The 142,911-nt window shown below is 36.8% G+C and overlaps 3 protein-coding genes across 4 annotated transcripts; 2 read left to right on the top strand and 1 right to left on the bottom strand.

Moving 5' to 3' along the window:
- Positions 1–6,108: 6,108 nt before the first annotated feature.
- Positions 6,109–15,368, top strand: LOC129244032 (protein RER1). 2 transcript variants are annotated; one of them, XM_054881616.1, is made up of 5 exons: positions 6,109–6,816; positions 6,873–7,083; positions 13,077–13,291; positions 13,370–13,430; positions 14,299–15,368. In XM_054881616.1, exons 1-5 carry the CDS (start codon positions 6,748–6,750, stop codon positions 14,301–14,303), a joined length of 561 nt encoding a protein of 186 aa, XP_054737591.1. In that variant the 5' UTR covers positions 6,109–6,747; the 3' UTR covers positions 14,304–15,368. The 2 variants fall into 2 exon arrangements, with proteins under 2 accessions (XP_054737591.1, XP_054737590.1); XM_054881615.1 differs by having other exon boundaries at positions 6,110–6,816; positions 13,370–15,368.
- A 10,181-nt stretch (positions 15,369–25,549) lies between these two features.
- Positions 25,550–123,746, bottom strand: LOC129245236 (MOXD1 homolog 1). The gene is made up of 12 exons (XM_054883279.1): positions 122,206–123,746; positions 54,265–54,420; positions 49,739–49,906; positions 48,324–48,436; positions 30,700–30,893; positions 30,478–30,579; positions 30,229–30,392; positions 29,913–30,128; positions 29,600–29,802; positions 29,417–29,517; positions 29,030–29,196; positions 25,550–26,305 (listed from the first exon to the last, which is right to left on the bottom strand). The coding sequence occupies exons 1-12, from the start codon at positions 122,713–122,715 to the stop codon at positions 26,129–26,131; spliced, it is 2,271 nt and encodes a 756-aa protein (XP_054739254.1). The 5' UTR covers positions 122,716–123,746; the 3' UTR covers positions 25,550–26,128.
- On the top strand, positions 49,996–51,192 carry LOC129245237 (DNA replication inhibitor plutonium). The gene is made up of 4 exons (XM_054883280.1): positions 49,996–50,105; positions 50,169–50,378; positions 50,432–50,632; positions 50,698–51,192. Exons 1-4 carry the CDS (start codon positions 50,099–50,101, stop codon positions 50,802–50,804), a joined length of 525 nt encoding a protein of 174 aa, XP_054739255.1. The 5' UTR covers positions 49,996–50,098; the 3' UTR covers positions 50,805–51,192.
- Positions 123,747–142,911: the final 19,165 nt, after the last annotated feature.

The raw sequence follows: 142,911 nt of genomic DNA, 5'->3' as shown, positions 1-142,911 counted from the left end.
TGCTATCATCCAATCGGCCGTGAAAACATATGAAAAGAATGGAACGTTTCAAAGGGCAGGTAGAGGACGAAAAACAATGTAATTAGAAGGATGTCCGAGTAATCTAATGAATGGTTGAAGCTGATCCGAAAATTGGAGCACCCAAGATTGCAACAAGCTTTGATGAGCAAGTGTTGTGTTTCATGAAAGGAGTCATATATGTATTTCAGCGAAGAATGCAGTACGCAGCGGTTGGAGCTCGCGAAAATCTATGCTGATAAGCCGGATGACTTTTGGAAAGAGGTTATATTTATGGATGAGAGTAAATATAATATATTTGGGTCAGATGAGAGAAGATTTTTATGGAGAGAAGCGAATACTACGCTGTGGAAGGAGAATCCCACTCCTAAGATCAAAGATGGTGGCGATCATGTAATAGTTTGGGGCACAATGGCAGCCTACTGAATAGAAAATCTTGCATTTTTGGAATATACTGAGGATAGGTTTGAATACTTATCCATTTTAAAAGCTGATTTAAAACTATGCGCCGAAAAGCTGTGTCTCGACTCGCATTTTAATGTGGTGCAAGACAGTGACCCAAAGCATAATTTTGCGCTTATGCGAACTTATTTGCTTTACAATTGCATTTGTGGGATATTTTGAAAAAAAAAGAGAACATTCAATTGCAAACAGGAAGCAATTGAATCGGATTATTGAAAAAATGGCAAAATATTTCTCCAGACGCAACAAAAAAGTTAGTGTTTTCTATGAAAAGTCGACTTAAAAGTGTATTTTATGCAAAAGGATATCACACATCCTATTGAAACCTTTTTAATTATGAGTAACCATTCATTTTTCCCACCGTATTTACAATTTTTTGTTGTAAGATATTAAAGATAATTAATTTTGTGTTATTTTTGTTATGAATAAATTAATTTTTTTATTGGAGTGTTTGTTATTTTTGTCACTTATATGTAAGAAAGGAATGCAATAAAAATTGTCAGGGTAAATCTTTTTATACCAAAGTTGCTGCGTTTTGTTTCCTAAAGTGGCTGCTGTATTTACAATTTTTTGATGCAGTGTACCTATAATTAAATCACTACTTTTGTATTTATTATTATGCACTGATTGATGGAAGCAATTATAATATAATTTAATTGGGTCGGGTGGAAAATGTAATGTCTGTAGAAAGCCCAATATTGGATTTGAATCGAGGTTACTCTGAAGCATGGAGGTGATTTTGTGATGGTGTGCGAGCTTGTTTTAATCACAGGTGTCGGGAATATTCATTTAATCGAAGCCAACGTAGCCGCTGGATCTTTATTCGATGCGCTATGTCTATGTCGTCGTAAAGCTCATACAGCTCATCGTTCCATCGCCTGCGATATTCCCCGTTGCCAACGTGCAAAGGTCCAAAAATCTTGCGCAGAATCTTTCTCTCAAACACTCCAAACATCGCTTCATCGGATGTTGTCATCGTCCAAGCTTCTACGCCATACGTTAAGACAGACATGATGAGAGCCTTGTAGAGTGTTAGTTTTGTTCGTCGAGAGAGGACTTCACTGCTCAGTTGCCTACTTAGTCCAAAGTAGCACTTGTTGGCAAGACAGATTCTGCATTGGATTTCAAGGCTGACATTGTTTTCGGTGTTAATGCTGGTTCCTAAATACACGAAGTCTTTTACAACCTCGAAATTATAACTGTCAACAGTGACGTGGGTGCCGATACGCGAGTGCGCCGACTGTTTAAAGGCAGGAGGTACTTCGTTTTGTCCTCGTTCACCACCAGACCCATTTGCTTTGCCTCTTTATCCAGCTTGGAGAAGGCAGAACTAACAGCGCGGTTGTTAAGGCCGATGATATCGATATCATCGGCATACGCCAACAATCTGAGCGATTAAGTTCTGCGGCTATACAAAAATACGCTATGAAAATTGAAAAATATGCAAAAAAACAAACCAAATATGCAAAAAAAAAAAACAACAAAAACTCGGCACCCTTGTTTTTCTCTTTTAGTTAATTAAATTTTATAGTTTTTATGAGTTTATCATCAACACAAAGATACATATTTCATGAAGAACATGAAGAGCATGATATAATAAAACATATGTACATATGTATATTGAAAAACAATTTTTAGCACTTTAAGCAAAAAGTAAAAAGCGACTAATTCATTTGAAATAAATTGCTTTGTTTACAGTTATTGGGAAGCAAGTTAAATTATTCCCTCAAATTTTCCCTATTTGAACGCAAAAATGTTTTGTATAAGGAGAACATTCTTTTTACATTAACACTGGTGATTGTGGCGTACTTGAAGCAAACTAGTTCATCGGGGTTATAACTATTCCAGATGTCACATTGGTTACTAAATATTCCCGTAAGTTCTTTAAACCCCTTATTTGTCTCAATATTTTATCAAATTTTTCTTTGATTTGCTGTCCAAGTGCTCCCTGTACTCCTTGAATGGTTGTAAGAGGATCTTCCACAAGACACACTGACGCACTGCTTCAGCCAATAATTCCTTCCTAGTTAGATTTTACTTCCGACAAGGAGCTGTAGTTTGCATTAAAATGAGCTAATCATGCTGTCAGGGGAATGCTATTGTTTTTTGACGTGATAACGTCTTATAATTCGATTTAACAGGCTGCACGCACGAAAAAATGTGTCGTTACCTTGCTCATTAGTGTTACCTTGGCCATTAGTGTTACCTTGCTCATTGGCGTTACCTTGCTCATGTGTCGTTACCTTGCTCATTGCCGTTACCTTGAATGAACTGCAAGCGAAAGCGCGGAACGAACGACAAAACAAACAAAGCAAACGAACGGTAACGTTCGACATCTTGCTCTCTCCTACTTAAGTGAGCGTATATGTGTATGTACATATATGCGCATATGTACATATATAAATTCACGTATTTGTATTTGCATATGCCTTCTTATTGATTATTATTAATTTGATTTACTTCAAGAATTTAAAATAAAACCAACTTTGTTAATAATACCTGTTGTTTTAATGTTATTATTATTTTTTGACGTGATTATGTTATGTTATGTTATGTTATGTTATGTTATGTTATGTTATGTTATGTTATGTTATGTTATGTTATGTTAAAGTATATTATGTTATGTTAATGTTAACTCATTCTCTATATCCATACAAAATATCTATCAAACAAATAAAATTAAATTTTCTTTTGAAAAATGCAACCATTCAATTAGTATTTTCTTATGACGTTATCACGTTAAACTATCGTCAGTAAACCGACTTTACAGACAACCTCTTTTTTTTATTTATTTTTTGCCTTCAATATTGAAAAAGCGTCAGCGTCAATTAAAATTCTTTATTAAAATTAATAAAACATTGATGGATATGCAATTAAATGGGCATTTCAGACTAAATATAATATGTGAAATATGCATTAACAAATCAATACCATTTTAACACAAACCTTTTGTTTCGCATTAATAATTAATCTTTATGTTTCTATGACTTATCAAAAAAACAAAACATGTAAATACTTTGAAATCCGGGCTCTATAAGTATTAAAATTGCAATTTTTAAGTTTGTCACATCTTTAATTAATTTCTTAAAAATTTATTACTAATACAAATGAAAATGGTTACTATTGTATGTCAAAAAACAGTGACCTTATTTCATAAAAAATATTCATATGTAAACGGATTTATTCAAAGTATCCGGCATGTTTTATTTCTAAACCAGAAAAGATGATAATTTCTAGAGAACGACCAAACTTCGGCTTCGGCCATCTTCGGTCATAAAATTGAAGTTCGACTTCGACCAAAAAAGAACCGAACGTTGACCGAATATTTCTGTAAATGTATCTATTTTTAGTTTTTGTAAAAATTTTGTGTATCAAAACCCACATTTGTTTTTCTTAAATTGCTATGAAAAATCATCTGCTCCTCTCTCAAATGGGGGTAGTGAATAGAACAGTGAAAAACAGAATCAGTAGTCAGTAATATTTAAAGGGTTTTCCAATAACAGGTGTTATTTTGAATAGCCCACTACTTTGGATAAATGTCACTTTTGAAGCTGTAATTTTTCGATATTTGACATTCATAAAAATGGAACGCACTATAAAAATTGTGAAAATTTGGCAGAGACGGTTCGTAAAACTCGAACATTTTTGGGTCATCGTGAAGCACCTTGTCGGACCGTAATACAAAAATTGGTGAAAAAATGCGAGCTGTTGCGACAAGTTAGTGATGTGAAGAATAAAACCCGTGTACGTCGCTCAAGAACAGCCGAAAATATTGCTGTTGTAGCTGTAAAAAGTGTTGAAGAAAACCAAGGTTTGTCCATTCCTCGACGTTCTTTGGAATTAGGCATTCCACAAATGTCATTACATCGTATTTTGCCTAAAGATTTGGGGCTTAAGGCTTATAAAGTCCAGTTAACACAAGAGTTCAAGCCGGCGGATCATCAACAACGTCGTGTCTTTGCTGATTGGGTCATTGAAATGAATGAAAATGATCTGGAATTCCAACGAAAAATCGTCTTGAGTGAAAATTCGAAAATTCGCCTCTAGTAGGGCGAAATATTTTTATAGTATTTATATCAAAGTATTTCCTTTTATAATGGGTTGACGTGCCGAGTGACTTAAGTGCGTCCGCAGCCATGGGAGCCTCTTTGTATTAATTTGTATTGATTTATGAAATAATTATAAATGCTTGTAACACTCTGATTGTCATTAAAAAACGACAACAAAAAATAACTAATCACAAATAATTGCTGTCAGAGATCTGCTTCATTCTTGAATCACCCTACATTTTGTCATAGTGCATTCACAATAATGCAATTAGCTTTACTTTGCAACACTGAGTATCAAAACTTATGCTGAAAACAGTGAACGGCGTAAACGCAGTCCCCTGTCAACTATTACGATCAAACTAATGAGAACCCCATGTAAATGAAAAATTCCTTCCTTCTGTATCGTAGTATCGTAGATTTTATTTCACGATATTTGAAAAATCATGTAAAGCCCTGTCAGCTGATTGCTCTCTCACCACACCGTGTTGTCAAGCAATACATTTCGAAATCATTTACAAAATAAACTTAGAAAAATTATAATTTTTATTAAAATAACTTAAAAACACTGATGAATAATGTTAATTATAGATAAATGAAATATTGGCATTGTTGGTTTTTTGGCTTTGGTTTGCTAAACAATGAAAAATTGTAACTGATAACGCGGATGTGTGAAAAAGTGTGTAAGCAAAAATATCATTGTGTTGATACAACCAAACACATACACACACAAACCGATGTATTGTGTAAATTTGTAATTAAAAGAACGCAGTTGTTCTCACGGGATGAGTTTTTGTGCTCGTTAGGGGCTGCGGTAAGGGACTGCGTACGGCGTTCACTGTTTTCAGCATTATTTTGTAGTCTTATTACACATGTAATTCGCTGTCCACGAAAGCAGAGCATGTTCTTGGCAGCGAACGATTGTAAAAGAATGTAGGTGTAATGCAAGAATGATAGAAATAAATTGTTATTGGCAACCATTGTTTTCTAGTGCTGCCAGCTCTAAATTTTCGAGCGAGGTAAAGATGCAACAAAAGTCATGCCCATTTAGTACAAACTTTTAGATTATTATTAATTATGGCCTCTATTCCATGCAAAAAATATATATATAATCAAATAATCGTCAAAAGACTCGTAGTTTATATAACCATAAGAACAAATTCTAAACTTATAGTTTGTTTATAGTTATTTTATTTATAGTTCATAGTAGAAAAGAAAAAAAATATTACACGTATTTTTAACTAAAATCAAAAATATAAATATGCGGAATAAATATACCTATATCTAAAAAATAATTGTGACGACCTACAAAATTTTGCTTAGCCGATAAAATGTCCATACACTAAAATTAGCAATAAACAAATTTTACTTAAAATCAAAAATACCCACAAATTGAAGTATTCGCAAAGCTTTAAGGTCTCAGAAAATTATGCAATGGCATATTAATAAAACTACCGTAGCGGAATAAGCTGGTGCATGACTACCTATATACTGATATATCTCTTTTACTACCGATAAACTTTGCAGTCAGACTGGCATCATTATGCTCCGGAAAAAGTGCAAAATGTTGGCAACGTTGCGGCAGTTCAACTGTCAATTGTTTAATGACGTGTATTGTAAGTTGGAAAAATTGTAAGAAAATCTGTGAAGTTCTGAACTTAAATCCTTGGCTCACGGCTTTAACACAGCCATTGATAAGGTGAATTGTGGAGATATCTTCACAATAATAAGAATTCCACAGAAATATTAAGTTCTCTACGTGTAAAAAGCAGACGCATTAATATAATTAAAGCAAACGTCATAGCGAAGAAGAAAAGCCAAGGAGTCGGTGTACGGGTTGTGCTCCTCTTCTAGCGGTGGGTTGTGCGAAAGAATACGAAAAGTGTCAGGCGAGACAAATGAAAATGAGGAAATAGAAGAGTTGGTGTAAATTGCTTATCGAAGGGCCGAAGGGGAACAATTTGCGGATACGCGCTGGCAAAGTGCATACGCGACGACTGGCCGACGTTGGAATAGTGGTGCACTTTTACTTGAGTTTTATGTTTATCTTTCTATTTTATTTTGTCTGCCGAATATTTTGACTTTAAAAAATCAACTAAAAGGTTTGAGTGCCTGTTGAAAAAGAGTTAGGTTAACCAAGTGACGGCAACATTGAATTTCACACCAATTAGACGACATTAGCACAGATAGTGGCTGCGAACGCAAACCACCAACAACAACAATGATGAATGAGGACGCAGGCACGTCGTCTGGGGGTGGTGTGAAGATGTTCTTCGTACGCCTATCACAAGTGAGACACAAAAATTTAACTTAAAATATATGACTTGTAAACAAAGCTATTGATAGATGTACCAATCGACGCTGGATCGTTGGACACCACACACCAGAATGCGTTGGGCGGGCGCGATTGTGCTGATATTGCTCTTCCTGCTACGCATCTTTATCTACCAAGGCTGGTATATAGTATGCTATGCGCTGGGAATATACCATCTAAATCTATTTATTGCATTTTTAACACCAAAAATTGACCCAGAATTCGATCCTTATGAAAATGATGGTAAGTGAATATCGTTGCTGTCAAATAAATTTATTTCTTGTGTATATTAAAAGACGCTTTGTATATAAAGCTAAATTATACAAATTCGTCCATATTAGCAACAGTGCAGAATTAGAAAAATGCTAACAAGTTGTAAAAGGGGTTGGCCAACTTAAAACTACTACTTTAATAAGTTGATGGATTATTGATTTTTTAGTGTTGCCTTGACGTATCTTTACCATGTGTTGCCTTGTGTAACAGTTTTCACTTCTAAAAGGCGTCGTGCAGTCAAATTTACTAAAAATTCTTAAGTTTCTTAAATTTCTAGTAGGAGTTTTATTGTTTCACTGTCGCGGTAGCCGAATGGGTTGGTGCGTGACTACCATTCGGAATTGCGAGAGCATGTAGGCTCAAATCTCCGTGAAGCACCAAAATGGAGAAAAAGTTTTTTCTAATAGCGGTCGCGCCTCGGCAGGCAATGGCAAACCTCCGAGTGTATTTTTGCCATGAAAAGGCTCCTTATAAAAATATCTGCCGTTCGGAGTCTGCTTACTGTAGGCTCCCTCCTTTTGTGGAACAACATCACAACGCACACCACAAATAGGAGGAGGAGCTCGGTCAAACACCCAAAAAGAGTGTAATAGCCGATTATGCGTGCATGTATGTGCATGTTTCCCTCAAATTTAAGAACTTACAGTTTTAAATCTTCGCCGAAAGGCTTTTTCATGGACAAAATTATCCCGGCAGTTAGAAATATATAAGATCGCTGTTAGAAAAATTGTTTTCATGTTAATGTCTGTAGTAGGGATGGAACCAGTATTAGACCTAAATGCTCGTCACATGGGCTTTGTTTCGTAAGGCTTTCTATGAAAGCAATTATTATATTATAATTAGAATTATAATCCAACGGTTGCAAAGCTAAGTTATATTTTTGATTTGGCGCATACTTCTTTCGTTAGATTCTTTGTTGATCTTCGTCTTGATGTTTGACCGATGGAGGAAACTTCACAGATATTTTCTCAGAAATTTTTCATGGGTAAAAAATGCACTTTGTATTGCCTGTCGCATTATGGTTATTGTTGCTCTTGTTGTAGCAGCATAAACAATCCCATACTTACATACGGGGAATGCTGCTGGAGTGATAGTCCTTGGCCGGATATAAATCTGGGTCGTTTCGGTAACGTAGAACCGAGTGTCGTGGAATGTGAACCGACTGTTATGGCTATTCTCACCTCTTATTGGTCCGCTTTTACATTCAAAAGGGTTGACAAGTGTTAGTTCCTTCGCGCTCGACAGTCGGGTCTACGTTACCGGAACGATCCGGATTTACTATATATCCGGCCAAGAACTGTCTCTCCAGCAGCACTCTCCGAACATGTATGAGGATTAGTTTAGTCGTTACAGCAATAACAATAACAAGTGTTAGCTGCATATTTTGCGGGTTTTGAAACCATTTGCTTTCGGAATTGGTTTTTTTTAATACAATTTTCGGTTGTTGTTGTATGATGTTGTTGTTGTTGTATCATGTTGTTACTCATGCTCCTCGGATTGAACGTACGTACGTCAAGCATACCTGCTGATATTTATGTACCCAGCCATTCGATTCACTATCTCCATACGCACCTACTAATGAATATCTGTAGCGTACCCTGCGTAGCATTAAGCTGAATATTCCAAAGTGGCCCCAGTACAGTGGTATTTGTTATGTATAATTATCACTTACACAAATTAGAATGAATAATAAATTAGTGTATGCGCTATATTCAAGAAAAATCAATTAAACCAATAAAAAAAATTCTCTAACCCTGTCCTTGGCATTACAGTTGTGTAAAATCATAAAGATAATCACAAAACTATAGTTTTTACCCACCGAAATTAAAAGTATTGGGTTCTAATGCCTTGTGTTTTATTACCGATCGAACATATCGTCGTACATTTACTGTTTTATGCTCTAGCGATAAACAGCAGAATTATCTAATTTCTTAGAAAATTGATAAAATAAAAGAAATTTAAAAAATAAACCCTAAATTTCTAATATAATTTTCTACATTCATACAATTCGTACATATGAAAAGTTTCGCATAAGTTTTCATACCTAAATTTCTTATTGGGATAAATAGAAATTATTCGTATTCGATATTTTGAATCGTAATTAATTTCCTCTTCGCTTTGCTACGTGTAGGTGAAGCATTTATAATAGTTGAAAAATTAATGACTGTTAGGCAGGCAAAAACACATGTGTACACGTTACCGGAACGAGCTGAATTTATATCCGGGCAAGAACTGCCCCTTCAGTAGCAGCACTTGGGGCAAAGACAAAAAAATGTTGCTGGCGATATTTAAAGCAATTGGCCGGCCAGTACTGAATTATGCTGAAACTGTTTGTTCGCCTGGCCACGTTCCCCTGCAGAACTTTCTCAACGAGGCTTCCATGCTCCGGGTCAAGGAGCACAGCAAAATGCTCATTAAGCAATTTCTGCTTGGGTGTTACCGTAGCAGTCACAAGTGCAGACATTTGATAGAGCTTGAGCCATCTCCCAGGCGAGTCAGGAGACATATCTTCAACTACAGCGACGAGATCCAGGACAAAAAACAACTGCAATTACAGGTCCGGACAGTATATAGACTATAACCCAACCACCACCCACTGCAGATGAAGAGCTCCAGCTACCCCGTGATACCCGCGTAAACTTGGCACAACTACGTTCTGTATATTGTAGCAGGTTAAACTCCGAACTATCCAGAATTGACCTCGACATACCTAACATATCGCACCCTAAATACAAAAGGGTCACAACTCAAAATGTTCCATCTGCTCAAATATGAACGAGACGTTATCAATAAAACGGTCCGCGAATGACATATGGCAAAAATAAATTTTTTGTTTTTTGGTAGGACTGTTATAAGCTTACATGGCAAATTTCAGCGTGATATGTCACATAGTTTGTTTTCTGTGCTACTGTAAACAAGTCAAGCTCGAGTGTGGAAAATTTTGAGTTGTGACCCTTTTGTATTTAGGGTGCGATATGTCCAGCATGTGAAGGCACCCCACACAACACTAACCACCTTTTCACATGCCCCATCAAACCCACTCATCTAACACCCCTCTCCCTCTGCACCCAATCTGTTGAAACAACAAGTTTCGTTGACCTTCCGTTAGATGAGCTATACGAAGACGACCGGTGATTTACATTCCACTGACAGGGTTTAGCAGACTGCTAGCATGGAAAGAAACATTTTAAGAAAGATCTTTGGCCGAATAAGAATGGATAGTGGTACCTACTGAATTCAATTGAACTCTGAACTGAACGATCTACGTTCTAAAGCGCAGAGCATAAGATGGGTAGGTTATGTGATTCGTATGTCTGCTGACTGTACCGTGAAGAAAGCCTTGACAAGAAAGCTAATGGGCGTGAAGACCAAAGGCAGACTGAGGAACCGTTGGATAGACTGAGTGGAACACGATCTTAAGAAGTTGGGAATACGTAACTACGAAGCAACAGCTCAAGATAGACCGCTTTGTAGGAGCATACTGAAGGAAGCTTTGACGCATCCCGCGTTGTAACGCTATGAAAGAAGAAAGAAGACAGGGTTTAGCACTGTTGCTACAACAACAATAAAGCAACAGTATATAGACAGACGCTGAACGGCATACATCGGGAGACTCTTACCACCTTTAGCCTTTAACTTTAGCCCAATTACGATCTGGATGTTGTAGTAAAGTAGTTAAACTCCCACTTATCCACAATCAACCCCGACATACTCAATATATGTCTGGCGTGTGAAGGCACACCGCACGATACTTCCACCACGTTTCCACGACAGTCGGTTCTACGTTACCGAAACGACCCGGATTTATATCCGGTCAAGGACTGTCACTCCAGCAGCATTCCCCGTATGTAAGTATGGGGAATGTTTATGCTGTTACAACAACAACAACATACCAACCACCTCTTCACATGCCCTCTCCAACTCAGTCACCTAACGTTAGATGAGTTAGACGATGACGTTTGCTGACTATACCACACTGGCAGGAGCTAGTGCACTGTTACAACAAAAACAACTTCAGCACCATTCCCCAAAATGTATGGGGTACGTTCTATTATATTCTAACAGCAACAACATAATCTGTTCAGGTTGTATGCCTTAGCTTTAACTTTTATGACTCGAAATAGTGATCGAACCTGCTAAAAAATCTTGAGTTCTTTAATTATTAAGTGCATAAACTTTCTGCGTTAAGCGGCCGCCGTAGCAAAATGGGTTCATGCGTGACTACCATTCGGAAGTGCGCTGGTTTGAGACGAACTGCTAGAGACAATTTTTTCTAATAGCGGTCACCCCCTTAGTGGGCAATAGCAAACCTCCGATTGTATTTCTGCCTAATAAAAAAACATCTGCCGTTCGGAGTAGGCTTAAAACAGTAGTTCCCTCTATTTGCGGAACAACATCAAGATGCACACCACAATTAGGAGGAAGCGCTCAAAGAGAGGTTGTATTTAACTCTCCCGCTAGGGCTGAAGAGGTGGACCGCGAACTACCTGAGTGGTCGTCACTCGTCGGTAATATTTCGAGACCAAACCTCAAAACAGAGAAAGATAAAGCAAGGAGTACCGCAGGGTGGTGTCCTATCACCCTTGCTTTTTAATTTCTATATTTCGAAACTCCCCCAGCCACCAGAGGGAGTCTCACTGGTCTCATATGCCGACGACTGCACGATAATGGCGTCGGGCAATGACATTGATGGCCTATGCTCAAAAGTAAACGACTACCTCGCCCGGCTTTCTCGCTTCTTCACTGCGAGAAACTTAAAACTTTCTCTCACTAAATCCACGGCGACCCTTTTCACCACCTGGACAAAGGAGGTCAAGCTGCCACTTCAGGTGCACGTCGATGATACCCCAATACCGACGGTAAACAACCCCAGAATTTTGGGAGTCACCTTTGACAGCTTGCTCTCCTTCTCAGCGCACACAACCGCTATTGCAACGAGAGTACAGAATCGCTACAAGGTCCTCAAGTCGCTTGCCGGCAGCACTTGGGGCAAAGACAAAGAAATGTTGCTGTCGACTTTCAAAGCAATAGGCCGACCGGTTCTGAACTATGCCGCGCCTGTCTGGTCGCCTGGAACCAGTGATACGCAGTGGACGAAGCTTCAGACCTGCCAGAATACTGCCATCAGGACCGCGACAGGATGTCTCCTGATGTCCCCTATCCATCACCTACATGACGAGGCGCACATGCTCCCGGTTAAGGAGCACAACAAAATGCTCGGCAAGCAGTTTCTGCTTGGGTGTCACCGTAGGCCTCACCCATGCAGACACCTGCTCGAGCCTGAGCCACCTCCCAGGCACATCAGGAGACATTTCCTCAACTACGTGGACGAGATCCAGGACAAAACGGACAGACCACTCCAGGATCAGACAGTATACAGACAGGCAATTAGCGACATTCATCGGGAGACCCTTACCACCTTCCTAAGCTCCCGACCCCCGAATGCCGTTATCGGAGTCCAACCACCACCTATCGCAGACGAAGAGCTCCAGCTTCCCCGAGAGTCCCGCGTAATCTTGGCACAACTACGTTCTGGATATTGTAGCAGGTTAAACTCCTACCTATCCAGAATCGACCCCGACATACTAAACATATGTCCAGCATGTGAAGGTACCCCGCACGACACTAACCACCTCTTCACATGCCCCATCAAACCCACTCATCTAACACCTCTCTCCCTCTGGACCCAACCCGTCGAAACTGCCAGTTTCCTGGGCCTACCGTTAGATGAGCTAGACGAAGACGACCGGTAATTTACACTACACTGACAGGGCGAAGATACTGCTACAACAACAACAACAACAACAGGTTGTATTTAATTTTTTTTTGGATATATCACGTAAAGAAAAAAATTACTAATGTTCACAAAAAAAATTTGTTTGCCAAATCCTTCGGCCTATTCACATTTGTTATTAGATATAAAACATGCGTACATATTTACTTTGATGCTCTATTTTTTGCAGAGGATGGTCCCAATTTGCCAACACGCAGTAACGAAGAGTTCCGGCCGTTCATTCGACGCTTACCAGAATTCAAGTTCTGGCTATCGATCACGAAAAGTACAATCATCGGTCTGATATGTACCTTCTTTGACTTCTTCAATGTGCCCGTTTTCTGGCCCATACTTGTGATGTACTTCATTACACTATTCTGCATAACGATGAAGCGGCAAATTAAAGTAAGCCGCCGTTCATTCGGCGATTGTTGAAAAACAAGTGCTCATATTTATGCTGATTTTTTTCTTTTTGATTTGCAGCATATGATTAAGTACAAGTATCTGCCATTCACCCGCAATAAGCCGCGCTATCAGCGTGTTGGTGAGTCACCCCCAACGACAAAGTGACAATTAGCCGCACAGACACTGCAAAAATCAAACGACAACCAATCGACAACGGGTATTACGTCGATACATGAGCAAAGAACAACAACTACAACAGCAACAGTAGCAGCAGCAGAAGCGACAACAACGATTGCCTCAACGGCAACATCACCACCATTGCTAACGGCTGCGCCTTTGGCAGCTGCGTCTACTATAACAACAACAAACATAGCAAAACCACCGCAAATTATAACTATTGAGTAAATTCAACTAAAGTAACACTACAAAAACTTTAATTACAGATGAAAAATTCGAAACAGCTAATTCACATTTCATTAAACCCAAATTAGTTCGCAGTAGTTCCTTATTTTTTTTGGAACGTAAATTCAACAACACAAAACAAAAATAAAAAACACCCGCAACAAACAACATACGCCGATACAACACTACACAAACTACACACACAGTTTATTCAATACGAATTGAACATTTTGAATTTCTTCAAATATTTACTAATTTGCGCGCGTCAAGTTTTATGTACAATTTTCAACATTTCATTTGCTTGACACATTTGTTGTTAGCGTTTGCTTAAGTTTATATAAAAACATATACTTGTTGTTCTTAGCGATGTCAACCATTTAAAATTCAACTAAATTGTATTCCACCGATGAACCCTATGGGTTTTCGCAAGATCAGTATTTTGTTGGGTTGTAAATCGTTGATGTTCATTGTCGTGCAGTGTCCTGTGCAAAATATTTATATGGTATTGTCCCACTTTGTCTTATAACTAAGAATATTTTTGATTGTATATTTACTACTTCAACTTTTTATTTTTATGCAATTTTAATTTTTATTATCGTTTTTAGTTTAATTTGAGCGAGTCATTGGTCGAGACACAGCTTCATTCATACAAAACACTTTGTAACTGTATCGATTGTATTTAAATAACGATCAATAAATCATTTTAAAAATCGCTAAATGGAGTGACGACCTAGTAACAAGTCCGACTTTGGAACGCTGTTAAACACTGTATAATTTTGGGCCCCTTTAGTTTCATTTTGGCTTAGTTCTCTACACACTTCGGTTATGTTTTTTCTTTATGTATTCTAATTAATCTTTAAATGTATACATATATTATAGTTATTATTAATAATCCATATGCTACATAGATATGTGCGAACTTATTTCGAACGTAAACGTATTCTAACGTAGTGCTCATACTTGTGTATGTAAATACTTCTAGAAAGCTAAGTATGCACGTGGAAGCTAATTACATAGATTACCATAAATATTCGAACTTTGTGTGAATACCAAACACCGTGAAAGAATACCTAAATTTGTATTTTTCTTAACATGAATTTCACGTGGAAAAGCACTCAAATATTCGAAAAATGCGAGTAAGATTTTCGCTTAGCAGACGCACGTTGAAAAAAATATAAATTTGGTGCCTTAGAAGTAAAGGCATTTGCATGGAGTCCGCGCCAGGTTGCTTGTCTTTGCAATGGTACGAACGATTAGATTGATTTTAAAATATTTCTTCGGAACTCACAGTTGCGCGTGCAGTTTTTTCGTATTTTAAAACTGGTTTAACTTGAATGTATAGTAAAGAATAAAGATCTATGTGTTTATATAAATTATGTAAATTACCTTCACATTTTATTTGCAGCTAAGATCTGGTTTGTAATAGACAACTTTTTCTCTAAACTCTCTTAAGTTCCAACTATGTATTTTCTAAGGACGTTTCTAAGAAAGTTATGCGCTGAAGATAGCGATTTGCTGGTTGTAAAATACCTAAAATGATTTGTAAAGTAATACCTACATACACACACAAGTGCATCGTGAGTTGCGAAGTATGGCGAAACAAAGTACGATTGTAATAAATAATACCAAATCATTTAAATAAAATACTAATAAAAACAAAATAACTGAAGACGAATGAGATGTTTTTTAAAAACCTAATTTTGCCTTGTATTCTTGTTTTTGTAACGTAACAGCACTCACATTCTCAAACATTATTTATCGAATGCTGCTGGAGACTTTAATTTTAGCGGCACGGCGCGTGCAATGGCAATGTTAGGTGTTCATTAGGCCGGGTCGGGTACTTTTTAGAAAGATGATTCCAACAGAGCTTTATAGCTGTGTCCCGTATTTTTTAGTCTACAATTTTCAATTCGAATGCGCCATGGTACGGTATTGCTCCCCGTACCATAGCACCATTTTCACGGCTGTGATGTCAACTCAAGTACCTTTCCTGCTTTATTAAGGAAATAGGAAATTCTTTGAAATAGTAATTGTATCTATTTGGCCCATCCAGATTGAACTTGTTTTCGTCACTAAACACTACTTTTTTCCATTCACCGGGATCGGTATTTGTAACAGAACTCCAAGTCATGCGGTCTCTTCAAAATCGAGGCTGCGTTCTTTGCCAAATTTCTTCAAAGGTGGTTGTTGTTGTAGCAGCATACACATGGGGAATTCTGCTGAAGTGACATATTTGATGCTTTAGAATATCTCTTCGAACAGTGGATTTGCTGGTTGCAACATTTGCCTTTTTTTAATTTTTGCTGTTGGAAAAACGGAATTTGATGCTATCCTAAGGATTTTGCAGGTTTTCTTCGGTGTTAAAGCCATCACAGTTCTGGCTTTGTAGTTCTTACCGTAGAGCCACTTTGTTGCACGTAAAGATGTACAACACTTGGCAATTTGGCTATTTGACCATTTGAAAGTCGCTCTGATCTCCAGATATCGATTTGTCCTTTTTCGCGATCTGTTAAACCTTTCTGCTTTCCCCTTTTATTAGAATTAAGAAGCTTTCGACCAAATACAATTACTGCTTAAAAAACGACCCCTTTTCACAGCTTTAATACGCAAATAATGTAGGCACATTGATGAGTGCCTCTATTCAAGTTTTGCTACTTCGAAATACGGTTAGATGGAAATACCTTGTGTTACCAGATCAAATGCGGTTGCTTTAATAACCTTTTTCTTCCATAAAAATTATTGCCTCTATCTCAGTGTTCACGGTGTTCGAGCTCAGCTAAAATAAAATTAAAATCAAGTGAAGAAGTGTCGAAGTTTTGGTGGAAACGAACTTAATATATCCAGTTAATGTTTTAATTAGAAACTTATTAGGATCATACGTTTGACTTCGCAGTTTTTGTTTGAGAAGTGAAGGGGCTCTGTATAGAATCTAATATCAGATAAATGACCACCTCCTGACTTATACTACTCGCTTTGCTAGCTCGCTAGCTTTTTGACAACATTTTCGAGCATTATTATTTGGCTTTTGATATACGCCTTTCCTCTCAAAAAATCTCAACAAAAAAACTATAACTCTGTGTCGCCAATTTATATATTTACATACGCAGCCATGGCGTCAAGTCTGGTCTTCAACAATTTCGTTGTTGCGTTCGTACAGAAGAAATGCTTATTATATCACCAAATAATTCCAAATTATCAGATATTCGACAATAATATTTTTTTGGAGATAAAAGATAAAAAAGTTTGCAGAAAAAAATTATGTCGAAATGTGATTTCCTTACTAAATAGCAGATACATTATTGACTGGCGGCCTTGAGGGGAAGGTAGCATCAGAATTAACAATTGATGAAGACTACGAAAAACCCTCTTTCAAATCAACCGAAGTGCAGATAGTAGACATTTTTCACACAGGTGGTTGCGTATATCGCAGTAATAATGCTGGGTGGCTATCTTTGAATTTGACAAAACCGGCTGTTGAGTTGGCGACTTGGTCGAGTTTTGTTACATTTTTTTGGTTATAAACAACTTTTTTTTCTTTTTTGTATTTCCTTTCTTGTTTACGTAGACCTCACCTAGCTTTTAGTTTTTGCGTAATCTTGTATTCTATCATCCTGAGAGGATCGAGTGGAAAACAAACCCAATATGGATGAATGATGATTCACAAAAATGGTATACTGATAGATCAAAAACACCTTATGGTGTAGGAGCAGGAGTAGTGAGGCCCCGAATCCACAAATCATTCACTCTCACCAGGGGCACCACCATCTTCCAAGCGGAATTATACGCAATAATGGAAGCAGCAAACATCATGCAACGTAGAAACCACAAGAGAGTAAAGATTAGAATACTCTCGGTCAGCCAATCAGTTCTAAAAGCTTTAGATAGCTATACCTACAACTCAAAAACTCTCTTAGAATGCCACAAGGCACTCAATAACCTGGCATCCAAAAACAATGTCTCATTAATTTGGATACCAGGACATGAGGGATATGACGGCAACGAAAAGGCAGACTTTCAAGCCAAAAAAAGGGCAGATGTAAATTTCATCGGACCTAGTCCCATGTTTGGATTTGACAGAAACAACCTAAAACAAAAAGTAAAATACTGGGCCAAAACTCTATTAAATCAGCATTGGAACAACGTAGAGGGTCTTAGACACTCCAAAAAGTTCCTAAGTTTCAACGCGAAAAGAGCTAACATGGCCCTCACGTTAAACCAAAAAGAGCATTCGCACTCTCACAGGCGCCCTCACGGGTCACGACACCTGCAGCAAACACCTACATAAATTAAGCATAACTAACACCAGCACCTGTAGATTTTGCTGCGAAGATTAGGAGTCTATAGAACATCTCCTCATCGAATGTCCGGGGTTGACGCATAGAAGGAAAAGGTTTTTAAACAAGTTCATGCTTACAGATGAAGACCTTCAATCACTCCCTCAGAAGGAGCTGGTACAATTCATAAGCATACTTAACAGTCAATAGGCAGCATAGGGTGTACAATAGATCAATTTGGTCGCAGTGCTAAAGGCCCATACCTTAACCCTTTACTACCATTAACCATTAACCATTGTATTCTATCACAAACAACCAAGCAAAAAAAAGTTGGAAGGAGATTTTAAAAACAATTTTAACAAAAAGAAAAAAAGTTATAAATCAATAATTTCAACGTAACATTTTATCTTGATTCGCGAATTCGGGGAAGAATGCGGGGGGGGGGTGTGAAGGATAAACGTTCACTTAACACGTTGAATGCCACGCCGATTTTACATGGTTTGCCCGTGGCGCCAACTTGAATTTGTTAGTATGCAAAACATATTATATGCCCCTGAAATTTATACACCCATTTCTCATACATATTTAAATAAAATATTTTTGTAAGTTCTATACTGCATTATATCAATTACACTATTGCAATAACGCAAATAAAATTGAAAACTTTTAAACTTTTAATTTTAGTCAAATTATGTGTTTCTTGCAATCCAAGCCGTGGGGGTCACCACGGCGCTACAAAAAAACTTAGTGCCGGCCATTCAACGTGTTAATGTCGTATTCGTGCGTGTAAACAGGCATTATTAAACTTCTTGCCTGTCTCTGTGTTTGATCAGTCTAACCTCCGAAAGTGTTGAACTGACTAGGATAGGAGAGTATAAATGGCTGCCCATGCGAGGGGCCCACTTGGACAAAGAATCAAAAATCGTCATTGTGATACCATACAGGAGAAAACTGAGGGGAAAGAACCAAACAGAGAGAAAAAAGGAAGGAGAAGAAAGAGAACCAGGCAGGTGGACCAACAAAAGAAGAGGCTTTGGGTTAGAGGATGACGACTAACAATGGCTATTTACGTTCGTAATAACAGCTTCAAGCCACTGACGGATTTCACCAGGTGTGTGATATTTAAACCCGCAATATTCACAGGGGTAGCGAAAAAGGGAGAGCGCAGATGTCTAAATCTTTGGACGATAAGAACAGGGTAGCTGAGAAGAAGGTGCTGAGATGATTCCACCTCATCCTCCAGACAGCTCCTGTAGAAAGGACTTGAAGCAATCCCACGTCTAACCATATGGACACCTAACGAACAAATATCCGGTAAGGATACTCAATAAATTCGAAAGCTGTGGATTTGTTAGCCTTAGAAGTTCTCTCGAACGCCTCCGATCTACTTGTGGCCAGAAGAATCTCGCGACTTTGCACATTTGCGCACTAGCCCATCGCTCGCTGATTTGACGCGAGACCCATCTTTACCGTAGCTGACCACAGGTTCTCAAAGGAACCCCAATCCTCCCATTTTGCGATGAAACCATCTCCAGGGTTCTCTGTTTAACCAGTTCATCAGCCCAACAGTTTCCCTCAATGCCGCTGTGACCGGGAACCCAAATGAGCTTAATATCAAAGTATTTGGATGCAATCGAGAGTAAGGTCAGGTTAATTTCGAGTCAGGCCCCAATTTCCGCTTGGCTGTCGGAGTAAATATTTGCATCGTAAATAATACAGAAGTAAGCTGACAATCCACTGCTTCCTTAATTGCGGCTACATCTGCTTGGAAAACACTACAGCGGTCCGGAAGCCTAAATTTGAGCTTGATGAGAGGCTCTTCACAGAATAAGTACTCCTCCACCAACTCTTCAGTCCAACTTCGAGTCATCCGTAAACATGTTTGCTATGTCCTGCCTCCAAATGTTGCACCCTACCCACTCTTCGCTTAAAGGAATATGAATGGAAAAAGTTCCGCTCGGACCTAACGAGCACCATGGAGATGAACTGAAAGTTTTTAAGAATACTAGAGTGTCCGTAGCTTAAGTTTAGATTATGGTCGGAATACCTCAATCTGATTGTAACGCGTGCAGCAGCAGTTTTTCCTGTAACGTCTACGGGTGCCACATTCAGCATAGCGTTGAGCGCTACAGCGAGAGTGGTCCGAAGCGCCCCACTGGTTCCAATAAAAGCAGATCTTTGGACCCTCTCCAGCTTATTAATTGATGTCATCCTTTCCAACGAGTTCCACTAGACAAGGACTCCGTAAAACAAAATTGGCTTTATAATTGTCTAAGATGGCATGAGATTTTTTAACGCAATTATGTACATATATAACTATTGAAAAAACGGTTTCGGTCCAATTTGGGTTCGAAACTAGATTTTCAACATAATTTGTTTATTTGTTTTAGTTTTAGTCACTAAAATATTTTCGATGTAATACTCCTTCCCACTAATGAATGGCGAATTTAAGGTAAGAATGAAACAGCCGAGCGCAATAAAAACAGATTTTATTTTTCCTTTTTAATTCACTGGCACGTCGATTTTCATATTATCCCCTAGGTGTGGTTGACGTTGGTATATTTCGAAAAAATGGTATTTATGATTCGAATTTTCGATCCCGTCTGAATAAAATATCAGAAAAGTGATTTTCCAACATAAGCAAAATGCTTTATTCGTACATTAGAAAAAACATTCACACCTTATAATGGGTGTATAAAAGCTGAACAAATATTTGATGTTTATGTAATCTTAAAAATTTGATATTTCCCGTGGATTATTCGCTCGCATTAAGTTAATCGTTCACTACTAATGCTATTGCTTGACGGAACGCGTTGAAGCGAGGCAAAGAGGTGGGGCTTCTAATATTTGATTTCTCACCTTACGTTTTTCTCTCCAATTATGTCTTTCTTACGGGAAAACGTTAAAATGTATGGAAAGTAATTAACATTCATAAATTAATTGCTGTTGTTGTAATAGTGAAATTTTGAGGCAAAAACATAGAATTTATTTTACAGATAATATTTTGATTGGCTTACAAATAATGTTGGTAATATTTTATTGCGATTTAGTTAAAGTTAAGATCAATATCAGAATTTGTTACCATCCGCAAGTCACTAAAGGCACTCGAACCGATGAAGTGAATTTGTGTTTAAAATGCTCAGTATTTCGGGTGTTTTTTAGGAACTCGAGAATTTAAAATGATAATAAAATGTAATTTTTTTATTATAATCTGGTAGATAATTTCATTGTTTGTTAACAGTAATAGTAGCCCCGCCAGTGTCGGGTATATCACCTGTCATCTTCGTCTAGCTCATTTAGGGGTAGGCCCAGGAAACATGCTGTTTCGACGGGATGAGTCCAGAGGGAGAGGGGTGTTAGATGAGTCGGTTTTAGGGGGCATGTGAAAAGGTGGTTAGTGTCGTGCGGGGTGCCTTCACATATGTTAGGTATGTCTGGGTCAATTCTGGAGAGTTAGGAGTTTAACCTGCTGCAATATTCAGAACGTAATTGTGCCAGTGTTACACGTGTCTCACGAGGAAGCTGGAGCTCTTCATCTACTGTAGGGGGTGGTTGGACTCCGATTACGGCATTCACAGGACGGGAGCTTAAGAAGGTGGTGACGGTTTCCCGGTGAATGTCGTTTATTGACTGTCTAAATACTGTCAGGTCCAGTAGATTGCGGTCAGTTTTGTCCTGGATTTCGTCAGCGTAGTCTAAGAGATGTCTCCTGACGTGCCTGGGAGTCGGCTCAGGCTCAAGCAGGTGTCTGCAGGGGTGAAACCTACGGTAACATCCCAGCAGGAACTGCTTGCTGAGCAGTTTGTTATGCTCCATTACTGGAAGCATTTGTGCCTCGTTGTGTAAGTGTTGAACCGGGAACATCAGGAGGCAACCGGTCGCTGTCCGAATGGCAGTATTTTGGCATATCTGAAGCTTTGTCCACTGGTGTCACTAGTTCCAGGCGACCAGACAGGCGCTGCATAGTTTAGAACCGGCCGACCAATTGCCTTAAATGTCGATAGCAACAGTTCTTTGTCTTTGTCCCAAGTGCTGCCGGCAAACGATTTGAGGACCTTGTTGCGGTTTTGGACTTTAATGGCAATTGCGGTTATGTGCGCTGAGAAAGAGAGCAAACTGTCGAAGGTTACACCCAAAATTTTGGGATTGTTTACCATCGGAATTGGTGTGTCGTCGACTTTTACCTAAAGGGACAGTTTGACCTCCTTTGTCCAGGTGGTAAAGAGGGTCGCCGTGGATTTAGTGGGGGAAAGTTGGAGATTCCTCGCAGGAGATCCCTGTCTAGTGAACAGTAGATAATTTCATGTTATTTATTGGTTGGATATCATACTTTCGATCAGCCCAATTTTTGACTACTTTTGCCAATAAATCTGGCCCTATGGCGTAAATAGTGGCTTGAAAATTGTAATCGATGTTTGGCTGATTAATTATTAGAAACGAAAATTCAGTCAGCATGGCTCGCTAGTGTTCGCTACTCACAGTAACAGCAGCTCCTTCTTCACTTCGAGAAATAAGGACCGATGATGGACGAAGTGTTCTATGAACTTCGCAAACAGATTTATTTATTTTTTTCGAAGTAAATTTCCACAATTTGGATGCGTTATTCTGGCATTAAACGATTCATGATGACTGGCCAAACCTCATTGAACAGAAATGTCAACACAGCTTGCCATTCTTAGGTATCTGCCTAAAGTTATCGATATCCATAGTTCTCATGCAGCTATAAAAACACCCATTATATTAAAAAACTGAACATAAGACGAAATATGAGAGTAGAAACGATAAATTAGAAGAGCTCTGTAAAATTGTCATAGAAATTAGAGAGAATATTTTTTCCAGCGATTAGTAGGAATCGTGGATTAGATATCCTGGCTGGTTTTTAACAGATTGTTGAGAATACTGAAATTTTTATTCAAAGGATTTCTAAAAATACCGATAATCCCATATGATGCCATATGTCATGCATAATGCCATATGAAGAGCGAGGTAACGTCATAAGAGGTATAGGCAACAATGCGAAACCTGAACTCGTGAAAATTTGAAAAATAGTCGAACTCTGCAATAGTTGAAGTACCAGATTGGCACTCCAAGTAGCACTAAAGCGCCGTTTTGATACCATTTTGAGACCTCTTATGTAAACCAGCAGCTGTTGATGTAATGGAGAAGGCTGATAGGATTTAGCTTGGAGCACTGCCCCAGGCTGTCGAAGAAAGGAGCCCCCAGTAATCTTAATCGGTTAGCTGCCAAACCCGGACATTTATAGAGAAAGTGCGTAATAGTCTCCTTCTCTGATAGGTCGCCACAGCTTGTGCAATGGTAAACCTAGCATTTTCGCGTGTATACCGATCGTCTAGTGACCAGTACACACAGTTACGAGTTTGGAAAATGAATGGCATGGAGTCCCCAGAACTTTCTGAGTCCTCGGCCCATTGTACTGGGAACAAAGGGTTTTCGAAATATCACGTCTCCATCTGTTCTGCGCTTTTCTGAGAAACAAGTTGTATGATTCCCCTTTAAATACATTTCCCTCTATGTTCCTATATCCTGGAACCCAGATCAGAGAGATGTTACCTGCAGACCCAAGAGATTTAATCTTCTTACAGGAGTTGACCAGTTTGGATCTGCACTATGGCGTCGTCAGTGCCTTGATCGCAGGTTGACTATCGGGAAAATGTTAACATCTCCCTCGCTTCCGTGTTCCCCAAACACTATGCATGGCTGCAGGATCCCAAATACTTCTAACTGAAAAACACTAGCAGTATTCGGCAGATTAAAAGATATAGATAAATTGGCTAATTTAGGGAAAACTCCTGCCCTGACGCCCGATTCCATTTTGGAACCATTAAAGAAGACAGAGGTATCGTGCCCCCAACAGATTTACTATATATCCGGCCAACGACTGTTACTCCAGCAGCACTCCCCGCACATGTATGGGGAATGTTTATCTGCTACAACAACAACAGAGGTACCAACATCGGTACAGATTTCCTCCATTCAAACTAAGAGAAAAGCAAAATGCTCATGCGGGCCTGCTGACCGGAAAGTAAGATTTTTACTCCGATCAGATTTGAGCCTAACGGGTATGGGAATAGGGCTCTTAATTTGCATTATTGTTAAGACTTCAAAGGAATATTTAACAATTTATTTCCAACATTGGTTATCTAATCACTTTAGTATATATAGGAGGTTGAATTAGTTTTAAAGCTGACACACAGATGGCGCTATTTATCACTTTATCGCGTTGGCAATACTGAATATATATTCATGACAAAGCCTCATCCCTAGGCTTTATTTATCAGTATCTGTCATTTCGCTGAAGTATAAACAACGCAGTGTTTTCGTGCTCCGAGTATGTCAACTTTCGTGCCGTCGAAACGCAATTTGCGGGAAGCTTTGCTTTTCTGCTTCAATTTGAAAAAAATACAGCCCAAGCCCCTGAATTGCTGCAGGAGGCCTACCCAGACCATACTCCGTCGATTTCAACATGTGAGTACTGGTTTCGACGATTCAAAAGTGGTGATTTTCACACCGAAGACAAGGAGCGTCTTGGCTAGCCCAAAAAGTTCGAGGACGCGGAATTGGGGGAATTGGTAAACGAGGACTCGTGCCAAACCCAAGAAGAGCTTGCTGAATCATTGGGCGTTGATAAATCAACCGTTTGCAAGCGTCTAAAAGCGATGGGAATGATCCAAAAGCAAGGACATTGGGTCCCGTACGAGTTGAAGCTGCGCGACGTCGAACGGCGATTTTTTACGTGCGAATTGCTGATCGAGCGACAAAATCGGAAGGGTTTTTTGCATCGGGTGGTGACTGGCGACGAAAAATGGATCCACTACGATAACCCAAAACGCAAAAAATCATGGGGTTTGCCCGGCCACGCATCAACGTCGACGGCCAAGCAGAATATTCACAGCAAGAAAATCATGCTCTGCATTTGGTGGGATCAGGTCGGCGTCGTATATTTTGAGCTGCTCCAACCGGGCGAAACAATCACGGGGGATCGTTACCGACTGTAATTGATGCGTTTAAGCCGGGCATTGAAAGAAAAACGGCCGGAAACGGTAAAAAGGCACGACAAGGTTATTTTGCAACATGACAACGCTCAGCCGCATGTTGCTCAACCTGTCAAAAAATACCTTGGAACGCTTGGCTGGGAAGTGTTACCCCACCCGCCGTATAGTCCAGACATAGCTCCCTCCGATTATCATTTGTTCCGGCATATGAGTCTCGATTTGGCGGACCAGCGGTTCTCCTCGTACGAGGCTACCAAAATATGGGTTGAGTCATGGATAGCCAAGCAGCGGCCAGAATTTTGGAGAAACGGCATCCGGAAATTGCCCGAAAGATGGGCGAAAGTTGTAGCTAGCGATGGCCAATACTTCGAATAAAATATTTTGTACCGTTTTTTCACAATAAAGCCCCAAATCTTCGAAAAAAACCTTTAAAACTAATTCAACCTCCCAATAGTATATTTTTAATTTTTACTCATAAGAAGCCCAGAAGCGCGACGGGTATTATATAAATAAAATCAAGTCAAAAAAAAAAAAAAAAAAGATCCGCGAGTCTAAAGACAGAATTGTCGTTAACGTGTACGAAATAATCATTTTCTTTAGAGTTAAATCTTTATTGATAAATATGAATTTGTTTTCATTCCTTACAGTGCTATGATGTTACATGGTCATTGAAGATCTTTTAATACTAATTCTTTGGATCGAGATTCTTAAAACTATGCACTCATAAGAGCACGCAATACATATCATCACCTAAAATTAGTAAAACTTAAAAAGTATATTAAGTAGCGCTGATATATTTTATGACTATTTCCCTTCTTGCAAAGAGCTTATTTTTTCTTAGAAGATACGACTACGCGTTTGTAGTTGAAACGACTGAAAACTTCAGGCAAATTCATGCAAGTATACAATGGAGTGATTAATACGAGTAAAATACAAATTTAGACGTTCTTCGAAACAAACGTTAGTGTAAATATTTCAAACTAATAAATTAGGTAAATACAAGTATCGATATATACATACAAACGTTATACATTTTTACACTTATCCGGAGGAAAAGTAAAGGGGAAAAAATAAATTAATATAGTGAAGGATTTCATGTTAAATAAATACTAAAATTTATAATAAAAAATTAAATAAATAAGCCTGAGTTAAGATACGAAATTTGTCAGCATCAGCACCAGTGTAGAAATTGAAATGATTGGGCGCCATAACACCACTGTAGTGCCGGTATTGAGTGGTGCGCTGTCTATCAATAGGGGGTAGGGGCAGATGCTGGGCTCCTTGACGAACGTTGTGAAATTTGGATAGCGTATAATCTCGGAAGGCTGCAAAAGAATGAAGATTTATTTTAATTTATTTAATGTAAGCTAGATGATTTTTTATATTTAAATAGATACGAGTAACTAAGCTTATTTTAACGGCGGGAATTTAAGTCAACTGAGAAAATTTAAAAAAATATGACAAGCGAAAAACTTACTTATAAATAGAAGTAATACGAGGGTTGCTTTTTATTATATTTTGCGCCTTTGCAACACTACGTGCAAGAAAGGTTTGGTATTTTTTAGCATAAAATTTCATATAACGTTTTCACTTAGAAGCTTTATTTGTTATTTTTTGTGAGTTGGAAAATCATGGATTTAACTCGTAACAATGTTCGAGTGATGATTTATTACGATTTTCGACGTTGATTACAGGAGGCTGTTGAGACATCAACTCTCTTCGACTTTTGGCGTTGAACCAGCAGTCTTAGCTACTTTGAAGCGCTGGTACAACGACTTCCGACGTGGCCGTCGAACCTTAAGAGATGGATTTCGAGAAGTCTGTCCAAAAACTGTGGTTGTGCCAGAAATAATCGATGCGGTATGTATCAATTGATAACTCAAGATCGTCATGTGGAAATCGCAAGATAGAGCATACATTCAATATTTTATGAACATTTGAACGTCAAGTAAATTTGTTCTCTTTGGATACGGCATGATTTAATAATTGCCAAAAAAGCGATTCGAGTCGATTGGAGTAAATAAATGTTTAGAAAATTTAAACACGGTGGTTTAAAGCACGTCTATGACATCCTAACAGATGACGAATCTTGGATCTATGTAAACGAGCTGGAAATAAAACAGCAATCGACAGTGTGGGTGTTCCAAGACTAGCTTAAACCCACAAAAGTTGTTCGCAGAAGAAGCACCTCAAAGCAAATGGTCGCTTGTTTTTTATCAGAAAAATGATCATGTCACAAATGTATCATTAGGGAAACTTAGAACAGTCAATTCTGACAAGTTTTCGAAGAATTAAGGAAGGTTTTCTTTTCCGCCATCATCCTTCACCAAGACAATGAGAGATTTCACGCATCGGCTCACACAAGAGCTGATCTTTTGAGCGCTCAAAAAATCGAATTAATGCGTCATCTGCTTTACAGTCCTGATTTGGCATCTAATGTTTTTTTTCCGAACATCAAAAATAAAACGCATTGTCAACGTTGCTCAACGCCTGAAGAAGCTGTTAAGGCCTTAAAACCGCTCGTTTTGCAGCTATCCTCTTCTGAATGGCAAAAGTGCCTTGAAGATTGGTTCAAGCGAATGTAGAAATGTATTGACTTACAAGGAGAATACAATAAAACCATTTTCACTACTATTTTACTGTGTTTTCATTATTGGGCGCAAAATATAAAAGGCAACCCTCTTAGTTACAAGTTAAAGGTTTTGTGTATGGGAAATTGACTACATTTTTGAAAAAAGTCTTGAAAAGACTTTCAATTTCAACGAATTAATTTTTGTTACAATTTCTTCAAATATATATATAGGGTGGGCCATGTAAAATTTGCTTTTTGAATTGGCGATAAAAAAAAAAACTAATCAATATTTTTGCAAACTTTTTTTTTATTTTGAAGATTGAACATTGTCATTTATGAATGAAAAATAATATCGTTCAAATGACTGCCACGACAGGCTTTACAGTAGGCAATTCGGCACATTTTCGATTGTTTGGGCTCCAATTTCATGAATGGCTACTTCGATTTCGTGTTTTAAAGCATCAATCGGCTCCCCACAAAAAATAGTCCAACGGGCTTAAATCACAGCTCCGAGGTGGCCAATTGATATCGGAATTTCGGCTGATTATTCGGTTTTCAAAAACGGTAGCCAAAAGTTCGAGTGTAACTTTGGCAGTGTGACAAGTTGCACCGTCCTGTTGAAATGTCATCACCATCATCATCAACCATGTCATCCTCTTAAATTTTTGGAAACAACTCGTTGAGCATGTCACGGTAACGCTCGCCATTTACTGTAACCGCGGCTCCTCGCTCATTTTGGCCCGATGATGCCGCCAGACCAAAAACCGCACCAAACAGTGACTCGTTGTGGATGCATTTGCCTCTCTACAGTAATGTGTGGACTTTCTGAGCCCCAAATCCGACAATTTTGCTTATTGACGTAGCCACCGATGTGAAAATCAGAAAGTAAGAAGGAGACTCACCACTTTGGAAATAGGTTTTCAATAATTCCCAATTTTGTTGAAGCGTATAGCGTCCCATTTCGTAAATGTCAAACCTTTAAGTAAATTATGAACACATTTGACATGTCATTTGTGTTACCATTCTCAAAAAAATAGGTGGTTTAAAAAGCAAACGCTATATGGCCCACCCTGTATTTATAGGGGATATATGCAATACAGCCCTAACTTAATTAGCACACTGGCTACAAAAATTAAAATAAAATGAAGTGAGATAAAGAACAAGTACAATCAATCCACATTAAAGGACTTTTGAAATCTGATTTTCTTTAATTTAGCCAATAAATAAACATCTCAGGCGTATGCAATAATTTTGTTGGGTACCGAACGCCTGCACTCAGAACGATCAAAAACACTAAACGTATTCATTCATTAATTTAAAGAGAAAAATTTAACTAACATAAAATAAAATAATAAAAAGTTAAATAAAAAAAAAATATGAAGTAAGATAAAAATTGCAAAATTTAGCTTAAAACAAGTTTTATTAAGATTAATTTAATTTAATTTTAAAAGAAAAGGAATTGAATTCTGAGACTTACTATGGAAATGGAGTCGTTTGATACCCTGCAGAAAGTCATATGCTTGCCAGTGATCATCGTATGTTCGACACGTTTCGTAAAAAGCGGCTCAGACCAGGGCAGCTGCTTTAAATGCGAGAGAAAAGTCCGATCATGAAATTCGACGGGGTCCGAAATTATTAATTTATCTGAAATGAAAAAAAATATATATTTTTTTAAATATACATATGTACATCCTATGAAAGAAGCTATTTTTGATAAATATTTTAGATATATTTTAAAGTGAAAGTTAAAAAATTTTGATAGCCAAAAAAACAAACTTATGTGGGTTCTTGTGAAATATTGGTAATGGTTTTTTTTATACAACTTGTTTAAAATTACACACTTAATAATTGTGTTTAAACTTACTTAGTAACGATTCCTCATAGAGCCGCTCTTCCTCAGTCATGTTGACGCGATTTTTTTTCGTTTTCGCATAAATCGTATTCGGTATGTAGTCCAAGACGTTACTAAAATGGAAAATAATAAACAAGTAAATAATCCACCTACATGCCTTTAAGGTCATAAGTTATTCCCCTTTCAAATACGCACCCATTGTAAAGGAATAAATTCTCCACATCTGTCATGTTTAGCGAGTAGAATTGATAAACGCCAAATGTCTCGAAGAACTCCCGCACAGGCGTCATACTGTAGCAGCCAGTCAACTCAATGCGTGGATAGTAAGTGATAAAGGACAGACACATCTCCTGTTTGGTTGAGTAGCCACCGAAGGTTGGATGTTTGCGGTTCATTGTCTGTGTGCAAATAGTGGAGTTAAGTGATAATAAATTATACAATTTGTCTGCCAAACAAACGGCCATCCACTATTTGTTGCCTGCCTCTGTAGTGATAATCGCGTGCTTACCTCATAAGCGCAGTCTGTAATAATGTAATCGCCCGGCAGTACTACAACTTCCTGTTCCAGCTGACGCACCTGTTGGTAGTTGTAATCGTAGTTGTCGTCCTCGATGATGCGCTCCAGCTCCTTACCATCGCGCACATGCCGAAGTGTCATTTTGCGACCGGCGCGATGTGAGTGCAGTGTGCCGGATATGATTTTGAGGCCGTCCGCGGGAAACATCTGACAAATAGATAAAACATAATAAATTAATACCGCAAATTACGACTTCAATAAAGACATGTGTTGTTGTTGTCCGCTTTTATGAAAGCGACATACGCACCACATTCGAGCAGGATGGCCCACAAATGCCAACATTGCGATACAGTCTTTGGCCGGGCGGAATGAGTTGGGTGTCCGAAACGGATACACCGGAAATCATTATACCAGCATCGTTTGGTCGCAGATTATTGGTGTAATGGATACGAAAGCCTGAGTGATCGACCACTGTAAGTGTAGAGCAAAAGTGGAAAATGAGATTCGTATTTGTTGGTAGTTGGTTGCCAGTATTCGGTGGATGGAATTTACTTACTTTGTTGGGCGCGCGGATTGTCGTAATGTATTTCCAGCATATAGTATTTAGCGCCTTGTTTTCCACCCAAAGGTATGCCGACGTGCTGTGGCAGAAATTGTCCTGTAAATGTCCAAAAAGGCGTACAAATTGAAGAATTCTTTACATTGCAGCGGAAATTAATTTGCATACAGTGTAAACACTCCTAAGTATGTACATATGTATGTAGTTACGTATGCGTACCTGTCGAGCCAACAGACCATACTGCCACTGGTGTGATGCAGGAGTCCCAGTCATGTGGCGTCAATAAATTACTGTTGCATACCGCGCCGCTACTCTTCACCCACACTTCCCAAGAGAGGGGATCCGAGCCGGGATATGACTTTGTCGAACATTCGAAGAGTGTCATGTGGTGCACGAGCGGTTGGTTGGTGTTGCTGGAATCAGAATGAAATTGTAAGTGAAAAAATGGAAACAATAAATTCCAATTAACCATAAAGGAAGAGAAGTGGAAAGCGAACATTCTGTTGCAATTGCATGTTCGCACGTTGTATAGCCTGCCGTTAGGCGTTCAAGCTCTTTGAAATTCATTTTTTGTACACCAACTCTTTTACCAATTCTTAGTTTGTTTATTCAACTCTTTGCTACAATTCTCCATGTGGGCAAGTGTGTAGACGCATTTAAATAAATATTGCATCAAATTTATGCTTTGGTGTGGTCTACAAAGGACGTAACTACAAGTAGTAAATGTGGTTTTATGTGGGCAAGAAAGGAAAAAATTGTACAGCTGAAGAGTCTCTATGTAATATTTCTTTATTTAGCAATTATTTGTTAAATAACAACTGTCTTCATTAAATGTAATGGAAGAATCACTTTATGTTTGTTAGATGGATTTTTCTGTTTCTGTTCATTTAATGCTTTACTCATAAAACATATACATACATGCATATATAGGGTGGGCCATGTAAAATTTGCTTTTTGAATCGGCTATAAAAAAAAACTAATCAATATTTTTTCAAACTTTTTTCTTTATTTTGAAGATTGATAATTGTGATTTATGAATAAAAAATAATATCGTTCAAATGACTGCCACGACTGGCTTTACAGTAGGCCATTCGATGAACCCAATGTTTAAGCACATTTTCGATTGTTTGGGCTCCAATTTCATGAATGGCTACTTCGATCTCATGTTTTAAAGCATCAATCGTCTCTGGATGGTTCGCATTACCATTTGTCTTTAACGGCTCCCCACAAAAAATAATCCAACAGGCTTAAATCACAGCTCCGAGGCGGCCAATTGATATCGGAATTCAAAAACGGTAGCCAAAAGTTCGAGTGTAACTTTGGCAGTGTGACAAGTTGCACCGTCTTGTTGAAACCAAATGTCGTCCATGTCATCCTCTTCAATTTTTGGAAACAAAAACTCGTTGAGCATGTCACGGTAACGCTCGCCATTTACTGTAACCGCGGAAGAAGAAGAAGACTCACCACTTTGGAAATAGGTTTTCAATATTTCCCAATTTCGTTCAAGCTTATAGCGTCCCATTTCGTAAATGTCAAACCTTTAAGTAAATTATGAACACATTTGACATGTCATTTGTGTTACCATTCTCAAAAAAATAGGTGGTTCAAAAAGCAAACGCTATATGGCCCACCCTGTACTAACCACTAACCGCGGCTTTGCTTGCATATAAAATTAAATATAATACCTAATGCATTTAACACAAGATTTTCACTGATATACTCGTCGAAAGAATTAATGCTGTTGAAGAGGATATTCTGGGCGAGTATCAATGTAGATTTCGAGCAAATAGATCAATGACGAATCAGTGTTTCGTAATGTGCCAAATCTTCGAAAAATTTTATGAATATTTATAAACTTTGAAAAAACTTTCGAGCATGGACAGAAAAAAACTTCCTTTTGTTCTCCGTCGGCAAAGTGTCGCTGGTAAACTTGGCAGGAATGGTAACTAAAGTAATGACACAAGGAAAAACAACGGATTCTTTTGGTGTTAACTCTAGAAATTTGATTATTCTTTTGAACAAATTTTGTTTAAAACCCATATGTAACCTCTAATTAAATATGGCAAACTATTTAAAGTTTTTTAATAGATGGCAAAGAAAAAAATATTTCTACTTTTGCATTGATGTACGCAGAACTACTATATATTTTTTAAAAACAAAATATTTGCTTCTTTTATTAACCATTTGTGACTTGAGTGTTAGGTGGCAACGCTTTGCACAAATAATTTTAATTAAACATTTGCTTATTTTTTAGCACGTTTTGTTTAAAGCCAATATCTAACCTCTAATTAAATAGATGGCAACGCCAAAAAATTTTCGTTCTTCGCATTGATGAATGTATAACTACTATATAGCTTTTACAATTAAAATAATTTTGTAATCATTTTTTATTAAATTATTGTATATTAAAACAAACAGGGAACGCTAACTAAAAATATTTTTTTAGAACAGTTTGTTAAAACACCTCCATTTGATATCTAGATCTTACTATTCAAATGAAATGTTTAATTAACTTATTTTAAATTTAAAAAAAGGTGGCAACACTAACTAAATTTTTATATGAAATCTTGCTAAATTAAATTTCATTTGATACTTACAACTTAATAATCGACTGAAATGTGGGGAAATTAATATACTATTTTTGCAATAAAATTCAGGTGACAACGCTATAAAAAAAATTGTTTGGAATAGATTTTTCATAAAAATAATTGCTGCAAATACAAACATCATCCAACTAAAATGAGTGCTACACACAAACCATCTACGACTCATCGACTTTCCAACGGTGTAAAAAATGTTAAAGCCCGGACAGTAATGTTTGAGTGATGCTTTTTCGAAGAAATGTTTGACCTATTTATGTGTACGTATGTATATACATGTTTGTATGTATATAATCGAATACATATACAATAAGAATACATATATAGGAGTTACCGTTACGGTGAATGGCGAGCGCTATAGAGTCAAGCTGACTGAATTTTCGCTTCCAAAAATTAATCAGCTAAACATCGATGAAATTTTGTTCCAACAACTTGGCGCAATTTGCCATACAGCGCTCTTTACAATCAATTTATTGCAAAATCAATTTGATGATAACGCCCTTTCTACAATAGAAGTGGTCCTGTTCACTGGCCCTGTCACGCGAGCGATTTAACGACTCTGAATAATTTGTTATGGGGCTATGTTACGCCATTGGCTTATGCTGACAAACTAGTACTCTTGAAGCATTGGAAGCTAATATTCAAGCCGCCATTGATGCCTACGGCCAGATTTATTAGATAAAGTTGTCAAAAATGGGCCATGTAACTCGTAGCCGCGGCGGTCATACGCCGGAAATTATATTCAAAAAATAAGTGCCATGTGTCATATCTACCAGATTATAGTATAATAAAAAAAAAAAAATCATTCCAACAATATTTCTTTTTAATTAATTAAAACCCCCGATACAATAAGAAAATAAAGATCATTCATCAAAGGTGGCGAGTATAAAGAGCCAAGCTAAATTATTTTCCTTCCCACTTTTGTTATGCTCAGGAGCATCTTTGCTTAGTAGTAGGATGCGAAACAGATTTTTTTTTTAATTTATACTCCGTCAAAAACACATAATTTAACGCTTTTTTAGTCATACAAAATTTTAAAAAATTTGCAGAATGAAAGCAGCGCATTTTAAAAAAGACAAATTATTTGTATATTCAAATTTCTTACGATGGAGTATTTTGGACAGGGTCCTGAATTTTTCTGAAAATTAGTTTGTTTATGGGCTTGAGTATAACACGAAGTGAACTGAACAAATTAAAAAAAAATTGAATAATTTTGGTATTTATTTAATGCTTAAAATTTTGGTATAGAGTTTTTTAAATTGAAATATTTTCAGTTCTTTTTAAAATTTGTATTTTATTTTTTCGTTTTTTAGGATAAATAAATAAACATTTTCTTTTAGACAAAACTTTTATGTTTTGTTAAAAATTTTCAAGAATTTTTTTTTTTTTACCTTAAAATTTAAATATGTTCAGTTATTTTTAACATGTTTTTTTGGTTTTTAGGATAAATCATACTTCAACATTTTTTTTTATAAAACTCTTAAGTTTTTTTCTAAAAACACCTACCCTAAATTTATTTCTTTAATTTTTTTATTAGTCGTTGAGATTATGGCAAGTTTCATGGTGGGATCCCGACAACTTTTTCAGTTGTTGGTAGTCACGCACCAACCCATTCGGCTACGGCGGCCGCGAAATTGGGAATACAGAGATTGCATTATACACTATTGCAGTATTGCACTGTGCGTCAGAAACTGACTTTTTTGTTATCCAGAAAACATTTCATACGCACGTGAAACTACAAATTTTATATAATAAAGCTATATACTCTTATTTCTCAAGAGCTTTATTACCATTACTATTATTTAGAATAAATTTTAAGACTAAACAAAAACCAAGAGCACAAGTTGCTATGGCTCATTTAAAGGGCTTTGAAGTTTCATTTCGTTAGGCGAAACGCACAGAGTTATGCATTGCGTATACTTTATTTCTTAGAAGGTGAGTTGAAATATCGTTTTAGGTTTTTCTAAAACAGCAAGAGAGAAGTTGAGGTGTGATATATATTATATGTATATATATATATATGCCGCCGGGTGACAGTGGTTTAAAAAATGCATGCTCTCTCTAATTTTTTTTTGTGGAACAGTTTTGGTTGGCTTGACATCATTTTTGTAATGATTCACTCAAGCAACGCTAATGCCGACGAAAAGTTTTTAACTTATTACGCAAATCAGCTCATAACTAAACTTATGCTGCATAATACAACATTTAAGTTTATCCAATTTGCTGCTTAAAGTGTTGGCAGCAAGAGCATACTAGCGTTACTCGCTTTGCTGTCAAAGTAAACGCAAGGCACAATCTGTGCTTGTACGCAGATGCCTTTAATTTTGCTGGAACTGCTGGTACAAAGGTTTGACGACGGTGTCACGCTGGTCATTGGAACTCGCTTTAATCGAAATTGTTATTAATCGAATTATTGTATATACAAATATCCAATTTATCCGTTTTATCGGAAATCAAATCAACTCAGGTGCGGTCTTCCATACTTCAGGTACGTCTTGTTTGTACGCACTTGTGATTAAGTGATTATTTATATAAAAAAGTCACCACAGACTTCCACTTAAATGCCAACAAATATCTTTTGTGTCCTACTATAAACCTTTAGCGAATTTCTGCTGTGGGAGTAGTCTGCGTACGCCATTTCGATTCACACCAAGCCACACCAATTTGCTTGGCGGTCCTTGCCTGTAATTGACACTTGACAACTAGGTTGAGTGACTTGCTTGGTTTTCGTAAGAAATCTAAATAATATCCCCGTAGCGAATTCAATAGGTTTCTTAATGAAACGCATATTATATTAATAAATTTGATCTCGATACTTCCAAAATCGGTATAATTTGGTGGATAAGAGTGTTCAGAATATAAAAATATGTGGTAGAAAATTTCTACGTCGCTCTGGGGGACTGAACAACTTTAAGCTACATACATTAAAGCCAATTTCAAATTTCTATTTTATCCAGTACACATATTGCTGTAGGCTACTACATTTTGTTACGTGGTTACATTTTGTAAATACTTCAAGTAACAAGAAGCCATTTCTTGGGCACCACTGGATGACCTTATATTCTATAATAAACGAGGAAAACACGAAATTCCGCGAAGGTATTATATGTATAATAATTTGTATACGGCGGCCGCCGTAGCCGAATGGGTTGGTGCGTGATTACCATTCGGAATTCACAGAGAGGTCGTTGGTTCGAATCTCGGTGAAAGCAAAATTAATAAAAACATTTTTCTAATAGCGGTCGCCCCTCGGCAGGCAATGGCAAACCTCCGAGTGTATTTCTGCCATGAAAAAGCTCCTCATAAAAATATCTGCCGTTCGGAATCGGCTTGAAACTGTAGGTCCCTCCATTTGTGGAACAACATCAAGACGCACACCACAAATAGGAGGAGGAGCTCGGCCAAACACCTAACAGAAGTGTACGCGCCAATTATTTATTTTTGTTTTTTAATTTGTATGTCACTTGCAATACTGCCATACATACAAAAATGTACTTACACCATTTTCAAAGAAATTATATTTGCAACCTGATTAACTACGAAAATTTGTAATGATAGAAACAATGGAAATCGTAACGGAGTTTTTTGGAAAAAGTTTATAAATAAAAAGATCATAGTAAATTGTGTTCATTTTTATCATTAACTATTTTTTTGCGAAAATGAACTTACACCACTTTCAAAGAAAACGGCTCATATCACTATTTTGCGCTACTCAATTCCAGTTAAAAAATGAAATCAATTTCAGAAGTAAAGGTCTGATACAGGGTGGGCCATATAGCGTTTGCTTTTTGAACCACCTATTTTTTTGAGAATGGTAACACAAATGACATGTCAAATGTGTTCAAAATTTACTTACGCTTGAACAAAATTGGAAAATATTGAAAACCCACTTCCAAAGTGGTGAGTCTTCTTCTTCTTTTCTGATTTTCACATCGATGGCTACGTCAATAAAAAAAATTGTCGGATTTGGGGCTCAGAAAATCCACACGTTACTGTAGAGAAGCAAATGCATCCACAGCGAGTCACTGCTTGGTGTGGTTTTTGGTTTGGCGGCATCATCGGGCCATTTTTTTTCGAAAATGAGCGAGGAGCCGCAGTTACAGTAAATGGCCAGCGTTACCGTGACATGCTCAACGAGTTGTTTCCAAAAATAGAAGAGGATGACATGGACGACATTTAGTTTCAATAGGATGGTGCAACTTGTCACACTGCCAAAGTTACACTCGAACTTTTGGTTACCGTTTTTGAAAACCGAATAATCAGCCGAAATTCCGATATCAATTGGCCTCCTCGGAGCTGTGATTTAAGCCTGTTGGACAATTTTTTGTGGGGAGCCGTTAAGGACAAATGCTATGCGAACCATCCAGAGACGATTGATGTTTTAAAACACGAAATCGAAGTTGCCATTCATGAAATTGGAGCCCAAACAATCGAAAATGTGCTTAAAAATTGGGATGATCGAATGGCCTACTGTAAAGCCAGTTGTGGCTGTCATTTGAACGATATTATTTTTTATTCATAAATGACAATGTTCATTCTTCAAAATAAAAAAAAAGTTTGAAAATATATTGATTAGTTTTTTTTATAGCCGATTCAAAAAGCAAATTTTACATGGCCCACCCTATACTAGGAATGTCAATTCCGCGATTACGGTATTTGTAATTTTGTGCGAAGCGTCCAAGGTTGAAAAATTCCCTTTCACTAGCAACAAAAAACACAGACTATTTTTTGCGTAATGTTGCCGCTCCGTGGAAAACATTTTGAGACAATTGAAGTCATAAAAGAGAATTCGAAGAACACACTCGAGCTTGACTTGTTTACAGTAGCACAGAAAACAAACTATGTGACATATGACGCTGAAATTTGCCATGTAAACTTATAACAGTCCTACCAAAAAACAAAAAATTTAGTTTTGCCATATGTCATCCGCGGACCGTTTTATTGATAACGTCTCGTTCATATTTGAGTAGAAGGTACATGATTTTTTATTTTAACATACAGCCTACTAATTTCCTCTTATTCCACTTAAATTGTACGAGATTAAAAAATGTATGAACTTCTTTCAAGCACAAAATACATTTGTTAATTTTTTCAGTTTTTTTATTGATCTTTTTTCAATGTCCTTTAAGTAACTTTATCGGACATTTGCGCGCTAAAGTAATTTTAAATGCATTTAAATTTAATTGCTGTCTTTTGTTTTGATGTAAAATAGTTTTCACTTTAAAGTAAAAAGTAGATTTAAAACCCATTATTTATCATTTATTATATGGTAGGCGAGCTTCTCAATAATGTCGATTCATTTTTTCGGGTTAAGTTGTAAAATAATGAATATCTAAATCACTGTCCTGCTCTATCCAGGCGTAGACTCACTATTTTGTGTAGACAATCCTTTAATGAATTGGAAGATCTTAGATCTGTCGGAATTAAGGATTGCATACAAAGATTAAAACATATAAACTGAAAGCATGACTGAACTTTTTGTAACGAAATAAATTTATTTTTTGCGGAGTCTGGTATTTCGCGCACCTCTGGCCTTGCGCTGGTTTGAAATTTGCAGTTTAAAGTAAGATACGAAAAAATGGAAAATGTCACAACCAAAAATGAGAATTTATAAAGAATTTTTATTTGTAAACAATGACAGAATATGTCTCTTACCGGCTTTTGCAAGTGATGGAAAATGCTGCGTTCGTTAACTTTTTTGCTTTTTCTGCTCTTTCGGAAAGAATTTTCATTTACTCTCTCGATGTGGATGGATGGCTGGTGGTTACTAATTTTGTTATCTAACAGAACCATATTCCATTTTCAATACATGTAACCTGTCTATGAAAAGGTACCTTACGTGTCAAAAAATCATTTTTCACTTTTTTGTTGATTCGAATAGTGTGTGAAAGGCTCTTTAATATGGTGGAAACCAGAAAGTCATAATTTGTTTAAAAGTTTGTTAAAAGTAAAAAAAGAAAAGTACAAATACGAAAAAGACTGATTTTTTTGTCATGATACAAATTAGAGTAACGAAGACAATAATTTGTGCAAATTAAAAACTGAACCATTCGTGGACAGTCTGAGGTGTAATGAATACGATACTGAAGTCTGTTTTCAAAAAATTTTTGTCACCGGGTCTTATAAGTTTTTTTTTGGCATGGATGTCGGTACAAAAGCTAACTTATTTTTTAAAACGATTTCTGCGATTTGCATTAACTTTTTCTTATTTATTTATATATAAAAAAATGTTTTTCACTGCTTCTGTGATTTTATAGATACTGTGATCTATGCTGAAGAAAATAAGCCAAAGCGGATTGAAAAATATTAATATTTAGAAAAGTTACAAGGGTTTTTAGAAGTTTAAACTTTAACTGCTGTTTTCTCGAAAACTTGTTTTCGCACGTAAGGTACCTTTTCGTAGACCAGGTCACGTATGTAGAATGTACAACGAACAATTTGAAACAAAAATTGTAAAATTAATCGAAATCAAATAGTAATTTTCTGAAATTTAACTCCTAATACGTTATACATTAGCCATTATTGGAAAATTGAAATAAAACCCTTAATTAAACTAATTTTTTCCGGAAGTTTTTGCAAAGTTCAAAATGTACGAAAATATGCTATAGGGGTTTCCAATAACAGGTGTTACAGGTGAATGGATTGCGCTATCGAGAGATGATTAATGATTTTTTATGGCCGGATTTGGATGGTATTGATCTGGACAACGTTTACTTTCAACAAGACGGCGCTACGTGGCACACAAGCAACGAAACCATTGATCTTTTACGGGAAAAGTTTTCCGGACCGTGTTATCTCTCGAAGAGGTGCTCACAATTGGCCACCGAGATCTTGTGATTTAACACCTTCTGACTTTTTTCTTTGGGACCATGTGAAAGACCAACAGTCCAGGGTCGATTCAAGACCACAAAGATGGAATTCGTAAGGCTATCGAGGACATAGGGCAGCCACTTTGCAATTCGGTTATGTAAAATTTCATGAAAAGGATATTGGCCTGCAAGCGTGGTCGTGGTAGTCATTTGCCTGATGTTATTTTCCATTATTAACGGCATACCTCCCTCTTTATAATGAAATAAACATTCGATCATTTATATTAAAAAATAGCATTTTTCTTTGAATATCAAAATAACAGCTTTTATTAAAAAACCCTTTATAAAAGGATCTGGAAGCAAGCTTGTGTCAGCATTATACAAAATTTGAAATCATTGATCGCTAATTAATTAATAAATTTGTGTCACATTTTTAATGCAACCCTGTAAAGCCTGTTTAATGAGAGGAGCAATTTATGAGAAATCGAAGCTTCATAAAAAGGACATAGCAAAAAAAAAACCAAATAACAGTAAAATTAAATTAAGAAACAACGAAATAACCGTTAATGAAAATATGTTTCAATAATCAATTTATTTTGAAAATGATACTCATAAAGACGAAACCGAAATGGAAGAAACAGGAATGGCGAGAAGAGTAAAGTCGTTGTTCTAAGCTTATGGGTACAGCGAGTGAAGGATCTTCGCGGTCTGCGGAAGAATTCAATTGACCTCCCAAAACCAAAAAAAAAAAAATCTAAAATAAATAAAATAAAGGAAACGCTATTGAAGCCGCAACAACGACCTTGGAGTTGCAATTTGCTCTAATGCTGCAAGGAGCAATAGCAGCTGCCTCCTTAAACTTTGAAGAAATAGCAAATAATCCTTATATTTTCGCATTTTTTTAACAAGGCCTAACAAGGCAATCCGAACTCGATTGGATTGATTTCAAAAGTTTAAAAAATTCGAGTTAAAAAATTCGAGTTAAACAACCTTCGTGAAGAGAATTAGTCGAAAATAATATTAAATACATTTTTTGGGGTTCGCTTAAGAAATTATTTCGTGCTCACACATTTCCATTCATTAAATATTATATTATAAGAAATAAATTATTAAACGGTGAGATCAAAATCTACCCAGTTTCATAGACTCTTCTTGAGACTAATTTAAACGCTTAGTACATGCGTCGAAAAATCTCCATTTGCTCTATGAGATTAAAAAAAAAATCATAAAATATTGAAAATCGTGTTAAAACAAAACAACTCGTGTAAAAAGAGAATTAGGTGTATATCTGTTATAAAGTAATAAAATGCGTTTTAAAGCTAAGTTTTTCTCCATTTTCCTCACACCGAATTTTGCATAAACAAAATCAAAACACTTCCAGCTGTCAAATATTAAACTCAATGACAGAGTTTAAAGCTTAATTGTTCCGCTTATTAATCCGTTTGAACATTAATAGGAAAATGGTCTCTGGGAGGATAATTCCCAATGACACCAATAGGTTAGGAAAAGTGGGAGAATCGAGTTTAGCGGGAGTGTTATTAGAGCTTCGGTGTGAGCTCATTTTCGTCTTTATTTATTTAAACTTTATAGCTCGTAAGGCCTATTAGCGCACACCAATATCGTACGGTTGACTACCTTTTAATAATTTGTTGTGCCTTCCGTACAGGTGGACGCTTGTTATGTGAAAATCTTGATGCAGCTATGTATTCTAGCTGTAGTTACAATAAAAATAAGGTCACTGCCATTTAGTAGCAGAGGAAGTATTGTTGAAAGGAATGAAAAAACGAGTCCTTCGGGTCTAATGTACTCGGTCACATGTAATGGAATTAAATTTGAAATTAATAGAAATAAAGTCATTGGCAGCTTCGTTCGCTTGCGTATTAGTATTGGAATCAATTTTGTAATAAACGCAAAACTATTTTAAGTGCGCAATAGTAATGCAGATAATTTTTAAATTATAAAAATCTAGTCGCTTTCATGGGCCTTAGAAATATAACTGATTTTTAAATTAACAAGAAATCAATCTCTTCCACCCTAGCTTAGGATCTGCATAGTAGAGTAGTAGTGAAATTTATAAAAATTTAGGCGCTTTCAGATTAGTAGGTATGAGGTAGTATGTATTATGTATTTTTGTGAAAAGTGAATAAAAACCGCTTTTTACGAGAGTACTTTATATGAGGACCAGAAGTGATACTAGTTAAAAATATTTCTAGTAGTGGTGGAACACAGACATGTGGTGGAACTAGTTCTTCAATTGAATAGATATTAGTTACTTCGAGACTAGTTCACAAGGAGATTCTTAGCACGGCTAGATTTTTCCTTAAGGCCAGATTTTCTTTTCATTTGTTTTTTTTTATAGTTGGTATGTCAATTCATTTGAGTATAAAATGTGAGTGCAAGAATTTTAATGCATGCATATAAAAATATTAATATACATACATGTGCACATGAACTCATGCACATACATACATGCATATACAAGCCCTTTATATTTATAACATATAATGACCCACGCTGTGCGATTACTAGATGATGCAGCCAATTTTGGTTTGCAACTGAATGACAAGGTTCGTCTTTGAAATGTGTAGGTATGTATGTAATCTCCTTTATTTTAAAAAATAGGACGTCTTTGTGCCAATAAGTATTTGTTTGTGTTGATTTTCAAAGGGTTGAGGAGTTCTATGTTGACATCTCCTGCGCAGTTGTGCGCAATTTCAAGAGTGTAACCGAAGTCCGTTCTCAAAAAGCAGAAAAGGTTAACGAACGCAAAATTTGCCATTACTTGAAAAAAACTGTAGAAGACATATTCTGGGATTGTTTATAGATTTTTGTACTTTACAAATACATATAAACTTATTATAAACTCTCGTGTTTTGTTGTTGAATTTTCCATTTTGTTGCATCATACTTTAAAATGTAAATTTCAAATCGGCGCAAGGGCAGAAGTACAAACAAAAAAAAAAAAAACAAAATTCCACAATGCTTTTTCATCATATGATTTCATGATGCGTAAGTTTTGTTGGCTAATATTTTTTCAGCACGAAATGAAAGTCTCTCTTGTGTCGAACTATTACTTCGCTCTTTCAACTTTTGCGTGATGCATAATTTATTGGTGTTAACGAACGCTTACTTCCAAAAATTAGAAATAACTAGTACACCACCGTAGCCGAATTAGTTGGTGCGTGACTACCATTCGGGAGTGCGTAGGTTCGAGTCTCCGTGCATGAACGTCGAATAATAGAAAAAGTTATTTTCTAACAGCGGTCGCCCCTCGGCAGGCAATGGCAAACCTCCGAATGTATTTCAGGCTCCTCCTCCTCCATTCGCCTTTCGGAGTTGGCTTAAAAGTGTAGGTTCCTCCACTTGTTGAACAACATCAAGACGCTCACCACAAGTAGGAGAAGGAGGTCGGCCAAACACCGAAGTGTACGTGCCAATTATTTATTTTTGCTTTTTTTAGTGGACATGTGTGTATTATAGAATACGATTATTACTTGGCATACTGTAATACAGATTATCTCTCAGATTAAAGCAAAAATTCGGTTGCTACAAAAACAACAACAACATCAATATGCAATAACAGCAATGATTTACCTCAAGCGCATTCGTGTTGGTTATATGACTGAAGATATTTTCTATCAAGGGTACTCTGAAACTATTTACCGATTAATGGAAATTCTCATTTTTTAATTAATTTTCATTTATACATCTCATAAAAAACACACAATACTAAGATATGTACATGTGTAAGAGCGATTTCAAGTATTTTGGACATATCAATCCAATTTAGCCTTAAGTTTGTTGTCGTGAAAACACGGCTTTGTAATTTTGTAAATACAAATCTGCAAGTCTCGTGGACATAAGAATGATAGAAACAAGATTGCGCCAATCAGAGAGCGCGTGACGTCACACTAACCTAGTTGTGCAGTGTTGGTGCTTGTTTCTTGTTTGAAGTTACAAAATTGTAGGTACATAGTATTAAAAAAAAAATGTTTATATTTAAAGAAATGTTAAAAAAGCCACTCTGAGAAGATTTTAGTGTTATGAAATGTTGTTGATTCTTATAAAATTGAATGTTTTGAAAGTGCAAACCTAATTCTTTGGTGTTTTTGAGGTTACGCAAGAATGGTAATATTCTTCTCTCCACCCTTCTTAACATTTAAAACCTTTTTGTAAATTTTAAGAAGTCTTTGAATTTAAGCTAAAGAGTATTGTATTCGTAGTAAAAATAAACGCAAAAATAGCTGATAATACTGCAGAAACCATAAAAACATTTTTGAAAAAGGAGTACCTATCTTGTTTCATATCTTCAAAAACAGGAAAAAAGTGTTTTTCGGCCCTTTTTTAAAATGATTATTCTCTACTTAAATATAAATAAATATATCTTAATACATACCTTTATACATATCTGTATAAAGAATACATAAAGAGGGAAGGTTGATGGCTGGAGACTTTATTTTTGTGATTGACACTGCGTTAGGCGTTTGAACAGAGTAAAAAAAATTTTGGGAAGAAAATTTTATTTTCTTATTTGAAGCTTTCGCGAAAATTGTTTCGTAATTTTTGAAAAGTAACCCAACTCAGATTCACATATTAAAAAAAAAAAATGACATTTCTATTAAGAAGCAAATAAAGGAAAAAAGAAAATTGAGAAAAAGACGGCAAACAACCAGATCGCCTGCAGACAAACTTAGTCACAAAAAATTTGAAGGCTTGTTTATGTGTCATAAAAAATAAGGAAATTGAAAAATATCTAAAAAATTAAACTCCTACACATGACACAAATTATTCCTTGGGGAAATGTACAAAAAAACTTAAAAACCAGATAAAGCATCAACCCCCACTAAGAAAAGATGACAACACATGGGCTTTTACAAATGATGAAAAAGCAGCGACATTGGGAAATTATTTTGAAAATGTCCTATCGAACGATGAACATAAACAAATTGACACGATTAGTAATGTTAATACTGATACCATCACAAAAATAAGAAAAACAAGCACACAAGAAGTGATAGTATGCATCAAAACTCGAATTAAACATAAAAAAGCACCCGGATATGATATGCTGACAGGCAAAGCGCTTACGGAACTACCAATTGAGGCTTACCTATTTCTTAGAAACGTATTTAATGCAATGTTTCGTTACAATACTTCCCAAAAGTATGGAAAGTCGCAGAAATCAGTGCGCTACCAAAACCTGGTAAAAACCCAACAGCTTTAACTTCATATCGACCTATAAGCCTACTTCCGACTATATCTAAAATTGCAGAAAAACTTTTACATGACAGAATTACCCCAATACTTGACACGAAAAACATCATTCCAAATCATCAATTCGGTTTTCGAAAAAAACACTCAACTATCCAACAAATACATCGAGTTACACAAAAAATAATTTCAGACATGGAAAATAAACGATACTGCGTTGCTGTATTTTTGGACGTCGCAAAAGCTTTTGACAAAGTTTGGCACAAAGGCCGCTTGCATAAAATTAGGACAATATTACCACTCGACTATTATTTAATTATCAAGAGCTATCTTACTGACCGATTCTTCTACATTAAATACAATGACAAATACTCACATATACATCCAATAACAGCAGGAGTTCCTCAAGGCAGCGTTCTAGGACCACTGTTATATGTCTTATTCACCTCTGACGAAACTAATTCTACTATAGCAACATTCGCAGACGACACAATTTTATTGTCATCTGACAAAAACCTCTCAACCGCAACAACAAAATTACAGATGTACACCAACAATGTAAAGAAGTGGTTTGACAAATGGAGTTTAAAAGTAAACGAGGACAAATCTGTACAAGTAATATTTACGACAGGAACAGAGATTGCTGATATGCCGATTAAGCTCAACAATAAAAATATACAAATTGAAACATCTGCAAAATATCTTGGAATCCATCTGGACTCAAAACTAAATTGGAAAGATCATATCAAAAAGAAAATAAAACAAATAAAGGAAAAATTTCGACAATTGCATTGGCTAATAGGCAGAAATTCTAAGCTCAATATTTCCAACAAACTTTTAGTATACAAGGCGGTCATTAAACCAATCTGGACCTACGGACTTCAAGTGTGGGGAACTGCAAAAAGAACTCACATAAACAAAGTACAGCGACAACAATCAAAAATCTTACGTATAAAAACAATGTCCGACAGGTACACAAAAAATGATGACATCCATACTACGTTCAATATACCATTAATCGACGAAGAAATAAAAGCGATATCAACAAGGTATTTTAACGAAATAAACCAGCACAATAATAGAGAACTCAATACACTCTCACAACTTGAAAGAAGAACTTTACGACGTCTGAAGAGAAACCGACCAATTGACCTATTAAATTAAATATTAATTCTCGTATACTAAAATAACTGTATATATAAAATGTAATTCTTTTCCTAAAAAGTAATCGCTGTATTCGTCTTGGCACTGGCCATGATGAAATATATTTAATAATTTTCTTAACTAATTGTCAAAAAATGTACTAGATGTCAGTATGACAGATGTATGATTAATGTAGGAATAATAAAAAAAAAAAAAATAAATAAATAAATAAATTATATTATTGGCACATAAAAAAAATTGTGAAAATGTTAAAAATAACCGAAGATGTTGTTAAAAGAACTCCTTATCAAAATTTTTACTGTTGAATGCATCTCAAAATTTTTAAAATTTTTTCAAAATTTTTTCAGTTTACTTCTTATTATACTCAACCCCATAAATAAATAGATAAATTTAAGACCATGTCCGAAATACTTGGGTCGCCTGACATGGGATCGCTCATATAGGTAATGGATAATTCTTACAGAAGAAAACAATAATTATGCTGAATGGATTAATTTACTTGTGCATATGTACCTCACCTAAGGCTAGAAATACGGATATCTACACACACTTCTTGAGAGTGCTAAGGCGTTACTATATTTGGGTGGCTAACGCACCCCTTTGGAAGGATAAATCATTGCATGTATGCATTCTTAAGTTGATATTTCTTTCTTACAATTTCCTTTTATGCTAATAATAATCCTTTTCTATTAACCACTTCTCTGCTCGGCTCACTTGATGAAAATTTGCAACAACAAAATTATCGAGCATAATTCGCCGCTTACAAGTATTGTTACACCTCATTAAACTGGTATAACTCACTATTTTACAAACAAATGTGATTTTAGGCAGGTTTATACCGACACTTCTTTGTTAAGCAAAACGAAGAACACTCTGAACTCTATGAAAGTTTAGCTGGAGTACCCCAAGGCAGTATAATGGGCCCAATACTGTACTTGCTTTACACACAAGATCACAAATCCCAAAGAAAACTATCGTTGGAACTTTTGCAGATGACACCGTCCTATTCGCTATAGACTCCTATCCTGAGGAGGCTTTCCTCAAACTTCAGAAACGACTTGATAAAATAGCTGAAAAATGGCTGAAAAACTGGAAAATAAAAGCTAAGGAGACGACATATGCTCAAGTTACCTTTACACTCATACGAAAAACTTGCCCACCCATTAAATTCAATATTGTAATCATTCTTCAAAATCTTCTTCTTCTTAATTGGCGCTATAACCGCTTACGCGATTTTGGCCGAGTTTAACAAAGCGCGCCAGTCGTTTCTTTCTCGTGCTAACCGGCGCCAATTGGATACACCAAGTGAAGCCAAGTCCTTCTCCACCTGATCTTTCCAACGCATAGGAGGCCTTCCTCGTCCTCTGCTACCACCAGCCGGTACCGCATCAAATACTTTCAAAGCCGGAGCGTTTGTATCCATTCGGACGACATGACCCAGCCAACGAAGCCGCTGGATCTTTATTCGATGCGTTATGTCTATGTAGTCGTAAAGCTCATACAGCTCATCGTTCCATCGTCTGCGATATTCGCCGCTGCCAACGTGCAAAGGTCCAAAAATCTTACGCAGAATCTCATTCCCCAAAATAATGTTACAAAATATCTTGGCATGCACCTTGACAGCAAACTTACATTGAAAACGCATATTTTCCCCAAACGCAAGGCACTTGGCACTCAAGTTTTTCACAATAGCTGAAGAAATAAAAAAGCTTGCCATATTTCATAATAAAAGACTTCGAACACACATAAGCCCTTTAATCACAGAAATAGCTTACAATCCCATCTCCTTTAACACACTGAATAGGAAGTCAACAATGGACTTATTATGCCCATAAGCATAAGAAATGGTTGCATCATTGGGTGCCTTCCATATATGCCTAATAAATTGTTTTCGGTTTAGGTACAAATATTGCGGAATATTAGAAAACAAATTGCAATAATTAAATGGATTCAAAAAGAAAATAAGCTTTATTCCAGCGCTGTCATGTTTGCTCCATCTATTCGCCACTTGCTAACACTTGGCGGAAAGAGGCATAATATTACACGTTATAAAAACTCACCTCTCCCGTGACAACAGCGCCTCATAACCAATTATGTGGTGTTTCTCATTTAAAAGGGGCGCCCGTATAATCTTACACCAGTAGAGCGTATCCATGTTGGATTCAATCGTAACCTAGGAGTATATTTCGTTTTTGTTAATGGGTTAGTTTTTAGCAGTAGTTTGGATAGGTATACATAAATATACTACAAATATATTAAGCCGGGTCGGCCTCCTTACAAAAAAAAGTTGGAAAAGTCTGTCCTTTTATTTACAGCTTACATTGAGAGGATTTCGGCACTATAAAAAAATTATTTTTTATGTTTTATTTTAGCCTGATTATTATTATTTTATTATTATACATATTATTTTATATTTATATTATTTTATTTATTAATTATTTGGCAACCGATTTTCAAAAAACAATATTGTTAAGGTTTTAGTCTAATAGCTAAATTAATAACGCATCACCAAATTTTCGGTTCTCACCCTATTCCTCTTTATTTCGTCGTCATCAACTCGCAGATCCTTGCTTTTACATTTTTACATTTTTTTGTACCGCTTCTTCGCTGTTCGCTTATTCGTAGTTTTCGCTATCATCTTTTTGCTATTGTCATCATTGTTATGCGCACAGTTTTTATTCTATTTGCATTGCCAAAAAATATTCATAAAACCTTCTTCCCATCATCTTCGCGTGATTTCCATCTAGCATCAAGAAACGGATAGGAGTGCAGAAAAATGCTATAAAAGAGATCATCGTAATTTCGTTTTATCCCGAAAATATATTGCTTTCGATGATAACTAACGCTGATCAGTAGATGCGCTTAGGTGGTTACAAAAAAATCAGAGCATCAACCAAATATCCACCTCAAAGGCTTCGCTTATTTCATCTTTCATGTGGGTCGTATTTTGGCAAAGTTAGAAAGCCGCAAAAATTAGAACCATCTGGAAATGTGCCAAGATTTAATTTTGGAATGATTAATTATTCCTTACGAGGTGCCAAAAATTTGAAGCATTATAACTTTCTTTTAACGCAAACTTTTAATGGATTTTGAAGTACTTGAGTTTGATAGTACAAAAAAGATGTATTAGAACTATGTTGAACGACTTTGGAGCCCAAAATGGACTTTAGAATGAAATGTGAGAATTCTTCAACTCTGTAATATTGACATATTGTTTTTGAAAATCGGTTGCCAAATAAGCAATATATAATAAAAACCGAAACCATCTCAACAAAAGCTTAAAATGCAGTTATAGACTTTGACAAATTATTTTTCAACCCACTCTTCTACAAATTACTCATAACATTTGATTTAATTTAAACCTTATTTTTAATCAAAAATTTCCTAAAAGTTGATATTTACTTAAAAGTTAATATTTTATCTACTTATATAAATATGTATGGGTGTAAAATTTCCAATAGGTCCGTTTACATACGTTTTGGACTGTGACATCCCATTTGTGGGTGTCAGAGTTACTTTCTTTGCGAAACATAGGACCAAGTAAGTTGAGAGATCGAAAGCCACGATTTTTGCCATGCCCCTTTAGATCGCCATATATTGGATCGGTGTCGCCGAAGGTCCACAACACTTTGACAGTGTCTCCCTGTGAAGAAAGACGAAATACATATGTAAATGTATATATGCAAATTTATAATATGTTTTTGTCATAAATTAAAATACTTAAATTTAAATACTCAATAATTGCAACTCTGCAAGTGCGAACTAACTGCTTTAAAATGCTTCCAAGAAACGGTATTTAGATAAAATTGAGCAACGTGTCTGTCTTGATGTTAAAATGAGTGGTATGCCGATAAAATGTATTTTCATAACTATTCACATATTAATTTTGATAGTTTTATTTTAAGTATCGCTTAGTCAGTGTATTGAAGAAGGCAACACAACAGCGCTGCGCGCTTTATTGGAGCGCTACAAAAATAAGCGAGAGAAATTGGATCTGGAGGAACCGGATACCTATGGCAATACGCCACTTCTAAAGGCCTGCTATTTGGCGAAACTCGAACACGTGGAGTTGTTGCTGCGCTATGGAGCCAGCCTAAAATCTATAAATTATCTAGGTGTGCACTTATTTAGCAAATCGCCGAGAATATATTATAAATGTGCTTTACAGGTCAGAATGCTTTAACGATAGCAACTTATGCGGGTAGCTTGGAAATTGTGCGTTTGCTGTTGAGTTTTCGCTCCTACTCAGATTTTAACAAGTCTTCCATAGTGCCGGCGCTGTGTGTGGCTTGCCTACGTCAAAACAAAACCCTTATAGAATATTTCAAACGCTTTCCCAGCACAGAGGAGGAAGTGAAGACGGCACACGGTGAGTGGCGTAGAATTTTTCTTTTTCTTGTCAACTCAATAAGATTCGTATGATCTTTTTTATAGGGCTTTCACCAGCACAAATTAGCGAATGGGTGGAAATCTATAACAGATCCCGAGCTGAGCCAAGAGGATCATCTGCTGCTAATGGATCAGCTTATAGGATGCGTTAAATTATGGCGTGTGTTAAGAGGCATTGGAATAGTTTGTAAAGCGCATTCACCTGATAGATCAACGGAATATATTCGTAAGCTATCTGAGGTGTTCAAACGTGTGGTAAACGCTGCAATTAGCGCAAAAGTGAACCAGTTTTTTATGTTTTTAATTTGTGTTTTTTGGTAAAAAAGTTTTAATATTATTGTTTATTGAATGTGTGTTTATGTATTCATGTTTATTAGTATTATTATATTATGTTTATTTTTAATCTGCTGAATCGAAACGGCTGCTAAAATTATGGGAGAAGATAAGAGAAATACAATATAAATTTTGCTGGAAATATATTATTTATTAATTACATATAATTTTTAACAGATTTTAATAAAATATTTTGTGTAAATGTTTCGTATGATTTTTGCAAATGGAGTCGTAAATCAATCACATCACTCGTAAAAAAATCATCGATACTTGCCGACTAAACAGCTGCAGTATACCTTCTGCTCAAATATGAACGAGACGTTATCAATAAAACGGTCCGCGGATGACATATGGCAAAAATAAATTTTTTGTTTTTTGGTAGGACTGTTATAAGCTTACATGACAAATTTCAGCGTGATATGTCACATAGTTTGTTTTCTGTGCTACTGTAAACAAGTCAAGCTCGAGTGTGTTCTTCGAATTCTCTTTTATGACTTCAATTGGCTCAAAATGTTTTCCACGGAGCGGCAACTTGAACTTGGGAAACAGGAAAAAGTCACATGGAGCCATATCAGGCGAATACGGTGCTTGCGGAACGATATTAACATTATTTTTGTTAAAATAATCGCGAACAAGACGTGATGTGTGAGCTGGTGCATTATCGTGATGAAAGAACCATGACTTGTTGTCCCACAATTCCTTCCTTTTAAAACGAATGTTCTCTCGCAAACGCTTTAAAACGTCTAAATAATATTCAGCGTTAACCGATCGGCCTTGCGGAAGGATCTCCGAGTGCACCACACCTTCGTAATCGAAAAAAACAGTCAGCATAGCCTTAATTTTTGAGCGACTTTGGCGTGGTTTTTTGGGTTGATGTACGGCCCTCTTTGAACGATTTGTACCACTGGAAAACACGTGCACGCGATAGAGCAGAGTCCCCATAGGTTGTCTGCAACATTTTTAAGGCGTCTGAACAAAATTTCAAACAAATTCTTTGTTCAACTTGAATTTCCATCGTTAAATTCGTGATTACTTTGCTTTCAATATGGCAGGTCACAAAAACAAAAACTTATTTGGCTGCGGTGGCCATCTACCCTGACTTGTTTTTTGCAGGAAACAGAAAAACCTGAAAAAGTGTCAGTGTTTTCCGAAACATAAAAACCTGAAAAAGTAATTTTTTAAGTGTCCTGCCTTTGTTCCCATGTTATTCGATATTCTAAAAATTACAGCGGCCGTCTTAAGTCTCAAAATATAAGCATTTATAGATAATAACTAGCATTCCTATTGTATGGATTTTTTTAAATTCTTTTTTCAATGCCATTTTTGTGAGTGTTGTATAGCGTTTGATCATCGAACAAACGAATTTTGAAGTTGCTAAAAAATTCGACAAATTTTTGATAAGTTTTGTTTGGCTGATGTAGGTGTGAACCTTCTTCCATATACAAAATTCAATAGACTATAAGTCCACATACCAAACACTTTTCTAGAAATTATTGATAAATATTTGATGATTTTTTAAATTTTTGCCCAAAGTTTGAAATTTGAATTCATGTGGGTTTTGTTATGCATTAAGCAATATTTTATAAAAAATTGATGAGCATTAAAATAACAAAAGAAAAATAGTCAAAACTGGTAAAAATGCTGACTAAAGACACGTCAAGCGTTTTTTTTATAAGTTTTATACAAACTTGGTCTTGCCATAAGTTCTGTTACAAGTAAAGTCCGTTATATATACATATGAAATTATAATACTTTTTTTAATGAAGCTAGTTTTATTTAATATTAAAAAAAAACATTTGTTTTTACAGAAGCCTTCAACCGATTAGGCTATTCAGCTATTGCAGCACGCACGGCTTCCATGGATATTGACGTCACTGCTCTAACCAAAGATTGTTTGAATCTTCTGCGGCTATGAACTTAGGAGTATTGTTTTTTAGCCACTGCTGGGTGGTTTTTGCCTTCTTATGGAGAGGAGCGGAATATTGCTGGACGATCCAACGCTCTCCATTGAAGAGAGAACTGTTCAACTGCTTCACCACACCTTCTAAGACATCCTACTGGTACACTTTTGCCCCGGTCTTAACCCCTTTTTCGTAGAAATGAAGAGATGTAACACCTCCGAAATCATTACGGAGGTAATAGATGGTGGCCACGCGGAACCTTTGGAACAACATTTTTTGCGTCTTTAGAAGTTTTGGTACAGATTTTGTCATTTTGCTTATTAAAAACTTATTCAACAGTGAAAATTTTCTCATCTGCGAAAATAATATTTTCTTGGCCGTTGACCGCGTGCCACCGAAGAAGCTGCTTGCAACTGTCGAGTCTAATTTTCTTCAAGGGCGTTATGAAAAGATGACCAGTTGAGGGACGGAAGGCTTTCACGTGGATATCATCTCTAATTAGTCTTGACATGGACCTGGTTGATACATTCATTTCCCTGGACACGATTTTCTTCTTTTTAAGGGGATTTCTGCGAATTATTTCTTGAACGGCTTTTATGAACGGAACTTTTTTTGAGAATTTATTCTCGCCGTACGCATTCTAAAGGTTGTCACAGAATTTATGGCAAGACTAAGTATTCATATTCATAGTTGATAGCCAAGCAGCGATCAAGGTACTGATCTCAACGCACATCAATTCAAGATGTGTTAAAGAATGCAGGAGCTCGCTCTCGCTTATCCAACAACACAACACCACACTTTGTAGGCTTCCCGCCTACTCTGGGGTGGAGGGAAATGAAAGAGCGGATGAGTATGCAAGGAAAGGCTCTTGACCTTCATCGAGTGGTACAGGACATAAACATTCCTCTGAACTATACTGTACACAAAAAATTTACTTGAGCGCAATCGTGGACACCAATAGAAGGTGGACTCTGACTACTAACTGCAGGGTCTCCAAATTGCTCTGGCGGAAATTGAATATTATAGTATGCCTGCTTAGATTCAACAGATGAACTACCAGCGTCCTCACAGGTGTTATAACGGGTTACTACGCTATGGGTATCCTAGCCAGTAGAATGGGTGTACCTCACAATGACTTCTGAAGGAGCTGCGTAGATGAAGAATAAATTGAGTCTGTACACCACCTCCTGCATGTTCTGCACTTCAAACAAGCCGTGCCAAAAAGCCGTGCTTGGTGATTATTTCTTTGAAGACCTGGGAAATTAGCAAAATGTCTCACTGGTTCGACTATTTATCTTCTTAAAAAGATCTAAGTGGTTTAAGCAACTCGGTTAGAACATGGAAATCAAATGCAGGTATCAAAATGGAAACTACTTACACCCAGTGGCAAATCATAGGGATCGCAAGTTTCGAGTTTACGTGAAAATTCCACCCAGGTATGTGTTGAGTTTTGTCCTCCATCGATCACATTATAATTTTGCGTATCATCTTGTATGGGTGCTGCGTTAGGATGTTTTGCTGAGCCATGACAGTCCTGAAATTAGAACAACAAAAAGATATAAATATTGAAGTAAAGAAAAAGAAAAATAGGATTAGATGAAATTATTACTGAAATACTTCGTGATTATAATATTTCTTTAAGTTCACTTTTGGTGTAGTTTTAGCTTCGTCAAGTATCAAAGAGATACTTAAAAAAATATGTTTCTAAATCTTAATATTCAATATTCCCTCAGCCTATCTTCAGAAAGCTGAAAGATTTTTAGAAAACGTATTTTTATATATTTGACTATATAATAGTTCACGCCCATGTAAACTGCGTTTAAACATCGAATTTTTTTCAAGACAAAAATCGTGGTCTGCCTCTGTAAACATACCTATCCGGTAAATATAACATACAAACACAGAATTCTTAATGCCCTTTGTAGTAATCAAACAGCTTCGTCTACCTCAGTTACGAATGTAGCCTTAATTAAAAAAACAAAAACACACGAAAACCGAATTGAAGAAATTAAAAGGGCGACAATGGCGAGCATTTAATATTTTTATTAATAATGCCTGCATTCTCACTCATTCAGTCAACGTTGGCGACAGCGCAAAATTTGTTGCGATTTTGGCCTAGTGATGGGCGAGCACGAGTTATTTAAACTATCGAATCAACAATTAACTCGCCGCTCGACTGTGTCGAAGTGTTTTTCTATTGTTTTGAGTCGGCTGACTTTTATATAATATTAAAATTTTTTTTTCCTTTTGAGATAATGGCCAAACCATAGATTAAGGAAAATTTACTGAAAATATTGTTTGTGTGTTTAATTACTATTCGTAACGTTAAAACTCGTCCTCTTTATTAAAGGAACATTTGCTACCACCTGCTGGTACCGCATCGAATACTTTCAGAGTGTTTATATCCATTCGGATGACATGATTCGGACAACGAAGCCGCTGGATCTTTATTCACTGCGCCATGTCCATGTCGTCGTAAAGCTTATACTGCTCATCATTCCATCAGCTACGATACTCGCCGTCGCCAACGGGCAGAGGTCCAAAAATCTTCCGCAGAAGCTTTCTCTGAAACACTCCAATGGACGCCTCATCGGATTCTACGTTGGACTTCAAAGCTGGCATTGTTATCGGTGTTAATGCTAGTTCCTAGATAGACGACGTCTTTTACAACCTCACAAGCTAGTACGAAATATTCTGGCCGATTGTTATCTAATGCTATATGCGGCGACCAATTTGTTGCGAGGGATTGGGAGAGAGAACCAACTAGTTGTTAACAATCGCAGGCTAGGAGTGAGTTCGATTATTAACTAATAGTTTACTTCAACTTGAGTATGACTATTAGTGACTAGCAATTCGTCGCAACTTCGTCTACGAGAGAAAACATCGAGAACCATAGAAATGTTTTAACAATCGAGACAATCGACTAAAACATCTTACAATTCGGCCGAGTAGATGGGGTTTGTGATTATGAGCGGGATACTATACTATGCGACTGAATACCACATGATGGGCAGATGTGTGCGGTGTCATCATATAGCTCCGGCCGAGGCATGGAGCCTACCGAACCATTTGGATCAAAACTTATATGGGGTTAGCTAGCACGGTAAGTGTCCTTGATCATTAATAATGGGACACATGAACCACATGAAAAAGAAAACTATTTCTTGCCTCCTCCCACTGTTCCAGAATCTCTTGAAATTGAAAATTTTACCATTGATGATGTCGCCAAGAAAATTTCAAACTTAAAATTTAAGAAAAGTACAGAATATGACTTAATTACAACCTAAAGCATTAATAAAATTAACTTAAATAATGAATGCATGCTTGAAACTCAAATATATACCAATGCACTGGAAGATTTCTGAAATTAAAATGATCCAAAGCCGGGAAAAAACTCCGATGTGGTCACCTGCTACCGACCAATAGCATTACTTTCAGTAATCGGAAAGTTATTTGAAAAACTATAATATTTTCCAAACGCCTAAAGCAAATAGTTCAATACAAACATTTAATACCTTCCCACCAATTTGGTTTTCGGGAAAAACATTCCACGATCAATCAAATACATCGCTTAGTATACACCATTGAAGAAGCTATAGAAAACAACCAAGTTTATTCCAAAATATTTCTTGATCTAGCTCAAGTATTCGATAAAGTGTGGCATGAAGGCCTGATCTGCAAACTAAAAACGATGCTGCCATACCAATACATCGAGTTACTAGAATCATATATTCCTGATAGGTATTTTAGAGTAAAACAAAATCAGGCTTACTCAAGGATTAAAAAAATCGAAGCGGGTGTACCTCAAGGCGCCATTCTTGGACCAGTATTACATTTACTCTACACAGCAAATTTACCAGTTTTTACTACAGGGAGAGTAGCCACGTTTGCTGATGGTACATGTATACTATGATAGTTGTTGGCGACACCAAGCACGATTCAAACAGAAAGTTACAAGCATCGGTAGATGAAATTAGAAGTAGACTGAAACCCGAAATATTCAAAAAAACGAGAGCAAATCTGTACAGGTTGACTTCACAAGCAAGAAGATTACTTATAACCCGGCGAAAATATACTCCGCTTCAGTACTCTATAGTAATACTGCTAAATACTTGGGCATTAGACACGAGGTTAAAATGGAAGGAACATGTCAAAATAAAAGCTAACGAAATTGAGATAAAACCAAAAAGCCACCATTTAGATTGACAGGAACTCTAAACTGTCAATACAAAATACATTTACAATCAAGCTTTAAAACCAGTATTGACATACGGCGTTCAATTGTGGGGATGTACAGCTGCTTCAAACATCGAAACCATTCAACGCCAACAAAACAACAAGAAAAAAGGCTGGAAGAGCCCATAAGTCCGGAAGCTTCAGCACTTAGAGAAGCCATGTACACAAGAGGACTACGAGCCTCGGGACTAGTGGTCAACGCGTCTTAGTTAGTTTAAATTTTTTTTGTATTGTCAATTAATTATAGCGAAACATATTACTTGTTAGCTTTGCTAGGTGTAATACTATGAAATGTTAAGCTATTTTTTGTTACATTTCAATAAAAGAAATAAACAAATTGACAATGGGAGGAGGCGCTCGCCCCTTAAATGCCTTTCTAGGTATGCTTCTTCCTTCAGTGGGCTTTGTAAGCTGAGGTTTCCTTCTTATGTATTGAGCTTACAATCGTCAATGCTTTGTTTTATATCCTTTGATGCTTTCCATTTCAATTCAACCGGGCTATTCGGGTCATGTAACTCAAATATGTTGCTCTCTGGTCAAAATAATGAGACACGTATTTTTTTGTTCGCCCGAAAAATTTTTTTTTTCAAGAGTTATCGGCAATTTTGTTTTTCGGCTCAACATCGATTTTTTTTAATTATATAAGAAACAATTTTTTTTTAAATGCCCATAACTTACTCAAAAATGAACCGATTTTAATAATTCTGGGTTCAAAATGATCGTCATTACTTACACGAAAATAAAAAATTTCCAACTACTTTTTTGCAATTGTTTCTACATGAAGTCGTTCGCGTAAGTAATGACAATCATTTTGAATCCAGAATCATTAAAATCGGTTCTTTTTAGACTAAGCATCCTTTGTATAAACTAATTCATGTTGTGCAATTTAATTCATAATGCGGCTCATGTGACTACTTTTTTAAATATATTATGAAAATTATTTTGTATAGAATTTGTAAATAACACATTTATTTATTAATGAAATAGGTAGCTGAAAATAGTATAGTATAGCGAGCATCCATTAAATAAAAGTAAATTTATATTTTCAATAAAAATTTGCTTTGCTAAAGACATTCATCAAAGTCAACATCTTTAAAATACCCTTCATGGCTTACAGCGTAACGAAATTTTATTATTATGCCACTAAGCTTCTCGGGAATAATTAATTTTATGTCCAAACAATTTGTTTTCACGACAATAATTATAAATGGTAGCAGTAATTTGAATCATAAAAAACCTTTCCTAAGGCCATTTCCAGGTGCGACGCTTACAGTTTACTTAATGGCAAGCATTGACTACATTACTGCGTGCATATGTACTATGTATGTGTATGTGTGTACTCTTGTGAAACTAAATGAAGTGTCTGCGGTAATAAATTTAGACTGCAGTGGCGTTATGTAGAAAGAGTTTAGAACTAAGTGTGGCTACTTGTGGTGGGGGCGGAAGTGCTGCTGACGGTAGGTATTTTCGCTATTTTATAAAAGAAGAAGTTAATGTTGGCCATAAAAAACAAAGATGTGCACTTGGTTAAAATTAAAGGAAAATTTTCAAAATCTGAAGCTTTTATGAAACAAAAATTGTTGGAAAAACTTTTATAATGAAAATGTCTAAAAGGAGAAAAAATCGTATTTGCACTCAGCTCAATGATTAGAGAATTTTGATACCAGGAGGCAAGAGTTATAGCTTCTCCTTAAGTTTTTCGTCGTTTGGGGTTTTCATTGAAGAAGGTCTCTCAAACGAAAAGGATACTCAAATTTGCTCTAACACTAGTAGTTACCGTATCAAGCACTTACTGAGCTGAGTGGCTGAATGCATAAAACCTTATACAGTTCCAAGGTAAGCGATATTTGCCATTTTCGGCGTACAAAAAGGCTCATATATCTTGTGGAGTATCATATGGTTTTTCTTCGAGGGAGGGTTTTACTGCACCCTTTTCTACTCAGTTCAAATGACAGTTGCTGACCAGAGCGATTTTAGGTTACATCTCAATGGTGCCAGTCACTGATATGTTTTCACTCTCAAGAGGTATGAAATCAACTCACATTGCGAATTCTTTACATGCAGCGCTCGCCATTGATGGTAACGTTGACTGCATTTTCAGGTTTGAAAAAGTGTGAAACAACGATTGTATCTCAACCATGCAAAATATTTACATTTTTCGGATGTAAAGGCATCTTGAGTGCGTTGCTCCTAGGCCTGAAATATTTTCACTTTATACGCTTGAACAGAATTGCAGTGGACAGCGGATAACGGGTTGGTGGGTACCCTACCTAATTAGAATACATAGCTTGAATCTGCATAGACTTGCAGCGGGGACGGATTTCCTGCCGTCGGTTATTTTAACGACGGCAAAATAATTAGATTCATTTCTATTTTTTCCGACGGGTTGAAGACTTAGGGTTGCTTTTCTAATTACTTAATGACAATTTATTTGTCTACAAGCAATAATAATAATACAATAATTTAGAAAGAATTTGTTTATTTGCAACAATAAGTCGCTTCACAAATACCTATAGCAAAGGAAAAGTTTTCTCTAAAAAATAAATTTTATTGTAAACACAAAATGTCACCGGCCCGTGGCAATAGTGTTTTCTGTCGCCGTCGCAATTGCCTTTAACCGACCAAATTTTCCAACGGAAATGGAATCACCAGCCGGTAACCCGATACCCGCTGCAATTCTGTTCTGCGTCTTATTCAAATACTTTGTAAGTCAGAAACTTATTTTTTTTTTGTTAAAAATGTAAAAATTCACCTGATGTGCAAATTTGGTTCAACTTCCAACTAATTTGTAGCCCAATCACGAACGTAGGACGAAATTGTAGAGAACGAATAAACTGGTTTACAGTCAGAAACCTCAAGAACCCGACCATATGATTCCTGTGGCGCAATCAGTAGCTGAGTCCGAGAGTTTAGATAAATTCCAAATGACGGTTTTGGAGTAAAGAAAACTAGTAGATCATAAAAATTTCTAATATTTGGAGAATCCGTTAATCGATTAAAACAAGTGCAATCCAATTTGCTATTAATGCTTTACTCCTCATTAAAATTTAAAATTTTAAAGTTATTTCTTTTTTTTCTGAAAAATTTAAAAACTTTCGATTTGCATTGTAAGAAATATAATAGGAAACGATTTTTTTTAACAAATTTCTTAAATCTAACAAATATATTTGTTGGGTTAATGGATTCTTCAGATATTAGAAATTTTTATGATTAATCTTTTTTAATCCAAAACTGTTATTTGTGACCGATTTTCATAGAAATTGGATGATCATCTGTTTCTTGGATGAAATAACCATTAATGATGCGTAGACCTGCGTTATCCGTTACGCTTAATTACGCAGCGGTGCCGACTATTTCGGTGCATACAGTTGTATAAACTCACATGAGGTGTATACGAGGGTTGTTATTTATACTTCTGACCTGGAAAATTTCTAGTGTAGCAAGATGCCATTTCACATTTCCCTTGGAAAGTTTGTAATATAATATTTTACCATAAAAGCACTCAGTACATTTTGATGTGTGAGCCCAAATATGGCTTTTATTGTTGTTTACAGTGGCTCTAAAATTTTATCTCGGCAAAAAATGGAATTAAATCGTGAGCATTTTCGTGCGATTATTTTTCACAATTTTAGACCTAGTTTAACAATACAATAATGCATCGATGAACTAAAAGCATTATACTGCGAGCATGCATTATTCATAGACACCTTAAAAAATGATGTAATGAATTTTGACCACAATAACTGTGTGCTAATCTACGATGGATTCCGGGAAGGTTATCCGAAATTATTTGTTGTGTCAGAAAATATCGATGCTGTGCGCGAAAGGTCTGAGTACAATCGTCATGTCACATACCGCAAGATTGGGGCATTTTTGGGCATTAGTATGATGGCATCAGTAAGATTTCGCAAGTTCACTTTGTGTTCGCGTTGGATCCCGCACAATTTAAAAAATGCCCTGGAAATGCTACTGCACAATGTGATTCGAAAATTGGTTTAAACGAATGCAAAAGTGTATTGATGGCCAAAGTGCATTGAAAAGCAATAAAACCATTTTCAACCAACGCACATTTTTCCATCATTAGCCCATTTTCCATGTTAGCGCTTGATAAAACGCAAGTCTTGTACCATCCGTAAGAGTGCAACTAAACTGAAACCGATTCATCTTATTGCGTACCAGCTGAGCGTCATCGTAATGGAAGCGAAGTACTAGTTTGGTGCAAGCTCGGGAATTTTGGTAGTACAGAACAGAAATGGTAAAAATACTGCAAACTTGGGCATACAGGTCCCTATTGAAAGTTCTGAAGCTCTAAGAAGCACCAGATATATGCCGGTTGAGCAATATTTTCTGAATTCTATTCACAATGCTTCAAAATTTTTATAATATGATTTCTTCAATGCAGGCTGGGTTCAGTTGTAGAACTATTTCCATATAAATACCATTTCAGTACTCCCAAATCCGACGTGCATGCTGGCGTAGCATTTCTGTGGGTACCACTTGAGGACTGTATTCCTTGCGGGTTGTAGCTCGAAAAATGTAGAGTACATCCATAAGTTACAAGCTTAAGGAACATCTCGTGAGCTCCGCGGGTATGACACTTAATGGCCGTTCGTTTCGAGACAAGCGCTGCGAACTTTGGAAGGCCTTTAAGTTGTAAAAGTAACCCTCGAAGCTTCTCTTCTTGTTATCCCTAATCTCATGGTTGCTCAGGCTCCAGGGTGTACCAGGTGGAAATAAGTGTAGAAATTGGGGTTATATGAAATTGAATGCTTATAGCTAATTCCTGAGTTTTCTAAATCCCCCCTACACCCTAGGGAGCCCTATGTTCTATTCGGGACAAAAGGACTTGATGATGACGAATGCAGACTGAATTTGAAATATTATCTTGCGTAAATACTTATGCACATATAAATATATTTTTTGTTTTTTATAAAAAATCGTCTAAATGGATTTGAAATGATAACGCGAATTTGTTACGCGAAAGTATGAGATATCGCAGATGCCTTCCCCATCTTCTCGGCTTTCATCACTTCTTCTCGCTGATGATTTGTGTGCCAATGATTAAAAGTGTGGCGCCGAGTTGTTATAGCGGTAAAATAAGTGCTATTCCAGTTGACAGACGACGTCATTTGGCGAACAATGCCAAACCGCAGGAAAAAAAACCAAGCCGTGTACGTATGTATGCACATATTCAGCTCAGTTCAATTCAACAATTTATCGCAGCCCATCGCGCATCATGGGAATCCACAAATTTACTCGTGTTTTATTCTCGCTACCACAATTGCCACCACTTATTCGCCTGGTTTGTTTGCTTCGCTTCAGCTATGGCAACTGGCAAGTCATTGACATATGAGGCGACAACTTGAATTATGATTTTATTGTTCGTCTCTCTATGTAGTATCAATGGCCCCAAACATATGTATGTGTGCACATTAATAGCTGTATAAATACGTATGTGGTTGTTCATGTTTACATAGGCACAGTCCTGGCTGGCCTAAGCCAGTGCTCTGCGCTGGAATTATAAATTAGGTAAAATATTTCTCAACCTTCGATTCTGAGCCAAGAGACGGGCTCCTGAATGATAATTTCCGTTTCTTTTTATTGTCGCACAAATTGATTCGGCGGAATTATGTGTACAGTCAGACATACACACATACATATGTATGTACTTTTACTGATTTATTTACGTTTGAGAAATTTCGTAATTTCATGTAGTGTAGGCAATGAAAATTGTAGGCATATTCGATGGTTTATTGCTTATGTTTGCAAATGGGAGTGTTAACGACATGTAACTTTATTTGACTACATTACATACTCATGTACATAATTGTATGATTTTTGATATCCCCAGTTGAGACAAATTAGTATTCTGTATATGCAAGTAATCGTATACTTTGCATCAAACATTTGTACGAATTTAATTACAGTGGAATTTATTAAATAATATAAGAATGGAGTAGATTTTGCAGTTGACAGGCAGGGAATTCAAACAATAGCTTAAATAGCTTCAAACGCTATACAACCTATTCGACTTTGCAATTTAAGGTGATTGCTGATGTGTGTCTTCCTAGATATCAAAGGAGCATTCGCTGCTTGAAAAAGTAATTTCAAGGGCATTGGTTCGCAGAAGCGGCGAGCATTACAATGTAGGCCGCATTTATACATACATACAAAGTTAAATAATATTCCATCTTCCACGGGTAACTGTTTGCAAGCATTAAAGCTACAAAAGTGTGCCCACAGGATGAAAGGGAAATTTGGCAACATTGCCTCCGACATGACCGGAGCGTTGGGAGATGCGTATCTTTCTAAAAGGCGACTATGATGAAAAATAAAAAAAAAACAAATTTTTGAAATGCACAGAAGTAGTCGGCACCGTTACCGCTAGGTAAGCGTGACGGATAACGCAGGTCTACCCAATAATAATGGTTTCTTCACCCAAGAACCAGAACTATCCAATTCCTATGTAAAACCGGTCACTGAGTCGGAGAATATGCATAATTTTTTATTCTGCCATGTAGCTTTGGAGATATATCCAAATAACTGTTTTTGATTAAAAAAAGGTAGATCATAAAAGTGTCTAATATCTGGTGAATCCGTTAACCGGCCAGATATGTTTGTTAGATTTAAGAAATGTGTCAAATAAAATATTGGGTAGTCGAAAAAGTCTTTTCGTATTTTGTCAATAGATGTCGTTGGAGTCATCTATCTACAGTGCTACCAATCACATTGTGTCATATCATATGGTGTTAGAAAGGTGACATTCTAAGCTTCATTTAACAAAAAAAAATTAAATTCGGAGAAGTTGAAAAAAAGTTATAGCTGTTTAAAAATGAGTGAAAATAATGAAGAAATTCGCTATATTTTGAAATTTTTTTATAAAAAAGGGAAGAATGCCGCCCAAGCCACCAATGAAATTTGTGAAGTTTACGGAGACGATTTTGTATCAGTGCGTGTAGCACAACAATGGTTCGCTCGCTTCCGTTCTGGAAAATTCGATGTGAAAGATGCACCTCGCTCCGGTCGACCTATCGTTGAAAAAGTCGATGAAATTATGGAAAAGATTGACCAGGACCGTCACATAAGCTGCCATGACATCGCCAAGGCACTAAACATTCATCATCAAACGGTTTTGAACCATTTTCGCCGAGAAACCACAAAAGTTTTACACTGATGGAATTATGTCTTTAGAAGAAAAATGGCAAAAGGTGGTCGACCAAAATGGTACATATTTGGTTTAATAAAGTTCATTATAAATATAAAAAAAAATGAGTTGAAGTTTGATTAGAAATACGAAAAGACTTTTTCGACTACCCAATATTTACAAAATCGTTTTCTCGTATCCTTGAGTTTAATTACTAGAGCTGACGTGCAAGCCGAAATCATACAAGAGATTCAAATCAGAATGTGAGCAAACAAAGAAAAGGAAAAAATATCAATTTCCCATTCATAGCACCAAATCCCTCTATGGTGCGTCATGAGGTCAGAACTGTAAGTTGGTACGGTGTCGTCATACAGTTCATCGTACCATTGCATACATATATGTACACATGGTTGAAAATGAAAAAGAGGATTCCAAATAACTTTAAACACGCAATTCTTATCGAATTTTAGATATATTTTTTTTGTAATATTTTTTATTTAGTGGGTATATTGGTGGAAGTGGCAGTCGGTCTTTAAACCAAGATCGTTGCCGATACTTTTTGATACCACAGCAGCAGTTTGCTAGCTACTCCTCGTTAAACAATTTTGTTTTAAATGTAATCCATTGATCTCACTGGCACTTATAGTATATCCTTAAGGTCATCAGTATCATTAAAGAACGATGTGCCAAAGTATGTAAACCTAGTGGCATGCCACGCAGGACAGCGACAAAGAAGATGTCGGATAGACTCTTCCTCCTCCTCATTCGGTACGGTTTACGTTTAATCTTTGAGCATGTCGATTCAGAAAACAGTGGCCGGTGATCAAAGCAACTAATACAGCGAGATTTTTCCTTGACAGATTAAGTAGCGCCTTTGGGCGCCTGACCCCCCATTTTGGTCAAATTCCTTTAGTAGCATTAAATGTCAGACTATCAACCCATCTCGTGTTGCATGCAGCAACAATTCTAGTTATACCACGCAGTTTGTAGGTTAAGAAGCGTATATCTAAATCCTTCATATTATGAAGAAGGCGAGTGATAGTGGTCTCTATCGCTAATTTGTCTGAATTGTAATTCTCTGATATGTCACTAAGCCCTGGCTGCCATATCAACTGGATGCGGAAATACTTGCCCATCTCTTTAAGAGATGCCAGGCATTTTCTATAAAAAAAAAATAATAATAATAATCTCATTCCTCAACCAACAACCGGGCAATCGCGGTAATAGCGCAGACACACTAAATTGAGCGACCATCTCAACCATCTATGTGATCCTTCTGCCAGAAAAATGTGACACACATATGGCGCTTCAAGCAGTAGGAAAACGCTGCTCCTAAGCAACGACAGTTGAGTATTCTCACTACTTAGGACTGGTAGTGGCAGGCTAATCACCTACAAACCAACACAAGACTGAGTCTTGTCGAGGCCCTATGCCCCCGAGGGGAATGAAGAAGGAAAAACAAAAAAATACATGTATTTATTAATTAGTAGATTTGGAAAAGAGATGTGTTAAATTAAAATTGAAATCATAAAACAATATGTACTACTATTATTTTATCATTACTTTAGTCATGTAAATATGAAAACTTAATTTTTTAAATAAATTTAGTTCTACTTAGAACTACAAAATATAGGAATTTATAAAACAAAAGGTTTAGCAAGTAAATAGTTTATAATGTTAACTCCTTTTAAATTTGATGCTGATAGGTGCTATATATTTCTTAATTAATTTCATTGGGTTCAAGGGTTTCAAGGGTTAAAACTTCAGTTCCCGGTGTCACCTTCAGAGGCTGAGAGTTTAAAAAAATATTTTTGTAATCTAACCTAATAATTGACTAACAGAGATGTTGGTTGAACCTACTATTTTCTTCCGTCTAATGCCTATTTTTTAATATAAAAATATCCACAATTTTATTTGTTAAATTTCAATTGGGGAGAAAAGAGTTTTTTCAGTGGAGTTTTAAATGAAAAATTATGTATAGGTGGTAAATCATTGCTTTTTTATATTGTTTTATTTAAAAAATAGTCTTTAAATGGAAATTTTGTACGAATTGAAACTATTTTATATTCCATATTTAAAAAAAAATTAATTTTTTAATTTCTGATTTGTGTATTTATTTTTTATATGTATATGTATATAAAAAACTAATTGCAGTGGATTTAAACAAGTAATTTAATTAAGCAAACACCTTTTTTGCGACGGATTTTTACTTGGGAATGGAAGAGTTAACAACAAATGTGTTGAATATTTGAAAATGGTGCTTCGTTGAGATTAAAAAGTGATTTTCAAAGATCAAACTTTTTAAAAATAATATTTTAGATTTGTGCTGCCTTACAAAAAAACAAAATTTATTTATTTATATGCATACATATATTTTTTTAATTGAAACGGAACTTATGAGATCATCTTCTGGATAGTGAAAGATGTGCACTGCGGTCGAAGAATTCTTGTCAAGCAGAGAGTTGATATTGAGCTTTGTTTTAAACTTGGTAAATTTTTTCCGAAGCGGACCAAATTCTTTAAAAGCCTCATGTTGATGATTGCTTATCCCGTAGGTATAATGGCAATCCGCTAGAGAAACGTTTTCTGATGATGAAAGACCAGACCGTCCACAGAGTAGATTATCCCCATAAAACATAGAAAAAGCTCGTCTTAAAACTAAAACTATAAGAAATCATTTCTAAAAATCAGCAAAATAGAATTAGGAATTTCTCAGCCAACTGTGTATCGCTTTGCAATCGAAGTCCTAATGTCTTCATAAACTTAAAAAATTTACAGCTGTCCACTTTTGCTCAATGACCTTCTCAGCGGTTAAGAGTTGTGGGGGAATTTCGATCAAAGATGAAAATCATCATACATTGTAGGAACATTCAGCGTATTCCCCTGATTTGACGTGCTATCACTATTATATATTCCACCATTCTAAATCATATTTTTATACAGGACGAACGTAAATATTTCAAATGAAATTGCTTTTGGAGTATATAAGTAGTAGGGCGGGTCGATTTAAAAATCGCTCATTGCTCTGTGAAAATCGTATTCTAGGGATCAAAATAAGAAACTTTGCCGAAGGAACCATACCTCTAAAACAAATTCTGATGTCCCCCAATTTGGGTCGAACGAAAAATCCCACTTTGACCCATTTATAGTGCTCCAATCGAGTCCAAATGTATGACCGACCCCCACTAACTTTGGACGGCCGATCCACCTATGCCAGTGGCACACCCCCTGGATCTCCCCTGCGCGGTTCCCAATACAATCATTTCAAAATATCACCATTTTTGGCCATACATGAAAAGAAACTAAAAAGTTCGACCCAAATTGGGGGACATCAGAATTCGTTTTAGAGGTATGGTTTCTTCGGCAAAGTTTCTTATTTTGATCCCTAGAATACGATTTTCACAGAGCAATAGGCGATTTTTTTGCCTCCCCACAAAATACACTAAAAGTTCGACCCAAATTGGGGGACATCAGAATTCGTTTTAGAGGTATGGTTCCTTCGGCAAAGTTTCTTATTTTGATCCCTAGAATAGGATTTTTACAGAGCAATGGGCGATTTTTTTGCCTCCCCACAAATTGACCCGGCCTAATAAGTAGGGTGGAGTATTGGATTTCGAAATTTTTGTTTCTGCTATTTTACTTGTATATCCACCTTGCATCTTGTCTTAGATACATATATAATTGGCGCTTACACACTTTTTGGGTGTTTGGCCGAGCTCCTCCTCCTATTTGTTGCGTACGTTTTGATGTTGCTTATTGTCTTGGTTTGGAGAATGTGAAGTACATATGTTACGCTTATGTACATATCAGGTGGAATGCCATACAATATTATTTCACAAAAGGAGCCACGCTACTTCATTTGTTTTGACTAAAATACAATGGAACTAAATTCACAAAATGCACCCACGTTAAATAAGGAAATTTAAAATTTCTATACGCGGACTCGTAAACGGACTTTTCAACAAACAGAAAAAATATAAAGGCATATAAAAACTGTGGTGCAGGGGAAGTACAGTCAGTCTAATGAAAGCGTAACCGGCGAAATTTTAACTTAGAGTTCCGTTAAAAAAATTGAAATGCTCCTAAATAGGCGCATCTTTTTCGCACACGAGTTGTGCAATTTGTTAGTTTTGTGAGAAATTTAGAAAGCGTACTTTGTTTTTACATAATAAGGTTCCTTATATGAAAAATGATTTGAAACAGTATTCCTACGCACACATCTTAAAGGCCCAAAGTTGTCAGGTGCATCTGCAGCAAAATATTTGAAGAAGTCGAAGACGTTCAGAAATAAATGGGTGCAACGATATACCGTACTTGAAAACCTTAACAACTTACGGATCTCAAAAAAACCAGAAATAAAAAAAAAAACTCCTCTCCAAAGCAAAATCAGAAGTTCATTGATTTGTTTGTGACAAACCCAATCTTATCTTTGCGTGAAGCTGAAGCAGTTTTAAAGAAAAGTGGTGTTAATATATTCAAAGACACGATTCGAGTTCGTTTACGTGCAGAGGACCTCAAATTCTGGAGCCCTTTAAAAAACCGCTGCTCTCATTATCACATATTGAGGCTAAGGCAAATTCAGAGCGGAATTGGACAAACGTAATATTCATGGATGAATCTTCTTTTTGGGCGAAGAGTTGCATACGAGTACATTGGTTCAGGTGTACTGAATTTGGTCGTTTATTTGTGTTTACCGCCAATTAGAATGCAGTTTAAAGAATAAAATTTACAAAAAGCATTATTCCGTACAAAGATGTTTGGAAGGACTAGCCAAGAAGGGCTACGATCCCAAGTATCGATGGTCAAAACTGATGTTACCTGCCAGGTCCGAACGACTGATGACGGGTCACTTTCTATGGGCGAAGCACTTGGAAAGGTAGGCATCTCAGGCCCTCTACACTCTGCCCAGCATGTGGAGAGGAGGATGAGACGGCGGACCACTTTCTGTGGATCTGCCCGGCCTTCACTCGAATCAGGTGTGACACTGATATGTTAAGAAGCGACCTCCTTGGCACCACAAGATCTACTCAGATTTCTTCGGAGGTTGGATGGATTTAAAGAAAATTAAAAAGGAAATCCAAATGCAGTACAAGAACAAAAAATTAAAAAAATTCGAATTCAAAAGTGTGAAGAGTGGAAAAAGAAAAATGGGATTGAAATGTTAAATTGACCTTCATAGACTGTTGCCAATCCTATTTGGATTAACAAAAGATCGAAGGAAAGCAAATATGATCGGTCAAACAGTTATCAAGGCAAATTCCGCTCATTTTGAGCCCATTACTTCCAAAACAGAAATTAACACAACGCATGACTCGAAGTCTTTGTTTTTTGTATTATTTTTTGTTTTTATTATTACTGTGCCTATCTTGAAAACAACAACAACTACAAAAATAATGTCAGCCTGGAGATCGAGCGGATAATAGCACTTGTCAACAGATGTTACTTTGGACTCAGTAGGCAATTGAGAAGTAGAGCTCTCTCTTGAAGAACCAAACTGACACTCAACAATCATTCACGTTGCGCTATATGGCGCAGCAGCTTTGACGATGTCAACAGCAGGTGAGGAAATTTTTGGGAGCTTTCGAGAGAAAAATTCTCCGTAAGATCTTTGACCCTCCCCGCGTTGGTGAGGAGTATCGTATACGATGGAACTGGTAGCTGTATGAGCTTTACGACGACATAGACATAGCGTATCGAATAAAGATGCAGCGGCTACGTTGGCCTGACCCTATCACCCGTATGAAGCAAGACGCTCCAGCAAGGCGAATCTCCGAAACTGTACCTCAAAACGGAAGACGAAGAAGGGGAATATCAGCGCTCGGGATGTCTAACTGACACCAGAGAGCGCAACACAGAAAAGCTGGCGCGCTATTTTGGATTCGGATAAAGCCGACATACGGTTATATCGCCACCTAAGTAAGTAAGTATGATTCGAAGATGTAAAGCCACTATAGCTAATACTGGAGAGTATACATTTTATTGAATATATTGCATAAAATGAACATTATAAGCCCATAAAATGCAGTTTGTTAGAATCGAATATGTGGCGGTCACGCTTCTATTAGACAGACTGTATGTACATAAAAGTATCAAAGAATATTTTTGTAAACTGTGAGGAGTATGAAACAACTTTGCCATCTTTCAAAAGTTTAGCAACTGAAAATTAAAGCGATATGGAAATAAAAAGCAGCTGCCTTGTCATCAAAGACTTTAAATTCAATTATATTTATGTACGTATTTCACATTTTTAAAAGAGATAATTATAGGTATGCCCCTATAATTTGTTACCTGGGTAATAAGGCTGATTGGTTTGAGCCAAAAATTTTTAATAATGAGTGAATAAGTTAGCGAAATTTTTAATATTTAAAAATTCGCTTGTGATAGATTTGTATTTACTTAACTTCCATTGTTGATTAGGTAACTAAGAAAATTTATGATAACAATCGAGCGCCCAAAAAGCCCAAGTGCACTGCCCTTTGTAAATGAAAGTCAATGCAAACCATTTGCAAAGTTGGCAAGTTGTAAACATCAAAACAAAGAGTCAACGGAAAAGCTTTGCGAAGTCTTACACAAACTTTTAGAATAAGATTTTACCCTTTTAAATGGCGCGAAATAAAAATACAAAGAGGCGCCATGAGCTTATGGAAGAACCATTTGCTTTTATTTTGGTGGTTTATTTCACTCCACTTTTTCCACCAACCTATTCAAATTTTTTTTCGTATAAGCATAAAAGTGTTTAAAAGTCGCTCACTGCTGGCCACACAATGAAATAGAGAAACACTTAGAGAATTTAAGTAAATTTGTAATGGTACTCCTACGCATTTTGGTACAATGGAAGCACTCAGTTGAAAACTATTTTATGTAGGCTCGGTCAACTGCAATAATTTGCTTCAGCTGGGAGCATATGAAGCGGTCAAAATTTCCATGATTCGGGTTTTTAGAAGGCCCTCACATAGTATTATGTCCTTACTTTCAACTGCGCTCCACAAGTAGATTACAGTTGAAATATTTAATCGCATAAAGACATTGAACGCTAGTTTTTCTTAGAGGGCAGGGTAATGGACAGAACTATTCAAAAGCTGACAACGAGATTCGTAAGATAGGGTGGGATCAGGGAAGTTCAGGGAGCAAATTTAATAAAAACTGTTTGAATTAAGTCTATACGGGTTATATGCGAGACAATGAATAGCCTCAAAATAAAACCAGCGTCAAGTCTTGACCAAAGCGGGCAAACTACCGAGAGTGGTTTTATTCGTTTTTTTCTATACTCAAAAAGAAAAAAATCGATGCTATCGTTAAAATTTTTAGACTTCAATGCTTCTTTTTAAATTAACTAAAAAAAATAAAAATAAATACACCTAACTTATTCTATTGTGAGATCCAATCCGATTGTTTAGATTCTGTGATTTCGCCATGATGAAGGAATTTGTCTCACCCTTGTTGGGATCAATCAAGAAACTCTTCATGCCGAGAGCTGCCTTCTTCTTCTTCTTGATAACCACTTACGCGATTTTGGCCGAGTTTAACTAAACGCGCCAGTCGTTTCTTTATCGTGGTAGCCAGCGCCAGTTGGAAACATCAAGTGAAGCCAAGTCCATCTCCACCCTATTCTTTCCACCTTTCTCTATTACCACCAGCGGGTAACTCTCGAATACTTTCAGATCCGAAGTATTTGTATCCATTCGGACGACTTGACCCAGCCAGAGGGTCCGATCTTTATTCGCTGCGCTATGTCTATGCGACCGTAAAGCTAATACATATCATTGTTCCATCGCCTGCGATATTCGCTGTCGCCAACGTGCAAAGGTCCAAAAAGTTTTAGCAGAATATTTTTCTCAAACACTTCAAGGGGCGTCTCATCGGATATTGGTATCATCCAAGCTTCTGCGCCATACGATAGAACGGGCATAATGAGAGAATTATAGAGTGTTAGTTTTGTTCGTCGAGAGAGTCCTCTGTTGTTGTCTAAGTTGCGTACTTAGTCCAAAGTCGCACTTGTTGACAAGAGGGATTCTCCGAATTTCACGGCTGTTTATCGGTGTTAATGTTGGTCTCTTACAACATCAAAATCATTACTCGCAACAGTGACGTGGGTGCCGATACGCGAGTGCACCGACTGTCTATTTAATAACAGGGGGTAATTCAGAGCTGTCTACATGAAAATTAATCAAAAGAAATTGTTCTTTGAATTTTGGTAGTAGTCTACACTATAAGCGTAGTGTATAAAATCTTCAGGTTGTCTGAAAATACCGAACTGCTACGTCGTTGAAAAACCTGCATTGCGTATAATGCCGATACATATGCGCGAAGAAGCTGAGCCTCCTCCAGGTCTTTAACTCCAACAGCATATTTGTGGGAAACCCCGGAGGCTTGATTCATATAGGGATTGAAGTTTGCTTCTTAATACAGGAAGAGTGAAAATATTTATTGAAATTGAAGTTAAGAAGGTTTCGAGCGCTCCCAGACACAAGTTTATAGAGTTATGATTGAAGAGCAAACCAAAGAAGTCCTGCAAACCACTAGAGTGTGTTTTAAGATCATCTGCATATAGCAATAATTTTGAAGTCTCGAGATATGAGCCAGTATCTTTTGTAATTATTGTAGATAATATGGGTCCTAAGATACTACCTCGAAGTCCACCAGCAGACGCCACAAAATATTGCTAAGAGACATTTTCGTTGGTAGCCATGGAATCTCTATTACAGAAATAAGGCCTAAATCACGCAAGAAAATTGGAATGAAATCCTAAAGTTGAACTTATAACGGGTGATTTTTTAGCTATTATCTTTTTAAACAGTTGGTTTAAACAGCTGACGCACGTTTCGTGTTTTGTTTCATTGTCAAACATCTTCAGTTTGGTCTATAATTTAACCATGAATTGTCTTACAAACGAACAACGCTTGCAAATCATTGAATTTTATTATAAAAATGGGTGTTCTGTTAAGAAAGTTTATCGCGCGCTTCTTCCATTTTATGGTCAGTTTAATCGACCCACTGAAGCGGCTATTCAAGCTATTGTGACTAAATTTAGAACCAAATTTACATTATTGGACATCAAACCACCAATACGCTTACGTAGAGGGCGAACTGAAGAAAATATCGCAGCTGTATCGGCCAGTGTTAATGATGACCATCAATTATCGATTCGTCGCTCTTTGCAGCAATTGGGCCTCTGTTACTCAACAACGTGGAAAATTTTGCAAAAGGATTTAGGTGTGAAGCCTTTCAAAATACAGCTGGTGCAAGAATTGAAGCCGAACGACCTACCGCAACGCAGAATTTTTGGTGAATGGGCTCTTGGAAAGTTGGCCGAAGATCCACTTTTTTATCGAAAAATTGTGTTCAGCGACGAAGCTAATATTTTGATCAATGGGTACGTAAATAAGCAGAATTGTCGATTTTGGAGTGCAGATCAGCCAGAAGAATTGCAAGAGCTACCAATGTATCCAGAAAAGGTCACAGTTTGGTGCGGTTTATGGGCTGGAGGTATCATTGGACGGTACCTCTTCAAAGATGCTGCGAATCGTAACGTAACTGTGAAGGGTGAGCGCTTCCGTGAAATGGTATCCAACTTTTTTTTGCTCAAAATGCAAGAGCTTGACTTGCATGGCATGTGGTTTCAGCAAGACGGTGCCACATGCCACACAGCACGCGTAACAATGGACTTGTTGAGAGGCGAGTTCGGTGAACATTTTATTTCACGTTCGGGACCTGTCAATTGGCCACCCAGATCGTGCGATATAACGCCTTCAGATTATTTTTTGTGGGGCTATGTTAAAGCTCATGTTTATTCAGACAAGCCTGCTTCAATTATTGCATTGGAAGACAACATTAAAGCATTTATATGTGAGATACCGGCCGAAACATTGGAAAGAGTATGCCAAAATTGGACTAAGCGAATGGACCATTGAAGCGCAGTCGCGGTCAACATTTGCATGAAATAATCTTCAAACATTAAATTATATGGACTGTACTATCGATTTAAATAAAAATTTCATGAATTTTCTGAATTTTACGTGTGTTTTTTTGAAAAACTTTCCTATAGCTCTTAATAAATCACCCTTTAGATGGCAAAGCCCTATTGAAGGCTTTCGACAAATCTGTATAAAAACATTTATATGTAAGAGAAAAATATCTGATACTTTCTCAAAGCGCTTCTGACACTGTCGTACCAGCTTTGGCAGGGTCTTATTTGGGAACATTTACTCCTTAATAAATATGTTTGCAAAAAAATTCTCTTCAAACATATTCGCAGCGCTAAAAACTCTCAGATGGGCATAAATTAGCATAAAACGTGTGTTACAAAAAATAAACAGTGTAAGACCAACGAAACGAAAATATGGCCTCCTATCAGGATCTAAGGAGAACCAGAGAGAGTTAAAATTAATATTGCTAAAAGGATATAAAAGAAATTTATTACAGTTTTTAACCAAAAATACTTTTGAGTAGAGGACGTCTGAACATAGGTTTTTAAGGCCGAACCTATGATTCAATAATAAAAGGTTTGCTCAGTAGACAACTTTTTCGTCCCCTCTTGACAAATCGGCGCCCTTAGCAAGACACTGGGTTGATAACTCTAGAAATTTTGTGTAAAAGTGAAGGAAAAGTAAATTTTTTTGAAAAAACATTACGTTTTCAAAAGAGTGTGCTCATGAGCAAGACTTGCTTGGTATGTCTAGGTCCAAAACGATATGGAACACATCCTGATATACCGCTTAAATTAGGATATCATGGAGTATCTTTTTGACAATCTAAGCCCGATGCCTTTCAAATATTGGTTGCGGAAGTACTTACAAGGTTGTTTGTCAAGTATAATAGTTAGGAATATAAAAATAGTCGTGACTTGGGGGCCAAAGCTCCTTATTTACGTGAGTATATTAAAGCAAGGCGTGAGTACGTTCAAAGTCTGGTTTTAGCCAACTAAATTTATGATGCATTTATTTATGAGAGAATTTATCAGGGTCATAATGCTTTAGCAACATAACAGCGTCATAATGGCGAAACTTCGCGATCCGTTTTGAATTTGGATTAAGTTCAACAATTTTTCTAATATCATACTTATCAACTTCCGTTTGTACCATAAAGAAATTTACCAAAAAGGTATTTCAATTTTCCACTTTCTTCATCCTTCTTAAATGCGACCTTTTACAAGGGAGTGCCAGATTTCTAATGTTACAAGTGAGCAAACCTTTAATAATGAAATCATGGGCTGAACCGAAACGAGATTTTCAACGGCCCAAGAAATGAAAGGGCAATGACTTTATACAAATTTAGTAATACTTTTATTAACAAAAAAGCAAAAATAAGGCGCATACGTTGCAGTCACATGCAAATTAACAAACATTTTTTTGTTTTTTTATTACATGTACACATGACTTATCGGCATTTTCAACTTTCAAGCGACACCTTGTATTCGGTATAGGGCTGACATACAATTGTGGTTGTAAGTGGTTGTAAAACAGTGAATTATAATTATTTTATGAGGTATAGCCATACTCGCTAGCGGCGAATCTTGCTCGATAACTTTATTGTTGCTTTCACATACAAAGTTTTCGTTAAGTTAGCCGAGCTTAGATATAGCGAGCAAGAGAAGTGGCGAATAGGAGAGGTCTTGAAACACATAAGTTTCCAATTCGTTATTTAATAAAAAATATTTTGGTTAATACTTTTATTGGCGGCCGCCGTAGCCGAATGGGTTCGTGCGTGATTACAATTCGGAATTCACAGAGAGAACGTTGGTTCGAACCTCGGTGAAACACCAAAATTAAGAAAAACATTTTTCTAATAGCGGTCGCCCCTCGGCCAGCAAATGGCAAACCTCCGAGTGTATTTCTGCCATGAAAAAGCTCCCCATAAAAATATCTGCCGTTCGGAGTTGGCTTAAAAGTGTAGGTCCTTCCATTTGTGGAACAACATCAAGACGCACACCACAAATAGGAGGAGGAGCTCGGCCAAACACCCAAAAAGGGTGTACGCGCCAATTATATATATGTAAAGGGTTTTTCAATAAGGGCGGGTAGATGTTGAAATGGAATAAAATGGCGTTTGCTGTGTGGCACGTAGCGCCGTCCTGCTGGAACCACATGTTGTCTAGGCCCATATGGTTCAATATGGGCCATAAGAAATTGGAAGGGCCACCACGTAACGTTTGCGTTAATGAACACTCATTTGGATAATAAAGTTTTATCATTTGAACGTGCTGTTCAATCGTGTAACTTGCCATGATGATTTGGCATAAACAAATGAATAATAAACAAAAGATTTGATAGATGTCACCAAAACAAAATGGCTGCCACAGGGCGCCAAAATCGACCCGCGCCAATTGAAAAACCCTTTATATATAATACTTTTATTGCAAATCTTATCGTTTTCATGTAAATTGCCATGAACTTTTCTAATGGCAAAAAGAGAAATTTTCGGCCAAAGCTCGTGTTTTTTTTTCGCCGAAGTCGAAACGAAGCCGAACCGAACATTTATGGCTGGAGCCGAAATTGGGCCGTTCTCTAAGTAAGAGGTGTGAATCATTTGGAGCAATTGTCTATTATTATAAACAATTACATATGTCTACTATACAACAACTCATGAAATGATTCAGACTGCGTAATACCTATAGCATATAAATATAATAGAAAATAGCAGTCGGAGCTTCTCGATTGAACCATGTCTTGGCGAACATAATATCTACTACTAGAGTCTTGAACAACTGAATTTATATTTTATTACTAAGAAATAATAGTTAGCCGCATCATCCGCTATTGATTTATCATATTAGCCCGTCCTAGAATCTACAACTGTCATGCTAAACCTCATAAATTTCAATCATGTCGAAGCGGAAATGCGGGTGTTTGTCATATGCTTAAATCAGTCTTTAAATGATAGACCAGCTGCATCCCGTCAGCAACTGTTCACAACAGTTTTAGTTTTAAAGTCCAAGCTGTGAATGAATTTAAGTCTGGCGCTTAATCAATTTACGCTACTGCATAATGTTGATCTTCTATTGCTTAAAATATAACTTTTTTTGTTTTACATGTTTACATATTTTTACTACCTTAATGTCAAATCATCTACAGTTGATTAGCTTTTCAACGCTTTACTTATAAAGGGTGGGTCATGTAAAATTTGCTTTTTGAATAGGCTATAAAAAAACGAATCAATTTTTTTTTCAAACGTTTGTTTTTATTTCGAAGATTGAACATTGTCATTTATGAATGAAAAACAATATCGTTCAAATGACTGCCACGACTGGCTTCACAGTAGGCCATTCGATCAACCCAATTTTTAAGCACAATTTCGATTGTTTGGGCTCCAATTTCAGGAATGGAAACTTCGATTTCGTATTTTGAAGCATCAATCGTCTCAGGATGGTTCGCATAGCATTTGTCCTTAACGACTCTCCACAAAAAATAGTCCAACGGGCTTAAATCACAGTTCCAAGGTGGCCAATTTATATCGGAATTTCAGCTGATTATTCAGTTTTCAAAAACCTTAGCCAAAAGTTCGAGTGTAACTTTGGCAGTGTGACAAGTTGCACCGTCTGTTGAAACCAAATGTCGTCCATGTCATCCTCTTCAATTTTTGGAAACAACTCGTTGAGCATGTCACGGTAACGCTCGCCATTTACTGTAACTGCGGCTCCTCGCTCATTTTCGAAAAAAATGGCCCGATGATGCCGCCAGACCAAAAACCGCACCAAACAGTGACTCGTTGTGGATGCATTTGCTTCTCTACAGTAACGTGTGGATTTTCTGATTTCCCCAAATCCGACAATTTTGCTTATTGTCGTAGCCACCGATGTGAAAATCAGAAAGTAAGAAGAAGACTCACCACTTTGGAAATAGGTTTTCAATATTTCCCAATTTTGTTCAAGCATATAGCGTCCCATTTCGTAAATGTCAAACCTTTAAGTAAATTATGAACACATTTGACATGTCATTTGTGGTACCATTCTCAAAAAAATAGGTGGTTCAAAAAGCAAACGCTATATGGCCCACCCTGCAGTATAATTTTTGTTTTTGTCTACTTTGCCGACGTTAAGGTAAAAATAATTTTGTTAAAGGTTTCTTGTTAGTATTCATTTTATGTATAATATTTTCAGCACAATAACGAAATTTTCTCAATTTTTATATTCTATTACCTTTTGACGGCAGAGATTAACTTAAGTCCCGAAATAATTTTCTTCACTCAATCAAGTTGTAATATTTGAAGCATTTATTTAATTCTTGCAATAACCAAAACTCGTTATCTGATTCTGCGCTTTACAGTGGGATGGAATGCGTAAAATGGTCACAATAAATGAAGTTTGATTTTCTTTGTTTTATGTCGATAAGTAAGTTTTAAAGATTTTAACTGATTTTACGAAGAGTAGTATTTTGATCACATTGGGAACATGTTGCATACCACCAAATAGGATTTTTTTTTTTCAAAAAACTGTATTTCTACCAAAAAAACTGTAACCTCAAAACGAAGAGATTTTTGAGAAAATTCTTTATTTCGTTTATATTCTTATTTGACAAATGGCTATTCATTTAAGACAAGGCAACATAAATAGTTTCAATAATTCCTAACTACACAGAAAAACAGTATTTAGAAACTGAAATATTCAAATGAAATACCATTTTGTTTTAATGAAATTCAGTTTTATTATTTTTTGTAAATTACTTTGTTAACATTTTGAATACATTTGATGCGATATCTCAAATTTAATAAAGGTTAGGTTAGGTTGAATGGGTTGACTTGTAGTAACGCATAGACCGGTTCGGTTCATAGCGATATCAGATGGCCTTCATTAGATTTCGTTCCATAGTTCAATCGCATAGCTCTTTTTTTCATTGCGAATTTAAGCAGACATTTCCAACCCACCAATTCATCAAACTGTGGTGCTCCCCGATATTTTAAGAGTGTTTTGAGTAACGCAGGTCATCCACAAAGGAGTTGCTCTACAGTTTTACTTGATCCCTGCTCCCCACATTTCCTCTATGCCTCGCTGTCCGAGATTCCTACGCAATTACTGGGCTATGTCCCGCCAGCACAACATCGTAGTTCTACAATCTCTTCTTTAGAACCGTCCGTATTAGAGTTAAGTGCATTGTGTTTGAAGCTAAGGCCCTTATGCCATTCTTCTTTTTCGGTAGTAATCTTGAACCTTTTCCCTTTCGGAAAAATTGGAGCCATATATAATAGTTCAATTCGACTATATTATTTGTAATAACCGCTTCAAGATTTGATGAAATTCACCAGATGTGTGATACATAAATCCACAATATCCGCAGGTGTAGCAAGAAAGCGAGAACCCAGTTAACTAAATGTTTATCCGACGAGAGTAGGGCAGCTGAGAAGAACGTGCTGAGATGATTCCACCACATCCTCTAGACAGTTTCTTCAGAAAGGAGCTGAAGCAATCTCAAACCTCACCGCATGGACGTCTAACAGACAATGTCCAGTAAAGATACCTTCCAAGTTCGAGAGCTGCAGCTTTGTTAGCCTTAGAAGTTCTCTCGAACGCCCCCGATCTACCCGTGGCTCGTGACTTTGCACGTTTACACACTAGCCCAGCGTTCGCTGAGTTTAAGCGACGCCCATCTTTCTAGGAGTAGAGCACAGGTTGTCAATTGAGGTTTCATCCTCTCATTTTGCAATGAGACCATCTCCAGGATGGCCTGCTATTCCAGTATGTTTCCGGTGAATTTGTTAGAGTAAGAAGCAAAAAATGTTCTTTTCCAATAAATTTAAAGCTCTTTTGAAGCTTATGAAGTCTATTTTAATCTGCGAATCTGGAAGCAAAATAAAAGGTGGGCACCTTACTTTGTCTGTCTTAACTGCAAAAATGCTTTAGAAGCCAAGAAAGTAAAAATTTAAATCTGAGAAAGTTCGAACGTACTGTCATATTTTTTGTGCATTTTTTCTGAATCACGTAATCTGTTAAATTTTCTTTTGCTTAAAGAGTAAATCTTAAAAGTCATTTGAATAATGTAAAACATAAGAGCATCCAAATTGGACATAGAGTGCGAAAGTTACGACAAATTAAATAAAAGCGGCCACTTCACTCTTTAAGTTGAAAATTTGTTTTCCCACACAAACTACTCCGTACTATAGAAATTTTAACGCATGCGACTCAAAAAGGACAACACCTGTCACAAAAAATATATCAACACAAGAAATGCGTAAATGCGTTCGTATTTCGAATGATATCCATAAAAGATGAGTTTATTCGCTTTTGTTTAGTTTTTTAGCAACACGTGCAAAAGGGCCTTCAGAATAGATTTTTGACTACATCTCGGAAATATTAGTCTAAAAAACAAATTAGTCTAAAAAACACTTTTTAACGAAGTAATTTTCTCATGTAAACTTATAAGTGTAATGTAAATTTATTGAAATTTTTAATAAAATTGTAAAAAAACTAGTTGTTTTTCTTAAAAATTCGAAAAAGTGCTATAGTTTCTGCAAAAGCGCATTTTGATCAAGAAAAGGTAATTATATTTTTCTCTTTATTAGTAACATAAAAAAAAAACAATGTTACTCTGTTACTCAAAATTGACCAGATCCAAAAATCGTCATCGAAGGGTGTTAAGAATTTTGATGGAGATAATAATACCTCCGTCAATACGAATCACAGTAGGAAATTATTGAGTTTCTGCCATCTATGAAGGCTCCCTGTCCTACTGTGCGCCATTTTGATGTGCCTTTCGCTGTTTGTAGAAGTGTAAATGTTTAGTTACCCTTTCTGTGTGGTTCTTTAAATTAATTTTGCACTCATTTATCCCGGCGGGCGCTTAATATCCCACAGAAATTATATTAGCTGAACAAATAACAGCTCGGTTATTTTGGGTAACCGCTGCCACTTGAAATATTTGCAACTTACTTGGCCATGTGATAGACTTGCTTGCGTGAATAGGGGAGAAGGGGGAGTGCTGGTGGACGGGTTTGATTGAGTGCACAAAACAAAATCAAAAACTAAAGATATTTCATCAATTTGTGAAACAAAAACTAAGTCGTTTTGTATTCTTTGCTTTAATTATTGCTCGCTGATGCCTATGTGCATGATTGGAAACTGTGTTCATTTGTAAGTAAACGTTGGTCCCAACGTTGTAATTATTATCTTCATTTTAAACAAATAAGGAAGTGCTAATTCGGCCCGGACCAAATTTAAAATTACCGAATTAAAAGTAAAAAAAGATTAAAAATTTAATATGAGCTGATGTCAAACAAATTTTGAAGTTCAAGAAATTCAAAGCCATGAGAGTTATAGTTTGTAGTATCATCAGGACAGACGGAAGTTTAGTCGTAACTTATAAAAATTGGGCGAGGTTCCTATCTGATTCAATAATAATTATGTTGGGTCTAAATGAGGGGGTGCAGTACGTGTGCCAAGTTTGGGCGAGTTTTAATAAGTCGCGATGTACACATAAATGTGTAAAAGTATGCGTGGCACCTTTTTAAAAATTATACTTCCATCGTATTTGCTTCCTTTTGTATCAAATTTGAGTAATTTTGCATTATTTGCAGAGATAACCCGTTTCTCCGTGGCTATTGAACGCTTTCGCCCATTTTTAATACCAAACTACATTCGACAAAGAATGCTCTATATGTATGCCAAGTTTCATTGAAATATTGGGGGACCGAAAAGAAATGTCGTTTCTGCGCATGTCAATACTTCTTTACCGTTTATGAGTTCATGCGTAGCTGAAAGTCATGTCAGCGACCTTTTAAAGTTAAAGTGCCTTGCCTAAACCTTAAACTTTCTTGCGCCATTGAACAATTAATTTGAGTAAATCAACCATTAATTGAAAAGTATCCAGCGATTATCAATAGAAAAGACGTTTTTTGCAAAAAATGAACGAATTGGGGTGGGAGGTTCTGTCTCACCCACCATACTCGTCTCAATTCGCATCATTGGATTTCCATTTTTTCCGTTCACAGCAAAACTTCTTCACAAAAAAAAAATTTACAAATTTGGTTGATATGAAAAATGCCATCTCCAGATATTTTGCTGAAAAACCAATTAATTTTAATCGATCCGGAAGTGAAAGTTTGCACATTTTATGGCAAAAGGTTGTTGCCAACGAGGGTGATTCCATCAGCGACTCTATCTCGATTTCTTTATGCTGTTACTTGCAAAGCCACACAACAAAACTAAAATACGTAATTAGTAGAAAATTATTTTTTTTAAGTATGAGGAATGTAGTTTCTAATGTAACCAATTTACGTGGAATGCCCCACTCATTGGAATGATTTCTTTGCCATAAATATTGAATTTGGTTGGGAACTTGGTAAATGCCTAATTTTAGTAAAATCAACCGCAAGCTCAAGTATTTCTGATTTATGTATTGTCTGTATGTGTGTTCATGTATGTATGTGCGCGTATGTTAATGCATGCAGTGTCCGCAGGCAAGGACCAAATTTATGTGCACATTTGTGTTAATGTAAAAGTACATTCAATAAGTTTGTATAGCTGTGATAATTTTTTCCTTATGCTCTGGACCTCCACGCCTTTCTATTGGTGCCACTTTCTACGCCATCTCACCCATAAGTTGCACGTAGTTTTTTATTTTATTTTTATTTAAGTACTTCGTTGTTGCTGTAACCTTTCGCCGTCACATTTTCTCGTTTATCGAGTTTGGGGTTGTGGCTTTTCGGGTTTGCCGGCAACAAAATATTCAAAGGTTGGATGGAAATCATTGTCAATTTATCATAATGAAATTTTAATGAGCCGGCACGTTTTACACTTCGTCAAGGAAAATGTGCACTGACACATGTACATACATATAAGCAATTTGTAGACATTTTGATATTTCACAGGTCAATATACTTATAATATAAATTTATAAAGAATAGCCTAAAAAGTACCTATTTCGAGAGCTTTTCTCTTTGAGTTGTTCTTGAAGCAACATATGTACATTTTTATGTTAATCTTTATTATATAATTTGAAGACATTTAAACAAAATTGTGTAAGAAATAATTTACGGGTGAACTTTTCACATGCATAAGCAGTAGAAATTCCCTCTAGCGTAGGGTATGGCGCCTTGACAAACATATGTATCCGACAGCTTTGGTCTTTTGCTACTTTCTTCAAAAATGTTGCTGGGAATCTTATTTCAGTCAAAGGGGGCACCACAGTGGCACGATTGTCAACGCTCTGTGTGTTGAAGTATAAGCTATCGGCTGGGATGAACTTAAGATGCAATAGATGCCATGTCCGACTGGTGTTTGATCGTTTGCGCCCTAAGTTTGTGCTATGAAAAAAGCTCTTACAGAGCGAATCATCTGCCATTCATTCGGAGCGAAATTAAGATGTGATAAATGCGGGAAACAGATTCACAGTCAGACTGCCCTGAAGAACGCGAAGCAAATATCGAAAATTGTTCACTAATGCAAGAAGAAGCTTAATTCTGTTGCAAGACGGAATAAGCATGTACTCGTACTTATATGGGTTCTAGGACACCGCGGTGTTCAAAAAACGAAATTGCTGATGCATTGGCCAACTGCGGATTAGCAGTTACCCCATAGGGACCAGAGCGAATAATCGGAATTAGTTTTACAGGAATCATGAGTTGGATCAGCGATCAGTTTACATAGACTAGAACTCTGCAGAACTGCAAAGTGTTTTGTGGCAAGCCCGAACAGAAAACTGTCGAATTTTCTTTCGAAAACTTGTATTATAACAGAACGTAACCCAGGGAGTCAGCGTATGATCACTACTGGAATCATTGAAAACCCGATTTACCTGTCTTGCTTAGAATAGGCGGATAGCACTGAGTATTTTCTCTGTTAGTGTCTTGCCTTTGCTGAAACAATGCTTGGAATTTTGGGTTCCGATGACTTGAGAATGAGTAATATTTGCTCTCTCAAACTGGAAGATATTTTCAGATTTCCCACTGAATCTGGAAAATTCTCACAAAATGGCTTTATCTCTATTCTATTCTATCTCTTTCTTTCTGTTAGGTTACGTTTGGTAGCCGCATAGCCCAGGGGCTGGGCTACATTTCCTCTTACAGATTGAACCATTCTGAGCTTTAGACAAAGCGTAAAAGGTTGTTGATACATAAAGTGTATAGATCATCCATATTCATTTAAAGTAGTTCCTGCTTCTAGCTCGAGCCGGGCGTGTGGAAAAAAGCTGTTGAATTGTTTCCAACTCTTCCTCATTCCTACAGCTACAACAGAAATCATGCTTGTAAACGTCTATGGTAGTCTCCTTGCGTGATTTCCTATAAGACAATGACCTATAAGGGGCCCAGGGCCTAAGGTCCTAATTTGAAGTTTACTCAATTTTATAATATTCTTGGACAGACGTAGATTTAGCGTTGGCCATGTTTGCCTAGCAATTTCACAGGTATTGGCACCAATCCATCTTTGATTAAAAGAATTAATTAGTGCGTCCATAACAAGAGGCTTACAAGTTGCGAGAGGTACCGCCATAAAATTATTTATGCTTGGAAAAACAACCAAATGGCCCAAAAAGCCAGCACTATATATAATTGCACTATTTAACAGCTTTGTAATATACAAAGCGATAAATATAAATAAAAAAATTGTGTATAAAAAATATTTATTAGCAGTTGCGAGGGCCTGGTTAACTGAAAAAGTTGATGAAATGCAGCCCACAACATCACGAGCTACTGGTCGAACTTCAACACCACCTGGTAGATTGTCTGGTGACATGAAAAAACGCACCCTGGAGTCAATAAAGCCAACAAAGAATAAAAAATATCCCACAAGAATATGTCTAGTATGTAAAACACATGGGGTAAGGAGCGAAACACGATATGTGAGCAAATTCTGTGAAGTACCGCTACACAAAGGAAGCTGTTTCACCGACTATCATACTAAAAAAAAATATTAATACTACTTATGTACAACTTCTGAGATTTTCTATAAAATATAATAGTTACAAAAATAATTATCGTAGATTTTATACATATATGTTTAAATATCTTTACGTTGCTAAAATACCCCGATTTCTATGAAAATTTAAGGAAAAATAGCCCGACGCGAATGTGTTAAGGATTTATGAATATCGTTTATTTCCGCATGAAAAACAATAAAGTGATCCGATAGTTTAAAGGATTCACTGATAAAAAGCTCTTAACAATATAACCCGGATTCTGCACCGGTATCCACTTTAGATCCGTCCGTGTAGATCTTAACGAGCGCGCTTTACTAACTATTTCTAAGATGTTTGACTTCCAAGTAAATTTTCTGTCTACGGTTAGTCCCAAGTAATTGGTTTCTTCCGAAATCACGAGAGCTTCCCCCTTGAGCATAACTGGACTTAGCTGAGGGATTCTATGTTTCCTAGTGAACAATATGAGTTGTGTTTTGCCTGGGTTGACTCCTTCTCTTGACTCCCTTTTTGACTTAGTTCTCCCCTTTCCTCCTTGACTATCTACCTTTTTACTATCCAGAGCTTTGAATACAATGGGTTTTTTAGTCGGAATGTTTAAGGAGTTACCAATGACTGGGTGCTTTTGGGCTCGCCTTTTTCAAATATCGATTTCAAGATGGGATACTGTGTTCAGACTTGCACCTTAATTGAGGCAATTAAGTTTTTAATTGAGTTGTCGAGTTTGTTGTTCATACACACTAATCAAGCCAAATCAATTAGCATTTAATATTCACGATGGAGAGAATAATGGGATGGCGCCTATCGTGGTTCCGTTACTTTGCTCTCAGTGAATTTGACAATGAGTGACGCGATTTTAGCACCAATATGGCCAGATTACCATTTTCGTAACTTGATTTAGAATTTTTTTGTTATTTAGTCTCCGAGTTTTAGTTAATTCTTCATGAAATTTTTGTAAATCTAATTAAAATGTAATGTTTATAATTTTGTAAAATATACATTTTTTAAAAATTAGTTCAATAATACACTTAGTTTTATTTAACTTTACTTTTTTTTTTAGATCTGCTCACACTGCCCATGATTGCGGTTATTGTTGATGTTTATGAATATTCGTTTCTTTTTTGAAATGTGCGTTAATTAACCAAACGTTTTAGTGAATATTTACGCAAAAATAAGATAATTCGTGAAAGTGTATAAGTGAAAAATAAGGAAAAATGAAATGTGCAGTGAAAAATTCTGATAGTAGGAACCGCAATAAAGCGTGTAATATAAGTTTTTTCATATTTCCAAAGTATGAGGCGCTTTGCAAACAGTGGATGCACATCTGCCGGCGAGAAAATGCCTTTAATCCCAAAACGAGCTTTATATGTATGAATCATTTTACTAGTGATAGCATTGAAAACCAACTAAAGCTCGAAATGGGTAATGTATATAATGTGTAGTTTTTAAAATAATTGAGTTCAATGTGGTTTTTTCAAACGCCTTAGGATTTGCTATATTAAAAATCGCCTTTTGAAGCGTGGTGCTGTGCCCACTATTTACACAGAGGATGTGGGTCCTCAGTATGCCGAAAACGTTAAAGATGAAGAAAATATTAAATCGTTGACGAGTTACTTCAGCAGAGTGCATCTGTCGCAGCCAACATTTTTCCCACCAATATGACATTTTTCGCTTGATTAACATTTTTAATTTCCAACTTTTTCTTCTTCTTCTCCTTTCAGAAGTCAAATCTATGCCCCGCTATTGCAGTGTTGCCTAGCTTTGGGTATAAAAACGCATTTAAAGAAAATAAAGTAACAAATTTTTATTGAATTACTTAAAAAATTTTGTATGCGTGACAAATTGTCTTTAAAATGTGCGTTTTGTTTTAAATAAATGTGTTATCGAAATGTACAATTTAATTTATGAGTTTTTTTGGTAAAAGAAACTCTTTTGTATTTCAGGTTAGGTAACAAAATAAATTACTCTTTTTGTAAAAATGTCGTTATGGTTTTTTCAGTATTTTCTGATATTTTGTTGCTTATTTTTATTATGAATAAACCTCTTCATGCCCTATGTCCTACTAAGGATTAAGGACCGGACGAAACGATTACATCTCTAATTCGCATTCAGTAAATTCAAACGCTTTTAAAACGTTTTCAAGATTAAAAAGAGTTAAGAGAAGAAGATTTAATATTCTGACATAACCTCAAAAGGAAAAAAAATAAATTTTCACTTTCAAAATACTAAATTTTATAAGAATCAACAAATTTTCATTAACACTAAAACCTTCTCAGAGTGACCTTTTTTAACCTTCCTTTGTTTAAGGGGTAACACCACTGTACACGCGTAAAATAAACACGATTTTTAAAGAATTTTTTTGTATAGAAGGAAAGGGGAAACAATCACTCTGATTTGGGAAGTTATTACTTATATACTAAAATACAAAACTACAAAGTTTGATCGAAAAATTTTACAAAATGGCGGCATAGGAGACATTTTTGTAATGTCGTTTCTCTTGAAGGAGCTCCGCGGCACGCATCACAGAGGGTGCAAATTTTAATCTGGAACAAAGAAACATTTTTTTTCTTAATTTAGATAAGAATAGCTAGAGAAACACGTAGGGGATTTAAAAAATATTTATTTTTGTGGAATTAGCAAGCATTTGAAGGAAAAAACTCTATTTTGGACTAAAAAAACGGCACTTAAATAATTATAACAATCGTTTAAATTAATCTATCGAAAATCCCCCACGCTCTTCTCTTAAGAAGGTTATTATACAGAAGTAGTGAAAAACCTGATTAAAAATATTTAAAATTGTTTGAGTTATGCTGCGTGCCAATTTCAGAAAACGTGTTTTGAGAAAAACGCGTTTAAAGTTTGGAAATTTGGAGAAGTCGTTAGGTAGCAGTCACTAACGCTTGGTTAAAAGCTTAAAATATTTATGAAATAGACTTCGGTAACGTATAAAACTTTTTGTTCTGTATTTTAAAAGGTTCAAAGAATTTTTTAAGCTTATAAAAAAAAATCAATTTTTTGAAATTTCTACAGTGGTGTTACCCCTTAATAATACATTTTTTTTAACTTACAGTTTCGGTAGCCTTATATTAAAAACAAAAAGAAACAAACACCAAACTTAAAAATTGTCGCATTTTGGGTATAAAAAAGCACTAAATTTATTGTGAAGAGCAAATGGTTGGCAACACTGCACTACTTGGCAAACGTGACGTGTCTGATGGGCGCAATCTTCTTTCTATCTTTCTGGGTAATATTTGAAAATTTTCAATTTGGTTTCCTACTTTTTGGCGACAAATTTTACTATAAAAGACAATTTAGAAGACATCTGGATCTGTCCGTAGATGAGTTTATTTAATTTTTTTTTGCCTGTGGAGCAACACTCGCTAAGAACGCAAATCAGGAAAAGCCGCTCTAATCTATTATCTTCATTCCGCATCATTCACTTCTTGTTTTGGTTTTGTTTTTTTCTTTAATCAAGTTTAAAAGAATTTAAAAATTGAAGAGAGTTACTTTATTTTCAAAATATTTTTTTAATTTTTTCAAAATGTCTTTTTGCCTTCCACTTATTTTGTTTCTTGTTTGCCTGACATTTTCTTTTTTCATTACTTTACTCTTCTCCTTGTAGAATCACACAAGGTTGCATGGGAAATTTGATTCAGTTTTTTAATGAATTGAGCTCAATTAAAGCTTTTATTGCCTATATTTTCTAATTGCGCAATTAGCATGTCAGTAGCATCTGGTTTCCAATTTAAAATATATCAAATAACAAAAAAAAAAAAATTATTGTTTTTTAATGATTTCTGAGCTCAATAATCTTTCCACTTTAAATGTTTAAATAGCCGACAAATATTCAATTACGTACATATGTTTCTCCTAGCGTGAGTCAGCTGGAGGATCAAGTATGTGTAGTATGTTGTGTATGTGCATGTGTGTATATAACAATGGTGCGCATTTGCGAGTAAATATTTTATTTGTATTTCCATGAACATCCCACACAAATAGTTTTATTTCAAAGAGTGAAAGAGTTTTTTAATCGTTTGCATATTTTATTGCCTGTTTTAAGTGGGAGAAATTGTGCTTTTTATTGCTACTGGGTGAATATGCAAATTCTTCTATAAATCATGAAATGTGTAAATAAATATGTCTTCCAGACATACGAGTACATTGAGTGCCTAGAAAATGGTTTGTAGTTGCAATTCGCATTTTATGCTTCAGTTGAAAATTTTGTGTATATATATATAAGCCATATAATAATATATATATAGCCATACTCAGCGTGCAATGCTATGCCCCTCATTTTTGTTGTTGAATACTTCAAAATTTGCCCTGTTTTTAATAAAAAGGGGCACAGCACAGCTATTCTTAACTTTTTTGTGAACAAATGGAATAAGTCAGTAAAAATATCAACACCTCTACTGAATTGACTTTGTTAGGCATGGCGAACTTGTGTCATAAATATTATTATTCTGTCAACCTTTAGGATATCGGCTTTATTACTGTTTCTGTAGATGTACATACATAGTAGTGTGTTATCGTGCATTTTTTTCCTTGTAAATTAGTTAGTTATTTAGTAAAATAGCTAAAAAAAAAATCAGATGATTCATTTTACGCCACCTTGTATTTGTATATATCGTTCATTTGCTCCAAGAGTGCCATAATGAGAAATCCATAACGTCGAATAAAACGGTATCAATGTTTTCAATTTACTTATTATGCAAAGGTGTCTATCCAATTGTGAGTAGAAAGAAGGGTCGAAGACAGGCTAAACGGTTAATCACCGTATCACAGCTGGCTGAAAATATATTTATCAATTTAGTCAGAGAGCTGAATCTCAGTCAGTTAGTGAACTCACAGGTATAACGCCTGCGGTTTTTGTGTCTGTGAATGTGCCGATTTCGCTAGAGAGTCTTCTAGGTGGTAAAATTTTTCGAAATATGGAATAAAAAATCGGAGAAGTCCTTAAATTTATCAAGAGGCTTCACATATGGACCGAGCGGCAATCACCGTAGCCATTTGGGAGTTGCAGTGCACCATCTTGCCAAGTAAAATTAATAATATGCGCTTATCAAAAATACAATCTATATCTTTTTTTTTTTGTTTTTTTGAAGTGAAAACTTCTTTAGAATCGTTGGGAGTGATTTGAGAAAAAGTGAAACGAAAAAAGCGACACTCTTGGCTACGAATATTACATATACACGACTAAATAACTTTTAGGCCAGCGCCGACAGCATGGCGCGATAGCCGAGCGGCTAGCAATGTGAGCTTCCGATCCAAAATCCTTGGTTCGAATCACAAGAAAAACATTTTTTTTTATACAGTTATTTTATTTTATTTTATGATATGTTTATCAGGAGCTTTTTTTCATGGCAGAAATACACTCGGTGTTTTGCCATTGCCTGCTGAGGGGTGAGCGCTATTAGAAAAATAGTTTTCCTTAATTTTGGTGTTTTCACCGAGATTCGAACTGACGTTCTCTCTGTGAATTCTGAATAGTAGTCACGCACCAACCCATTCGGCTACGGCGTTTGTTTAATTTTACTGATGCAAAAATGAGGAAAAATATATGAATAAAGTTTGCTTACTGTTTAACATTTTCCAAAGGTGACGGAGAACCAAAAAAAAAGTCGATTTTCAAACAAATAAGAGTGCATATGTGTAATTGTGTTAGAGTTTCGGTCACGCCCCAGCAAAACCTGCGTGCATATGTGTTTGTAACATTCAAAAAAATGTAATTGTGTTAGAGTTTCGGTCACGCAGGTTTTGCTGGGGACGCTCATAATAGCAACCGCGTGTGTATTTTTATATTCGTAAATATTTTCATTTTTAAATATTTACCGCAATTATGCCGAAAAATAATGCAGAAAAGTGTCGTGAATATCGACAGAAAAAAAAAATCAATAAATAGCATCACGGAATTCATTCACGAAAATTTAATAAAGTATACACCAGAAGTATCGCGGATACTTAGAAAAGATTACAATAAAGTTCCAATGATTTTAAGTGGCGATTTTAACGTAAATTTTGCATTGGACACAGCGGTTCCTTTAATTGACGTTCTCAATACAACATTCAATTTAAAAATGTGTAACAATCGCACTGAATCGACAATACGATCAACAAACAACCATTGACGCGGTATTTCAAAGATATGTTGACAACATCGAAACCAAAGCATTTGTATCATATTTTATCTATTATAAGCCACTCGTATCATTTGTTGAAATTGAAAACATTGAGGATGAATAATAATAAAATGAAGAAAATAAAATATGAACTTTATAGCAATATTATAGAGAACCTATAATTATCTTGCTCCTAATGCTGCTTTCGTCTTATTCTCTCTCAGTTTGTTTTACGGAAGGTTTCACTTCTATCGCGTCTAACCGTTAGACTGGTGTTTTTTTTTTTTATTGGCGCGTACACCCTTCGTTTGGGTGTTTTGAACCTACAGTTTCAAGCCGACTCCGAACGGCGGATATTTTTTATGAGGAGCTTTTTCATGGCAGAAATACACTCGGAGGTTTGCCATTGCCTGCCGAGGAGCGACCGCTATTAGAAAAATGTTTTCTTAATTTTGGTGTTTCACCGATTTTCGAATCTGTGAATTCCGAATGGTAGTCGCGCACCAACCCATTCGGCTACGGCGGCCGCACCATTACTCGTTACAATAATACGAGTATTGGTAGCATCGCGAAACGTCTTGGAGGTGGTGATCAAAAGACTCCAACGTCATGTGAAATGATTCAAAAAGTGAAGAAGCGACTTGAGCGAAATCCCCGACGATCCCCGCCAATCAAATGACGAAAGAACTGAAAATATCTGACCGTAGCATCCGCTGCGTACTGAAAAATGATCTCAAAGTCAAGCCTTACAAGAGCCAAAAGGCTCATGAGCTCACGAAAAAGCAGCAACAAGTCGGACTTGAGAGAGCGAAGGAGTTGCTTGGGTTGTGAAAGCGGTCAATTTTCGAACATTGTGTTTTCTGACGAGAAAATGTTTCAAATTGAGCAATTCGTAAACTCCCAAAACGATGAAGTTTATTTGACCGACCGTTCCTACGAGAACTTGAGCCATCGATTGTCCACTAGGAGGCTGCACCCGTCAGGTAATGGTTTGGGCGCTCTCCAATCGTTTTCATTGAGGCTGGCGTCAAGGTAAATGCGAAATATTATATTATCGGGAAAGTATTCTGGAGGTTGCTTTGAAACCGTGGGAAGACAAATATTTCGGTGGCAGATCATGGGCGTTTCAACAGGACTCGACACCGTCTCACAAAGCTCGAGTGAACCAAGAAAAAGCCATTGTCCACGAGTGGGCCAAAATACCTGCAAGTGACATTCGGGTAGCTTGCGATTCATTTTCGACCGTCTCAAGGCCATAGTTAAGGCAAAAGGTAGTCATATCGAGCAAAAGAAAATTGGTTTTTAATTTTGTATTATTTTCACACATTTTTTACTTTGAATTGAATAAAAGTAATTTTCCAAACTAAATTTATGGCCTTTTTCATTGGTTACATTTCGAGAGCCGGATCTTGTAAACAATTATTTGTAGTTTTCATGTATGCATGATACTCTGGATTTTGGTATATCATAAACCATTTAAAGGCTAATCAATGCAACAAATTAGCTGAAAGTTGAAAAATGTGCGCATTCAAGCTTCTGGCATAAGGGATCGACTCCCATATAAGTATGAAACCGTTTGGTTTCTGAAGAAAGCTTACGGCTAAGCCGGTCTTTGAAACTAAAACCTAAAGTGAATTTAGAATGAGTTTTCATTGTAAAACTACCGCCAAAGTCCCCGCTAACCTATGCCCGTGCGTTGGCAACGTAATTTTTACGTATTTTGCTAATTAGGCGTTTTCCATGGGAAAGCGAAATGCTGCTCTAGTTAGCTCTTAGTTGATTGCAGATGTGGGTGTTGGGTTACACAAAGATTGGTCTGCTTAGTCAACTTTTGAGTTGCGCTTGTTGTGTTGCTGATATTTTGATGTTTGATCTTGCAAGCAACGGCGTTAGCTTACATAAGCATATCAACTGTTCCATTAGAAATAGGAAACATAAATCCTTGTTTCAAATACCTATACTTATGTAAAAATATTGTAAACATATACACATATACATACATACGGACACATGTATACATTCTGTCGTTCGTGAATTAAATTATCTTTGCCCGTTGCTTTGAACGTAGCAACCACTTATACGGTAGCTAACAGTGATTTGACAGTAAACGCCTCCCAGACTGATCAGAAAATTGCTGCCTCAATTAAAGTCAGAAGAAGTGGTTTGGAAGTTATCATTATCTTATGGACGAATCGAAACATCCTGTGCACATATAGAGTCGATTTAATTTTGCAGTGTTTTTCGTTTTTCTCGTAATCTATTGCGGAATTTTTATGTCTTGAATTGCCGGTTCTGTTTTAAATTGCTTCTTGCTCTCAAGTTTTTTTACTTTCGTTTTGCTGTTCTTTTGTTTTGATGCTTTGTTGTTCACTGGTATCGCTTAATTTAAAAAAAATGCTCGTACACGCCCACTTCTCATACTTTTGGCCAAAAATGAAAGGTAAAAATTGAGAGTGAAATTATTTCAAATCAAAAGCAACGCAAGCAAAGAAGTTGCTTTTGCTTTATACTCCCATTAACTATCAGCGGACAACTCAAAGTGCAATCATATCTCTGCGCAGGAAGCCGCAAATAATAACAAAAACATCTATATAAATATGTATGTTGTAGATGCAAACACATATTTACACAGGTACATTTTGGTTTTGAGGCAGAGTGAAAACTTGAACAAACATTTTTAATTTGTGTGTATATAATTTTAGATATTTGAATGTAATCAGAGCAATAGAATCAGAGCAAATAACTTTGGGAACTTCAATTTCAATTCCAGTTCATATTCTGCAGAATTTTGATAATTATTGAAATAAATTTTCATACGTAATATAGTTTCGTACGTGTAGTACGTGATACAATATTTAGATCGGGTTTGCCTATTTGCCTTTGGTTTTTTTAATTTTCATAAATTTTTCAATAAAGATATGGTTCATTCTGCCTGTGGGCAAAAAGTAAGCTGAATTTGGTTGTAAAATGAAAAATCTTTATTTATTCTTGTAAATCAATTTCATCCTCTTCAAAATAATCCCCTCTCGATGAAATACACTTATGCCAACGATTTTTCCAATCCCCGAAACATGCCAAATAGTCCATTTCCGGTATAGCCATCAGCACCTTTTTCGATTCAGCTTTTATCTCCTCAATCGACTCGAAACGCGTTCCCCGTAGTGGTCTCTTGAGTTTTGGGAATAGCCAGAAGTCACACGGAACCAAATCAGGCGAATACGGTGGTTGCGGAACGATATGCGTGGAATTTTTTGGCGAAATGGTCACGAAGAACGAGTGCAGTGTGAGACGGTGCATTATCGTGATGCAAAAACCAAGAGTTGTTGGCCCATAATTCTGGTCTTTTTAGACGAATTGTTTCACGTAAACGAAGCATAACGCTCAAATAATATTTCTTATTAACAGTTAGGCCAGGTGGAAGGAATTCATAGTACACCATACCACGAAAATCGAAAAAAACTGTCATCATGACCTTTATTTTTGAACGACTTTGACGTGCTCTTTTCGGTCTGGCCTCGCCTTTAGCACGATATTCGCTTGATTGGTCGGTTGTTTCAGGGTCGTAAGCATAAATCCAAGTCTCATCTCCCGTAATGATGCATTTGAGCTTGTCCTGATAGTCTGAAAGCATTGTTTCACACACATCAACGCGACGACTTTTTTCCAAGAAATTGAGAGTTTTCGGTACCAAACGAGATTTGACTTTTCGAAGGCCCAAATGGTCTTTCAAAACGGTTTTCACAGATCCTTCTGATATTCCGATCATATCAGTAAGGTCTTTAACAGTCAACCGACGATTTTTGAGCACTAACTCCTTCACTTTATTGACGTGTTGGTCATCTGTTGACGTCGATGGTCGTCCGGCGCTCATCAACACATTCTCGACCCTCTTTGAAGTCTTTGTACCACTTATAAACATTTTTCTGCAACATGGTCGAATCACCAAATGGCTTCTGCAACATGCTAAACGTTTCCGCAGCCGAAATTTCATTCCGTAAACAAAATTTGATGGCACTTCTCTGCTCAATCAAATCAGACATTGTAAAAATTGAAAAATGCACTCTTGGTCATTTGGTAAACTCAAGCGTAAATATATTACTGATAATGACATTCACATGAAAGTTGGCCCAGATGTTATTAACAGTGCTGCCAACTCACGAAAAAAATAACTAGTGTGAAATTTTAGTCCCGCGAACTTTGACAAATAAATTCACCTTACTTTTTGCCCACAGTAGTATCATATAAATTAAAGCTCATAAATTTATACAAAATTTAAAATTTTTTAATTGGAATTACAAAAAATTGGTCCCATTCAATTCTAGTGTAAGTGAGAGTAAAACTAATTACTAATCACAAGATGACTTCCTATGGCAACATCCCACTTGGCTTAAAGCATCATTTGCGGCTGGTGTGTTGAGAACCATATAAATAAATAATTATCGAGCTTCACAAATAATCCAATGACCGGGGAAGACGACAATACAAAGTTTTTCAACCAGCCTTGGCGGCGAAGTAAAGGCAAAACGTACAACGCAAAATCCTTTCCATTCGAAACGGTTGCTTTTATTTTGCGTGTCATTGTGCACTGTTCAGCCGATTCTTGGTTCATTGTCAGTGCCATTGGCCATGGTTATTGTTCAGAGGCCAATCCAATGCGATTAAATAGCAGTGGCAGAGAGAAGAGTTAATTGCACCCTCGTGCCTATCCCAGCGTACACATACATTCACACTTACACCTTAATGCAATCAACTCAGCAGCGGTTGGAACGACATTACTCAAATGAATGCTGGCGGAAAAGTTGAAGACTTTACTTAGAGCAAAGTTTATTTAAAGCGAATCTCAGTCCGTATAATTTGTCGAACAATGACCAGCTGCACAATGCATGGGTTGAACGAGCGACTATTTAGGTTGTGTTAATTGTGAAATTGTTCTGTTGTTCTCAGTTAATTAATAAAGTACCGAAAAGAATTAGAAGAGGAAGGGTTGAGGCAGAAAACTTTGATTTTAACTAATTGAGTTGCAGTTGCCCACATTTATCCAATTTTCTCGTCTATAAAAGCAGTCACTTGGACGTGACAGAATCAATCAATTATTTTCTTATGTTTTGAACGGCAAATTTTTGAGAACAAAAGCTCTCAAAGTTCTTACTTTTGTGTATTTTTATAAGTTGTTAACGAATTTCTGTGTGTTATCGTCTGCATACAAAGGGACTATTGTGACGAAATGCACATGTACGTGTACTCGAATGAAATGTGAAAGTGAAGTAGTAGTAGACATTGCGTTCGATTGTGGATTTGATGGAATTTGAAGCACATAAAAGTCAAATAATTTGCTACGCTTTTATTATGTATGTATGTATGTATGTATGTATGTATGTATGTATGTATATGAGCATGTGTGTAGATGAGTATGTTTTTTTATTTTTGGTATGCGAACCTTGGAGGGGGAATTTTCTAAAGATACGTATGAGCCGACTCATACGTATGCCCGATTCACATGCGATATTTCCCGGCTCTTTTGAACTGAGTTTCGTAGTGAAGAACTGTGTCAGCATGAAGGTAACGTTTCCATGTGTTCTCCGGCTCCATTTCTGTGTGTCGGGGAACATAGTGAAAGTGGTTCTTCCCTACCCACTATCGTTCCATTTGGTCTGCCAGTTTTGCAGAGCGGTATCATCGATCCTGTGTAGGACGTCCCTCAGTGAGGCTTTGTCACCAGATGCCCACGCGTTTTTTGCATGCTGGTTTTGTTTCATTACCTTTATATCGAGAGGGATTCTGCCTGCTATTACCCCTGCTGTTTCGTCAGATATGGTCCTATAGCCTCTAATGATTCTGAGATTGGATAATCTCTACATTCCCTTTTAGCCTGTCTCAAATAGCTGGGATATTTCACTACGTCGCCCCACACTTCCACAGCCTAAAACAGGATCGAGTTGCAGATGTTTGCTAACAATGCACTCATTTTTTGCCTTGGTCCACCCACATTGGGCATCAGTCGCAATAAAGCCGTACAGGATTTTGAGGCTTTGGAGCTTCCGTATTCCAGATGCCTTTTAAAATTGAGCCTTCTGTCGATCATTATATATATATGTATAATTGGCGCGTACACCCTTTTTGGGTGTTTGGCCGAGCTCCTCCTCGTATTTGTGGTGTGCGCCTTGATGTTGTTCCACAAATGGAGGGACCTACAGTTTCAAACCGACTCCGAACGGCAGATATTTTTTATGAGGAGCTTTTTCATGGCAGAAATACACTCGGAGGTTTGCCATTGCTTGCCGATGGGCGACCGCTATTAGAAAAATGTTTTTCTTAATTTTGGTGTTTTCACCGAGATTTGAAGCGACGTTCTCTCTGTGAATTCCGAATGGTAGTCGCGCACCAACCCATTCGGCTACGGCGGCCGCTCGATCATTACCTTTAAATATTTTAGGGTATCTGTTGATGTTACATTGTGACCACCAACCTTTATTTGAATATTTTCAACTTTTCGCCTAGAACTTATGAGAACCAGTTCGGTCTTATGGTCTGCTAGTTTTAGCCCAGACGATTGTAACCATTGCCTAATTTTAATGATGGTGTCCTCTACCCTTCGTGAGACCTCTTTTACCGTTTTCCCTACAACTACCACAGCGAGGTCATCTGCGTACCCAACAATGCTGGCTTGTTCGTGCTGTTCAACGCGTAGCACTGCATCATACATGATATTCCACAGTGCCGGGCCAAGTACAGAGCCTTGAGGAACTCCTCCAGTTACCTTATAGCTTTTGGACCCTACGTCTGTATCATATCATAGGGTTCTGTTATCAAAGTATGAAGCAATTAGCTTTATCAGATAATTCGGCACATTCATACTCCGAAGTGCCATCAGTATTTGGTCCCATTTGGCCGTATTGAACGCATTTTTAATATCCAGAGTCACGACTGTGCAATATTTTACCAGAGATAGCAGTTTTTGCTATTTGGCATACCTACTTCTATTATTGCATTTACTGCACTGCGATGCTTTCTGAAACCGTATTGGCGAGCTGACAGTCCTGTATGTCTTTCTGAGTGCTGCTCTAGTCGGTTACAGATTATTGCTTCTAGCACTTTGTCAGCGGTGTCCAGCATGCAGAGCGGCCTGTATGATGAATGATCTTCTGGAGGTTTTCCAGGCTTCGGCAGTAGGATTAGTCGCTGTTGTTTCCATTTCGTCCTCGTTATCAGTGAAATCCCTTCTGATATAGAGTACACCTTGATCCGGATGAGTATGTGTGCATATGAGTATGTGTGTAGATGAGTATGTATGTAGAGTAAGCATGTGGCTTTTAAGCTCTCTTTGTAAAAATTAAATATTCATGGCATCGGGCAATGGACTTTTATATACTAAAATGGGGTATAATAATATTTTAACATATTTTTTTAAAAACCTCCTGCTGGGAGCATATTGAAAGTATTTTATATATAGCTTATATGAACTTGAAAATACCTACATACATTTCATACAAAAATTAAGGGAGCAGTAAAATTTCCTAAATTTCTTACTGATTTTTGAAAAGCTCTATCTCGGTGAAAAATGGGCGCACGGAGTTCCGACAAAAATCATTTAGAAGCTTTAAACTTCTAGTTTTAAGATCTTTAATTTTTTTTCGAAATTTTCGAAATTTTTTCCTTGTTTTTGTTTTGGATTGCACGGGCTTGGGCAAATTTGTCCGTCTAAAACTAGTTATACAGTCAACTAGCTTGATTATTTAATTTCAATTTGCTGTTTTTTGAATTCTCGCTACGATCATTTCTCTCTGAGACATCCGCCTTTTACGAAAAAGACCATTTTATTTTTGATCATTGATATCTCAACAACTAATAGTCCCACAATAAATCAAGCAATGGTTTTGGAAAGTGGAATAAACTTCCTATAAGATCCTAGTTTAATTTTTTTTGAGAAACAATTTTTTTTCAGCCTTAACGTTGGTTTGGAGTGAACACAAAAAACACCTTTTTACGGTTTTTCAGAAAATCTATCGCTCACTTACAAATATTAATGCGGGAACTCATGTTTCCAGGGATTTTTACAGTTTAATACTCTACTAATAACCCTGTAAATTTTTAAATCGATCCATCAAGCCGTTTTTCCGGACCGATTGATCAAAGTTTTACAAAAGGGTTAAAGGAACAACGGCATTGTTTTTAAACATTGGCTAAACATTATTACTTACAATTGAAAATACATTTTTTTTCAGCTTTTTTCGCATTTTTGCATTAGTATCTTATTAAATTAAAAAAAAAAATCAAAAAAATGTTAAATGTTTTTTCGCAAAACACAGAGAGATCCAACTGCTCGATGCCTTTCAAAATGGTGCTCATCATACCATTTATTTGCCAATAAATGTTTTATTTTAACATAAACTAGGAAGCCCAATTTCTTTTCTGTCAACTACAATTTAAATAACTGCACCCTAATTAGGAAGTGGGAAATGAAAGATCTTGGTGTTATCTTTAATGCTAAAACCAAAAATTCTGATTATGTGATATCTAAAGTATTTGCAATGGTTGGTTTCATCAGAACAAATTCCACTGACTTTAAGGACCCTGAAACTTTGAAGTCTCTCTATGTTGCCTTAGTACGATCTCGTATTGAGTACTGTAATATGGAACCAACACAACGAGATTCATTCGAAAATCGAAAAGGTGCAAGCAATTTTCACAAAAATAGCGTTGTTTAAATTGGGCTGGCAAGATTATTCTGACCTTTCGTGCCCGCAATTTTCTTGGTTTACAGTCATTACGTGATAGGCGAATATATTTGTCAATAATTTTTGTCTATAATATCATTAATGATAATATCGATTGCAAGGAGTTGTTAAGTCAATTTTAAAGCCATATATTGTTTTAGTCTAAAAATTAATCGTTTATTTAACCTTTCTAATAGTACTGGTGCGTGACTACCATTCGGGATTCGGAGAGAACGTTGGTTCGAATCTCCGTGAAACAACAAAATGAGGAAAACGGTTTTCCTGATAGCTGTCGCCCCTCGCCAAGTAATGGCAAACCTCCGAGTGTATTTTTGCCATAAAAAAGCTCCTCATAAAAACAATTTGCCATTCGGAGTCGGCTTGAAACTGTAGGTTCCTCCATTTATGGAAGAACATTAGGACGTACACCACAAATAGGAGGAGGAGCTCGGCCAAACAACCAAAAAGGATAAAAGCGCCAATTATATTCTTATGCGTATATATATATTATATAACTTCACACAACCATATCTGGAGAATTTATCACTGAAAAACCATTTTTTGTTTAAATAAATTAAATAAATTTTATTATGCAATTTAATTGAAAAAAAAAAATCGTGTAAAAGAAGGGAATACGTCCTGGCAGTTTTCACATGAAGTTATGAAAGCCACAAGAGTAGACGCTATAGTAGCTGAGCAATAATGTAAGTATGTAAAGTGTGTTGCAATTACAAGGTTCAAAATAAATTGAACGAAAATCCATTGCTTTGATTATTAAATGTAGCTCATTTGGTGGTCAGACGAAGAGTTTTAGCTGCCTCGTGGGCCCGTGTTATCTTGGCACAATTACGTTCAGAATATTTTAGTAAATTAAACTCCTACCTTTCACGAATTGACCCCGACATACTCAACATATGTCCGGCATGTAAAGATGCTAACCAGTTATTCGCATCCCTTTGGATCCAACTCATCGATACAGCAAATTTCCTGGGTCTACCGTTAGATTAGAGAGACAATTACGATCGGTAACTGGCAGAGCTTGATGAAATGCTAGAACGACAACAACAATAACAATAATACCTCCAACAACGAATACGGAACCAAAATCGATTTTTTGATAGGTTGTGTGGCATGTCGAAGCATTTTGCGGGACCCATGTCCATAGCTTCAATTTTAGACTATCAAAAGTCATTAAAACTGGCTCTGTATTGCTACCCGTTTAGCAAAATAGTGTTACTAGCTGCATTAAAAAAAGACAAAAAATACAATACTACGGCTGATTATGCCAGAATCCGCACAAGGTCGTCTCGATAAATACAAAAATGCCAGTGCTAAATCACTTATTGCTTAATAAAAAGAAACTTGTTATTGGATCACCCTATGCATATAAAGTTATTCACATACGAAGTCTCCAGTTGCGTAAATATGGAAATTTGGTCGTAACTGTTAATAGCGCGAAAATATGTTGTTGGACTTGTTGGCTGCCGCCTACCTTTTGTCACACTTATCCTTTGGTCACTTGTCAAAAATTACGATACACGAGTGCATATTTCTGAAGCCTAACCAGCAAAAAGTAAGGTAAAATTAAAAGAACGTGGCTAATTAAGGAGAAGTTAAGTCACTGCACGTGTTGAACACCAACAATAATATGAACACAGCCAACACTAAATTACAAAAGCTTGACCTTTATAAATCTATTAGGAAAGGTGAGATAAAGCAAGTCAAGACAAGACTTCGCATGAATGTGGAGAGCACATACAAGTATTATATTTTAGTCAATGGACTTTTCTAATGGAAGTTTGTGTGTATGTACGTGTGCAACAAGTATGCATACACCCAACAGGAAAATAGTCTCGGTTCAAACTAGGATAGCTATTGGGAATTTGCAATCACGACAAGTTCACAGTCGTACTATGGTTGGTTGGTTGGTTAGAGTGGTGATTCATCCAGAATCCAACTAGCGCTTCCGCACCATTTTGTTGCCACATCCTCGTTACCAAATTGTTTAACAGTTATTTACAGCAGGACTATATCCAGTCTCTGCGGTTTAGGAACCTTATTAGGTTGTTGACGTCTAAGCCAAACAGCTGCTCGAGACTCTCGAACAGTGGTTTGCCCAGGGTTGACATTCTGTCCTTCCATAGGGCAGGGCATTCACAGAGAGAATGGAAGATTGTTTCTTTTTTCTCCGGTTGTTTACAACTATGACAGTATGTGTTGTGAGGGATGCCCATTTTGGCGGCTTGTTCTCCGATAGACCAGAAGCCAGTTATGACTGCCGTAAGTCTACAGGTGTCCCGTCGTTTCATGTTTATTAATGTCGACGATTGCTTGAGGTTGTAGGTGGGCCATAACGTTCTGCTGATTTTGCATTTCGTCTGGTCTCTCCATCTACACTCTGCAATTCGAAGGTATTTTAGGGAAATTACATTCTTGACCGCACCTAGTGGAGTGAATACTGGTACTGCAAGAGCGCTATTCTTGGCAGATCCCCCTCTTGCCAGTTCATCAGCTTTTTCGTTACCTTCTATGTTCTGGTGTTCCGGGACCCAAATTAAGGTTACTCTATGGTTTTCACTCAAGTTGGTGAGGCTATTCCTACTTTGCTCCACCACTTTAGAGGTTGTTATAGTCGCATCCAACGCCTGGATTGCAGCTTGGCTATCCGAAAGAATAGCGATATTGCCCTTAAAAGAGAAATCTGCGATTAGTAACCTACAGGCTTCCCCAATTGCTAGTACTTCCGCTTGGAAGACGCTATTGGTATTAGGGAGACGCACAGATTTTTCAATTCCAAGTCTCTGAGAATATATACCAGCTCCGACAGCACAATCCATTTTACTGCCATCTGTATAGACTGTCGTATCGAAGTTGTTTAGAGAGAATCCCTTATTCCATTCTTTTTTAGATGGAAAGAGCGTGGCAAACTTCCTATTGAACGTTACCATCGGGACGATGTAGTCAGTCCTCACCGAGGTTAACTGAGTTTGTCGCAATAACAGACTAGCGTGACCATACGTTTTTTCTTTCCAGCGACCCGCTTCATTTAACCTAAATGCACTCATGGTTGCCGTCTTCTTTATATGTAGGTCTATTGGAATAACGTGTGTCAGAGCATTGAGAGCCCCTCTAGGACATGATCTGATTGCACCGACCGTTATTGCACAGGCTGATCTTTGTATTCTGCCGAGTAATTTGGAATTGTACTCTCTCCCTAGAGCTTTCCACCAAACTACCGAACCATACGATAGAATGGGTCGTACAACTGCCTTATACAGCCATAATGTATGCTTAGGTTGAAGACCCCATCTTCTTCCAAGCATACGTTTGCAGGCATATAAAGCAATTTCGTACTATACTTCTTATAGTTTCTTAAGAAAGGAGTGTCCATTGTGATCATGACATTCGTTTTTTTAGTTTATTTTGGAAGTATTATTAAATTCGACAAATTTGTTTCAGCCTGCTATGCACACATTTTAATATACTCGTCGTAGCTTAGAAGCTGTGGTAAATGCGATATATTAAATTTATTGATTTATTTAAGGAAAAAAGCGAAAATATATAAAATATATTCGCTGGTGCTATGAATATTTTGAAAATCATGCTTTGAAAAAAAAAAAAATTCATTTAAAATTTTCATTACATTTCTTTCATATTTACGCTTTGTGCACCTATACATATGTACATACATACATGTGTATTAATAGTTTAATAACTTGTAATTTTCTTAGACATAAGTAAATCTAATAATTTAGTTTAATTATATTAATTATAATACCTTCCTTGCATTTTATAAACCGTACTCCACTAACCACCTGCCAATCGTAATGTGCAAGAAGGGCGATTTTGTGCCTCTACTTTCGGAAGGTAATCGCGATATGAGTGGACCACAAGAGGCCAAATAGTACTAGTACTGAACCATACATCCCTGCAGAATATATGTTTTAAAGATGCTAATATTAACGGTGTTTGTTAATGTAAGGATTTCGGAATATTTTTAACATAGTCTTGAGATTTCGGTATTTCGAGATACGTCGCGGAACACAACTTTATTAAATTCAATACAGATTTAAAAAGCCTAAACCGTTTGCTTATGAAAACTAGAAGAGTTTTAACATGCCATATGTCGTGCGATTTTTTGAAAATGAGAGGTAAATTGATTTTGAATACCATTTATTTATTTCGAAACAATACAAACAAACGCTCCTTTACCACGCAGTTTGTAGGTTGAGAGGGTTATACGCACAATCTCCATACCAAGTAGAGGCGAGTGGTATTGTCGCTAATTTGTCTGCTTTTCAATTCTACGCTCTGGTTTACATATCAAATGATGCGGAAATATTCCGCTATCTCATTAAGAGATGCTCGGCATTTGCGAGCATTGATGGTATTTGTGATAACCCCACCAAGAGCTATCCTCATTATAAAGCGTTTTTCAGTAAGAGCGCTGAGCGCTTCAATTTTTTTTTTGAATAAAACACAAACGGTTTGACTTTTTTAACTAATTTTTTTTTATTATCGAGTTTGAACATATACATTTAAGTATGAAATTCGATTTCTTTTGCATGACCACCGCGTGCACGTTTTACGAAGTCCAATCGTTGGACCCAATTTTCGACCACTCTTTTGCATAAATCGGCCGAAATTCCAGCAATTTCGCGTTCAATATTGGCTCTGAGCTCACAAATCATCGCCCGCTTGTTACTGTAGACCAATGACTTCACATAACCCCAAAGAAAATAGTCTAGAGGCGTCAAATCACACGAGCGCGGCGGCCATTCGACCGGCCCATTTCTGGAAATAATGCGCTCATCGAACTTACTCTTCAACAAATCAATTGTAGCGTGTGCTGTGTGGCTTGTGGCCCCGTCCTGTTGAAACCATATGTCGTCTAAGTCCATACCATTCAATTGCGGCCAAAAACAATCGTTTATCATGTCGCGGTATCGATTTCCATTCACAGTAACGTGGCGATCGTTCTTGTCAACGAAAAAATATGGGCCAATTACGCCGCCGGCATGTAAACCGCACCAAACAGTGATTTTTTCGGGATGCAACGGTGCCTCATGAATCACGTGTGGATTGCTTTCTGCCCAGTAACGCATATTTTGCTTGTTGACTAAGCCATTGAGCCAAAAGTGAGCTTCATCACTGAAGATGATTTTTTGGAAAATTTATAAATTTTCATAAAAAATTTGCACGATTTGCAATCGTTGCTCAAGTGTGTAGCGTTGCATGATGAAATGTGTACTAATGAAGTTTACAAATGACAAGCGAAAAATAAAAAATATTGCGTCGTTCGCCCTCCCTATCGGAAAAAAGTTGAAGCGCACCTATTGAAAAACGCCTTACATATATATATATGTATAACTAGCTTTAACCCGCGGCCCTGCTCGCATAGGAGTAGTTTTGAGGGATTTAGGATATGTACAATATATAAAAGAATTACAAACAATAATTTCATGGAAAATAATTTTTTATTAATATATTAACCATAATATTACAATACCCGGCATCCGTTGCCAAGCCTCGTTGAATAAAATCAAAACAACCAATCAGAAAAATATCAAGCAAAATTATTTTTATTAATTTTCTATCTCAAACTGTTTTTGAACTTTGCATTTGGGTCATAGTTGAACAGTTTATGCGGATTATGAAGTCTAGAGTGTGCTATAAATAGTGGGAAATAGGAAAAACTAAGATTTTTTAGATTAAATTTAAGCAAATATTCGATTATTAGTGACGAATGAGAGTGGTGGCGCGGCCTGGGGCTGTGGGAAAGAAGTTCCATCATAAAAACATGCCTATAACCTTCATTGGGTGAAAATATGAATGTATAAAAATTTTTACGTCATTTGGTGTTGTCGTTTCGTAATGATGCGCGGACAACGTACAGACATTCACCTTTATAGTATAGATTGGCGCGTACACCCTTTTTTTGGGTGTTTGGCCGAGCTCCTCCTCCTATTTGTGGTGTGCGTCTTGATGTTGTTCCACCAATGGAAGGACCTACAAAATTTCAAGCCGACTCCGAACGGCAGATATCTTTATGAGGAGCTTTTTCATGACAGAAATGCACTCGGAGATTTGCCATTGCCTGCCGAGGGGCGACCGCTATTAGAAAAATGTTTTTCTTCATTTTGGTGTTTCACCGAGATTCGTTCTCTCTGAATTCCGAATGGTAGTCACGTACCAACCCATTTCTAAGCTATTCTATTTTTCCGAGTGGCACAAGGAAATCGACAGATGAAGGCAACGTACATAGGTACATATATTTATGCATAAGTAACAACGTATTTCTCACTTGCCAAGTTGTAATGCATATTAATTTATAAGTGTACACTGTCAGAGAGACGTGCGAATATTCATAACCTAATAAATCCTCTTCTCTCGTAACATGTGCTAAAATACCTGAATGTACATATGTACATATATTTCTATTTATACTTAGAAAGAAGCAACAATTCACGCATTGTTAACTAAGCTTCCTGTTCTCATAACCGTGTGCATTTCCATATCCTGTGCGCATACAAATGTTGTAATTAAATTTAAGAAGCTTATTATCACACACACACACATGTTTGCAATGATAAATTGTTACATCTCTAACTCCGAACATTTTCTTGTTCATATTGGCTCTTATTAGTAACCACTTCGCGTTCCCATTTACCTGCGTGTTTGTTTGTAAATGAGTTTATAATAAATATCCGTAGATATGATTATTTAGAAATAATCCACTAGGTATGCCGCTGTAGGTGAATGAGTTTGTATGTGACAACCGCTGTTAGCACGAAACACTCAAATGATAGAAAAAGTGTTTGGTAACAGCGGCCGCCCCTCGGCAGGTAATGGCAAACCTCCGAGTGTATTTCTGCCATGAAAAAGATTCTCATAAATAACTGTCTGCCGTTGGGAGGCGGCTTAAAACCGTGGAACACAAATAGGAGGAAGAGCTTGGCCAAACAACCAGTAAAGGGTGGTTTGTTCACTAGAAGGTAATAAGCTCTGACTGCCAGTGCCATGGCATTGCCACGGAACTCATCATGGCATCGCCAAATGGAGGCCAAAGAAGTTGAGTGTCGTGATAGTGAACGGATTAACTTCGAAGAATAAAGAAGGATACATCGAATTGTAGGAGCAACTTGGAAATCATTGTGTGGAGTTAAAGGAGAAAGGAGACTTTTGTCGATCAATATAAAATATTGAACGTTATTTAGTTTGCTTGAGTTTTATTGTAAACTTTCTGGAACATAACTGCCCGGTTATGTTGATAAATGATATGCGTTAAATGTTCCTCGCGTGAGCATCACTTCAGATGTCGATTTTTTTTGGGGAAATTTGAGAAATTTTCGAGCATATTTAACTACGATTGGCGGCCTTCAAGTGACTAATCGATGACGATTTTCCGATTATTGTGTTTTTCCGTACCCTGCTGAACGATTATAACGATCGAAAATGTCCGTAAATCGGGGATATTGCAAATTTTCACAGGTGCACAATTTTCGTAGTTCATTTGAAGGATTTTTATACGGTTCCGGATCGGAATCGAACTCATTACAGTAAATTATAGCTTTCCTACTCAGCATTTATCAAAAGTGGTACTATTGCACTCTGACAAATGCCAAGAACGAATCATTGCTAAAAAATCTTGAGAGAGTCTTTTTTCCGTGACTGATTTATGTTCAAGATATTACCAAATTGGACTATAACCTGAGTGCTCGAACTATTTCCTCTTCAGCGCCATTTATCTGCCATTGATCTCACTTAATGATTTGATTACTACAGTCAGTCTTATCCGCCGTTTTTTAATCCCAAATTATGGTTGTACGTGAAATGACTTAATAGTTTATCATCTAATTTTTTTTTTCGGGACACTTATTTTTTTAGGTTCCGCAAACCTATCCCACGAAAATTATATGAATAATGATTTTTACTATAGAACAAATTTTTTATAATGTTTAAATCCATTTTTCACATACAGAAGAGAATTACTGAAACATTAAGAATTACTGATGGGCGAACAAATTAAAAAGTGGAAGTGCAGAAATGTTTAAAAATTTCTAGCGCTTCAATGGAGCATCAAGGAATCATGAACAGATTCAAAGTCGTTACGCTAAAAGCAAATCTTATGTCGAAATGGAATTTGAAATATTCGTGTGCAGAATTCTACGACTTTTTTAAAACAAGTCCAGAACTACTCCGCCAAATTACTGCAAAGGAAAAATTTTGATCAACATTCATTTTAACGTTGCTGTCTGTGATGGCGCCGCCGCCGAAAATGGATATGTGATAGTTATTGTGATTAGTTTAGGATGGTTTAAGATAGGGGTGTAAGTTCTTTGAATGAATAAAATAAAGGGTGATCAGAACGGAGGTACTTTCTCCAATAGGGTCTTTTGACAGATCAAGCGTAATTACTGTCAAACTAAATACATAATTTTTTTCAGCATTCATTGACATCTCATCCTGGAAAGACTTACGCCTCAACAACGTTTACAAATCGTACAATTGAATTCCGAAAATCGACGCTATGTGAAAAGTGTTTATTGTGTGCGCAGGTTAACTTATGGTGGTCAGCATTGAGGCCCATTTTTGGCTTAATAGTTACGTCAATAAGTAAAATTGCCATATTTGGGCTGAAGAGCAACCCGAAGTCATTCAAGAACAGCCATTATATCCATTTAAAACAATCGTTTGGTGCGGCCTATGGGCTGGACGAATCATTGGCTCATATTTTTTCAAAGACGAGACTGGCGCCAATGTAACATTGAATGTGATGCCTTTGTGATGTCGACAATAGCAGCCCGTGATCTTCACAACATTTGGCTCCAACAAGACGGCGCTACTTGCCATACAGCCCGTGAAACAATGGATTTACTGCGCCGCCGTTTCGATGAGACATTTATCTCCCGTCTCGGATCAGTGGGTTGACCGTAGTGGATAGCGTGATAACACACCTTTGGGCTCATATTTGTGGGGGTATTTCAAGTCTTAATGATTTGTGGATAAACCAGCTTTGACTGATCCATTGGAAGTCAGCATTACTACAGTTTTTCTGGAGATACCGACCGTAGTCTTAAAGCTAGTCATTCAAAATGGTTGAATTACAGCGCAGTTGCGGCCAACATTTGAAAGCGATTGCCTTTAAAAAATGCTGTCATGAATGGCTCTACACGAAAATAACAAAGATTGCCCAGTCAATTTGAGCTTTCGTAGTTTTATGTCAATTTAAACTCCGACACCTCTAAATTTATCGCCCTTTGTATGCAAATTAATATCAGAAAAATTTTCCAACTTTGTTATTCTTTTATTATCCTTGTTTTCATTGCGATATCCCCCGAAATTGTTTTCAATAGTGAGCTTTTATTATTTTTCAGTAACCAGATGATGGCTTTTTTTAAGCTAAGCGTTTATTTAAAATTTCAAATAATCTAATTTTGTATTAAAATATTTATTACGTGAGTTAGCAGAAGCATATACATTAGGGCGGGTGGATTTAAAAATCGCTCATTGCTCTGTGAAAATCGTACTCTAGGGATCAAAATAAGAAACTTTGCCGAAGGAACCATACCTCTAAAACGAATTCTGATGTCCTCCAATTTGGGTCGAACGAAAAATCCCACTTTGACCCATTTAGAGTGCTCCAATCGAGTCCAAATATATGGCCGACCCCCACTAAGTTTGGACGGCCGATCCACCCATGCCAGTGGCACACCCCCTGGAACTCCCCTGGGGGTTCGCCATACAATCATTTCAAAATATCACCATTTTTGGCTTTTACATGAGAAAAGAAACTAAAAAGTTCGACCCAAATTGGGGGACATCAGAATTCGTTTTAGAGGTATGGTTCCTTCGGCAAAGTTTCTTATTTTGATCCCTAGAATATGATTTTCACAGAGCAATGCCTCCCCACAAATCGACCCGGCCTAATATACATGTAAAATTACGATATTTTATTTTAGTTTTTACTTTTGTAAAATTTGGTTTTCGAGCAAAAACAATTTATTAGGCGAGCTCACATATTCAGGTAAACACTTCTGCGAACAATTTTTTACTGCTTATGCCTATTTATATGTACTTATTTATGTGCATATGTGTCCAGGTACATACATTTAAATAATTCCGCAAATTTACCCTTGTCACGTTCTTAACAGAAAATAATTACATTTATACCTTTATTTATAGGTTATATAGTGTATACAGGTGAACATATGTATGTTTGAGTGCCCACATACCAGTAGAATATCTCACAATATTGATGATTTTCGAAATTTATTAATTTCATATCAGACGCGTAATAAATATACGGATTTTGTACGTTCCTCAGTGGTCTACAAAAGTCTCATATGCGATAACCTCTATTATAGACAGAAGCTTCAATTTCGAACATTAATATTCGTCAAGCCTCTAATCCAAGAAAAATGCGCATTTCAGTTCGTTTGGTTATGAAAATAATGTGTGCGGAAAAACTCTCAGTGCGACTGCTAATAAATATTAACAAGGGCTTTTATGCAGACTTCGCTGAAAAAAGAACTGAATACAAAGTAAACTTTTCATTATCTACTTTTAATAAACTTAGGTATAGCCTGATTCAGTAGAACAATAAAGTTGGAAAGGCAACAAAAGTCCACTGATTGTTTGTTGGCGCAGGTGCTGGTGCCTTTAAAATCCCACTGCGCGCAAAGAACCGTATGAACACTTCAAGCAGAATACCACAAAATGATGTGAAACGTAACAAAGGAAATTAAATACTACTTATATGTATGTGTGCATTTACACTTACTTGTATTTGTATTTACAAATGCATTAGTGCCCTAAATCTACGCTCCTTTGTGTGTAGTTGAAAAAGTAACACGAAAAGAAGTTTTTTAGTAAATAGTTGACTCGCTGGAGGACTTCGGTCGGTATCTCGTGAAAAAGTAATGCTGATGCCTCAATCAAAGCTGGTTTATCCACAAATCATTAAGACTTTAAATACCCCTCTTCGATAGTAAACTTCTCTCATTCCTCCTTCAGAACATCTTTCAAGACCTCTTGGGTTGCAATTTGGTGTGTCTTTATTTTCCTTCCACTAGCGCACATAAGTGTTCAATAGGATTTAAATTTTGCTATTATCGAGGTGTTGACAGAAGCTTGGGTACATTATAGGGAAGCCATAATTTTAGTATATTGACGGTATGCTTTTTGTTTTCAAATATCCAAATAAACAAAATTTATTCATTGCCAGCGCTGCATAAGATTTACTCCATACAACTTTTCTTCCTTTGATACCAAAAATGAAAAACTTGCGTTCATCCGAAAAAAAAACTTTTCCCAAAATTCTGGTGGCCTGTGTATCTGCTTATTTGCGAAAGCACTGCCTTTTTGTGTATTTATTAGGCAAAATTACTTCTTAATAGCAACTCTTCCATGATAGCTGGCTTTTCTTGAGGCTCTTCTGGCAGTTGAAGTGTTAACTTGCGCAACTAAGTTCCCGCTGTTTGTCAATATATGCCGCCAGCAGTGTGCGCTACTCGATTCCAACATAATCGAAATGTCATAAACCAAGCTTAGACATATAGTTAACAAACTGTTTGGACACATTAGTGATTTCGTTTTGGTATCATATACTTTTGGTTTTGTGAAAATGTCTCATTTTGTGCCGAATAATCGTCATTTGCGGGAAGTGTTGATTTTCCTCTTTCATTCGAAAAATACGGCGGTTGAAGCGCATCGGGAGCTACAAAAAGTTTATGGAGATGCTGCTTTAAGTGAAACAACGTGCCGAGATTGGTTCCGTCGCTTCACAGACGGTGATTTTAATGTTGACGACCGTCCGCGTCAAGGAAGGCCAAAAACCTTCGAAGACGCTGAATTGGAGGCATTGCTCAATGATTATCCATGTCAAATGCAAGAAAAGCTTGCTTCAGTATTAGGAGTTATCCGCCAATCCATTTCCAAGCGATTGCATGTTTTGGGAATGATTCAGAAATAGGGGACTTGGGCTTCTTATGAGTTAAAACCAAAGGATGTCGACGTCGTTTTTTCGCCTGTGAACATCTGCTCCAGCGGCAAAACAATAGAGGTTTTCTTCATCGCCTCGTGACGGGTGATGATAAATGGATTCATTACAGCAATCCAAAGAAAAGAAAGTCAGGGACTGCTTCTACGTCGTCACCTCGGTCGAATATTCACGCTGCGAAGGTTATGTATTTGGTGGAATGAAGTTGGTGTTATTTATTTTGAACTATTAAAACCAAGCGAAGCCACCACTGGGTATCGGTATCGACTTCAATTGATGCGCTTGAGCCGAGCACTGCGCGAGAAGCGACCGCAACACGTGGATAGGCATGAAAAAGTGATTCTACAGCATGTCAACGCTCGGCCTCACGTTGCCAAACCCGTTAAAACCTACCTGGAAACACTCAAATGGGAAACCCTACCCCACCCAGCATATCCTCCAGATATTGCGCCGTCCGATTATCACCTGTTCCAATCCATGGCACATGGTCTAGATGACCAGCAGCTCCATTCATATGAAGACATCAAAACTGATTAACTTAAACAATAAAAATAGTAATTTTCCTTACAACAACACAAGAAGCGAATCCGCAACATGGTGAAAAGATTTTTAATGGCATTGCAGCGACAATTTTTTCTATATGCATTCGAGAAAAAACTAAAAAAATATTACTATTATATACAATATACAAAATATTGTAGTTATTTCATACAATTTTTTTATCAACTTAGAATTTAGAATGAATGAAAATAAGGTTTGCATTTCGACCCCACGGTCTTTTGTGCCCTCCATTCCTTATAGAACCTCATCGAAACGCAGCGCTCTTATCTTAAATCCAAGACAGAGTTATGTTGAGCTGAGCGTATGTACCTTTTTTCCGGCCACATCCGGCTGAGATATCTTAGTTTCCTTCGCGCTATAGCATCGCATTCGAGAAGAAGGTGAGTTGTAGCCTTCGTGTACTGGGCGCAGAAACGACAGGTATTAATGGTCCATACCACAATCCTATGAACAAGGCTGCGCAATCTGCAGTGACCTGTGAGTATACCCGTGATCATTCTCAGATTGTTATTAGGGAGGATTGTGAGTTGCCTGAACCTTCTTTGATTATACCATCGCAGTAAAGGCTTCACATGGCGTGGGCCTATAATTTGGTGCCAGCTCACATCTCATAGCTACAAACCTTCGTTTTTTAGCTCCTTCTTATTGATGAAAGATTCCATGGCAAGGAAGGGTTTGGGTCCTTCTTCTTTCACAGTTAAACTTCAATTTTCTGGCACTCCTATGCGTTTGAGCATTCCCAACTAATTCAGTTTCTCGATGTACTCAAGCACTAATGAGGATTAACCACAAAGGTTGACAACGCCTTGAGTGCAGCCTGACAGTCGCTCAGATTTGCGATTTTGGTTCAACCACCAAAATTTTTGCATATGTTGTCACGCGCTTGCACCCTTTATTGGGTGCTAATCCTTATATTTGTGGTGTGCGCCTTGATGTTGTTCCCCTCTATTTTATTCAACACATAATTAAAATAAAAATCCAATTACCCCATAGTTAATAAAAAACTAAAGAACTCGAAAATATTTTTTTTTTTTTGCTATATTCACCGCACTATTATGAAATCTTTTCTGTGTGTTCTAACTGCATTTCACCTCTTATATAAATTTTTCAGGTTTATTTTTTAGGTGAATGAAAGTTGAAAAATTTTAGAAAAAAAATGTAACACGTATAAATAGAGACAGTTTCATGGATTTTAAAACCATTTTATCGTGTTTTATTCCCATTTAATTTTCTCCGTATATAAAAAAAAGCACCCTTTATAGTTGGACTTTTCCCTCAAACATTTGTGACAATTGTCTATTATGAAAAATTAAAAATTACGAAAACATGCTTTAAAGTCAACAAATAAACTGGTAACAACAAGCAAAAAAGTAAGAAGTGGAGAAAAATTCGCAGGATTAAGAATTAAGCTGCCAAAAAAATGCGCTCTAAAAAGGATTTTTTACAACTTTTTATTTCTGAGGATTTGATATCGAATAACGGCGCTGAACGCAAACGCAATAAAAAGGCAGGAATTTAATTTCAAGAGGCGTTGGTTTTCGTTAACAAAAACAAAAACAAAATTCAAGCAACAACAAAAGTAAACAAAGCCATAAACAGCGCAGCGGATAGAAGCCCTTAAAATTTATGTGTATTGAATAAGAACCGCACATCAACATCTATTGTGGCTCAATGATGGTAAGAAGGGAGTGGAACAGAACATAGCAGATAAAGCGTAATAGGAGTAGCTGGTAATAAGAGAAACTTTTTTATGAGTAGTGACAACAACAGGAAGACGTGAGTTTGCCGCTCATATACTCGCTTACACTCGCATGTACGAACGTGTTTTTGTTGTGCTAATGTTACTTGCCACATACGAGTACAACCGGCCCCTTTAATGAAAATAACTAAAGTAGACGAAATTAACAATATGCAGTTCTTGTCAAATATTTAAATAACTTGGCACGGTGGTACTTATCGTTCAGTCAAACACAAAATACAAGGCGAAATGTTTGTAGTGTTTATTTTTGCGGATTTAGCATCTCAATGCTTCCTGGGGCCGTATTCTGTAACTCGATTCGAAAGTTGATTCAATTGGAATTATTATATCGACCCGAATTTGTGTAAGCATTCTTTAAAATTTTCAGAACGAGTTATTCTTCCTCTTCTTGATTGGCGCGATAACCGCTTACGCGAATTTGGCAAGTTTAGCAAAGCTCGCCAGTTGTTTCTTTCTCGCGCTAACCGCCGTCAGTTGGGAACACCAAGTGACACCAAGTTCCTCTCCACCTGCTCTTTCCAACGCAAAAGAGGCCTTTTTCTTCCTCTGCTACCACCAGCTGGTACTGCATCGAATACATTCGGACGACATGACCTAGCCAACGAAGCCCCTGGATCTTTATTCGCTGCGCTATGTCTATGTCGCCGTAAAGCTCATACAGCTCATTGTTCCATGACTTATGATACTCGCCGTCAGATAGAGTTATTAGTTTTGCGAAAGTTTACCTCCCTGTTGTCAGAGTATTCGAATGTTAAACGTCAAAATATAATTTTACAAAACAAATTGAAGAAATTAATGAGGAAAGAAGTCCGAGAAGGGCCATTAGGGATAAGTGAAATATTACGAAGTTATCGCAGAAAAGATAAATACATACTGAGTATAAATTTGTTAATGTTTATGCATTTGAACATTTAGCTTCGCACAAAGTTTTCGGCTTTCCAAGGAAGCCTTGCATTGTGAGTTGAGAAGCTCACGAGCTATTCACATTTATAAAATCTACCGCAGGATCTCAAACAGTAAAACTTAATCGTCTTCTTCTTTCCCAGCATTACAACGCGGGGTGCGTCAAAGCTGCCTTCACAATGCTCGTCCAAAACGGGCGATCTTGAGCTTTTGCTTCGTAGTTACGAATTCCCAAATCGTTGAGATCGTTTTCCACTGCTTCTATCTATCAATTCCTCGGTTAGCTCCGTAGTTAGCTACTCTCAAGTACTTTATGCACCCTTTTACTAAAAAAAAGAAGAAATTTAAATGTTAAAAAGTGGGATACGACTCCATAAATTCCACCATAATTCCAAATTGGTTTTGTTTTGTACACCGGGTTTTGCTTGGCCTAACCCTATTGACAAATACTCCATGTTCAAACTTCTTATATTTAATAACAAATTTGTTTCTGTTTGTTATTTCTACTATACCAACAACAATGTTTTGTCCGTTTGATTATCAAAGCAAAGTATTGGCAAAGTACAAAACAAAGAATGAGTACGCCTTGTTTCATTCTGGGCTGAGAGCCATGAGAGCCATGAGATCGCATGAGATCGCATGAGTTTTATATAAAAATTCGAGTAACATTTCTCTTTTTTTGAGAAACTATTCGAATATATATGTAATTGAAAAAGCGAAAATAAAATTGCCTAGTACAAAAATTCCGCATTCTAGTATAGGGTTTTTCAGTAAGAGCGCTTCAACTTTTGAACTTTTTTGAATAAAACACAAACGGTTTGACTTTTTTAACTAATTTTTTTTTTATTATCGAGTTTGAACATATACATTTAAGTATGAAATTCGATTTCTTTTGCATGACCACCGCGTGCACGTTTTACGAAGTCCAATCGTTGAACCCAATTTTCGACCACTCTTTTGCATAAATCGGCCGAAATTCCAGCAATTTCGCGTTCAATATTGGCTCTGAGCTCACAAATCGCCACCGGCTTGTTACTGTAGATCAATGACTTCACATAACCCTAAAACGGGACGGCTTGTTAAATGGACCGTAAAATGGCCGTAATGCTTTTAAAGTAACAGCAACAGAACGATTATTTTCATAAAAAATTTGCACGATTTGCAATCGTTGCTCAAGTGTGTAGCGTTCCATGATGAAATGTATACTAATGAAGTTTACAAATAGCAAGCGAAAAATAAAAAATATTGCGTCGTTCGCCCTCCCTATCGGAAAAAAGTTGAAGCGCACCTATTGAACAACCCTATACATTGATTTTCAGATCGAGAAACAGGTACAAGGCCCCCAGGTTTCATTGTAGCCTACTCTGGCATAATTCACGTTACTACATATAAAGCAGATGCGAACACGCATCGAAATGCAATGCGATGTCCTTGAGTAGTTTAATTCAATTCATAAAAAGACGTTTAGTAAAATATTTAGCAATCATGTGAAATCAAACGTGTCCAAGCGGGTAGTACTTAATCATGTCTCATGAAATACCGGTTTATGCTACCAGTATATCTCACACATATGAATATCCTAGGTCTTACACTTCATGTAAGGCTTCAATGTTTTATCTTGCAACAACAACTGTTGGTATTTTTCCCAAAAATGTATTTCTCTGCAAACTTTTGGAAGGACGTTTTGATTGCTTATTTCCTTACTGTCTGTGCTGGTACGTATACCTAATCGTTGAAATCACCTGTTCCATGTTGTCTTTATATGTTGTTGGTTGATTTTGAATATGCGCAAAAAATTCAAATACCCATAAATTTAGATTTTTAAGAGCTAAATTGCCACCTTCAGAGTAAAGCCTTGTCTGATCTATTTTTCCATCATAAATTAAAATCGCGCCACCCTTGCCTAGTGTGCTTTGGGGGACTCGTCGAACATCCTAGATACCCACTTCGGGCCAAGACAAATGAAAACTATGTTATAAAAATATATTCTGTTAGTGGCTATCCAATTCACACAATACAGAATGCCAATCTCCGAATGCTCGCTAGAACCTTATAGGCGATATTTAGAAGACTAATCCCACGGTAATTGGCACAGATTGCAGGTTCGCCCTTCTTATGGATTGGGCAGAGCACACTTAAATTCCAATCGGCAGGCATGCTTTCATCCGACCATATTTTGCCTAGAAGCTGGTGCATGCACTTTACCAGCTTCTCGCTGCCATGTTTGAATAGCTCAGCGCCCGCGGCTGTATTATTATTTAGCTGCGTTATCGATATTCTCGCCTCATTTGCGCATTTGAAAACTGTGAATGGCCACCAATGCCAAACATATCGAGAAGCATGTCAAGTATTGGGTTTGCTGGAGAACGATTCTCATTGGGATTTAACACTTGCGGATTCAGTTGTTTTATCAAATGCGTACCAAACACGAACGCAGTTCGCAATTATCGTCACGCCGTGTTTCCCTTCACAACCAATTCAGTTATGGAACAAATACAAAGACGGCATACTTATGTGAAGATATCTTGCATCGCTTGCGCATTCGAACGAATAATCCCCACATGCAAATAACCGATGAAATCTACAATGAAGGATTGATTCTGATTGAGGATCAATGCTTGACTATTGCAAACAAACTACTGATTGAAGTAGGAATAATTGCGCTAAATCGATCGATGCATTCAACCAAGAATTAAATCGAGAGCTGCAATACAATGTTGATACATTGTAGGAATTCGTTCGAAATAATGTGCCGTTACTGAATGAACAGCAAAAACAAGTATACGAAACATTAATGCAAACGGTGGACAATAATACTGGTGGTCTATTCTTCCTGGATGCACCTGGAGGAACAGGGAAAACATTTGTCATTTCATTGATTTTGGCCATTATTCGATGAAGGTGTGACATAGCTTTGGCGTTAGCATCATCTGGAATTGCGGCGACTCTTCTAGATGGCGGTCGTACTGCACATTCTGCGCTTAAGTTGCCACTCAATTTAAACACAATTGATACTCCAACATGCAATATTTTCCGATCCAGTGCAATGGGAAAATTGTTGATGCAATGCAAGCTCATTGTTTGGGATGGCACATAAGAAATCACTTGAAGCACTTAACTTCACACTGCAGGATCTTCGGCGAAATAAAAACATCTTTGGCGGCTTGATGATATTGTTGGCAGGCGATTTCAGGCATACGTTGCCAGTAATTCCCCGGGGAACGCCTGCAGATGAATTGAATGCTTGCCTGAAGGCATCACCTTTGTTGAATAACGTAAAAACATTATCGCTAACCACTAATATAAGAGTTCAACTTCACAATGATCAAAGTGCTGCACAATTTTCCAAACAATTGTTAGCTGTTGGAAATGGGAAAGACCCAGTTGATGCGACATCTGGATTAATTACTCTTACCAACGACTTTTGCCGATTTGTAGACCTTCAATTAGCTCTTATTGAAAATGCTTTTCCAAGCATTAGTGAGAATTATCAGAATTATGCTTAGTTAAGTCAACGAGCAATTCTCGCCGCAAAGAATAATGATGTACATACACGCACTGAATTTCACCATTCAATCAAAAATCGATGGCGATTTGGTGACATACAAATCCGTTGATTCCATAACAAATCCCGATGATGTAGTAAATTATCCAACGGAGTTTTTGAACTCTCTGGAGTTACCAGGATTTCCACCACATAACTTGCAACTCAAAGTTGGTTCAGTTATTATGATATTGCGTAATTTGAATCCACCGCGACTTTGCAACGGTACTCGACTTGCAGTGAAAAGACTTATGACGAATTTGATTGAGGCAACCATTATTAACGGAAAGTACGCAGATGAAAATATATGATTCCTCGTATATCAATGATTCCGACTGATCTTCCGTTTGACTTCAAACGATTGCAATTTCCGGTTTGCCTTGCGTTCGCAATGACAATTAACAAGTCGCAAGGCCAATCGCTTAGTGTTTGCGGGATAAATTTAGAAAATCATTGTTTTTCCCATGGGCAGCTATACGTTGCATGTTCACGAGTTGGGAAACCATCCGCTTTGTTTGTGTTAACGTCAGACCAAAGAACAAAAAATGTGGTTTATCAAAGAGCACTTTAATGAAACGGATAATTTGCGGACACGTATAACGCTTCGATTCAGTATTTCCTTTGGATTCACTTTCATTTTTTACTTAGAGGAGTTCAACTAAATTACACTTAATTTTTGTAATCGAAATGAATTCATTACTGTTGTAAAATGAAATAAAATTTTTCCTTTTTTCAAATATAAAACAAAAAAAAAAAAGTTTTTTCATCTTTTAATCCCAAAACGAAATGTTACAAAAAACAAAGCCATCTGGTGGCGAAACGGAGTTCGCCGGGTTTGCTAGTATTTTTATATAAATCTTTTAGGTGCACAATAAATAAATCAAAATTCTGAAAAGTCATTTACTGTGCATGCCGAAGTCGTAGAAAAGAGAAAAATATTTTGTTTGAACGGCGCGCGGAGCAATGGCACCCACAATTTCTAAGTTAAAATGAACAAGAATTTTATTTTCGGTTAAGTATATATGTACATACATACATACATATGCAAATAGTTATAAAAGTTCAAACTGTCTAAAAATTTTTGAGAAACACGGGCCCAACGGTCTCGGTGATCTTGCATCGGGCTCAAATGGAATGCACCAAAAGCCAAATAGAAGTATTTATACATTTTTCTCACCTTAATTCTTTGAGTAGTAATACACACTCATCACTTAAGGCCCATTTTAATTTTTGAAAAGAAATGGAAGATAAAAATATTATTTCATTGATGGCATTGGAAACTTCCAACGCTAAAACTCTTTAGTTTTAGTTCTTATTCTAAATTAGTGCTTATTAGGAAAAAAAGGAAGCTAACATTTTTTCCACACTGGCTTACTGAAAACCGTTACGGTTATACACGTACAACGCTGAATATTCAGGTCACCACTAAAAATGTTCAACACAATCCATAGCTAGTCTAGTATTTACGGGCAAATATTAGATATTTTTATTAAATGTACTGAGTACCTTTTGCAATCGAACTCTTCTCGCTAGTCACTCAGGTGCCAGTGAGAACGCAGTTAGAGTACCAACTTGCTTTCCTTTCAAGAAGTTTTAGTTTCACATTATATGAATTATGATGTAGTGGTTTGGCAATACTTGTACATTGGAGCTGGAAAAACGATTCGGCGAAGTAAAGTTCCATAGAACCATTGCTATAGCTACAGCTTTGGGCCCTAGATTCAAATGTACTCACTTCACAGACTCCGTTCCTTATTCGGTCTTGTGATTGGAAAAAACACAAAAAAAAAAAAATACTGACGATTTTTCGAGATATATGACGCTATCAATTTCGGTTTTAAAGAGAAACCCGCTAGAAGAATGGGAAGACCTTGAAGGCACATTTGCAACTCTTTATAAAATAGCAAAGATACCAGTAAGTATCGATTACTTTTCTCTGATACTTTTAACGTGTGGCGATATCGGAACAGTACTATCCACGGTGTGATGCGAATGCAATATCAGCGTTACAAAAAAACATATCACAAATTTTGTTATCATTTTACAACTTCAAAGGAATGTGCGATATTCGGTCGTAAGCCGAACTAGTTTACATGAAACCGTTTCGTTTCAAAAATTAGATTCACTACACATACAAGAGGTCAAGGAACAGCCGAGACCGTAGATTAATCGAAATCGAAGTAGGCCCAGCGGTGAACAAGGTCATGGTGAAATTATTTTTAGGATGCCATTTATTGAGATCGACTACATTGAAGAGGGTGCAGAGATGTAAAAAATCATGAAATACCTCCTTATCCAGCAGATTCTGTTGATATGAAGGTTTGGGTTGGTGGTAAGAAATTTGGGTCAAATGAAGAAGTCAACGTTGAAAGAAGTACCATATTTTGAAGTCCATTAGTAGTCGATTTATTTGGAGAGTTCAAATTGAATGTTGGACGAAGTATGTTGAAGAATACTATCATACTTTTTATTTTGCGAATAGATTGGGGAGCTGTTGGTGGTGGAGGTGCTGTCTGATTGACACAGCCCAGACCCAATTAGCACAAAAATGTCATTTTGATACACCACTTGTAAAACCGCTGCTTTTTATTAGTCGAACCATCTTGATTTAACTACGAATCTGCGTCTGTCTATTTTCTTTTCTGCAATTTCTTTCAAGTTAACTATTGAGAATTCGCTCAGCATTCTATGCCGTAGAGTACCCAGAGCTGGGCACTCACACAGGTACTGAAATACTGTTTCTTTAGATGCTTCTTGATGGCAACTTCTGTATGTATCGTTGTACAACCACCCCATCTTCTCCCTATGGTCTCCCAAAGTTAAGTGGCCGGTTATTGTTGACGCAATTTTGAATGTGTCTGCTCATGGCTTTCTTGACAACTCGTCAGTTCTGGATTTGTTGAAATTGGGCTACGTTTGTTTAGTAATTTTGCTGGTATCCTTGTTAGTCCATCTGCAAACGGTCTGCTTCTGAAATAGCGAGAAGATCTGCTTTTTGCACACTCCTTGGGGACAGCCTATTTATACTGCTTTGGATTCGTTATAGGATGCTCCACGTCTTGCCAGTTCATCAGCTTTTTCATTTCCTTCTATGTTCCTAGGCCAGGTGTGCGCTAATACATTAAATTCTTCTTTGCATTATCTGACGATTTTTGAATTGGTTATAGGTGACTTTAACGCTAAAATAGCTGCTTGACTATCAGAAAAAATACCTACTTCCGATAGTTGAGCAGATTGTACTTTACTTCAGTCTCGAGCGGACTTATCGAACCTCCCTTATGTGCTTATTTTTTCATTTGACTATTGTAATTAAATCGAGCTTTTAACAGCATTGCACCTTATAGTTATTTATTTTTTGTGATAGTATTGAAGATTCGCCTACGTAAACAATTTTAATTTGATCTCCTTAGAATGCCTTCTCTAATGAACAAATATGCGAGTGTAAGTGAAATATCTATGTAATTATGAGTACCGAATGTTAGAGTGTTGTAAACTCACCAGTGCATTAGCTTTGCCGGTGTGATCATCGACCCACAGCAATACCAGATCGGCATTGGCCATGCGCGCACTCTTCCGCGCAAACCCGATTCCAATAAAGCCGCGCGTATTGGCGGTGGCACGAAAGTATATCTCCTTCGATGTGGACCCTTTCAGCCACCACTCCAGCCAGTAAAGGCCATTGGCATCCATCATTTCGATGCGACGCCAATTGGTGTGATGAATGCCCGTCATCGGAACGGTGCTGGACGCTGTGCTGGTGGTGCTGTTGCTGCTGCTGGCGGCATGTGTAGCTGCGCCTGGGGCTGTGGAATTTGTCGCAACGCCGCCGTGCTGCTGGTGGTGATGATGGCGTTGGTGCGCATGTGTGTGCTCATGCAGTGCAGTTGCTAGGGGCAGCGTCGTCAGATACATGGACACTGTGATGATGATTATTAATAAGCGATTGTTTGTGCTTGAGAAGTTGGCAAGTGCCCTGCATAACCGGTGTCGCTCTAGGCAGTGGGACATTTTGAACTATTCACTAGCACTTTAGAGACTGGTAATACGAAAACACAATCGGAAAACCGCAATACACTGGATTTTAATGAAATGACCAGAAATTTATTTTTATAAAGCAGTTGCATTCACTGCCAGACATAAAAACACACACACAACTCTTCACACAATTTCGTAGAACTTAAATACAGAAACTCATAAATCGCCAAGTATTGGTGAAGTTAAAAATCAGCTTCTTATTGGACTTTATGCAAAATATTTTTTAATATGCAAACACTGATATTTTTCCAATTGGATTTATTTTTTTGAATTTCACTGCACTTCACATAGTTATAATTATTTTTGTTGTTGGAATTGCTTAAACTATTATTAGACTCGCATTGAATTTCTTTATACAGCTGCTGTTGCTTTCGTATGCCGTTATGTAAGAATGCATGTACGTGAATATGCACTTTTAAAACACATACAGTTAAATTATCTAAAGAAATCGAAAAATAGCAGCTGCCGCTATTCTGCTGCCACCATTCCCACAGGCAGAAAACCGCTCAATCGTTTTGTTATTGGAATACCTTTGCTTTGTGTTATTTATATATATATATACATATATATATGTATGCATGTGGGTTTTGTTATTTATTTTACTCGAGTTTTATGTAGTTTTTGCACTCGCGCATGCGTCACTCATTCACTCACTTGCGCATTCGAACAGTAGGCGGCTGCGATGCGCACGACATGGCCTCCGAAACGAATCTCACAGATGCGGCGAATGTTTAAGTAGCAGCACGAGTTGTTCACTCTAGTTGTTGTTGTGCTAACTCCTGCAAACATTTGTGGCTTCACCAAAGGATGCGGCACTTCACTTATATACATACATACAAACTTATATGTATATGGTTAAGTATGATTGAAATGATTTCGGGATCTTAAATATTCATATCCACAAAATTTGTTTAAATATTTATTTTATACTGTCTTATAACATTCCAATAAAGAGGATATTTTCATAATAGTCCGTTAGCTTTTATAACAACGCATTCGCTCGCTCGTCCGTTCTAAGTTTCGCGTAGCTCTACACGGCGCGCATATCCCTTCGCAACTGCGGTTGCGCGCCTTTGTCAGAACGTGTTCGACCTGAACGCGTCAGTAAAACAAACGTCGCCGCTTCCTTCGCTCCCTTCTGGCAGCAACCACATCCATACACATACATATGTACATGTACCCGTACATCGGCAGCTACTCGATCATCTGCCTGGCAGCAGGCCTCGCTGCCAAGCACGTTAACGACCAAGCCAGATAGTCAGTGAGGCAGTTGTTTAGGCAGTTCGGCTCAGCAGAGCCCAGTAATGCATGTCTGTTGTGCTAAATTTATTCCCAATGTGTTTGGTAGTTTTGTTGCTATCGATATGTATATACATATATAAATATACATGCACACATACAAACATACGTACTTATATTGTCCATAACATTGAAATGACTTGGTGAGTTCTTCGGTAGGTGAGCAAATGGAAAAGTGAGTGTGGTACAGGTACATGTAGATACGTATGTGTGTATGTATGTGTGTATGTATGTATGTATGTATGTATGTGCATATGGATGAGTGTATGTCTATGTGCTCACTTCCATTTAAACATACCTACATACATATTTACAAAACTATGTATGTTTATATGTAATTTGGTAGTGCCGGTGGTGCATTTATTTATTTATTTTTGAAATTCATTGCATGTTCACATTACATTTTGCCTCTATACCCCTACTACCTATATATTATACATACATATATACATACTTCTATTGTGCTCTTGCTGACGTTGCGCAGCTTATCATCGGTGGCGCGCCTGTGCCATGCGCATATAAAAAGTGTTATGTGAGATAGTTTCACGTGCGCTTACGCCGGGCTGCTCAGCGAACAGAACGCGAGGCTCGTGTTGTTGCTTGGCTTCATTTAAGTGCCAAATTGTTGTTAGTGTTGTATTTTTTATAAATGCATGTACCTTGGCTGCATTTATGCAGTTCGATTTGCCCTAACTTCTACCTACCGATTTGCAGATTTTGCTGGTTGAGGCCCTCATAACTATTTGTATTTATTTGTATTTTGTAGTTTATATTGTTGTTTTTTTCTTCATTGTACACTTTCGTATTCTTTCAAGTGCACTCGCTCGTTTTTCTCTCTTTTGTCGTTTTGTCGTGCAGGTTTTGTAGTTTTGCAGTTCCAGGATGCCGTGGTAGAGAAGAGGAATTCAATCCTTCGCATTGGAGTTGCCTGCATTGGCAGCTGTCGAAGGCAATGTGTTAGTATTTTTTTAATATTCATCATTTTAAAAATTTTGTAGTGCATTAGCTGATCACAATGAATATTCAAAAGGAAGGGTGGAAACTTTACATACTTACGCACATTCAAATATGCACACAAATATATTTATTTATTAGAATCATTGTTGGAGGAGGAAAAAATTGAAGGGCATCGAGTTGCTCGCTTAGTGTTTTCGTTTTTCGGTTGCAGTTTCGACATTCTACCATTATTTTCAATACCACCAAGAAGGCTTGCACTGCAGTAGGAGTTGCCCCGTTTGAATGTCACGAACAACATAAAAAGATAATTCGCAAAGTTTCTCCACGAAAAGTTGCCCTGAATGAAGGTGGTCTAAGAAAATTAGTCATCACAAACCAGCAATAAAAATCGAGAGCATCAGCAAGAGTATCCAGAATGCTAACGAACGCAAAATTTGCAACAAAAATTGGTAAAATTAGATAGAAAAGCACTAATCAGCTCATTTACCGAAAACATTCCGGAAAGTTTAGCAAACGTAAAGGTTTTTCAAAAGTGATGCCTAGATGTCAATAGTGAGTAATTTTTTGTCATCTTTGACATTTGCTAAGTATACAGATGCACAATTTTACACGATAAAACAAAGCGTTATGAGAAGGACAGCTCGGCGCGACACCTAAAAATATTGATATTTTTTGCCTTGTTGGCTTTATCGAGTAAACAATAATCGAAATTTGAAATTTGCCAAACACCCTCAAAATCTTAACTAACGGGTTTTTAAAAATCTTTTAAAATCGTTTTTACCCATCTTTGCGCACTTAGTCTTAGTAACTTAGTTCCTTATCAATCGATTTTCAAATTCTTAATGCGTTTAATAAAGTAGACTTCTACGAGGGGTGCCTTTTATTTGGCAGGATTCGGCAACCCTGGTGTTGCAATCTGGCAACTGACAGCTGTATCGCAAAGTTTGACTTTTTTTGGCTTTTACGTACTCAGAACGTTTTAAAATACCACCGCTATTTGTGTTGTTTACAGTAACTTAAAAGATTCATCTCGGTCCAAAAATGGAATTAAATCGTGAACATTTTCGTGCGATTATTTTTTACAACTTTCGACGTGGATTAACTCAGCAAAATTGCATGGATGGACTTAATTCATTTTTTGTCGTTGAAGCTCCATCAAGGACCAGTGTTTATCGATGGTATGGTGAATTCAATCGTGGTCGTAGTTCACTCCAAGACGAATTTCGTGAAGGTCGTCCAAAATCAGTTGTTGTTCCGAAAACCATTGATGCTGTGCGCGAACTGATATTGCAAGATCGTCATGTGACCTATCGTGAGATTGAGACAATCTTAGGCATTAGTGGGACCAGCATACATTCAATATTGCATAAACATTTGACTGTCAATTGTTCGCGTTGGATCCCACACAATTTGTCAATCGCTCAAAAAAAGGCTCGTGTCGATTGGTCGAAGGAAATGCTCAAAAAATACGATCGAGGGGCTTCGAAACACGTCTATGACATCGTGACAGGTGATGAATCATGAATTTATGCGTACGAGCCCGAAAGTAAACAGCAGTCGACTGTATGGGTGTTTCAAGATGAGCCAAATCCAACAAAAGTTGTTCGCGCACGAAGCACTTCCAAGCAAATGGTCGCTTGTTTTTTCGGAAAAACTGGACATGTCGCAACCGTACCACTAGAACAACGCAGAACAGTAAATTCTGAGTGGTACACAACGATTTGTTTGCCAGTTGTCTTCCAAGAAATTAAGAAAACCAATCGCCAAAGACGGATCACTCTTCACCAGGACAATGCGAGCTCTCACACATCGGCTCAAACAACTGCATTTCTGAGCACCCAAAACATAGAATTAATGGATCATCCGCAGTATAGTCCTGACTTGGCACCGAATGACTTCTTTTTATTCCCGTACGTAAAAAACAAACTCAGAGGTAACGTTTTTCGACACCTGAAGAAGCGGTTGCGGCATTCAGAATGCATGTTTTGGAGGTACCTCATTCAGAGTGGCAAAAGTTCTTCGACAATTGGTTCAAACGCATGCAAAAGTGTATAGATCTTCATGGAGAATATTTTGAAAAACAATAAAGTGATTTTCGATGATTAAAATTTGTTTTTGTTCTCTAATCCCGACATATAAAAGGCACCCATCGTACATGGTTTATATGTTTCTTAGGAAAATTTTAAAATATCTGCATGCTCCGATTTTGTTTGAGAATAACCTTTATTACTGGAAATCCTTATTTTTACCTTTACGCGCTCCATTGCTTGTCTGTTTAAATACTGCCGCTGTCTATTTCACAAGTGTCAAATATGATTGACGTACGACGCCATTTGCAAAAATTATAAATCTTTCGATAGGGTGATTAATTTTGCATGTCACCTTGCATTCACCCTGAAAATTCGACTTTTTTACTTTTTACGCCTTTTTCTCACTATGGCGACGTTTTTACGCACTATTTTTTAAAGAAGCTGACTGTAAATTGGTTGTGGGAATCTACCATTGACTAGATATTCACTGCACCGAGCCATTTAACAGCGAATAAAGTTTAGAAAATCGTGATTCTCTGTCCGTAATCTGTTATTAGATACCTAAATCGAGCGAAGCTACATCACTCGGCTACAATCTTAGACGCCAGAGCGTAAATAAATACGAAAATATGAACCAGGTTGATGATAAACGAGGGCAACGTGAAGTGTGTCCTCTTGTCAAGCAAATAAGTGTCGGGTATTGGCACCAAAGTCACTGCCATTTGTTATATTTAGTTCTGGAATAGTAGAAGATTTGTGTTTTGGGTACCAGTCTTAAAACAGATAACAACATTAACCTTGACGGCTACGTTGGCTGGGTCATGTCGTCCGAATGGATACAAACGCTCCGGCTTTGAAAGTATTCGATGCGGTACCAGCTGGTGGTAGCAGAGGAAGAGGAAGGCCCCCTCTGCGTTGGAAAGATCAGGTGGAGAAGGACTTGATTTGTCCAATTGGCGTCGGTTAGCACGAGAAAGAAACGACTGGCGCGCTTTGTTAAACTCGGCCAAAATCGGGTAAGCGGTTATCGCGCCAATTAAGAAGAAAAAGTAGATAATTCCCAGGCAAAGCCTTCTATGGGCGAATACAAACAAACTACGTTCATCAGGCTCGACCTATTTCGTGGTAAGCGCCTACAAGATGACTGCAACCGTGGCGGGAAAGGTTCTCCGCAAAGGAATAGGTCTTTGCGATCTTAAAAGCCACAGACAATGGAACTATAAGGTATTAACCCTTTGCACTCAAGGCCGTTTCCGCGCGGACTAACCAGCATCTCGAAGCGTTTTGTTGCGTTTTTGGGGAATTTATTATCTCTTGCTTAGAATGATTACACACATGAAGTAATAAAAATTTTATATTTTAATATTTAATGTATCTCTACATCTTCACGAAGATAAGTTCTTAAACATTAGTATTTTTTGTTAGTATTTTTTCTTTGTTCTATTTATTCCCGCACCAAACAAACCCAGCGGCTTCGCTAAATGCGCTATTGCATATTGACAGCACTCGAAATTCCATTTGAATGCCACACTAGCGAACACGTCCATGCCTCCCTAACTGCAAGCAAATGCATGATGTCCTTGATGGATTAGGCAGTTGCTGTAAATTAAATAACTCCAGCGGGATTGGTGACTATGGCGATGAAGTTGAAATCAAGTTGAAGTGGTCGCAGCGCACAGTGGTCTGCCCAGTAAAGGTTAAGTGGACAAAAATGTTGTAGTTTTAACAAAATATTCCGTTGAGTGTTGAGAAAATCTAAGATTTACTTGAATACTACCCTGTTAGGTGCCAATTGCTGACAATTTTAACGTAGGGCCGTAATAACACTAAACAGTTAACAGTTATTTCTCTGAAATTTTGGGCAAATCTATGTATCCGCAAGTATCTGGAGTTTGAAAGTCGTGGCAGGGCAATCTTTCTATGTAGGCAAAATTTGAGCGAGGGGAAAATTTGCGTCGAAGCTGGCACCTCTCTCTTCCCTCACGGCTTTTAGGTGGAGTCAGGATTTGGAGCAGGGGGTTTCTTTCAGCCGATATATCCATCTCCTTAAAATTGCCGAATACTGCTAATGTTTTTCAGGCAGAAGTCTTTGCGACCCAGCAGGCATGTAAAATGCTTAAGGAAAGTGGGAGTGAGGGAGATATTAACATTTTCTCCTATAGCTAGCCGCACCAAGGCTCTGATGATGCAAGGCTCATCTACCTATACTGTTAGGTAAAGTTATGATTATCCAAAATTCTGCCTTCCGCAGAATTTATTCTTTGAGGTTTTTGCACAATACCGCTGGAAATTTATTGGTTAAAGTTAAGTGAACGCATTTTTTAATAAGCTTATTATTACTACAATTATATAAGTAAAGGTACAATATATTGTATAACATTTTTTTTGTTCCATTTTTACCTGTTACAATTTAAATTTAATTTTTTTTGTCATTTTTTTCAATATTACACCAAGAGATACCACCATCGCGTTTGTGGAAGCAGTCGCGTTTTTGGTTTCAATACTTGTTTTATATTTTTTCAGATTTAACTCACACTATTATAAGAGCGAATTGCATGGGTCAAAAAAATTCACTTTTTTTATTTTTTTTTTTATATGGGACTGGTTACCGATGCACTTTTATGCGGTGTAGGTGACGCCAACTAACCTACCTACCCACCTTATAGCGATAACTGAATATTAAGTGGAGCTTAAAGATTCAAAATAGAGGAAAGTGGAACGAAAACATTGATTTACTTTTACAAAATTTACATAAGAAAAATAAACAGACATTATGGGAAAGCAGTCTTAAAGGCTTACGTATATATAAAGAATTAGATCACAATATCGGTGAAAGTTAATTCAATAGGATTATTGATAATTATAAAATAAAGTGGATTTTGAAGGCAGGAATACAGGCCTGTGACCTTATAGAGCTTGAAGGACACAGAAATTTAAAATGTAGACCTTGTAATCTGAGGGCAATATACAACTTTAGTAATTTTTTTAGGAAGAAGTCCAATTTTAAAAATAGTCCGACACGTATATTTGGGAAAGTGTTGATGTTTTTCCGATAGACGACCACAGAGCCATTGTCGCAAATTTTTTATTATTATTATTTTATTATAATCATTGTTAGTGTCGAATCGGAAGAAAAAATTCTATCTATCTATCCAAGGCAAATCCATTAAATGTGGTATAGGCAAATCAGCTGATTTGTTGTTTTTTCTTTCGCCGTGTCCATGTAGCTGTCAGCACAGAATAAAACAAAGCGAATAATTTTTTTTTCTACTTCGCCAATACCTTGCCATGACAATCAAACGTACAAAAATATTGTTGTTGGTCTAGTAACAACACCTTTAAAGAATGCGCCTTATCTTTATAATTAATGGCAGTACTTCACCTATATTTTTTAAGATATTCAAGTTGTGAAATATTAAAATTTGTATTTGTTTTATAATGTAGGTGGACGTTATTTTAGAGTTTGTGGTTATGCTTGGATGAACCAAGTTCGCTTGAATCTGAATAAGTTGATTTAGGGATAAGCTGATTAACTCTATTTTTCAAAAAAGTAATTGTATTACTTTTTTCTGGTTCATTCCTTTTACAAAATTTTGGCAGTTTAGATTAATTAATTATGAAAATTTCATATTTGCTTACATTTAAGGTGAATCAAAGAAAGTGGGCGTGGCTATGTATTATCCAGTCTTATTTTCCCTGATCGTATTTTTATAATTAGTACTAATCTACATCGAGATACCTACTCCTTTGATTGAATTATCGTTTGCAGAAGCAAATGGGTGTATGGACGTACAAATTCATAGAACCCCACACAAATGCAGTTATTTTACTTCATTCTCACATTAAAAGTATTTTCTTTCACTTACAGGTTCTCAGAAATTTTCTTCACCTCACTTGCTCCAGACGGTCCACTGTGCAGCGCTCTTGTGTTTGCACGAAATGCAGCAATGGCAAGACCAAACTGAAGACTGTATGCGTGTGCGCACAAGCAACAGCTGCGTTCATACTTACAAGTTCTATGCATAATACTTTATGTTGCGTGCTCCAACCGTGCTTCATCGACTCCCTGCCCTTTGTGTTTACCTTCTGTCGGCTGTTGTCGTATTTGCGATCGATTCAATTGATTGCCTCAAAGACCCTTGCTTTTTCCCTATTTACGTTGCCTAGCAGCCAACATCTGCTCCACAGCCGTCGGCTTTCACGTGCGCCAAAGCCATGCGAGGCATTCGATGCATCGTTTTGTAACTCTCATTATTGTTGTTGCAATTAAGACTGCCTCCCGATAACACTAAGCCTGTTGTCTGAGCAGCAAGTGGCGATGCAACCGCCACATCCATGACCATAAATAGCGTCAACTTCATAGCCTTAAGGTGAGCTGCGTGTGACTAGAGTGCAGCAGCAGCAGTGGCCTGGAAATTGTTGATCCTAAAAACCCTTTGCACATACATACATATGTATATGCATACACTATTCCAATCTATAGCAGAGTCTGTTCGCTATTGCCACTCCATTTGCATCTCCCGCTTTATTTGCCACCACGGCATGGCTCATTGTTGTTTGTGTTTACATCCTTTAGCCTTTAGGTCATGTTTCTTTTAATTTGCAGGAACTACTTATGCATTCCTGCGTTGGCTTACAATCATTCTAAATGTTCAAGACTTGTTTTTTGCTTTCATCTTCTAACCAATAATGCCGGTTTATAAGGTATACACACACACACATCCCTATGCCTCTCACAACTTGTTTTTTGTGCTGTTGTTTCAAGTTTGTATCTTTTAATTTTACGCGATAGCAATTTCGCTGCAATTTCATATTCCCATTGCCTGCTGCTCTTGCTGCTTCCTTTCGCTTTTTGCGTTGTGTACGGTGGCATAAACCCGTAGCATGTGTTGCCGCCTTTTTCTTTTCGCGTCGCTGCTTGGCACGTTTTCTTGCATACTTTTCATCTAACATAACCGCAAATAATCGGCAATGAATAAGGGAAAAATTAAAGGTTGGAGAACGGTTCCTGTCCTCAGTTGTCTTTGTTGACCCAATGAGAAATTTTGTACGTTGCTTAAGAACGAGGTTAGTTCGCTAAGTCAATGAGTTTCTGGTAGTAAAAACTTAATGGCGGATTTTTTTAGATTTTTTACAGTTTCATTTTATTCTCAATAAATGTACAGACAAAATTAAAAAAAGTAATCATGAATGAATTAATAATTTTTATTTTGAATTCTTCTTTCTTATTGAATTATTCATTTCAAGACGCATTTATTGAAGGTGGTGGCGCTAGACCAACAACAATGTTTTGTAAATTTGATTGTCACGGCCAGGTATTGGCGAAGTAGAAAACAAAAAACTGATTTGCCTTGTTTTATTCTGTGCTGACAGCTACAAAGCGAAAGAAAAAAAATAAGCTGATTTACCAACACCACCTTTAATAGATTCGCTTTGATTCATTTGCTGATAGCCAAGCTTGTCAAGCTAGTGAAAAGCAATTGAAAAAAGTGCGTGTAGTACAGATATCCGAGAGAGAATGGGAGAGAGAGAGAGAGAAGTAATATATATATATGTAGCCAAGAAACGGAAATAAGTGCCAAAAAGTATGCACCAAAAAAAAACGCCAAAAAAATTGGGACCAAAAACACGCCAAACAGTTGGCACCAAGGAAATACAACGCCAAAATATATTTCCTAAAAGTTTGCACCAACGAACAACCGCCAAAAAGTAGGCAGTGTAATTTCTCACAAGAAATTAGCACACAAGGAAAAACTCAAGAAAAATAACCTAAAGTGTATCTGAGATATATATAAGGTATAGCCCTCCCTCTCCTTTTCCTCTACGTTATATCTTTTTTCTCTCTCGCGGAACGAAAATAGTCAAAACGTTGCATGACCTTGAAATTTTACTCTCCATTCTCGCTCGTCTATCGACGCCTAAGAAGTTTCACTCCAACAATAAGCTCGAAAAAGCACAACTCGTAAAAGGACTCTTTTGAATAACCGCTTGCGATCAACACATTTCGTGTATGTCAGCACAACAAAGTATATGAAATGTTTTTCAATTACAGTGGCAAATATGAGGTAGAATTTTGCATGTTAGCAGACTGATGACCGTGAAGCAAAAATTGAAGGTGATGTAAGATGTGTAATTTTCATCCTGTGACAGCCAACTTGAGCTGCTTAACAAATCCGGAAAATCTACAGTTTATTTCAGAGCAAATTCTAAAGAAAATGTTCTCAAAAGCATAAAAATTACTACTTTTACTAAGAAATTTAGCAGGTAATTCTTTTTTTGTTGTGTCACAAAACGGTGGCAAAAGAAGGCGGTAAGTTTGTTCATATCTCAAAAGACAAAAGGGAAAGAAAATAGTGGATAAAATCGTGCGGCACTCCATTGAAACCAGGCGGAAAAGTTTGTGTACAACACTTTTCGGCAACCGATTTCGAGATCAGACCAGATCTGAAGAGGGCGGAGTTGGCCATGCCTATCGCAATTTTGCATTCCTGGAATGAGTCCGAGGCAGCCCATCTTTTGGTGACGCTTCTATGCAAACAGAGTAAATCCTTTTTGTAACGTCTTGTGAAACTGAATAAATTCTAATTCACGGTCTGTCAAATACTTTCTGAGGGGCAGATTAAATAGTTGGAAGCCCCAACCAAAACAACTTATTGGGCAATAACCATAGGCAAGCATTGTTAAAATCTAACAATTAAGTTGAAAATACTAAGTTAAGTTATACTCCATATATGTATGATTTTGGTTATCAAAATAGCTTGTCAAACTACGAATTTTGGATTAATGATATTTATCTATCTAAAACCTGAAAAAAATCATAGCAAATTTGAGAAACATTTTTTTTGTTATTGTCGAGCAAGGGCAGCACTAAAAGAACATACGAGGGGGGCTCAATAAGTACCCGTGTTAAAAATGGAGACACAAAAAACATCAAAATATTTTAGAAATATACACTTCTCCCAACGCTCCGGACGCTGTGGTCATAGATGACGAAGCGTCCCAATAGACAGCATCCAACGTCGACCTTTTTTCAATCTTTTACTACCTTCTTCGAAAAGGGATAAACTTATGCCTCTTTTCCCCTAACTTCTAAATTGCATCAATGGTTTAAGTATTAAGTGCGCAACTAAGTTCTCGATGTTTTTTTGATGAAAATACAACTTTATTCTGAAAAAATGGATACAAGTGAATCATTGAAAGTATTGCCCATCGCTGGCTACTACTTTTTCCCATCTTTCTGGTAGATCTCATATACCGTCGCGATAAAGCTGTACATCTTTTGAGGCTATCCACGGATCAAGCCATTTTTTGATGTCTTCATAGCTAGACCATGTGCCATCGATCGGAAAAGGTGATAATCGGACGGTGCAATATCTGGAGAACATGGCGGGTTTGGTAGGATTTGCCATTTGAGTGTTTCCAGGTAGGTTTTAATGGGCTTGGCAACGTGATACCGAGCGTTGTCATGTTGTAGAATCACTTGTTCATGCCTCTCCGCGTATTGCGACCGCTTCTCGCGCAGTTTTCGGCTCAATCGCATCAATTGAAGTCGATACCGATACCGAGTGATGGTTTCGCTTGGTTTTAATAGTTCATAAGAAATAAAACCAACTTGGTCCCACTAAATACATAGCATAACCATCGCCCAGGCAGTCCCTGACTTTTCTTATCATCACTAGTCACGATGCGGTGAAGAAAACCTTTCCTGTTTTGCCGCTAGAGCAGTTGTTCACAGGCGAAAAAACGATGTCCAACATCCTTTGGTTTTAACTCATAAGGAACCCAAGTCCCCTGTTTCTGAATCATTCCCAAAACATGCAATCGCTTTTAAATGGATTGGCGGGGGGTAACTCCTAATACTGAAGCTTTTCTTGCGTTTGACATGGATCCTCATACAGCAATGCCTCCAATTCAGCGTCTTCGAAGGTTTTTGGCCATACTTGACGCGGACGGTCGTCAACATTAAAATCACCGTCTTTGAAGCGACGGAACCAATCTCGGCATCTCCATAAACTTTTTGTAGCTCTCGATGCGCTTCAGTCGCCGTTTTTTTTTCGAACGAAAGAGGAAAATCAACACTTCCCGCAAATGACGATTATTCGGCACAAAATTCGACATTTTCACAAAACCAAAAGTATATGATACCAAAACGAAATCACTAATGGGTCGAAACAGTTTGTTTACTATATGTCTAAGCTTGGTTTATGACGTTTAGGTTATGTTAGAGTCGACTAGCACACACTGCTGGCGGCATCTATTTACAAACAGCGGGAACTTAGTTGCGCTCCTTATAATTGTCAAACTTTACACAACCTTTTATTATTGAATCATGACATATTCAACTTTGCGTTTCGTCCGGAAATTTTTCAATTTCGAACCTCAACTTCCTTATTGGCAACACAAATTTCTCACGAAAATAGTAGTCGCCTTTGAGGAGAGTGAGGAGAGCGATATGTTCAAATGTTTATGCGCAAATATTTCCTATTCAGAAACCCATTTGTGTCATGATTAGCAATGTCACTTGACGGAAAGAATAATGAGATGGCGCTTATCTTTGTACCGTTACTTTGCTTTCAGCGAATTTGACAATGAGTGACGTCGTTTAGCACCAGTATTTGATTTGGCATTTGTTTGTTATTTTGTCTCGAAGTTTTCGTTCTTTCTTCATGACATTTTTCTAGCCTGCTCTAATTAAAATGTAATGTTTATAATTTTGTAAAATATACATATTTTAAAAATTAGTTCAATAATTTACCCAGTTTTATTTAGGTTTCCTTTTTTAAACATCTGGACGCATTGCCCGCGATTGTTGTTATTGTTGGTGTTCTTCTCCTTACAGCAGTCAAATTTCTCTCTCGCCACTGCAGTGTTGCCCAGCTTTGGAAATAAAACCGCACTAAAATGCCCATTTAAACAATATAAAATACCAAATTTTTACACAAATTCTCTTTAAAATGTGCGTTTTTTTAAATAAATGTGTTATGGTTATGTACAATTTAATTTATGAGATTTTTGTTAAGAGCACAACTTTTTTGCTATATTTCATGTCAGGTACTCTTGATACCCTGTGTCCTACCTTCTACCCTATGAATACACCTCTTGATGCTATGTCCCATTAAGGATTGAGGAGCGGAAGCAATAGGTTAAAAGGAACAAAAAATTTAATTTCCCCTTTCAAAATATCAAATGTTATAATAATCAACGAATTTTCATTAACACTAAAATCTTCTCAGAGTGACCGTTTTTAACATTCTTTCGTTAATAATACAGTTTTGTTTTTTAAGTTACAGTTTCGGTAGCTTTAAATAAAAAAAAGAAACAAAAACCAAAATTAAAAATTTTCGCATTTGGGTTTAAAAGTTTATTGCGAAGAGCAAATGGTTGGCAACACTGCACAACTCAGCTAATGCGACGTCAACCACTCTCTGAAGGGCGCAATCTTGTTTCTATCATTCTTGGCAATTTAATAAGCATCTCTGTTATTAGGTAAGCTGATTTCTTCTTCTCTCATTCACTTTACATATATTTTGACTTTCACTTTACTGATTTGACAACCAGAATAGCAAAGCAAAAACAAAGTATATGTAAACTTTAACTTACTTTTTTCACTAAATATTCTGAAAAATAAAAGAAATATCAAAAATAGCTTCATCCTCCTCCAAAATACAACGTACTTTAATTAGGAGAGGCAGGCAGTATTCGTTGTGTTAAACTTGTGTCGCTCGAACGTATGTAAAATGTTTGTGTGAATTAATTTAATATTTGTTTAATAGGGCAACAGAATAATTTTACTATGACATTTATTTATTTCTTAATCTCAGTTACATAGAATATTGTTTAAGAAGATATGGTATGATATGATAAAATTTAATCTTATAACCAGAACCCTGTTTTATATGATCATACATGGATATAAATTTTGCTTAAAATGAAGAAAATACTTTTCTTTGTTGGAAAAAGCATAGAAAAAAACTGTTTAACTGCAATAAATTGTTTAAATGGTTAAACAATTTCAACAAAATAAGTAAGAGTAATAAAAATTCATTTCGAATACTGAAACGGCTTATTTACAAATTTCGAGAGAAAGTCGGGTGACACGAGCTCGTGAAGAAATTTCTGCTGAAGATTTCTTTAAATGCTAATATAAAAGATTTCTTTAAGAATATTTTGTCAACTTTCTGAAAGATTTGCTTACGAATATCTAATTCATACCGTTTGCATATCCAACAGTAACAAAAAAAAAAAAAAGAAAAGTATTTTCCGGATGTATATTAATAAACTTAAATGGCTAAAAAAAGTATTTTCCGGATGTAATAAACTTAAATGGCTAAAAATATTTTGGAAAAAATACACACTCAGTTCGTCTTTTTACTGCACCTTTTGTCGTCTTCCTCCAGATTGTGACAAATAATATAAAATTTGAGGTACATGCAAAGGCCAATATGTTAAAGAATATCTTGTACAGCTTAGCATTTGTGACTGCAGAACAAAAAAAATCTTGAGTGGCTATTGTATTCTACATAGTTATTCTATACAATTCTTAACGAAAATACTGCCCTTCAAATTTGTCCACGAGAACTGAGGAGAAGAGCCAGCCAACTCCAAAGAAAGTCTTTAGATCAAACAGATATGCATTTTTCCATACTATTCTTGAATGGCAACGGAAACTGTAAAAAATTGTCATTTTCTTAGGTTAAGTTAGGTTGTGATGCTTTGTGAGGGATTTTATCGCCTCCTGGCTATCATTGAAAATGTAAATATCATCTCCAATATCGCACCACACTGTACTAGTGTCACGGCTTTCATTATTGCCATAAGTTCAGCCTGAAAGACACTACAGTAGTTGGGAAGCCGAAAACTGAAGGAGATCTCCAGATGCTCGGAATATACACCTCCGCCCACCCTGCCATCGAGCTTTGAGCTATTTGTGTATACATGGATGGACTCGCCCTGTCTTACCATGTCACGTTCCCACTCTTCCTTCGAGGGTAGGAGGGTCACGAACGTTGTAGTGGCAAGTATAGGCGGCAGTCCACCTGTCTGGGAAGCCCCAACGTGCCATCCAGGATTTGACCGTGGCCGTAATCTGTGTTTGACCACTTACTTAAAGTGCTCAGCCTTATTGCTGCACTGCGCGCAATGTACTTTGCCTGCAGGTTTACCGGAAAGAAGTTTAATATCACATATAGTACTTTCGATGGTGTGGTTGACATTGCACTGGTTATAAGAACAGATGCAATTCTTTGGACCCTGTCAACTCCTTTAATGTTCAAGCCCTTCTCTAGGGCATTCCACCATATTGCAGTACCGTACAGTTTATCATTCTGGGTTTCAAACAGAATTTTTCCCAATGAGCCTTCCGCAGGAGTAAAGAGCGACTGTGAGGTCATTTTCTTAGTGAGTCAGAAAAAAAGTAAGGCATCTTATAAAATTCGGCAAAACATTGGAAAGGGCATTAATATTTTCTTTAAGAATTCTTTCAGATTTCTTTACTCTTCGAATGACTGTGAAAGCATAGTTTGTAGGGGGAAAAATTTGTGTTATGTAATAAGTATCGATCGCCTGTTTCAATCCAGTTAGTTGTTGATAGTTACGATCCAAATGGATTGTTAGCCCCGATGACAGCGCTGATAGCGGATGATTCCCTTCCATTCTCATCAATCACATAATTAACAAACCCGTATTGTCCGTTTTTCGGTTTTGGCGATCGTTTGGTCTAGTTCATCGCAATTTTACCTCGATATTTTTCGGCTGTTACTCTTATAAGTGAGCCATTTTTATCGTCAGCGACCATCCGCTACAAAAAAGGTTCAACTTGATTACGTTTCAGCAAGGAATTGTAGGCGTCTATTCGATCCAAAAGGTTCTTTTGTAACAGTTCGTGTGGCTCCTATATATCGATTTTCTGCCTGAGATCAGCCTTATGCAACAGATTTCTAGTCATCTGCAGTTTCTGTATAATAGAAGTGTTCATATTCCGATCCGACATTTTCAACGATTGGCCTAACAGGTTGTGTCTACTCTTCCAACTCAAAATCATCACCACTTTGCTATCAAACTCGATACTGTAGAGGATCCATGAACAGCACTCATTTTTTGGCCGTCTGTTCCTAGTTTCCACCCTGGTCGTAATGGCACTGAAGAATGTATTGAATTTTGTCTGTTATACTTCCATTTTGGACCGCTGTAACACACTACCCGCTTCATTAAACGCACAACTCTCAAAATATGTTTCGACGCTTAATATCACTTTTAAATCGTCATATGACCCGATCACATCGATGGTTAGATTTGGCTCACTAATTCATAGAGCGAAAAATGGTTAGAACTTTTAGAGCATCTAATATAACTATGGAATATTTCGTAAGTGTCAAGTTGTGAATGTGCAAATTTCTTATTGTTTTTTTTTTACCCCAGATGGCACTTCTTATTTTGTATACGCTAAGGTTCATCTTCGTTGATTCGACGACGCTTATTTTCATTTTATGCGCAGTTCTTCCGCTGTAAAACAAATTTTGGTATTTTTATCCGTTTAATTCAATGCTTTTTTTATATTTATTAATGATATTTTAATTTTGGCTTACATTTTTTAACTTATAGATGCTTATACATATGTAAATAAGAAAATTAACCTTTTTTTTGTCGTCGTCGAAGAAGTGTCATCTTGAGCTAACAATGCCTTAAAAACTATTCAAAATAAATCAAGTGGTTATCCTGAAAATGGCATAATACTATACAGCTCTTAAGTTTTGTAAACTGAAACTCGTTCCATAATTTTTAATTTTTATTTCGGTGCATTCCTATCTGTAGTTAATAACAAAATCAGATAAAAGTTGTTTACAGATTAGCTCCCGCAACTTCTCATCGTGCTCCCATATTCTTGAGTGACGCCCAGTTGAGCGGCGCAAGGCTTTCATGTGGAGATCATTCCTAATTAGTCTTGACATGGATCTGGTCGACATTTATTTCCTTAGACATGATTTTCTGCTTTCTAAGGGGATTTTTGTGAATTCTTTCTCGAACGGCTTTTATGGCTACACTGGTTCGAACCTCGTGAGGGCGACCACTCTTTTTTCTGTCTGTCACTTCAGACGTTTGCACAAAACAATTTGTAAATTTCACTTAAACCTTTTCCACACTTAGGTAATACAATCACTGGAATGCGATTTTTCTTAGCTCTCCACTTCATTGTTAACAAGTGAAATTTGCCACTAAACTGAGTAAAATTTATGAGTAGAACAAAAGTATAAATAACGTACCTTTTTTCTGCGGATTTGTTCTTGGCGTGCGTATTCTGAAATTTGTCACAGAATTAATGGAAAATCTAAGTACATTCATTGAAAAAGCTGAACAAAATAATTTTTTTTTTGTAGCAAAACAATTAGAGGTTAAGTCATTTTACCTTTCGGCATAAGGGAAGAAAACAAGCGTAAGACTAAAACATGTTAAAGAATTTATTTAAATATTTTATTGTCAAAATTTAATAATTTCCAAGGGCGTAGAAGGCAATAGATATACGGGACAAAACTAACATTAAATTAAATCTTAAGGAAATAATGTAAAACAGTACTTATTTTGTATGTCTTATAGCTTCCATGCCCTCTGTTATTTATTGTAATATAACTGATACTAGTCGTCGTGGCATTGAATTTACGAGTGACCGAAGGACACCGATTTTCAGCTATTCCTCTTGAAAAGCTTTTTTAAGGTGCAATAGGCTATTAAACTGGCGTCTTTATAAAATTGCTAGCTAAGAAAGCTCCAGCGGTTCTCAATTGGATATTGATCTGGACTAACTGCGGGCCACTTCAGCACAATAATATATACTTTTCGATACGCAAAACTCCTTTACGCTTAGAGCTGTGGATTGGAGCATTGTCCTGTTGATAGTCCAACACCACTCACCGAGAAAGTCGAATAAAAGAATTCAATAAAAGATTACCCAAGACCACGTAGCAGAAAGTACCCCAGGCCATAAGAGAGCCATCGTGGACGATTCGGGAGTGACGCGGGAACTTATGCTTATCGGCGAATTCGAGTTTAGCTGATTTGTCCCGTTTAATTTGTCTATATTTTAAATTCGCATCTTCACTCAAAATTTGCTGTGTTCTTCTCTTCGTAACTTTGAGAGGCTAATGTTTTTATTGACAGTCAACCGTCTCTCTCTCTCTCACACCTGTCGTGAGTCTTAGGATTCTGGTACTTTTAATTTTTCCATATCCATCAGGATTTTTCAAAAAGTTGGGAATGGTATTTTTATTTCGATTTACTTTTAGCGCTATTTTGCGAACTGGGATTCTCGATTCACTATAAGCTGAAATACTAGTACGCTTCTCGATAGACAGCTTAGTATCTCCTGGCATTTCTAATGCAAATTATATTTTTTCTAATGGAAATTACTCAACTTATGTTAAGGAACCTTTTAAATTGTGTAATAGGCACAATAAGGAATAAAAGCTTAATGAAAGCACTTGTCGTTTATAACCATTTACTTTAAGAAAATCAAATTTAAAGCAACGCTCAAACGTAACTAAAGACAAAAAAAAATATATAGAAGAACAGTTGGTTTGTTCCATATATGTACATATGTATTTCGTACTCGTATGTACATAACGCTTATCGTCGGCGTACTTGCTCTCGTTACCCAAATCACCACGACTTTAGTTGCACCTTTGAGCATATTTGTGGTTGCACCCACAATACCATGACTTTATCGGTGTTATCAAATCCCCATCAAACTATTCCGCACTGTCTTAAGTAGCCAGATCAGTATATTTCTCCTTAAAAACTCATAATACATTTTATTGCACACAATTTAACCCATTTTCTATAAGTATTTCAATAGAATATTCCTTCCTAAACATCATCCTATGGTTATTAACCCCAGTTCACTCTCAGAGTAAAATTTGTGTATATGTACATATGTACGTATGTAGTTATATATGCGTTGAAAAAACAGAAATTTTTAGCAATTACAGTTCTATTCCGTCAAATATGTGTGTAAATATGTACATATAAACACACGTATGAGCACGTAGATCATAGCTAAGAGAGCGAACTCACCAATTTAATGCAAGCGGAAAATTGGAGTCAAAAAGTTTAAATTAATTAGATTTTTGAGAGCAAATACAAAAACAATATAAACTGAGGAGCGACTGCTACTGTTGGAACAGGTTAGGTATTTTCTGTGTGGGCTCAACTATGTGTGCTATTAACCATTGGATGCATTTATGTACATTTGCATTTACAAGTTATAATTATTGGAGCTATAGAATTAAGATTTCATTTGGACAAATTTAAGTTTATGTAATATATGTATCTCCAAAGCAAACCTTCGAGTGTATTTCTGCCATGAAAAAGCTCCTCATGAAAAATATGGCTCCTCACTGGAACAACATTAAGACGCACGCCACAAATAGGAGGAGGAGCTCGGCCAAATACATAAAAATGGGGTACACGCCAATTATATTATATATATATATATATATACAGGGTGAACGATCTGAAGTGTTACCAACTTCACACTGCTTGTATCTGTAAAACAGCTCATGACATCAGCGTCAAAATTGTTCTAATGACAGTTCAATATATTGTTTATAAGCCATCAAAAGCATTTGCGTCTCAGTTTTGTTGAATTTTTTTTCTGTGATGGAATTCAAACGTAATAGTGCGATTGCGTTATATTTGGCTGGAAAATCGCAACCAGCCATTGTTCGTGAGCTCACTCACCTCAAAGTAAATAAAATGTTTGTGTATCGCACTATAAAACGTTACAATGATACTGGTAGCATTGCAAAACGCTATGGAGGTGGACTAAAAAAAAAGCCGCAGCAACGCCAGAAATGGTTCGGAAAGTGAAGGCTCGACTTGAACAAAATCCACG

Source organism: Anastrepha obliqua, chromosome 4, assembly GCF_027943255.1.
Source record: "Anastrepha obliqua isolate idAnaObli1 chromosome 4, idAnaObli1_1.0, whole genome shotgun sequence".
Lineage (NCBI taxonomy): Eukaryota > Metazoa > Arthropoda > Insecta > Diptera > Tephritidae > Anastrepha > Anastrepha obliqua.
The sequence above is the reverse complement of the archived record's forward strand: the minus strand, read 5'-3'. Positions and strand labels throughout refer to the sequence as shown.

What these genes read in the sequence shown, in the direction of transcription:
- LOC129244032 (XM_054881615.1), top strand. Translation starts at nt 6,748, where the DNA reads ATGATGAATGAGGACGCAGGCACGTCGTCTGGGGGTGGTGTGAAGATG. An exon ending in TCTTCGTACGCCTATCACAA is followed by an intron (nt 6,817 to 6,872) that starts GTGAGACACAAA and finishes AGCTATTGATAG; the next exon opens with ATGTACCAATCGACGCTGGA. An exon ending in CGATGAAGCGGCAAATTAAA is followed by an intron (nt 13,292 to 13,369) that starts GTAAGCCGCCGT and finishes TTTGATTTGCAG; the next exon opens with CATATGATTAAGTACAAGTA.
- LOC129245237 (XM_054883280.1), top strand. An exon ending in AAAATCTATAAATTATCTAG is followed by an intron (nt 50,379 to 50,431) that starts GTGTGCACTTAT and finishes TGTGCTTTACAG; the next exon opens with GTCAGAATGCTTTAACGATA. An exon ending in GGAAGTGAAGACGGCACACG is followed by an intron (nt 50,633 to 50,697) that starts GTGAGTGGCGTA and finishes TCTTTTTTATAG; the next exon opens with GGCTTTCACCAGCACAAATT.
- LOC129245236 (XM_054883279.1), bottom strand. Translation starts at nt 122,715, where the DNA reads ATGTCCCACTGCCTAGAGCGACACCGGTTATGCAGGGCACTTGCCAAC. An exon ending in GGCCATCCTGCTCGAATGTG is followed by an intron (nt 30,129 to 30,228) that starts GTGCGTATGTCG and finishes TCTATTTGTCAG; the next exon opens with ATGTTTCCCGCGGACGGCCT. An exon ending in AATTTATTCCTTTACAATGG is followed by an intron (nt 29,518 to 29,599) that starts GTGCGTATTTGA and finishes TTTCCATTTTAG; the next exon opens with TAACGTCTTGGACTACATAC.